The 144,179-nt window shown below is 41.4% G+C and overlaps 6 protein-coding genes across 12 annotated transcripts; 4 read left to right on the top strand and 2 right to left on the bottom strand.

Moving 5' to 3' along the window:
• The first annotated feature begins 24,647 nt into the window (after positions 1 to 24,647).
• On the top strand, positions 24,648 to 33,051 carry stom (stomatin). Of its 3 annotated transcripts, XM_029515156.1 has the most exons (8): positions 24,795 to 24,849; positions 25,343 to 25,375; positions 25,711 to 25,820; positions 26,155 to 26,227; positions 29,376 to 29,458; positions 29,695 to 29,898; positions 30,297 to 30,431; positions 30,799 to 30,987. In XM_029515156.1, exons 1-8 carry the CDS (start codon positions 24,795 to 24,797, stop codon positions 30,985 to 30,987), a joined length of 882 nt encoding a protein of 293 aa, XP_029371016.1. The 3 variants fall into 3 exon arrangements, with proteins under 3 accessions (XP_029371014.1, XP_029371015.1, XP_029371016.1); XM_029515154.1 differs by lacking the exon at positions 25,343 to 25,375 and having other exon boundaries at positions 24,648 to 24,897; positions 30,799 to 33,051; XM_029515155.1 differs by lacking the exon at positions 25,343 to 25,375 and having other exon boundaries at positions 24,660 to 24,849.
• Positions 33,052 to 33,075: 24 nt separating this feature from the next.
• Positions 33,076 to 51,161, bottom strand: gsna (gelsolin a). Of its 2 annotated transcripts, XM_029515152.1 has the most exons (17): positions 51,032 to 51,161; positions 43,256 to 43,456; positions 41,504 to 41,658; positions 40,977 to 41,138; positions 40,696 to 40,845; positions 40,523 to 40,612; positions 39,935 to 40,067; positions 39,379 to 39,683; positions 38,141 to 38,274; positions 37,932 to 38,022; positions 37,722 to 37,748; positions 36,303 to 36,473; positions 35,867 to 36,041; positions 34,870 to 34,991; positions 34,643 to 34,720; positions 34,500 to 34,560; positions 33,076 to 33,883 (listed from the first exon to the last, which is right to left on the bottom strand). In XM_029515152.1, exons 2-17 carry the CDS (start codon positions 43,449 to 43,451, stop codon positions 33,714 to 33,716), a joined length of 2,220 nt encoding a protein of 739 aa, XP_029371012.1. In that variant the 5' UTR covers positions 43,452 to 43,456; positions 51,032 to 51,161; the 3' UTR covers positions 33,076 to 33,713. The 2 variants fall into 2 exon arrangements, with proteins under 2 accessions (XP_029371012.1, XP_029371013.1); XM_029515153.1 differs by lacking the exon at positions 37,722 to 37,748.
• Positions 51,162 to 56,095: 4,934 nt separating this feature from the next.
• On the top strand, positions 56,096 to 66,503 carry ppp2r2ab (protein phosphatase 2, regulatory subunit B, alpha b). The gene is made up of 10 exons (XM_029515400.1): positions 56,096 to 56,388; positions 58,562 to 58,630; positions 60,168 to 60,265; positions 60,484 to 60,649; positions 61,208 to 61,320; positions 62,819 to 62,996; positions 63,263 to 63,427; positions 63,601 to 63,770; positions 64,572 to 64,663; positions 64,908 to 66,503. Exons 1-10 carry the CDS (start codon positions 56,382 to 56,384, stop codon positions 65,185 to 65,187), a joined length of 1,338 nt encoding a protein of 445 aa, XP_029371260.1. The 5' UTR covers positions 56,096 to 56,381; the 3' UTR covers positions 65,188 to 66,503.
• A 668-nt stretch (positions 66,504 to 67,171) lies between these two features.
• On the top strand, positions 67,172 to 79,362 carry bnip3lb (BCL2 interacting protein 3 like b). 2 transcript variants are annotated; one of them, XM_029516540.1, is made up of 6 exons: positions 67,172 to 67,431; positions 71,609 to 71,717; positions 73,687 to 73,771; positions 74,138 to 74,241; positions 75,228 to 75,377; positions 76,748 to 79,362. In XM_029516540.1, the coding sequence occupies exons 1-6, from the start codon at positions 67,374 to 67,376 to the stop codon at positions 76,794 to 76,796; spliced, it is 555 nt and encodes a 184-aa protein (XP_029372400.1). In that variant the 5' UTR covers positions 67,172 to 67,373; the 3' UTR covers positions 76,797 to 79,362. The 2 variants fall into 2 exon arrangements, with proteins under 2 accessions (XP_029372400.1, XP_029372399.1); XM_029516539.1 differs by having other exon boundaries at positions 71,486 to 71,717; positions 73,687 to 73,765.
• Positions 79,363 to 87,151: 7,789 nt separating this feature from the next.
• dpysl2b (dihydropyrimidinase like 2b) lies at positions 87,152 to 113,977 on the top strand. Of its 3 annotated transcripts, none has more exons than XM_029515592.1 (14): positions 87,152 to 87,269; positions 98,216 to 98,304; positions 98,780 to 98,964; positions 100,595 to 100,759; positions 101,379 to 101,440; positions 103,741 to 103,821; positions 104,206 to 104,274; positions 105,317 to 105,437; positions 105,743 to 105,899; positions 105,996 to 106,137; positions 106,657 to 106,827; positions 108,796 to 108,975; positions 109,206 to 109,371; positions 110,063 to 113,977. In XM_029515592.1, exons 2-14 carry the CDS (start codon positions 98,285 to 98,287, stop codon positions 110,152 to 110,154), a joined length of 1,611 nt encoding a protein of 536 aa, XP_029371452.1. In that variant the 5' UTR covers positions 87,152 to 87,269; positions 98,216 to 98,284; the 3' UTR covers positions 110,155 to 113,977. The 3 variants fall into 3 exon arrangements, with proteins under 3 accessions (XP_029371452.1, XP_029371454.1, XP_029371453.1); XM_029515594.1 differs by lacking the exon at positions 87,152 to 87,269 and adding an exon at positions 89,440 to 89,588; XM_029515593.1 differs by lacking the exon at positions 87,152 to 87,269 and adding an exon at positions 89,467 to 89,692.
• Positions 113,978 to 124,970: 10,993 nt separating this feature from the next.
• adra1ab (adrenoceptor alpha 1Ab) lies at positions 124,971 to 135,055 on the bottom strand. Its single transcript, XM_029516110.1, has 2 exons — positions 134,140 to 135,055; positions 124,971 to 125,428 (listed from the first exon to the last, which is right to left on the bottom strand). The coding sequence occupies exons 1-2, from the start codon at positions 135,053 to 135,055 to the stop codon at positions 124,971 to 124,973; spliced, it is 1,374 nt and encodes a 457-aa protein (XP_029371970.1).
• Positions 135,056 to 144,179: the final 9,124 nt, after the last annotated feature.

The raw sequence follows: 144,179 nt of genomic DNA, 5'->3' as shown, positions 1-144,179 counted from the left end.
ACACACAGTCATGGCCCCGCCCCCTCACCCACAGCCCATCACTGACCCTGCCTCCCCCCACTCACTCACACTCCTCTGCTCTACAAGCATCAGAGGCAGAATAAATCTGTGTCTGACACCACTGGAAAAAAGAGCAGAGCGAAAAGGAGGGGGGGACCTGAGGGAGAAAACGAGGGAGAAGGTAGTGCTTGAAGCGGTGGTGGTGGGGGGGGGGGGTGTCAGGAGGAGAGAAAAAAACCATACAGAGGGCCGAGGAAAACCAATAGCTCACAGAGGTGTCATTACCTACATAAGTCAGGTGTGCATGTGTGTTTTTAAATATCTGCAAGGCACACGAACCGTTAAAGGGAAACGAGGAAATTGGCTGAGTGGGGGAGGAAGGAAGGGAGAGGGGCGAGGATCAGTGGATGATGATTCTGAGATGAAAACGAGACTCTCAGGTGTCTCTGTAGTATGTTCGCGGTTTGTTCTGTTCCTTACCTGTCCTTCTTCTGGATGACACATATGTAGACACAAACACGCACGCATACGCATTATTGCCACTGCCACCCTCATGTCTCCCCTCTCTGCTCCCAACCATGGGACACGCCAAACACACAAAGAGACATGAGGCAACATCCACCTCCAGGATAGCAAAGTTTCTCCCCCACCACCCAGCATCCCCATATTCACAGGGGTGGCATCACAGGCTTGTGGGCTCTTTGTGTTCTCTTCTTCTGCTGCTGTGCTACAGGGAGAAAGTGACACTCTGAAGTCTTAATTGAGGTTTACCTGGTGTTTTTCCTCACTGTTGTTGTGCGTTAAAGTGTGCTTAAACTTTATAATCAAGCCTACAGGGTTTACAGTGTGAAGCACAGAAAGCGAGGCGCGTGTGATGACATTACAAACACAGTTGTTTACCGGGCTGCTAGCAGCAGCAGCTGCTAACTCGCTACCTGCATCTACAGAACAACAACAAAACTCTTCCACATTCTCACTGTCAGTCAGCAGCCCTCTAAACAAACCTCTGAGTGTTCTCAGAAAAGAAATTTGAGTGGAATGCAACTATTTATTGAATCTTTGGGCATGTTTGAATGGCTTCCTCCATTTTCTCTTCACACTCTGCCACCCCCCCACCCCCCCACCACCTCACTCCTGTCTGTCAGTCTGTCTTTGCAAAAGAGATCTGGGAGGGACTGAGAGACTGATGTCTCAGCTCCTCCAGGATCCCACCAGGAACGCCTTTTGACAGTTGCAGGAGCAGGAGGATACAGCGCAAAGATGTTGCTGTAATTGCACCTGGTTGCGTCATGAAAAAGTAATAATTTGCTGTCAAGGACGTCAAGGTGTCAGCGTTCGGCAGGAGTTGATAAGGTATTGACTGCCTCCAGAGTGCTCACTCACTCACTCTCACTCATACTCCTTTATAAAGTTGACTCCCATAGAAAGAGGGAGACAGCAGAGGTTGGGGAACAGGAGAGAAAGAGGAAAGTGAAAGAGAGATTCAGAGGGGGGATTAATAGGACGAAAGGAGAGAAATGAGCGACGCAGAAATAGGCTAAAGACAGTCAATCTGAGCTCCGAGACATTAATTGCACTCTATTTGCCACTTTGCAAACCCCGTTCATTTATAATACATGCACAGATTGTGTTAAATTATACATAAGCGATCAACAGGCTAAAGCAACGTGGCGTGCTCCCTCTAAGTTGAATTATACACAGTTACCACCTGGCTCACTCTCCTGTTCACTTTGATTACTGTCACACAGGTCGTGACAGGCCACTGATTGACACTCACAGGCAGGAAGAAAAGAGGAAAAAAGCTTTGACTTCACCTTGCGGAGTGGACCCTGCCAGTTCCCGCACACCCAGATCTTAGAGTAAGCACAAAGCCTTGTGGGAAGGGCTGACCTCCTCGACGAAAGGTGAACTGTCTGTTGAGCATTTGCAATGTTCTGAGTTAAGGTCGAGGCCCTAAAATAAGTGTGGACGATGTAACAGAAAGTAATGGACGTAACCAGGAGTGCCCTGCCTTGCATTTAAAAGACTATAGGGCCATATTTGGTGAGATCTTTTTTTTTTCTTTTTAGCTCTGATATATTCAGTTTTTTTCAGTATACATCCAAGCATGCCACCATCCACTGATGTTTGAATGATTTCTGTTTGAAGTTGCAGTTTAAGGGGGGTCAATCTTGTGTGAGAGAAAACGACTTGTAAGTAATCCGTTCTCCAGAGAACATGTCGGAGGGATGAAGATGAACAAAACAAAGCGCCATCCACTGCACATTAATTCTGCTCAGAATACACTGAGCGATATTTAAGTGTTGAAAAAGTTGCAGCTGACACTGTCAAGTTTTGCATTGATGATGATGATAAATATGATTTTTCTTGCACGACAGCTGATTGGGCCAGGGGCCACATGTATAAATGATGTTTACATATAAAAGAAACATGTACAACGCTTCCTGGGCACAGATCAATATTTCTAAATACAGACTGTGTGGTGAGACTGTGCACCTCACGTTCTGTTGACTCTACGTGCACATGATTTTTTAGAGCGAGCCAAGTTAGACACAGAGGAGAGAAACTGCGAAATAAAGACTAGACGCTGAATTTAACATAAAACAAAACCGACAACTTCACAGAACTGCCGGCATTATGATCATTATAAGCTCCTCGGTTTACACAGCATTGTTATATATTACATCCTCATCTTCTGCCACATATTTTGCAAAGTGTTTAAAGACTGTTTTAATGTACGTACTGATCAGTTTCAGAGCCTCTGTAGCCTAATGAAGTTGCTTCTGGTCCTGACTCATGAAGTTCAGAGTAAAATTGGATTCTACAGTGGAGCTGTTGTCCTAACATTTGTTTTATTATAGTCTGAACAACAATAGGGGAGGTTTTGCTTTTGTGGTTATTCTCACGTTGTGTTTGATAACTGGTGGAACAGGCAGTGATTTTGTCTGAAAAATGACAAATTAATGGAGTGTGTTTCACCATCCATCCATTATTTATACCATTTATCCACTGCTGACACTGGGTGAGGGTGGGGCCTACCCTGGACAGGTCACAAGTCTATGACAGGGTCAGCATGCAGAGATAAACAGCCATTCACACCTAAGGGCAATTCAGAGTTACTGAAACTCTTTGTACTGTGGGAGGAAGCTGGAGTGCAGAGGGAACCCACACAGGCACAGGGAGAGCAGGGCAACTCAAAATAAAAAGGAATCAAACTCAGAACGTTCTTTTTGTGAGACAACAGTGCTTACCGATTTACCACCTATACAAATGAGGCCGTGAACATGCGCCCAATTTGTCCCGGGCTAGACTGCTCCAGCCGCAGTCAGATAAGATCCTCTAGTGCGATTCGTATTATTTCTGATCCAGGCACTGCATCAGTGATGCTTCTCATGTCTCATCTAAGGATGGTCCAGAGCTTTCACTGAAGTTAGCTTTGCTTTATGCTAACTACATTCAGTCACCGTCTGTTCCTTCTGCAGGTTTCATGACCCCATACACCTCTCCATCCAGGATCTAACCCAGCCCTCTTTCCCACTTTATTTTGGCCTTTTCAGTCCTAATGTCATTGTACATAAACAGTACAAGCTGTCAGTTTATTGCTGTTTGTTTTCAAGAACAGACAGGAACCCTCATGCTTGCAAGACTTGTAGGGTCGTCCACTTCCAGCAATCTGGTCATCAGCAATTCAGTGTTTATGCTCTATCCTCACTGTCAAACACGCAAAAAAATCTCTGCAACATGGTGGAAACAATGATTTTGTGTAGTTTGCTCAGTATTTGTATTCATTTGATCTTCTAGGTTGGCCCTGGAAGTGTTAAAGCATGCGGTCTTCAGTCTGTGGAATGAGAAGAAGAGCAGAAGGGGAAAAAAATGAGAAACTGATCAGCCTCGGTGAAATAACCGAGTTACTAAACTGAACCTTACAGATGTTAATCTGTTAATTCAGTTAATTCAAAGTCAAATTAATAGTTTGTAAGAAAAACACCAAGCACGCAGCCTTGCTCTGCAAATGCTCAAATGCTTTAACCCTAGTTTGCAGCACAGGCGTTTTTGGTTTTGATGTATATTTCTGCTTGCAGGGTTTGCAGTCACCTCCATCGCAGATTCGGCTGCTGGTAAGTACTGATATAGCCAACAGTGCTGCACATAAACTGGACACTCAAACCACGACTGCTGGCATACCAGCTGGACTACAGGGACCAAATCTGCAGCCTTTGTTTTCAGTATTCCATCCCGCTGAACGTTGGCCCGCTGCTCCATCTTTGATCAGGGCGAGGTGTTCCCGAAGTCAGATCGAAGTCCGGTGGTCCAACTTTAATATCCGTTGTCCCACATCTTGATGACGTCCAGCCATTTCATGGAACATCCTACACAGCTCCAACTGGTGTGAGAGGGGGGAAAAAAAACTAAAACTAAACACCTGCTTCTGTCTTTGCTCTCATGCCTCTTGAATGTGCCACCCCAGCTCAGTAAATGCCCTGTGCTTCAAAGCTGAGGCGACGTAAGCTAAAAGCCCTTTCTGCGTGTAAAGCGAAAGCCACCAATACAGCAATTCAGTGGCTATCTGTCCTCATTGTTACTTAATGAACCGTCAATGGAGCATCTTATAGACTACTCATTGTTGCACCAGGGCTCCCAGGGTTGATAGATTCAGTATTAAGGGTCAGGATTTGTGGTGCTAGAGGCACAATCCCTCAGATATTTCCCAGAGATCTAAAAGCTGGTTAATCAGCTCTCCCTTCATGATCTCTCTGTCTGTTCATCTTCCCATGGACGAGTTCTCTCAGTCTTTTTACCACCAGCCTCCTCGGGCTCTCTGTGCTTTTCTTCTGCCATGTTTATGTTTGGGATTTGCCCAAGTGGCCCCAGATCAGTTGACCTGACCTCAGCTTGGCAGAGAATGGTTTGGGTCTTAGCCGCAGCCTCTCTTACATTTTAATCACAGCATTGTGGTTTTCTGCTGCTGCCACACACAGACACACACACTAAAGAGTTTTTTGTTTTTTGTTTTTTTTTTTTCAGCCCAGCCGATGTTGTGATGCTTCTCTTTAACCTGTACTTTTAAACTGCACCGTAGATAAACTCATCTCTTGCAGCGTCTCCTGTAATTAAGCCTGCTGTCTTTATTTCTCTTGGATCACCTTGCATTAAGAATTCCCCCTTGGATATCAAATCCCCCCACCCACCCACCCACCCCACCACCATCCTCTCATCCCTCTTTCCCTCCCTCTTCTGAACTGCATCCCGCTTCCTGCGTAGTTTGTCAGCTGAAGTGATTGCCTCCCTCTCTCGCGCCCCTCAGTGGCATTTAGCTATTCTCATTTGCATGAACATGCCCTCGCCGTGCGGCCTGTGGGCTGGCGAGATTGATCAACAATGCCACGCCGTGTTTTATTACACGTCAGTCGGAAAGCTAGTAACCAAACGCCACGGGCACATGTGTGTGACTGTGTGTGCGTGTGCGACTGTGTATACCATTGGGTAAACATGTGCTGATTGTGGCGCACGCATGATGGGTACATACTCACAAACAGAAACACGTGCAGCTCATATGTCACCTCCAGATTCTGACACTTTACAAACATATGTAGAGGCATGCACACTTGAGACCTGGTTAAAAGGTATCGGAAAACACACACATCATCTTGGACTCTGCACCCCACGGGAGTTGATTCGGCTGAGCATGTATATTCCTGCTCAGTGAATCCTGCATTTACTGTGGTGTTTTAGTGTAGTCTAAGCCTTCATCTCCTCATATTACGCCCTGAGCTGACAGATATTAATATGCAAAATAGCAGGATGCTGAACAAAATGCTGATAATTAAGCGAAGATGTTCTGGGTAGAGTCGTGCTTAAGAGTGTGCACGTGGGACCCAGCACATGGTAAGCCATATGCCTCTGCGCAGTTAGGACTATCCTTTGGGGTAAGGGGGTTGGAGCCTCTCTCCACACAGGCACTGTACAAATGGAGCCTGGGAGACTTGAACTGTATCCTTATCCTACTTTTATAGAGTCATCAGAGGAGAAAGACACCGATCTTGCTCTGGTTTGCTGAGCAACAAGATGTTGCTGTCTGTATCACAACCGCAGAGGTCAAAGGTCGGCGATATCTCCTCAGTCTGACAGTGGTGCCACTTTATGAAAATGGGACGCTGTGTTATATTTCAGAAAGGCGTAGCTCTTTCTCTTACCCACCAGCTCCTCCTTCCCTCCCCTCCTTTCTTCCCTCCTCCGGCTGATCTCTCCCTTCATCCCCAGAGGGGGTGAGGGAAGTGGGGAGGATTTTTGTGCTGCCGGGGGCGACAGGCTCTCTGTGCCATCCACTTACACAAACGGCAGGATCAGCGCTCCACACAAGAATAATTAGAAGATAATGGGTAGTAATGCGGCCCGATCTGTCCCGATTATCTCCTGGCACCGACTAGCACAGCGCCATCTGGTGCCAGATCTCGGGGCAGCGGCTGCTCTGCCACATGAAAAGAAGGTGGGCTTAGGCTTAATCTCGCACCCCGTTCTGTTATTGACTGTCTGTATGGTGCTGTGTTCAAAAGTGAATGTGTGTGTGAGACTGTCAGCGCATGTGTGTCAGTCTCTGTCTGCCCCTCTGAGATGGTCGATATATATCACAGAGAAAAAGTGAGATTGCATTTATATTACATGTATAGGTGACAGCCGGTGTTGCTGAGTGTCTTGGTGATCGACAGTAAAGCAGAGTGTTGTTGAGAGCCTGGTGTGAATTTCTGCAGAGCTGTTACATGGACAAGTGTCTGTCATGCTGGGCTCTCTCTCTCAGCTTAACTCCCACCCTGTGTCTTCTTAAACAGCCTCTCTCCCACAGCTCTGGGCCAATTCAATATGACAGTCCATTGTGCGGCCGGTGTGGCTCAAGGTTTAGTGCATTAAGGCTCTTTGTGGCTGGTGTTTACAGACGCTTTATGTCGCCGGCAGAATTCAAAAACCTCCCGCTCACCCCACACCTTTGCACAAACCAAACGGCCTAATTCTCATAATGCTCCCACTATTGTCTGTTTGATTGAACAGAGGCATGCTGTTTTATCAATTATCCCATCACGTACTTCTCAGACAGCCGGTGCCATTTAGGAAAAGCTATGGTTTTAACACAGTGGTCATGGAATGACTCATACCAGTGTTGAGCAAAAAAGAACCTCAAGTTGTTCTGTATCAGTATTTTCATAAAACTTTGCAGTTTGGCACTTTATTGTGGCTATACAATAGATGTTTTGCAGCAGCTAGAGAGATGACAGACATCAAACTTGCCACTTTTTTACCGTGGTGTGTTGTGTAACAGTATCATTGTATTCGTGTTAATTGAACATTTTTTGGGTCATTTTGAAGATGTCACCTTAGACTCTGTGAAATAGTGGTTTTCAAAAGACTTAAAAATAAATAAATTCTCTTCAACGTCACATGGCTCAGAAAATAAATGCCTATTTCTAATGTTTCTTATTTGTTCATTAATTTTCATTGAATAATCTTAACTTGTTTATTCAGGATTCATTTATGAAAGTTAACTATTGAATTGCACACACAGAATATGTACACTCATACTGTGCATCTCTGGATTTTAATGAATAATATAACACACACACCCACACACACACACACACACACACATATATATAATGCACAATGTATGTATACTGTATATATCACTATTGTTTCATTATTTGGGATCTTGATTAACTTGGTATTTTTGGATGTTAATGATTATATGTAATATAATTTATGTGCAAAATTGCTGGAATACTGACAAATAATGTTAATAATAATCTCACCACAATGTCCATTTACTACCTTTTGTAGAGCTTACATTCCCATCAAACTGTCAGTATTTAGCATTTACTTAGCTATCAGCTGACTTTTATTCTGAGCACCTCTTGTCCACATTCACTTAAGATTTGAATGACATTGAATGATAAATTGCAACCATCATTGGAAAATCAGGGGCCATGTATCAGTGATTGGCAGGTCATCACACTGCCCTGAAAACAGTTAAACTAGGCTGGAGTTTTCTATACATGACACCTTCCAGATTGCCCCGATAGAGAATAAGCTCTCACAGTTTTGATAAATATAGTTCAGACTGCTCAGAGTTCCCTCCAACCAAAACTCAATCAACAACTACTGCCACCTTCCCTTTATTCCACTTCTGTTCTTTCCCTCAAACTGTCCCTCTAATTTACTTTACATACACAACCTTTGCTGTTTATTTTGATCCTAGCTCTCTTTATGAGCACCTAATCCCAGGGCAGGAGGGATAATTTATGAAGCATTTACATGAAGAAGCCCAGCTAATTGGAAGCATGTGTCTGGGTAAGCCTTACCAATGCAGACACACTGCTGATGAGCAGGCCAGGATTCTCACCACTTGTAATCTTACATCATAATCATTATTTTATCTCAAAATAAAAATTTCTCCAAGACTGTGCAAGCTGGCCAGGTCCTGAAAGCCTGTGTAACAGGGGTGCCATATGTCAAAGGGCCCAAGCTCGCAGCGCACAGTCTGGAAAGCTGTCTTTTGTTTGCTTGTACACGTACTGAGGCAGGCGGCAAACTGCCCCATCAGCAGAGAAATGAGCCGTCAGAGAAGCACTCAGCGCTGCTTCCCAAGCCTTGACCTCAGGTCCGACGTGTCCAGGGGGAGGTGAAAGGTCAGTTAGGCAGGTCTTTGCCAGCCAGTCAAGAGGGCACTAGCCATTTAGATGTCAGATGAAACCTGGTTTCTTCATTTACTGGACCCCAGCATCCGTGGCCCTATTCTCTCCAAACCTAGCCTCTCTCAAAACACCCCCATCCTCATTTACATCAGGTCGTTTGTTATGACTTTATGATTATATATGGGGCTTTGTCTGGCTGTGCATGTACCTTCACCACTCCCAGCTGGTCCCCATTAATAACAGAGCCCCAGTGTAGACAGAGCAGGGGAGACGAAGGAGCTTGTTAGCGTCATAGCCAAGCGCCGGGTCTCAGCATGTGAGAGTGGAAGGACCGACAGGACAGGAGGGAGATACACGGCGCACACACACACACACACACACACACACACACACACACACACAGTCACCTGAAGTATCCTTTTACACTCTAACCACCAATTCGATGTACATGACATGATTTCCGGCAATTGCACAAAGCTATCATGGCGTATTTGTATGGACCAAAATGTGTAAATGTGTCAGTCTGTTAGTGTTTATATGTGTGTGTTTGTGGGCCATTGCGCATGTGTTGGGGTGAAAGCATAATGAGGCCGACTGGACGGAATGGGCCTCCATGCAGACAGGCTCCATTGTGGGTCCCAAACGGCAGCAGAAGCCCCTAAAATCTGCGTCCCTGATCTACGCTCCAGGAGTCGGTTGGGAATAAAGGCGTGGAAATAGGATTTATTTAGCACGCCTCATCAAAAGGGAATTAGCAGGGTTTGGGGAGGGAAGACGGGGCTCTGTTTAGAGCTAGGATGAATGGCAGGATCATCTCTGTAATCCTGGGCCCCCCTCCTCTCCTCCTGCATCCAAGCAAAAGAAGCGAATCACCCACATTAGCTCTGTAGGTGCCTTCTGTAGCCTCATCCCGCACCTCAAACCTGAGATCCTAAAAAGAAAATCAGTTTGTAAGATCTTGGCAGGTGAGGTTAAAGCATAGCACCTGGATCCTTTCTTCTTTTCTCCCGCCCATCTCTATCTTTTAATTCCTCCTCTCCCTTCAAAATATGGCCACAGAGCTGTCAGACTTGATGATAGGGAGGCTGACGGCAGAGAGCTGGCGCGCCAACATGCAACAAACAACGAGCGAGCGTGTAAACTAAAGCAAACAAAGCCCCTTTCCGCTCCTCCAAAGGCAGGATCCCTCCCACCTGCCACCCTGCGCCACTGATGAAACATACAGTAACAGAGAACAGCCATTAAATGGGCGAGCGGTAAAACTGCGTTGTACAATGTGAGGGGGGCTTGTTGTGGCACATCCCGCTCTCAGTCACACACTTGAGCTTGTTCATTATCATCCCCGCTCGTGTTTGTGTTTTCCAACTCCTCAGCTGCAGACATGGCGGCTGGGTGCATTGGGGCGGATTTGTTACCTGAGGAATGGTGACAGGCTAAAGGGTACTTGACTGGCAAATCTCGGTCAATGAGGCAATAAATTCAAGTTTTGCTCTGGTTCCAGACAAATCTCATCAACATTGCTCTCAGTATTTATATAATCAGATTTGGAGGCCGTATCAATAATTGACAGGGAACCCATTTTCTACAAGTTGTGCAAAATGAGGTGTAACTATCTATTTTTAAAATGTCACACAACTAAAAACAGCATCTAAAGTGGAGCTGTAAATGTTTTCAGGTCAAATTCTTAATTTCTCCTGTTAAAAAACTACCAAGCCACTGAGGCTTAAATGAGGCTAAAGTCCACACGTTTAGACAAATGAAGTTTTAATTGTGGTAAAGTATGCAACAGTATTAATCTACATTTTTTCTTCTCCCAGGGGCACATCTCATTCCCACTTTGCTTCTGCCACCTCCTCCTCCACCTCCTCCTCCTCCTTCTAGTCTCAGGAGCAGGGCTGATATAATGGGTTTGGCTAGAATAAGCAATGGTGCTGTGCCCATATATATCTCAGCGCCTGGGTAATTTCAGCTCACTTTATGTGTCCTCCAGGCTGCGTCGGGCCCCGACAGACCCATAGCTCCTTTATGTAACACCCAGGAGAATCTGCCCCCTGCACAGGTACAGGCCTTCAAGAAACAAACACCATCAGTAACTTGTCTGGTGTGCACAAGGCTGCTGGGCCCACCTTCACCCCTCCTCCTCTTCCTCCTCTTCCAATCCATCCGTCCCCTCTTTTCTCTTCTCCCTCTCTTTCTGCACCCCGCAACCTAATCATCACCGGCCCCCATTCCCATGATTTATCGCTCTACACGCAGCTGAAAACCAATAGATCAGGCTTGCGGCGGGGGGCCTAGAGGCAGGAAGGGACAGGGGATGGGGATGGTGGCAGAGGGGCTGGATGGAATGGGGAGGGAACATGGAGAAAAACCCACCTATGATGAAGTGCTCTGTGATGCCGAGGAAAAGCAACAGCAACATCACAGCTCGCAGTCGGCGTCCTGCCGTCCCTCTGAGCGCATTCCTCTTTCTTCCTTTACTCCATCTCTGCGCAGCCCTATCTCCAGTGTCCTCTTCTGTGTCTCTGTTGTTCTCATCTGTTTTCTTTATGTAGAGCCTCCTCCCTTTGTTAAAGCCCTCACTGTTACTCCATAAGGGCTGAATCTCGCCATTAGCACGGGGATAATTTCCTCAATTAGTTTGGATCAGCAGGCTCTGCTCAGTGATCGCTGACATGGAACAGGGACGTAGGGAGGATTTTTAGAAAGACTGAAGTGATGAGTGCAAGTCTTCTGGAGTGAATCTCCCACCACCCGGAAAACATTGTTTATACTCACCAAGCAAGATAATACACCAATATCAATACTCAGCCCTCGTTCTTTATTCCTCTATGTTCCAATGCCTAAAACAAGTCAATTTTAAGTAGAAAGTGAAGTCTAAACCTACTGAAATCAATCATACACACACGTTTAATTGCTGAACTCCATAAGTGTCTGGAAGAAATTCCCTCAATAAATACCACAGACAAGACCTCTGTGTCTGCAACAGCAGCTGCAACCATGATGTGTGGAGATGTAGTGGTTGTCAGCTGTTACACATAAAACCGCATCATAAAGGTGAAAGACCACTGACCCTGACATAAGCTCAGCAACGTACCGCAGAAACAGTCCTGTGTAAGCTGTCTAGGTGTTTATCCTCTCCTAATCCTTCCAATCACTTAGATCGGTGTGTCATTTTATTTATGCGATGCGATCATATGTCAACTAATCTTTGCACACAGTGTTTTTATTTGACCAGTCAAAGTTGTAATTTATGGCTTATTCTAGATTTATTTGAAGTCAGTTCAATTTACTTATTTTTGATATTTCCATATCCATGATATTATGGATAAAGGTAAACAAAATCAGACTCCTGAATGGTGCTTTGGTTTGTTTGCAAAGATTAAATCCCATCTATTAGTAATGTTTATCACCAGAGATTTCACTCGCAGCCTGAAAATATTGGTACAGTTAGTCCTAAAAATGTACTTGTCCTTTATCAAAGTGAAGCAGTTTGTTTCAGTAAATATCCAATCAGAGTTCTTTAATCGATATATCAAAATGGCTGTTTAAGGGTTCTTCCTGCCAAATGATTCACCAACAATTTGCTATTGATACCCTGGTGACAGTTTGTTTGGGTGTAATAAAACAAGTAGTTAATTTCGGTGTACCTTTCCACCAGACCCCCCAATCTAAAAGTGGACATTTAGGATAACAGAAAAAATCCTGGCCTTGGAAAAATATCAGCTGCGCAGGTACGACCAAATAGTCGACCTGCTGAGCCACCTGTCACAGCGGACACATGGTATCAGTCCTCAGAGACTACACTTCATTACAAACATAGATTGGATTATGCCTTCCAAAACAGACTGACCGTGTCCAATCACTCTAGTGCTGCTTTGAATGAAGAATATTCACCTTATGTCTGGGCTAGTGGGTTGGGAAGTCTGACACACATGCACACACACGCACAGGTTCAGGCACTGGTCCTCCAGGGGACTGGTACATGGTGCTGACGGGGAAACATGGGGGCATAAAGAGAAGCGAGGGGGGAGTGAGAAAGAAAGAGAAATGTCTTTTAAATGACATCCCCATTGTGAGCTGGAGCAGGACGATGGCACTTTGCAAAACTGCTAACAATGAGCACAGGAGAAATCCCTTATCCTACAGGGGCCCGGCAGCATGCTCGCCATTACCATAGTCATTTAAATACAGTAATCTCATTTTCTGCCTCAGCCGAGGGGGCATGCCAAATTTCCCAGTGTGAAGGGAGGAGAGAGGGGTTTAGATGGCGTCCAGGGCATGCAGGATTAGTGTGTGTCTGTGGGTTTGTCTGGGTGTAAGTGGCAGTACACTGCAGAAAACCTACTTTGGCCTAATTGCTATAGTTATGGCCAACAATAGTTTGGTAATATGTTGTCACAAAGTTAAGAGCTACATACATTGGGATGCAGTTTGGTCAGTAAACAGAGGTCTGGTAGATAATCAGGAGCAAGAGAAAGTCAAGATAGTAAGATCCTCGCTTAAACACCCATTAGTTTTGCAGATTAGGAGGTATTAATGACATTTCAGGTAAAGTTACTTTATGTTTTACGTTTGGTTGTTCCCAAGGCTCAGAAAATGTCCAAGTTTGGTTAGAGCAACACCCTGGTACAATCCCTTAAAACAAATGATTCAAGCATCAAGCACCATCAAATCAACTTTGAACGATAAACTCTTGAACGAATTTAGATTTACATGATTAGTTAATATGTCCTTTGACTATTCTCTATGAAATGTAGGGAAACATGTCTGTGATCGTTTGACTTAAGTTGAACACCTAATAGTCAAAAATCTAGTCATGCTCAATTTGCAAGAGGCTTTGACCAAACTGGATTGAAGGGCCACTCCTCCAATTCACAGCTGCACTTTGCAGGTGAAATCAGACATCAGAATAATCAGAATCAAACAGCAAGCGGATATGCCTCGACTTTTAGTTCCAGGTTATGTATAGTATGGCTTGTTTGATCTTACAATTCCCATGATCTTTTATTACATAAGTAACAAAACTCCATCCATTCACCTTCTACCACTTTTCCGTTTCCGGGTTGCGGGTTGCTTGGAGCCAATCCCGGCTCACAGTGGGCGAGGGCGGGGTACGCCCTGGACAGGTCACCAGTCCATCACAGGGCCAACACACAGAGACAGACAGAGACCAACAACCACTCACACTCAGACCAAACATGCAACGGTGGGAGGAAACCCAGACAGGCACGGGGAGAACATGCCAACTCCACTCAGAATGGCCCCAGGTCGGGAACAGACCTTCTTATTTTCGGGCAGCAGCACTAACCACGATGTCGCTGTGATGCCCAGTGACAAGACTCCCACTTTTTAATTCAGGGTTTCTGTTATGCCTCACCCTAAAAAGATCATCAAGGTTATTTTTCAGACAAGTTGCATTTACTCAAAGGGAGCTACAAATATAGTTTGAGTCCTTTATTACTAGGACGGACAGTTCATTGTTTCATTACTAAATTAGTGTCCGCTTTCTTTGTTCTTCTGGTTGACTAGCTTCATTCTGCTGCTTTTAAGGAAAACTCCAGTCAATCCCTAGAAACTTACTGAAACAAATTTACGTCTCAGAAAACAGGCAAAAATAACTTGTAAGACTTGACTGGCAAAAATGACTCGATGAGGGTCATGTCTTGCAGTGCAGGTATCTGTATGTATGTGCAAGAGTGTATGTTTCAGGGAGGGGAGGTGCTGTGTGTGTGGGCGTTGGTCGGGGTTGCCGTGGCAGCTTTGGGGATATCATATCAGATTGAACAACAAAAGAGGAGCATGGGAGAAAAAGCTGTTTCCACACAAGCTGTTTTCATTCTTCTCCGCTTCCGGTCCAGTGGAACAGTTGATGAAGTTTAAATGAAGCAGAATTAGGAGATCAAGCAGACACGGGAGCTGGTGTTGATGGTATCTGCAAGTCCACCCCCCTGCACACACACCCCTCAACACCCAGGAGGATCGAACCGAGGGCAGCTGACCTGGATGAAATCGAGAGAAAGAGAACTGTGGAGGAAAGAGGCGGGGGAGTGTAGGGAGGAGGGCTGAGAGATAAGGGGATGAAGTATCTCCTAAATGTGATAATCTCCAATCACCTCTAACATCAATTCTTTCAAGGCCTGGGTTAATGAGCTCACAGCCGATCAAGCGTTATGCACCGCCAGCCCCGCCACCCCCTGATTCTCCCTTTCTGTCTTTCGCAGTCTCTCTCATCATCATTGTTGTTCTTTTGATTTAATCCCTCTTACTTCAGCTGATTTGAGCAAGGGGGGGGGGGGGAGGGATGGAGGGAAGGGAAAAGCCTATTACCCAAGCTCCTCTGCTCTCAACTATCTAAATGCTAACGATGTGAGGGGGTGAGCGAGGAGGGTTGGAGGGGAGGGGAGGAAAATGATGATGGGAGGAAGGCGTCAAGGGGAAATGGAAAAAGAGAGCACGAGTGTGTTGGCAGGAAAGGACAAGACGCAGCAGAGGGGGGCTAATCTGCTGTTGCTCGGGGTCTCCGGGAGCAGTTTGCTTATTTTGAAAGCAGGTTAGCTGAGGAGAAAGCCCAGTGTCCTTTGCGCTGACCTTCCATCCCCGGGGTCAAAGCACCACATCTTGGTTCTTTACTTCTTCTTGAGCAGTTTTGACACACCAACATTGACATCTCCTGCCTTTTCTGTGCGCATTTTCTTTTTTCTTTTTTTTTTTACCTGCTCTCACTTTAGTATTGATTAAAACACAAGTGTGTTGAGGGGAATGGGAGGATCTGCCTACTGCACAGAATAGATTTATAGTGTTATGTGATTCACTTTGGCTGGTGTAGTTGGTTGGAAAAGACTGGGGTAAAAGCTGTGGGTCACCTTGAACTGAGAGTAATGTCTGTTTCGATCTGGTTCTCTGCGGTGCACCGAGGGACCGGAGGCATTTTCACATTGTTTCATTATGAGTTTTTGCTCCTCGCTCTGCCTCCTGAACAATTGTTTTCTTAGTTAGGCTTCTTGATACAGTACCCAGAGGCCCCTAAAAACAACTGAGTAAATATTTGGCAATTGCTTGAGCTGAAATGATGATTATGAGCCAAGGTTTGGCACGACCACGGGATGCAGTATCTGTGCCACCACAACTCAAACCTACTGAGCTTTAATTGGACTACAAATTCTCCAAAGAGAGCACACGCAATCCAGTGTTTCCCTTGTTTAATTTTGCTTTTGTGAACTTTGCAATTACACAGCGGTAGGTAGAGTGAGGCACCTGTGTGTCACAAATTAGTTGCCTTGCAAGTTCACATGGCAGCTTGTCTAATTTACATGGCGATATGAGTGAGAAAAATGCATCACAATGTGCCATTCCTTCAGCTGTAACAATCATTTTGACTTGTTTTCGCTGCCTGGCACTCAGCATTTCAATTCATCTCAAATACACATGAACAATGGGAGGAATTTGCTCGAAACGCGCACACACACTCATTGAGCTTGCTCACGTCTGCCTGAGATGCACAGTTACTTATTCTGTGCATAACAACTCTACCCCTCAGATTTTCCTCTTTCAACAATCCCATTTGATTTGATATTGGCCAATGAAATGGTAGAGGGTGAGAGGCAAGTGAACAATCAATCTTTGTAATGTGATCCATGGATTGAGCGTGGTGAGTAAATGTTTGCACAGGCAGCCATCCAAGCCTGCAGTCAAACGAATTCTGCAGAAAAGGAATCTATCCAGGGCAGGCCTCTCTCTTTATCTCTCTCCTGCCCGACAGCAGCAGGTTATCAAGCACATTATATTCCAGCGCTCTGTGCATTTTTCATATAGGCTCGCCTTTTATGTTTTATGTACGCCAGCTCTAGGGAGAACAGCTGTGTGGGCGCCGCATCCTCTGTAAGTTTAGAGGGAGAGAGAGAACTCATTTCAGTAGGAGAAGTGGAGCAGAATGCCAAACGCGGCGTGCGCGGTACCTGCGAACAAACAGGAGCTACAGACCAAGGCCTGCCTCAGCTATTACATTACCATAAAACACGGAAACAACACCTCGCATGCTGTTACTGCAGTAATTTGAAAACAGATTGACAGGATTTACAGGTTCTCATCTTATCATCACTGTGACCTTTGTGACCTCTACCTTTACTGTCAACTTTTAGAGTAAAGTCATATGTTGGAGGCTTATTCATAGTTGTTGCCGACTATTCCAGGATAATCTGGTATTATGTATAATAATGGAAATTGATTTTTTTTTTTTTTTTTTTTCATGTTGCGTTTGGTACGGTGGAAATGTACCCAGACTAAAACAAGAAAAGAAGAATATATGGCGCAATTTTATAATTGACCTTACTTGCTCTTTCATGCAGAGTTGATAAATCCCCTCAAGCTTCTGCAGTGACTGTCAGTCTGTTGAATATATTACACTTCTATTATGGAAGATATGATTGGATGAGATACCACAGTGGTAATTCTTTGACATAGGGTACAGTGACGATTAGTTCATGTGCTTTCTAAGTGAATTGAAATACGTTGGTTTTTGCTAATGTCAATCAAGAATTAGTGAAAAATACACATGTAAATAACAACCTGCCACATGTAGACGTACATGGTTATATTCAGTTAGATATAAAAGTGTTTTGAAATTGTCTTCACATGGTTTAAATGAAACTTGGTGTTTCACAAAATGAAATAAGATTATACATTATTTTTAGACATTAATTAACTGTATTTTCACAGATCTCCATAAATGTGTTAAAATTAATTAATAAGATGTTTTGGAGCTTTACCATGTTGACATTTATATACTACACCCACTACAAAAAAGGCCTTTTGTTAATTAGCTTTTTTATATGATTGAAACTGTCATTAAATGTCCAAGTCAGAATGAACTGACCATCAAAAATAAGCATACTCATAACAGCCGAGAAGGCACATTATAATGTCTAGTTCTTATTTGGTCAGGTAGTTGGGAATTAGAAATGACGCTCAGGGATTTAGACCCTCAACAAACAGTTTTAGGATATTTGGTCTTTTTTAAGCTTCAGACTGGTCAAAAGTGAGATGAGGAATCCTCTAAATTCACCTCAGAGACACAGACTTCCCACAGAATGAGCTCCTCTGCTGGAGACAGGGGGTGCAACCTCTTTGTTTAGAGGGACATACTGCCACCCAGTGTTATAGGCTGTGAGGCAGGAAGAGCTGTTCTTCACTGAAATTTGTCCATTTCTGGGTCCGGTCCCTCAACTTCACTCCTCTCAGCTTTAATCAGCCGGTCTGATGTAAAAAAAAGTATATGTTTTCATATTATCATAATAATTGTTCATACGTTGTAGGTTTCTCCTGATTATGAGACCGTCCAAAACATGTGATACAGCCACTTGCATTATTGTGTCAAAATGATTGAAATCGGTTTGTGTTAATGAGCACAGTAAGAGATCAGTGGTACAAATGTGTCATTGTGTCATAGCCAGTTCAGCGAAGTATGCTAGTTGTGATTGTTGTGAAGAACCAGATCCAAACATCCTCTGCCCATCAATCAGCAGAATATGGTATCTGCCACCCTCAGTAGGCTTTGATGGTTTGACAGATGCCAAATGTTTCCCACAAGGCCTTGCCTGGCTCAGTTGCAACTTGCATCTGTTAGTTGGGCTTCCTCTTGTTGTATTTTGACAAAGTTAAAATGTGTGTGTCACTGCTTTTATGCTTACACCCAACTCATCTCACATGTCACATTGTCTATGTGGGATTCCCAATATCTATGATGCTGATTAAATTTGCTCCAACGTCCCTTAACCCTGACCCAACTGTAAGTCTGAGATGGACTTGCATGGAAACAGGAAATTGGCGTACTATCCCTGCGGACCAATGGGATTGGAGTCTTGTTCTTGTTCACACAGCCTTGATCTGTTGCAGACATGGCTTATTGCAATGCAAGGTTATCTTTCGAACTTTCATATTCACACACTCATGAACGACTAGCCAAAATCTACCCAAATACTGACGACAGATGCAAGGAATCACCACATCCATATGTGTTGGTCCTATCCACTACTATCAGATTTTTGGAGGCAATTTTGGAATACACTGGGAATAATATTCAATGCAATCCTTAATCCTGATTCCCTCACAGCTCTATTTTGGGTCCCGCCACCTTGAGCACTAGATTTCTCAACATCTAAGCAGCAGGTCTTGGCCTTTAGAACCTGACTGGCAAAGAACCTAATTTTATTCATTCATTCATTCATTCACCTTCCACTGCTTATCCATTTCCGGGCTGCTGGAGCCAATCCAGTCCATCACAGGGCCAAAACCTTGTTTTATTCTTGTGAATGAAATCATATTAAACTTAAGAAAATTTTATTCTCACTTGCAAAAATCAAATAAATTATTCGAAAAGACATGGAAACCTTATATATGGAAACCCTTATATTTATTATTAGCTACCCAGAGGATGCTATGTCGATGGTTAGCACCCCCAACCCACCCACTTAGTCAAGTATCATGTTTCTTTGTTTCTTTGTTTTGTTGTTCATTTTATTTCTCTGTATAGGGCACCCTTAGGAGTTGTGGGATACTTTGGATGGGGTGCGCTAGGTTCTTGGGTATAGGCAGCTTGTTAGCAAACTCACTGTTTGCACAGTTGTAAAAAAAACAATAAAAAAAATTGAAATGAAAGATTTGCTTCAAAGTTTGGAAATACGTCTCCCCATTCATTCATATTATTGTGGAAATCACATTGATCCTCAGACAGGAGCTCCCTCATAACACTTGTTGTAAGCGCTAAAACTTGGTTGAAAGATCATTGTAACACCTGGACAAATTCAGCAGAAAAAAAACCCAAAACAATTGCTTATGTGCCATTGCAAGCAATGTTGGAGCAAAGAGAAAGTGAATTAATTGCTAATGTTGAAATGTTAAATCCACATAGTGACTGATGACTAGTCATTTATCTTCTAAACTTCATCACCACTATTACCTGCAGAACTGATGCATTTAACACTACTGATGTGTTTGGTTAAAAACTATATGGCCATGTAGATATCAGTGAATCACACACTGATATCCAGAGCAATTGCCATGCAGTGTAAAACAACCATCAGTGTCCAGGCCATTATTGTGTTTTCATATTTTTTTCTTAGATAAACTGACTCACTAGACCTATTTAGCAGCTCAACATCGGTCCAGTTAACACATTGCTCAGTGTGTGACAGTGTCACTGTCAGCAGGCAGCTCACTGGTACCACCTCAATGACCCCTAGTGGTCACTTATTCGATCAGTTTTCAAAACGCTACTGTAGAGTCGACATCTGAGATTTTTCCAGAAGAGCCCTCTGACTTTCATATGTCAGATCCACAGACTTTTTTCATTCCAGTTGCACTTGATATCTATTTTTGGATGAGTGTCACAGAATTGATTTTCTATGATCAGCTGATGAAGTTAACAGAAAATCTTCCAAATATAACCATGTTGAAGTTTAACCCTATAACATGGATTAATTTCCAGATTATTCTGCAATGCAGACCAGAAGCACTGTAATCATTGCATTGCTCATAAGCATTGTAAAGTTGTAAGACTTTGTTGTTTGTACTGTATTGAACTAGCATCATTCCGTCCTATTTGTGCATTGTCAAAGGTCTAAGTAGGAAGCACAGACTGTTTGGATCTTAATTGATTCTTTTGTTCACTGCAGTCCCCTTCAGCTTGCAACTGAGCCTCCATTATTGGCCAAGAAAGAAAAGAGGGAATGGTGAAATGGACAGATAGAGCATGAAGCGATAGTTAAGGATGTGGAGCAATAACGAGGAGGGCAAAGTACCCTGTAGGCTTAGCAAAAAGGGTGGATAATAGGGAGCAAGTGTGACCACAGAAACGGTCGCCTATCAAGTGGGAGTGAAAAATGGGAGGAAGGATTGGAAATGAGCGAATCATATGCTGTAACTTATCCTCCCAGTTCACCAGAGACACTTTGTTTTAGAAGCAGGAAAGCCAAACTCCAGGTTGCCAGAAAGATAGGAGGGGGAGGCGGCATTTTTTCACGCTTGATGGAGTCTTTGCTGCACCTAACTGGCCACACTGGCCACCAGATCTGTACACTAGTCCCAGTTTGGTGCTTTGTCAATGTGCTGTGACTAATCCAGGAGGGGTCCCGCATTTTCTCTCACCCTAATTAAAAGAGGATTAGATGGGATGGAGCTCTAGACCACTCCAACATGCATAGCCACCTTCTCTTTTGCTTTCCCAGGATAATCGCACTCAGTGGATTTCATGTGCAGGCCACCACCTGAACTCAATGAGGAGATCCTCCACTGAAATGCCTGGAGCTAAAGCACCATACAAATGTATATCAGTACAAAAATGGGCACTGAAGCAATTCTCCAACTGGGGTTTACATATAATATATACACTGCAAATCTTCTTCATCTCCAGCGTTTCATAACTTTGATGATATAATATAATCCCAATGTTTGCAGCATCATCAGTCTTATTTATGCATGTGCTGTTGTGATATTTTAAGTCATTACAGTGGCCTGTTTTCTTAAAAATGTCAAATAAATAAAATTTACGTCAGTATATCAACAACTGATTTGAATTTTGCGACATAAAAAGTAGCATTTGAATGAAAGAAAATGAAAAATTTGCATTTCAGATAGATAGAAAATGTGATCAAATTTAAGAGAAAAAAAAAACAGCTAAATATTAATTCAAGGATTTACTGAATTAGGAAATCCTATACTCTCAGCCCCAAACTATCTCAGCAGATAAAACAAGAATGATGGGTTTGTTCTTCAAGGAAAATGTTTAGAACGTGTACTTTGACTTGAAGGCAGCTTGATCCTGTGATGGCTAGGACATTCCACTGTATTGCTGTTTAGAAGACCATTGTTTTCCAACCTTCCCTGGTTTACACTGAAGCCGACACAATGCTGCGCCAGTATGAGACTCTAGATAGCATTTTAGGATGCTGATGTGTGGTGTGTAACGTCAGCTTCCTGTCCACCATGCTGCTGATAGAATATACAGTTAAGTTGACTGTAACCAATGGTCACCATAGTTGCATTTTAGTCCAAACACTTTAATTATGACTTGTTAATCTGAGATCCGAGATCTGATTTTGTGAAAGTAATGACAAGGAAAAAGCATAGCGTTAAAGGTTTTCCAAGTCTGCCAAAATATACTTATTGTATATTATGCGACATTCACATACACATATAAATACACATACTCAGTGTAGTGTAACTTTTTGGCAAAATATCTGACTAGGTTTGCACATCTAGCTCCAAGAAATACATGAAAATGCATCGTAACATTGTTACTCCCATGATGATGGTGCTCATTGTTTTCATTGTTTTATTTATTTATTCACAAACATTAAATATTACAATAACATCATACTTTTTTAATGAGAAATGACGCTCTTTTAAGGCTTATGTTATATAAGCCTATATAATAGTAATAATTGCACTTTTTGTTGATGCTTCAGATATGTCCAGGTACCTTTGTTTGTTATCAACAATGATAAAATGCAGTCCTGTCCAGTATGAGTCTTAAAATGTTGTCATGCTTTTAGATGTGTTTCTGCTATAGCCGTTGCGAAATTATCACAGCTCTTCAGAAAATAAAATTATGATCCAGAAAACCTCAAAATTTGCTTAATTTGGTGACATTTCTATACGGCTGTGCACGGACAGTTTGGGGGTGCATGTGCTCAAGAGAGAAATTTAAGAAAGGCATCGCTCTCGTAATTATGAGTTACATAATTCGTTCATTACAATACCGTGAACTTGCAGATGTTTAATAAAGCTCAACAAAATTATATTTTTAACCAGGTTAATGCTTTTCAGCATTAACTGATTCTGCATGAATCACAGGAAGAGTATACATAAAAAGAAGAGAATGTTGCACTGTGCTCTCATCCTTGTGAACTGTAAAATAGCTACTCAGTATCAACAAATCTTTAGAGAAACCTGAAAAAAGCCTCTCCAAAGAAATTAAATATTTAACCAACCAATCCACTCTTCAAACTAAGATGTAGGTCTATGATCAGATGTAGAAATTAGGCTTGGAGCATTCTGTGAAGGGAGCACATCCAGATCAGTGAGCCTTGCATCTCCCCAACAGTATGACAAATAATGATGCATGTACTGAAATTACTTTATTAACACGGAAGGCAGAGGATTAAGCAACAAAAACACAGAGCGGAGAGAGCGAGGAAGCCAGCAGCATTTCCATTTCCTTGGGTATATATAAACAGGCTCCAGTGTATCAGCATCATGTGGGATGCATCCACATTACTGTTTTGTGATCGCTCTCCACTTATTGACAGAATCACAATAGAGGGGTTTGGAAGGTTATTAATGGGCAATGCCATCAGCTGTTAACTAATCCTGGCTGTGCCTTATAAATAACTAGCTGAGGAGGGCTAGTTTAAAGTGCTGGCTAATTTAGCTGCCAGCTGCCACAGTGAAGAGGGCTTTCTTCTTGGATCACCATTGGTATCTGGGCAGGCCTTCAGAAATTGACCTCTGGGCCTTCTGAAGGGCTCCTCTGGGTGTGGGCCACAACTTATTTTCCAGCTCATCAGCAGCTTGATTAGTCAGTCTCGGTTTGCTGCTGAGTATAGCCAGACTTCAGACTGCAGCACAGGCCAAGTATGGGAGAGCACTGGTGTTTTGGCAGCCTCCTCTCATTTGCAACGCCGTTTGCACTATCATTGCACTTTAACAAAATTGCACATCTGTTATTTATGCATCCTTCCATTTATGGCTGTGCCTGTTGTTTATCTGTTTAATGTTTTTCTTTAGTGTTCTATTCTCATCAATGTCCAAATTCTCACTTAGAGTCTTGAAAGGGTTTTTTATTTTTATTTTTTTATTAATGTGTGTGTGTGTGTGTGTGTGTGGAGCCATTGGCAACAAACTTTCATTCCACTTTGTACCTGTCTGATATATATGCGGAATGACAATAAATGGAATCATGTGGCTTCATAGGTTACTCCATCACTTCTTGTTTGTTGCTTGCTAAGATGTGCAGTGCAGTTAGGGTTTACATTATACATAATGAGATCGGCCATAAATATCTCACAGCTTTCCAAAGCTTTTAAACAGAGTTCATCAGCCGTTGAGTCTGACATGGAGCTGGTTGGTCTGGTTGACCTGTGATTTTTAATGCAAAGTATCACTCTACTTTTAAGAAATGTTAACGGTTTTAGTTTAAAAAAAATAATGAAATATGATTCAAAATGTCACTATAAATGCACTTTTCAACCCTATTTGGCTTGTTGGGTGACATGCGGCAGAAAGGGTAGAAAGTATCTAGTGTACCACATCACTGCTCCTGCGAATCATTTTTTATTTAGCGTGCTACTTAACCTTTGCAAGACAAACATAATGTCTTGTTTTAATCTGAGTGTCTATGTATGAGTAAAAGTGTGTGCATGTGTGTGTGTGTATGGAAGATGATGTGGCATGGGCAGGAGATATTGTCTTGTCTATTTTTTTTTTTTTTTTCAGTGTGTACGGTGGCATTGTGGTGAGCACTGTTGCCCCACAATAAGTTCACAGGTTCAGTTGTGTGGAGCTTGCATGTTGTCCCCGTGTCTGTGTGGGTTTCCTCCGAGTACTCTGGTTTCCTGCCACCATCCAAAGACATCATGTTGAGTTAAATGGTGACTCTAAATTGTCTGTATGTCTGAGTGTGAGTGGTTGTTGGTCTCTGTCTGTCTCTGTGTGTTGGCCCCGCCCTCACCAAGAGTGAGCTGGGATTGGCTCCAGCATCCCCGGGACCCGGAAATGGATAATTAATTGAAGATGTGTGCAAATAATGTGTAAGTAAATTGTACAGCATCGTTCTTTGTTTGAAGTTTTATAAATAGCCACAGTCGCACTATAGTGACGCATTGCCTCCTCTTTGCAGTGAGCTAACGGTAACAGTGGTGAGTCAGTGAACGAGCAAACAGAGGTGAGGACTCGTGATTCATGAGTCAGTAAGAGGACTTTCGAGGTTTGAACGATTCGTTCAGGAATGGCACATAGCTGACTCTCGGGGTGTGGCAGCCCACAGTGCCCAGCAGCAGCAGCAGAAACAGCTGCCAGGCTCCGGTCCACCGCTCCTATACACTTAATTCACTGTTAAACATGGACCAGGAAGACGTCGCAATGAGGGATACCAAAAGACGAGAGCGCCAGGCAGGTAAGGAGTTGCCCGCCTCCCGCGCTCCGGTTGAGCTAGGCCACCGAGGTTAGCACTCAGCAGCTAGCCCAGAGACGGCGGGGAGACAAATGGGAGAGGAGACGAGGAAATGTTCGACTTTTCCACGAAGGAAACACGAACTCCACCGCCTGGTGTGGGGAGACCATGTTAGCACCTCAAGTGTTAGCCGCCGTTAGCCAGCAGTTGGTAACTGGCAAGAATTAGCCTCCGTTATTTTGTTAGCATGATAAACTGGGGGGGGGGGGTTGTAACTGTAAACAAATACTTTTACCAGCTAATCAAGCTAAAGTCCTAGCTGCTGTTAACTGGGAAATTAGGCTCTTATCTCTTTAAGCAGTCTGTGGTTGATGGAAAGGCTCAAACTCCAGTTAGTGATATTAACTGTTCGACTCCCCGACCCATATACTGTACATCTCATTACACATGGCTCCGTGTGATACAACGGCGTTTTGACCTATAACTCTGTCTGTAGGTCCAAGCAGGTTCGTTTCGTGTGATATTGAAGGTATTGAATAAAACTTGGCCGTGACTGATTGCATGTGCTGCACAAACGTAAACACTGTGCTTGCTGGGTGATGGAGACGAACCGACGTCTACCCGCTGCGGGTGTGGACACGTGATTGGACTTGTCATTAAACATGACTAACTGGATTCATAATGAAAGTTTTGCCTGGAGTAGTTTAACAAGAGAATATTAACAGCTCCGTGTGGGTGAGCTCACTTTCCAAACTGTCCCGTATGATTGCTCTCAAATATAGTGCGTTTAGATACTCGCATAGATAATTTGAATTTTGAGATGATTTTGTTGAAGCTCATTTGTTTTGTCTTCCCCCCACACAGCTTTGGAGAACACAGACAGTAGCATTGGCTTGTGTGGCTGGTTGTTGGTCGGGTTTTCGGTCCTTCTCATGCTGGTTACATTCCCCATCTCCATATGGATGTGCATTAAGGTGAGCTGATCTCAGGTTCTGAGTTTATTTCCCAGCTGGCTGCTGGCTAGCAAAGCTGGCTGTTATGGTTGAGTGTACTAAATTACTGGTGCAATTCTGAAATAAATTTTTCCATAACTTTTAAATGTAAATGTGTGGTAGATTCATACCCTGTTTTATGTGAATTTAACAGTCTTTGCAGGTTGTTGAAATATGGAGTTGTATTTGCTTAGTTAAAAAGCACCCATAGCCAGCTTGGTCAATGTTTGTTTGTTTGTTTTTTGTTTTTTTGGTTTTTTTTTTTAATGGAAAAATAAGACTCTTGAATAAGTCTTTTGTTTTTCCGCAAACACAGATTGTGAAAGAGTATGAGCGAGCTATTATCTTTCGCCTGGGACGCATTTTACGAGGAGGAGCCAAAGGACCAGGTCAGAAATGATTACTTTTTTTCTTTATACACTTCTAAAAATCTTTTTAATTCCATCAATGTACCCAATGTACGACATGGTTTCTGCACATGCACTTCCACAAAAGTACATTTTCTGATACTGAATGGCATCCTTCTGTGTCTCCCTCGATCAGCATTCTGTTGTTTGAATTCCACTTGCTATATTAGGCAAACCAGGACAGTCTGGATGAGAGCCTACAGGCTACAGTAAATTGAGCAATAGCAAGCCTTGACTATACAACTTGATTATGCTCTTAGTTTATGAGAAAGAAACTTTTAAAGGCCCAAATGTAGACTCCTTCCTGTGAACCTTATAAGGAGGGCTACGCGGTTCATATTGTAAGCATTCTTTTTTGTGTGTTGAGACCACACGGAAAAGGCCAAAACAAGTTGCTCACAAGCAGTTGAAGCTGCAAAGGTGAGGATTAAAGATGTCTGGCATATATCTAGTCTGGTGTGCTGATTGTATTAGTATGAGTCTGTGCTTCCTGTTTGTTTCTTTTATAAATTAGCTCATCAAAAACTAATCAGACCATGAAAGTTCAACAGTCTTCATAGCAAGCTCCCATCATTGTACAACCCAAGAAAAAAAATGGTTATCTTGACATTTACATCTGACTTTGTTCAGCTTTACAGTGTAAATACAATTTCTTGTGTGCTGTTTCTCTGGTGAATCAATTTTCTGACCTGACTTGACCTCACTGGCCTTGGACAGCAGAGTTGGAGGAGACCAAGCACGGGTCTGTCACATAGTGAAGAAACTAATTCAGGGTGTGGTGTTTCTGCTGGGAACAATACAGATGTTTTATAAGCGTTTTGCTTTTGCCTGGTCTTCACTTGTAAAACCCATGCACAGTTGAGTGCCTCGGTGGCCTTGTCCATATGTTTGAAGATCACTGCCGTGAAACTGGACAATTTTGTTTTAACAGAGTCCTACAGTTTTTCCAATGTGACTATAGACCAGTGGTTCTCAAACTTTTTTGGTCATTCCCCACTTTGAACAAGTGGGGATTTTCAAGCCCCACTTGACCCCGTCGACCCAACAAAAATCTTGACAAATTACATTTCATTTTATAAAACATCAACACCAAGTTCAAAAAGAAAATAAGGGTGCAGTTGTGCCATCATAACTGATACCCTGAATCAAAAACAAAAAGTACAGTAGTCAAATAATGAAATAGTGTTTCATTTGCAATCTGTGCAAAGAACAAGAGAACTTTCTCTGTATTAGTGGCTGCAATGTGCCTGTTTTGCAATGCACATCCTCTCAAAAAAGGGTTGCAGGCATGAAACTGCCACTCTCAAGTCATGCTCAATGTTGAGCTGAGATCTGTATTTCGTTTTCAGAGAAGCAACAGTCTGTCTTGTGTATGTATGTGATGGTGCTGGCTCTTTTGTGGTCCACGTCACAAATTTATCCATGTGGCTCACGGCTACCTTGTTGTCCCGCTGCAATTAACATTCCAACATCTATCATTGTTTTTGCACTTTAGTTCCAGGTTACATTTTTCTCCCCGTCTCCTAACGCTCAAAGTATTTACAGTAAGATAGGCATGAAATTGATAATTTCTTGACGTTTGTCGCGCCCCACCTGTCATGTCTCCGTTCCCTACCAGTGGGTCGCGCCCTACGCTTTGAGAAGCACTGATATAGACACTCTTAAACACTGAATTCCAAAAGTCAGCACTCTAACCTCATGGTCAGATGTTAACCTTGCAGTGGATGTCTTTTATTGTTAGCCAGTGTTCAGTCAGTTCTTTAAAATCCAAATTATAAGTTGTCAGGCTGTAAGAAATGCATTTGTGATACACAAGTAAGCTTGTGCCATTTCTGATATCAGTCCAAATATTGTTTTTTTAAAACAAATTCTGTTGCCATCAGTATTATCTCTGTAGTGTGAGGGTTTTCTGTGGTGCTTATAGCTAAACCCTACAATTCTGTGTTACTCTGTTAACAGTGATTATATGCTGATGTAGGGCAGGTGTAACTTAATGCATAGTAATAATATATGGAGAATATGTGACTGCCATATGTCTGGCAACGCTGCAGCATATGTGCCTGCCAGAGGCCTGAATGCCTTTATCATCCCATTCTCAGTGATGTGACTTTGTTTTGAAAGGCAGCATATTTGTTTAAATAAAAATACAGACTCCCACAAGGAATAATTTGCATGCATATCATAATTCACTGTCTCTTCATCTTTGATTTCTTGTTTTTGCTGGATCTAAAAACCAGGCAGTGTCCTCTCAAAGTGCTGAAATGTGACTCCTCAGAGAGCTGTGGGGCCTCTTTTATGATAGCACATGGTAATAATAGCTCTTAACTATCGAACCTCACATTCCTGAGATGCACAAGAAACCAATGCAAAAGAAGAATTCAGCATCTGTTTTCCCATAATGCCCAATACCCTCAGCCTTCTAAACTGGCCCCCTCCCTATCTACAACAGCTGTTATACAATAGTGCCTTAGCACATGTCTCCATATATTATGTTTGAATAAGGCTCCTGAGTAAAGTTTGTCATAAGAGGCAAAGATGTGTTGGAACAAATTGTATCCATATACGCTGAACAGACGTATTCCTTGATCAACAAACCTTCTTTTTTTTTTGCTTATTATTGGAATGCTCTGTGTCGTAAGATGTGTGAGAGCCACCTTACATTGTCTGATAGGAGCTAAAATTTTTGAGAATGCAGTGAATATTGTGCTTGAGGTGTCCTGAGACGGTTGTTGTCTTCATTTTTCCTTCATAACAGATGGTTGTGATTTTAAATGCACTATATTCAGAGAGGAAATGCAGCTCACAAGTCTCTAACTGGTGGGGGATTAATGTTTTCTAAACGATTGCACACCTAGCACATGTCTCTTTCACTCAGGCACATGCCTAGTCGTCTTTATTGCACTAATTCAATTATTGTGATGTGAAGGGGGCTCGTAAAAGCTGCAAATATCGACAGCTTTGCCTTGCTGTCAGCACAGCTGTAGTCTTACAAAGAGAGCTTGACTTGGCCTTCTGTTAGAATTTTATTCATCCCGGTGTGTTCAAACATTTGTGAAGAAGCGTTCTCATTATTGTGTTTACAGTGGCTTTGGTTTTAGGTAAAACTATTTGCTTTTGTGTGATTCCGCAGGGTTGTTCTTCATCCTGCCTTGCACTGACAGCTTTATTAATGTGGACATGCGCACCATCACCTTTGATATCCCGCCACAAGAGGTATCCAATTCCAGTTACCTTAAAGAAATACATTGTCACATTCCCTGAAATTCAGACTTTTTTTAATTCTGAAAATATCTGAAAGGATGTCAGAATAATTGTGTGGTTCCTTACAAAGCCTGTCAGTAATTAGATCTTAAACAAATAAAGCATTACAAACCAAACATTTTCTTCTTAACACCATCAAGGTCTTCCCATTTTTCCTCTTTTGTGTCCATTTGCTGTCCTGCTCTCAGGTTTTGACCAAAGACTCTGTGACCGTGAGTGTAGATGGTGTGGTGTACTACCGGGTCCAGAATGCTACTCTGGCTGTGGCTAACATCACTAATGCTGACGCGGCTACACGACTGTTGGCCCAGACCACCCTGAGGAATGTCCTGGGCACCAAGAACCTGTCGGAGATCCTATCTGACCGTGAAGAAATTGCACACAATATGCAGGTAGTGCACAGTAGTACTTGCCACTTGCCAGTTGGTTCGACTGCTGTATGGACTTTGGAGCAAAGTCAACTTATAGGAGAAGGTTATTTCATTTTCCAAATAAGACTCATGACCATTCTTAAATGGCAGAGTCTGCCAACAAAAGGTGCCCCTATCTTTTTATGTACATAAATATAGAGGTAAAACAACATTGTTGTGCATCACTGCCATCTACACATTGTGGTGTTACAGAGAAGCCCTCACCTACAAATCTTATGGGACAGCAAAGCATGTATTAACCTGGTTTAGCGCCATCTGTTGGACAGTTTAGAACAAACCAAGAGGACTGGGGAGGGCTGGATCAGAAATGAATGATTTGTCAGAATAAATGTTGACCACTTTGCTCTCTGTTCTCTCAGTCCTCTCTGGACGATGCCACAGATGACTGGGGGATCAAGGTAGAGCGGGTGGAGATCAAAGATGTCAAACTTCCCCTTCAGCTTCAGAGAGCCATGGCAGCTGAGGCTGAGGCCAGCCGCGAGGCCAGAGCCAAGGTACCATAGTTATGTTGTTTAAAGTCTGCACACACACACACTAATGCAGGTCTATATGTTGACTGAAGCTTCATCTCATAACGAAACAGTCTGTTAGAAAACAGAACTTTATTAGAGTTTCATTAGGGCTCAGTGTTTCTGAACTCTTCACTTGAGCTTTAAAGCAGGTGAATTTGTGTCAGACACCTTGTGTTTGTGAACTGAAAAATACTAAAAATCAATACAAACACATGCAACGCAGTTAATGTGGATATTAACATTGGTATAATCCATCTCAATAATGGGCAGTATCTGATGAAAGACAACAGCAGGGGATTTCTTCCTGTGAGCTGTAAGAACATACATCTGTCCTGTTTCCCCTCTCAAGGTGATAGCAGCGGAGGGTGAGATGAACGCGTCTCGGGCACTGAAGGAAGCCTCCCTGGTGATTGCAGAGTCTCCTTCAGCCCTCCAGCTGCGTTACCTTCAGACCCTCAACACCATTGCTGCCGAGAAGAACTCCACTATCATCTTCCCTCTGCCCCTGGATATGTTGCACGGTCTCATCAAAAAATAAGCAAGCGTTATTTGCTTCACTCACATTTACACGCTCACACATCACGCACACATTTAGGCCTATTGGATTTGCATTGCTATCTTGAAACCACAGTGCAAACACAAGAATTTAGGAAGTTGGGAGTGTGGGTCATGATTGTCTCCCTCAAAAACACTGTTGGCAACGAAATATTTTAAATCTTTATCCTGTTGCCATCTCTGTGATTTAGCATATCACGGATTAGCAGAGCCAAGTATTTTCTGCACCTGCGTGAGAGGAAGTTACTCCACACAAGGAGACTAAAAGGAAAACTTAAACGTGCATCTTTGGTGAATTTATTCTAAAGTGCCATTACAAAAATAAAAGTAAAAAAAGGTCAGCCAAAACATAAAATCCACACCAGTTAGTGTCTGCCTAAGCCATAGCGCACCATGTTCAGCTGTGGTGCAGTTTTAGGTTAGTTTGTGTGTTACACTACAGAACACCTAATTTCTCTGCATCTAAGCAGCAGGTTTTGGTCTTTACAACCTTACTGGCAAAGAACCTTATTTTATTCATTCATTCATTCATCTTCCACCACTTATCCATTTCCGGGTTGCTGGAGCCAATCCCAGCTCACATGGGGTGAGGGCGGGGTACACCCTGGACAGGTCACCAGTCCATGGCAGGGCCAACACACAGATTTTTATCATTGTGAGTACATCACCTACTAACCACTTTGTGAGCTAGGCAGAAGTCTTAAAATAAACCCGTCAACAAGTCCAAGTTGGCCTGTGACATACAGATAGTATGGCAGGACAATAAACAAAACACACATACTCGTCCTCTCCACAGTGATCTTTCCATTCATACACAATATTTGTAATATTCAGGTTGAAGTTTCATATTATCAGAAAGCTGACTCAGCATCCCTCAAGCGAAATCAAAAAGTGAACCTTATCAGCCACACAGGTAGCACTGTGTGTATTGTTGTATTGCAGAACTTTAAGAGGTTTGTGTTATTTCGTCCACCCCAGTCTGGCTTCATTAGTCCCCTGAGAAAGGGCACATGGTGAAATTTACTACTCATGTTTGAGCCATAAGCCTTAACTTACTGCCTTCAGTTAGTTATTTTACACTTCACCGTGACCTTTCTATGCACTGCGAAATAATACTCACTAAACTGCAATTTCTCACCAGTCTTTTTTAAATGAATAATATTTTGTTACATGGTCTCTGTAAGCTCTTGACACTTATACTCCCAATGACACACAATGACACAATATATTTGTCATTGTGTATCACATTATCTAGTCTGTCAAACTTGGTGATGTTGTGATATGTGTGTGTGTGTGTGTGTGTGTGTGTGTATATATATACAGTATATTTACAGTACCTTTACCTTTTAGGCAGGTGTGAAAAAATGCTGTAAAGTAGGAATATTTAGAAAAATAGAAGTGTTAAGTTTTTTTTTATGAATTAACAAAATTCAAAGTCAATGAACAGAAATCTAAATCAAATATTTGGTTTTATTATTCTGTCCTTGAAATCTTTACTTTAAAGCATTTCTCACACCTGGATGAAACTTTGTATGTATGTGTGTATACACATAGTCCTCTGAATTACAATTTTGCTGTGGCTAGTAGGAGGGTTCACGTTGTTCACAAATTATCTATCTTATCTAGTGTAGATGTTCTTATGTATTCCTCTTTTCTTTGGATACAAATACTCCATTTTTACTGACGTAACTGCCTTTATTTACTGCAACAATGCATTCATTGTTTTCCTCAGTTTAATTAGAAAGCCATGTGAACCTTCTGTGACTTAATACTTGACCAAACAGCCACTCTCCTTCTTCACTAATGGTGTGACTCACTGAAGAGGAAGGGAAGGCTTTGTGCTGTTTCTTACTTGTTTTTAAAAACTATAAAACATGAATATTTTTGAAGCCTAAATAGTTGAAGTTTATTATTGTTTTCTTTCTTGCAGTTGCCCTTTTGAAATTTGCTTATGTTGTATCCTGTATAGAGATGTATGAAATGTACATATATACATGCATAAAAACATATAAACACTTAAATAAGTGATTTAATTCTTTCACACCCAAGTATTTAGAGAAGTAGGACTTGATCATGTTTTACTTGGTTTTATTGAAATAAAGATTAGGGAAACCTCAATTTGAAAAGCACCAGTTTCACTCTGCAGCATCACACAAGTGTGCTGGGTATGAATCTGGCATTTAAAAAAAAAAATATATATATATATAGGTGACATCTAAAGTGAAGGTAAAAACAACTTGTTCATTCAAAACTAGAACAGTACCTTTAAAAAGGTGCAAAGCTAAAATAGAGGAAAGAATATTAAGGCATTGGGTATATTGCTTTTAATAAGCTGTGTTTTCTTGCTACCAAGACTAAACTGTATGGTTGTGTGTTCGTGCATCACTAGTGAAATGGTTTCATTGACAAAATATCAAATAGATGAGAAAGGGTTGCCTTCAGTAAAAACTTTGTAGTAGAGTATTTAGTGCAAAACCCTGCAGAAAGCATGTTTATCCATTAAAGCACTACTATTAGGAACACAAAAGCATCACTGTGACATGTGACACAATATGAATTATGAATATCCCTTTTTGAAATCACAACCTAATGTGAAAAAAAAAAATGTTGAGGGCGCAGCTAAAATAAGTCTTTGAGACTGGGGCTGAGTGTTTGCAGCAGAGCAGAGGGTGAAATGTCATGGCTGATAAGAAGGGGTCAGGTAAAGGCTCACAGGGCCAGCTCAGCCATAGCCCGCTCCAGAGGGTCGCTGCTCCAGTATTCGTGGTCCCAGCCCAGGAACCAGCCGGTGAAGGTGGGCGGTTCGAAGGCCTGCTTTAACTTGACGATGGGTGTCCTGCGGTCTCTGTTGGCCGGATCGGTCTCGATGTAACGGACCGCTGAAGAAGAGAAAGGTTGGATTACTGACAGCCACATCTCCTCACAGAATTGTACAAGGGAGAATAAAACCAGAAGTCACTTCCTGTCTGAATAGTGATGTCCAGTTTGGTGATTTCTTTTGAGAAAGTGGGTGGAGCTCAGCAAAGAAATATGAATATACTTAAAAAGCGCTATCAGTATTTAATGGTCAACCAAAAGGACATTTCATTCATTGACCTTTTTTTTTTTTTTTCCCTCCAAGAACAAGAACAACATTTCATTTTCAAAGAAAGGCTTCAGTAATATTTGAAACACAATCTGATAACAGTCGGTCTCATTAAATCAGCATATAGTGAACAACAACAATCATAAAAGTTGCAGAGAAATATATTTGGTATGAGTTCAATTGATAAATATTTTATTCATATCATTGAGACTATTACTATTTTAGCAGGGGCTGTGCTGTATAAATATCTCTCTCTCTCTCTCTCATATATATCAAGCAGATGTTACTTCAGGATATCAGGATATTTAAAGGATGAGAAAAATATTACTATATTACTCTTAAATGATTTCAAATTCACATTTATAGATGTCACATTTGAATAACATGATGTTAAGTGTGAATGTCTTTACCAGATGCCATGGCTTCAGTCTTCTCTTCCTCTTGAGCCTCATTTCCAATCCAGACAAACACCTAAACAAACAGGTATAGTTGATCCATATTTGCTATTTCCATTTTGTTGTCTACTCTGAATTCACACACAGTCCAGCTTTACCTGCTCCCAGGTGTCTAGGATCATGACATCATCAGTGGCAAGGTCGTCCTGGGTCAACTCCCCGGGCACCTCCTCAATCTGAGAGCAGGACATTTAAATTTTAGAGCTGTACAATGCATTCAGTTTGATCTAAAGGGTTGGTTCATTTTTTTTCTTGTTGAAAAGCTCTACAGTGGAAAATGTTGCATGTATGTGAAAAGGCCATGAAACCCAAAATAAGGGCTTACAATGAAGTTTCCAGTTTTGTTGGAACAGGCGAACAGTCTGGGTGGGTGAGTGTCCATCTTGTCCTTGAGTCTGGTTGAAGTGCGATATTCTGTCTTTCCCCCCAGAGTCTCCCAGAATTGATCTGTGAAGAGGACAGACACACGTCAAGTTACCAGAACGTTAGTCCAAAAGTGGACTTTAGCTTATTTTAGCAGGGGCTGTGCCGTAGGTTCTATTTTATACAGTTTAAACACATGATGCATGTGTAAAATCCTGATTCATGGGCTGTAAAGAAGTTTGCAGGCTGATTGTGTTACCATTGGACAGAGCCTGGATACCTGTTTAACCTGCTTTTTGGGCTAAGCTAATTTGTTGATGGTAGTCTCCCAATTAAAAAAAAAAACACATTACTGGCAATGAAGTGACTTCTTTTATTTGTTTTGGCTAATTCAGTATCAAGCATTTCTATATTCACATCCATAACTTTCAGCAAGGCTTTGGTATTTGCTTTTTTTTGTGTCTGAGGATTATATGTCCAATATTAACTGACCTTTAAGCTCTAGTTTGGTCTCCATCACCAATACTGGCTAAAAACAACTGGTCCACATAATGTATGTGCTGAGAAAGCAGGACTATGCACTAAAAGAGCTTCAACGTTCAGAGGTGCTGTCTCACTATGAATGTTCCCTTTCAGTATTTACAATTCCACATTTATTACAAGTTGTGCATCAAGATGTGTGTAAACCTTCAACTGAGGGCAGTTCTTGAAAACAGGGTGTTTATAAAAACAACTGTTTGTTGTGTTGTAGCTTGAGGTTCTATTGAAATCTGAAATCGGTAGAAGACAAGTCCACTTTTGAAGCTTTAAAGGAAATCACAAGACTTCATGGGAAAATCAGAAGGGGTGATATAATCAGTCCCTTGTTTTAATATAGATGAACACAAAAAACTTTTTATCTACATGCTCTAAGTGGAGAGAAAAAAAAAAAAACAAAAAAAAAAACTGGGTTTCCTCACCAGTCTCTCCTCCCTCTGACAGCTCGGAGGCAGACACTCCCAGGATGCTACACAGCTGCTGAGCGCCCTGCTTCTCTGTGTCACTGGCTCCCACTCCCACCCACATGAAGGACTCTCCAGGGGTCACCAGAATAAAAGCATCATTGGAGTTCAGGTTGGAGGCCACAGCATCAAGCTGCAGAAACACAGAGGTGGCTGATGATCAATGTATAGTTCTGCTACTGCAGTGCCGCTTTTTTGTTTCTCTCTCAACACAACTTTATAATGTTTAAATATAAATTTCAGTGCATAAATTAAACTTACTTGACCATTTGGCCAATAACAAAATAAATATCACTAACTTCATTTTCCGCAAGAAAACTGTGTTGTAGAAAAGCAGACATTATCATCGGTCCTCTGATGTAAAATTAGCTGTGGTCGATGTTTGCTCTCTTACCTCCACGGCTCTGGTGTGGCCTGCAGAGTTGGATCGCACCTGGAAGAGTCGAGTTTCTGAAGGAGCAGACTGACCTCCTTCTCTGGACGTCCCGCCCTTGTATACCACCATGGGCTGTCCTCCAAACAGACTCATGAGATGAGCCGGCTCCTTGCCCTGCACCACCCTCACCTGGTACACAAACGCCACCATTAGAACTCAGGAAACAGTCGCTCCTGTATCAGCGTGTCTCATGCTGTCTGAAGGAGGTGCAGTTACATCACAGTGATCACATCACTGAGATCCCCACTGCGGACACAAGGTGGCAGCACGGAGCTGAGTCACGTGATAAACAGGGTGCGTCAAGGTGGGATGCAGGTCATAACTGAAAGAGTGCGTCTGCGCCTAAATAAATATTTCTGACATTGAGTTGGTGCAGTCAGTTCTCCTCTCCGTTGTCACTGTAAATGATGTTAGTCTAGACTTCACATGAGCACATGATTAATAATCATTGAGGAGTTTACACATCACACTTTGAAACTACAAACAGAGCTGCAAACATTCCCAGCAACTCTGCGCATCCTCGTGATCTGAAACTGTTTAATTTCTGAGACAGCGTTTAACATTTCAGATATTCTGCCTTTTTTCTATTAAAAAAAAAACAAAAACAAAAAACAAAACCTGTCTATATTCCTCAAAATACTGTTTCAGTTTCTGCGCGGAAAACATGGGCACTGTACTTGTATCAAAAAACCTTCAAAATGATTCTCACTAAACTACATCAGCGTCAGGTTTGGTTTGACAAACTATAGATGCAAAAGAGACATTTGCAGGACAGCTGTTCTCAGTGTGGAAAACACTGGGAAACACCTGGAAAAATAAATGCGCCATTTACTGATTTTTCAACACTGGATAGATTCAACAAACACACAGATTCATGCTTAGTGGAGAGTCAGCAGAGACATGAAGACATGAACACAGTTTGCACATGCAAGGTGACCCCAGGTGAGGAGTAAATGTTGTGCACAGACATGAAAATGAAGACTCACTCTAAATGCCTGAAAGACTGATCGTTTTTTGAGCTCCACTATTATTTCCACTCTTTAATCATGCTCATGCTGTCATGCTCATTGTGATGTCGGTCTTATGTCATCCGCTGGAAAGACTGTGGAAACTGGGCTGTTGTTCATGAGAGGCAGACAGACTTGGTGGCAGAGGAGGGACACTCCCCATTAACTCTGACATTGGAATGTCCTGTTTGTGTTTGACTGAGCTGGTTGCACTGTAAATTTTAATTTAACTTATCACGCTCAATGAGGCAGAACATCTATATTTAAACAGCCAAATAAATGTTTTGTTTGCGTCTTTTCATCCGTGGCTCTGGACAAACTCATGAGTTGATATAAGGAGGACGAGGAGCAAAGAGAGGACGGAAAGTACCTGCGTGGTTATAGGAGCACCAACAACCTGAAGATACGAAAGGTCAGAAACCAAGGAGGAAAGAAGGAGAAGCCAGGAAACCAGAATGGAGAAGAAAGAGATGAAATAATGTAAAAGGTCAGACAGGAGGTGAGATGAGTGACCAGGAGGAAAGCACAGACATTAATAACATGAATGACAAAATGAACACAAAGGAGCTGTGTGTTTTACCTGGACAGGACCTCCGCCAAGCTCCTCATCCAGCTGGGCGCCGAGGATTGCAGATGCCCCGATCTCATCCTGACTGGAGTCCACGCCCTGCCTGGGAAACCACACACAAGTGTTGCCATCACGTGTAAACTTTACATTTACCTTCCTGAGGTGCTGTTTGATGTAGTTTTAGCATTGCGATCAGATTCTTGTGTCTCTGGTATCCTCACCACATGTAGATGATGTGTCCCTGGCGTCCTCCGTGGTGGTAGTTGTACAGGATGATGTAGCTGTCTCCTCCGTAGAACTGTCCATATGTGGACGGGTCCACCGGCACCTTGTCAGATCCCTCAATACGCCAGATCTATCCAGAAGGAAACCAACAAATACGGCTTTGAGAAACCTCTATGGAACAGATTCCTATCACGATATTTCATATTAGTCGATATATCACGATATAGTTCAAATAACTTTGTCAAGTTTAAAGGCTCCTTTGTACTCCTATGTGAGATGTGAAGATACCACATTCATATTGGTTTAAATATTATTTATTTTCTGTCAGAAGTTAAACATATGAAGTGAACTACAAACCTTGTAGAACTGTATTTCAAATAAATAAAATGATTATATAATCAACTAAAATCTTAATTCTGACCAGTCAGAAGCTTCAACACAAACAAATCGACAACTAAATTATTTGGTCAGTTACAAAAAAAATAAAATAGGTAATACAAAATAGAAAAGTCGCAGTTCTCGACACAGTTTGCAGTGCACGCTACTCTGCTTCCTGTCGGACTTTACATAGCCAAAATATCCAGACACTACCGAATTCCCCTGACCTTTCTTCTCAACAATGTCCTCCTCTTTTGGGCCTTGGGCTTTGTCCGTTGCGGTGTCTTCTTCGGGGACGCTGTCGCTCGAGTTAACATTTCCTGCCATTTTCACCTATTTCGCTTCCACTCCTAACGTACCGGCGGCCAAAACACAAGCACGTGAGCTTCCGTTTAAGCCGGCTGCATCACCTGCTCTCTGTGCGTCAACCTAGCCTGAGGTGGCTGGAACGCTATTCCAGCTGCGTGATTGGCTCGGCACGGCACTGCTCTCATTATCATTGGCTGTTCATGTCATGTTCTAATTATGGCTGGAAAGAGTTATATCGACCATGTTTTATATTTATACCGAGGAAAAGTTATTTCGCGATAATTATCGTTATCGTTTTTTCGCCCAGCCATTCTTCTACGTAATGTTTCCTCCTTATTAATTAAGAAATTAGGTATGGTTTGACAAACAAAATTTCATGAGTTAAGTATTAAGATGAAGGCAGTTAATTACCAAAACTAATTTGTAAATCATATTTCCACAAGGAGGAGCTGTGTACAAAAGCTGCGCCCCCTATGGGATGGACAGGGAATCTATGTGATCCTAGAATCCCCAGGCCACTGAGGCATAATGCTGTCAGCCCTCTCACCTGCTTCTCTCCGCTGCCATCATCCACCATGCCATGCTGGGCAGCCATGGCGGAAGAGTCGTGCAGCGTGGCAGCGTCAAAGGGCACCTTCTCAATCTTGGCGATGCTGTTGGCGATGTAGGCCACGCCCAAGCCCTCTGTCTGATCTTTGTCCCGCCAGTTTTTGAAGAACTGCTTGAAGAGTGGTGTCTCGCCCATCTCTGGCAGTATCTGGACCTGAGTGCTTTTGGGGTAACCCATCTTCTTGATGAACTCGTCTGCTGCCTTCATCGCTGCCTTTCGCTCGTCCATGTTGGCATCTTTGCCTGTAGAAAACAATTTCACACAGGAATGATGAAGAATCTTTCAAGGCTGATGCCTCTTTTGTCTTTGTACAGTAACTAATTTCTACTCAAAGACCAAATCACATTTTCCTGAGCCAAGGCAAGGAGCGGCATTTCAGCAGAGCGTGGGCTCCGTTTCATAATATCTAGTGGTGTCAGGTGTTATCACCCTGTGAAGGCGAATCACTACTCAGTGAACATATGTCGACTCTTCCGCCACTGCTTGCACTGACCTTTCCAGACGAAGATCTTTCCGTCTGAGCCGTGGTCCAGAATGAAACAGTCCCCAGACTCCAGGGCGCTCTGGGCAAAGGGGTTCTCTGCTGCCACCAGTGCGATGGTCATGCCTCCAGTAGCGTTGGATACCTGAGAAGGCAGAGAGCATTTGATTGGAGGTGAGAGCCATTTAAATTTTCTGAAAACTTACAATCCTGGGCTTTATTTTTTGGGCCATTTTCAAACCTTTATTTTATAGAGAAAGTAGAGAGAAATAGGGATTGCTGTACAGAGAGTGAGGGAGAAGTGATCTAACCAGAAGTTCATCATTTACAACTTTTTTTTTTTTTTGGAAATTACATTTACAATTACATATAATTTTTTTGAAAACTAACTGGTTTAAACCAATTTTGTCATCAACTGAAAAATTATGTTCTAACCCCTTAAGGCGCTGATCGTCATAAATTCCAACACAGTTGATCATCCCACAGCAAACACAGTAGAGAATCTCCCTACTGTGGTTCAGAAGTGAGGCAACACAGTAAAGAAACAGCTGATCATGCACCACAGTGCCTGTAATACTGCAGGGTGCCTGTTTCACCCACCTTGTACAGTTTGGCCCTCTTCCTATTTGAAGCATCAGCTTTGATGTCATCCGAGGCTCCAACAGGCAGATCTGGTTTGGGACCTAAAACCTGAGGGCAGACACAGATATTTTAACAAAAGCCTGCTGAAGTGAAATAAGACTCGGCTTGCTCACGTAACTCAATGATCTCACCTCTAACATCTTCTCTCGCTCCATCCCCTCGTCACAGACATACACCCGGGCCCTCCCACTGCGCTCATTGTCACGGATACCCTTGGCGACCTGCGTAGCCTTCAGCTTCTCAAAGCGGTTGCTCTGGGAGCCGCACCACTGGAAAATCTCCTGTAAAACAGAAAGAACAGGAGCAAATTGCAAAGTAGTTGAACTAAATCTTAACTGAAGCTGCAATCTATAAAACTAGAATGTCTCTGATGTGCTGTAATGTAATTCTTTAATAATCTGCTCTGACTTACTTCTCCCAGGTCCAGGATGAAGCAGTCTCCCTGGTTAAAGCTGTCCCAGCTCACAGCCACTTCTGTTGCCCTGACCACACGGCGACCTTTGACCTGTAGCACCCGCTGCACACACACCTCATTGGTGACGACATGTTTGAACCCAGATGCCACACCTCCTTTCTGGGAGATAAAAGTCACACAGTGAATTTCAAAATACCAGCCTTTTGAGAGATGTTGCTCTCACTTCAAAAGTCAAAGAATTATTAGACACAAGGAACTTGAATGCCTACTGCTAAACATTTAATGATTGTGGTAATTCTTTAGCAGAATATAAAAAATTCAGATATCATAAAGTTTCTGATAGATGGTTGATGGATGGAAATGTACTTTGATAGCACTTTTTTTGCATACAGTATATTGTAAAACAGAATGTATTAAAAAAATGCTAATTATGATTTAAAAATGTATAAATATGTGCACTATCAGGCAGAAATAAGATGACTTCAAAATTTAAAACCAGCTAAAAGCAATGCAGTTATGCTTACCATGTATTTGATTCCAGACTTGAAGTAGCCCAGAAAGGTTTTGGACTCATGTCCCTGCACCTCGCGGTACTGGATGGGTTTCCCCCCCAGGAAGTCGTCCATTTGGACAGTGAAGATGGCTGCTGAGCCGCTCTCATCCTGAGTGCAGAAATCTCCTGCAGCAGAAGAACCACACAGACGCTCCATGTTAATCCTCGTCTTACATGATCTCAGCAGACATTGTGCCAACCCAGAGTCCCACTTTTGTGTTTGACGGCTTCGATCACTGACAGCTCGGTAAGCTCGATTGGCGGGGGGTGGGGGGTGGGGGAGGGGGTTGCCACATCCCAGCAGACACATTGATACATGCAACATTATTCTATTTCTGCTCACACCATGCGCTTCAGAGGCCTGTGGGACGGTTACATCAGATCCTGTTTACTGCTAAATGCCTTTTCCATGATCAATCAAGCGAACTAAAAGCACATGAAATCAATTAAGACAAAAAGCACGGACTCAGCTTCTGACCTTTCTGTTTGTGCTTACCTAAGCTATAATAAATGACCCAGTCGGAATAACTTCTGACAATACTTTAGGCTGAACCAAAAACCAATTTGAGTTGAAATACAGACACTCAGATCAGCGACAGTGCAGTGAAAACCCTGCATCTCCGCTCGGCGATTTAAAAGTTTTCAATTGTAATGAAAGAAAAACATTCTAAACATTATCTGCCAGTGGTAGATAACATTGCTGTTTAATATTTTACATATAATAACAATAACAAATAATTCATCAGTTCATCCAGTATCCTTGCAATGCTGAACTTCTTTTATTTTTTTATTGTTTGTGGTACATATTTTACAGTAGATATTAGATGCTCGTACTCTTTGTACATAAAATTCTAGTTTTTTAGATCAGTTAGCTTGCAACAAATCACCTTTCTGTTTGTACGTCTGTGAAATGCAACTTTCCCTGTGTGGGGTCAATTTACTGACTGAAATGTCATGAATACTTATGTCCGCTCTAATATTAACTGAAAAATAACATTTGCTATTCAAATGTCATTTAAGGTCAGATTTAGAATTCAGAGCCTATACTGGAATGTAAACATTTTTACAATATTATAGTCATAGGTTTGCTTAACTTGGGATCTGAGTACTTCATCAATATTGTGTGAATTAAGTACATCAGTATCAATATTCATATATATTCAATAAGTGAGTATCTTTATTTATTCATTTATTTATTATTTGTTATTGGAGCAACATATCTGAGACCAATTCTCTTGAGCCTTGGCCTAAAAAAATCAATTCAACCTTCTTTCAAACTCACTCTTTAAAATGAATGACAGTCATGCTGGTTAAAGCTGTAAGGATGAGACAGCACCATCAAACACAGCGGAAGTCTGTAAAGCGCTGCACACACATTTTCTACATCACATGGCTTGTTCTGCCTGTTTTCATCATGTACAGTAGAAACTCCACAGCAGCAGAACTGTCAGGTGAAATTATCATCAAGAATACATATACAGATCCTTGTCTGCTTTGTAAATCAATGGGATGGCAGCTCCTCCATTTTCATGGAGACAAGAAAATTCATCAGCATAAAATGTTTGTCCCATGTGATTCCATGTCTGGAGGCTTTTGAGTGACATTCGATCCAATTACTTTTTTTTGGCTGTATAGTTTATACAAAAATCTGCTGTCTACCTTGACTGGTATATTTTTGTGATTTTTTCCTTACGGGTGTTTATTTCTGCTTAGCTGAACTCACCCAGCCAGAAGTGAAGGTCATACTGGAGGTTCCCAGAGCGTTGCTTAATGGTGTTGAGGATGAGGTAGGCGTCTCCGGTGTAAAATCCCCCATACAGATTCTCTGGAACGGGGACCAGGTTGAAGTTCTCCACTCTCCACACCTGTAGGCCTGGCTTCTGTCCAGCCCGCTCAAACTCTGGGTGGTGCGCTGCCATGCTGCCTGCAGAGAAATTGCACTTTTTTGAGTTTTGATTGTGTTCCTTCCCCTGTGCTCGAACACAAGGATGTGTTCCTGTGGCAACAAGCTGTGATTTTATGTAGGTGGTCAAATACTGCAGTGATAAGAGTCATAAAGCTTTGAAAAATGAGACTTAAGTTCTCCATTTGTGAGGCATTTGCTCTGAAGCCACTCCCCTTAAGGCTGAGATGTTGCCATGGATATAAAGATAAAGTTTAGGGTTATAGTTAGATATTAATACACAGAAGGGTGAGTGACTGCTGCCCTGCTCTGGGTTTTGTCCGGGCAGGAAGGGGAAGTCCTGTCAGGAATGACTCAGGCAGAGTTATAACTGCCAGTGATGGTGGCTGAAGAAACACTGTCTATAATTATATATATAGGAGGAGCAGCCTGGCTTATAATGCACATGTTGTTAAAGGTATCATAACTGTATACATGCAAATACAAACATTTGCACTCAGTATTTTACCACAGTATATTGTGGAGCAATATGCAATATAAGGGAAGAACTTGCATAAAGCAATAGAAGATACATGCAGATGCTTCGGTACAAGAAAGAAACACTGATCAGTATGAAAATGATTCAGTGGATCAGTCCCAAGACCTTATCCTTCTGAACATCTATGGGAGAGAGGGACTTGGACTGGACTTAAATGGTTTTTTTTTTTTTCATCATTGTAGTCTAAATATCAAATATTGAAATGAAAAGCTTTGAGAGGAATTGAGTTTATCCCCAGAGGAGATCACATGACTGAGGGAATCCAAACCAAAAAGCATTTTCATTTTCAATTACCAGACAACTGATTCCATTAACTTTATATAAAATTACAATAAAGTTGTCCTGATTATGCATTGGTTGAATATTCGGGACCTGCAAGAGATACATTTGAGGAACAATGATTTGTGCAATTATTCACTGCAACATCCCATCTTGTATATTGCATACTTCCTGTTTTATTTTGTAATACTTTTTTTATTGTTGTGGTTTCACTTCCTGTTTCTCTTGGACTTCCTGCCTGTTATCAGCTGTACCTGTTTGCAATTGCTCACATGGGACTGATTAGCACCACAGGCATCCCTGTTCATTAGAGTGTGTTTACAGCTCTGTGGTGTTTCCCTGGTGCTTGACTGGCCTTTTGTCTTCCCCCTGCCTGCTGACTGTGCCTCTTTTAGACTGCTTACCTGTTTATGAAGCGACGTTTTTTTCATTTTAGACACATCCATACCGCCAGTTTGTTTGTCTGCACTTGAGTCTCTTGAGATATCCTGACCTTTTCACTCTTGTATAGCTCAAATGCAAAAAAAAAAAAAAAAAAGTGGCAGGATGCACATTCCATGACGCGTCTTGATAGCATTTTTACATTTGAAACTTTTCATTAAATATATTTCATTAGATGCTCCCCAACCAGCACACCTCCAGCTCCTGCACTGTTAGAAGTGTGTTGTCTTTGAAAATGGGTGACAGTTGAATTACCTTTTCGAGAGTTGAACATGGCCAGACCACCAATCATTACTAAAGTGACACTCCCAGATATCCATGCACACCCATGCCAGGCACTCTAGCCATATCTGATAACAGGAAAAACATATGGTGCCCAATCAGAAGTTTCAAGTATGTGTTGGGGGCACTGCCTCACAGCCCACTGGAATCTCATTATACTTGTGTGGATGTTTGACATTTTTAAGACAGGGGCTGATCATCCAGTTGAGATCTTCACTGCAGCTGTCTGGAAACTATTTACTGAAGAAGTTAACAGTGAGGAAATCAGCCGATTCTGCTTATATAAACAAGTTTCCGATGTCAAAGGTCAACTTGGTGTCTGCTCTGCCCAAACAGGAGGATGTGCAGCCCCTCTGTCGCTCTGTGATTTAACAGCAGTGATGCGCTGTGGTCTCAGCTTTGAGGAGACATGGTAACAAAGACAATTCAAGTGCTGCAAACTAAGTCCACTCTTCTTTGTATATTTAAAATCCATTTACTTTTATTTTCCTGGTACTTCCTTTCGATACTTTATATTTCAATGTTACTTCATTTAAGAAGCTAATATTCCCTTTTTTGAAACCAAAAGATCTGCATTTATTTTCTTCCTCTGGCAGAAGGTTTACACAGTCAACTCTGTGAAGCAATCCTCTGGCCACAAGTTTGTTTGGTTGTTTTTTTTTCCGTAGGCGCCGACTCCAACTACCTCCATATTAATGGATGCTTGGTGCAGTAAACAGTACACAAAGAGTGTAAACACTTTCTCATAAGTCAAGCTGTGTTCTTGAATTAGAACCTGCCCTCTCTGAATATGGCGTCTGTCTGCTCTAGTGGTGAAGGTACACTTTATTTTACTGATTCATTTAAGTGATGATGTACATATATGCATATATATGCACATCATCATATATAGGTTCGCAAAGCTCAGGTAAAGGTACAGTTTTAAAAACATGTATAATATGAGGGGTCACGTAGTTCAAAATGGACTCAGAATCCAGTTTTCCACAGGAATGCTGTTTGAACCTGCTGCCTCTCAATTTGCATGACCAGTCATCCACAATGGAAGACTGGTCCATTCTTCTCTGCAGCTGTCATCCCACAAACACGGCAAGAATCTGCTGCTGACCCTGGAAAAGGGAAACGGCTCAGGATTGACACAAGTGGATCCTTTTCCCAATTTCTCCTCTTATGTAACTCACAGACCCTCTGCACAGTATTCTGCGCTGGAGTTCCCACATGGAAAAATAAGTGGATCATTTTTGTGTTTTTTTTTTGTTTTTTTTTTTTTTTTTTACAATCAAATTTGCTGGCACATTTTGCTACACCGATAAGAATTATTTACCTACATAAGAGGAAACATATGCTCAGGTACTCATTATCTCAAACTATGAAAACCTAATCTTCTACAGCTCTTTTGGGCTTAACATATTTGGTGACAGTATGGACTGATTCAGCCAAAACAGTGAAAAGGTAGACAAATCAGTTTCATGCCTTGAAGTCTGAGCCTGAAACTGCTTCATCTGCATGCAGGTTTGCCTGCCCAGAGAACAACAGGGGCCGCTGGGCGACTCCATTAATAGTTTGATATAGGATGTGGAAAGCTGGATTTTCCTACAGTGACTCTAAAGTAGCCTGATGGATATTTTCCAGCTGGGAGAAGCCACATTTAAAACACATTTAAAGCGGTTATGTTTGAGTTAGTTAACTATCAACAATTTTTCATCTGTGATTTGTCTTTATTGCTAAGCTAAGATAATCACCTCCCTTCACCTTCAATCTCACATTTGACGTATGGACATGAGAATCAACTATTACTTTCAGTAACTTCAATAAAAATAATGAGTTTAGTTATATTATTGACACCAGTTATCATTATGTGATTGTAAAGAAGAATAAGATTAATGCCACTTATGTTGAGACTTTATTGTAGCTTCATGTCAAAAATACTATTTATTTTCTTTCTTCTGAACAACTGCTCATCATTAAATGGACAAAATGCATCACACTGAAAAGTTTTTCTCTTGTGTCACCACTCCTACCTTATTCCTGGATTATTTTTTATACTTCCTGTGGTACATGGAAAGGTTGTTAAAACAACTGTCATATTAATTATTAACAGTACACAAATTATAATTCCTCACACAATATTTTTTTTTATTATTATCTGTAACCTTTATGACTGTGCTTAGTTATTTGAATTACCTGATCATTAAACTAAAGATAACGACATCCTCCAAACTGCTGCTGCTTCCTACATGAACACAATACAATAACTTAGTGTACCTAAGCAAATGGAAATAAATCAGAAACTGCTTGATATACTGCAACAGGCTTGTATGCTTGTCAGCAAGAGGACCCTGTCAAGATGGATACAGAGTGGGGGAAGAGAAGTCCTTGAGGCAACATTTGCATTGGGGTGTATTAAGACCAAAAACTGTGGCTAGTGTCAAGACCAACAGGGAAACTTCAGCATTCACTTCTTAAATGCTTGAAATAAAGCTCACCTTCTTTGTGTCTACACAGTGAATTTCATGGCAATTTCATGGATCCCATTCAATCCTCATGATAACTGTTCAAAAACATACTACAAATGGAGCTTTCTAAAAGTCTGAAAACTTCACTTGTTCAAGGGGATAGTCTTTTCATCCAGTAACAGCCACATAACTTTACTCTGAAAAATTTCGCTCACGGAAAATGCAACTTTGGGTCCTAAAGATCTGAGTCCCTGTGGCACCGAATAAAAATGGCTGCGTTTGACTCTGATCTTTCCCTCTGATGGAAAGAAACGTTCTGTCTCCGCACATCAAAGCTGTTTCATCCCTGACTTGAACTATCTGTGACTTAATAGAGCAAACATCAGATGGGATACGCCGCAGCTGAATCACCACGCACGCAGGATAAATCAAAGGTAATATTAAAATATGAAATAACAACCCTGCCAAAGGTTTAACACTAACAAAGAAATCTGACGAATAGGGACAAAGTTTTATAGAACTTTTTTTTTTTTTTTTTTTTGCTTGTTTGGTTTGGTTTTAATGAAGGGCAGCAGCTGACCAAAACAACCATTAACCGTGAAATGTTTCTGGCTGCTGCAGGTTGGATGAAGTGACTCAAGGAACTACAATTTCACTCAGCTAGGAGCTTAAATAGAACAAGTCATATGACTGTTGGCGGTGTTTAGTGGATCTTCACAGGCTCGCTGGTAAAAGCAGATGGTGTCTGCACCACCCCACGCCTCTGAGACGGGGGTATTCATTGAGTTTTTACACCCAATTCACCTAAAAACAAACATGGCGCATGTGTGTGTCCTTCCAACTGCAGCTATTTAGCCCCTCCCCCACTGTTGCACTTTTACCAGCCCCTCTTTTGTGTCTGCCTTTGCTTGAGGCCTCAGTGAAAACTCAGCACTTTATCCAATGTGCAGATGGCAAAAGTGGATTCATATGATGTGACACACTTGTGATATGTCTGCTGGTGTCCCGCTTCGTAACAAGCAGTAAACACATCAATCTGTGAAATTTGAATTTCTGGTTTTGTCCTGAGTTTCAGTCTAAAAGAAATGCTTCTTCTTTCAGGAAGGGAATTCTTGATGACTCATTTTCTCCATACATGCCACTCTCAGCCGCTGGAGACCAGCTCAACTGCCCCGCTGCTCGCTCAGGACACATCAGATGATAATCACACGCATGCGTGGACTACTCTTTAACAGCCACTACCCTCTCATCAGTTTACACAATGTCAAAACCAAAATGACTGTTTATTACTTTGTCCATGCCCGCCCTGATGAAAGAATTGTTGCTATAGAATATGAAAGAGCTATATCAGGAACAATCCAACTGCACCCATTTCAAGGATTCAGCCATAGGAGAGGTGCACACAGACCTGCTTTCTTACTTAAAGCACATAAGCACATAAAGTCATATTTATGAAAAAAATGGCATCTTATTTTATTCACACTGTAAATGAATTCATTTGCCCGCTATTTAGGTAATTTCAAGTGTGTCAATACATCAATATGATGAAATACATTGATGCAGAGTCTTTGAACAAATCGGCCCTAGATGCAAAGCAGCTGGACCAATGTGAAATAACATGTTTTAATTGAAACGTGTTGCCTTCTTATTCCTCAACAAGAAAAATAAGGATACTCACTCAATGCAACTTTATTCCTGGAATAGTGAATATTTTCACCAACGATGTTTGCATTGCTAACTGCACTTCCTCTTTTGTGCATCTTGGTTGAGGTTATGAAAGTTACTGTCTCATAAAGCTTTAAGAAGGGCACTTTTCAGGTGACTTTACTGAAGTTGTGTCTAAAATCATTCACCCACTCACTTTCAGACATTAATGAATTTCCTCTGCAACATTTTTCTTTCTTTCAGTACGAACACAATGCATGATGTTGTATACTACTCAGTTTTACACACACTAAAAATTCATGATGCATTATAGGATTCCATCAGTATGATAATTCAACAGCATGACAAAATGGCAATCCCACTATATGTCGACCTGTATAGGAAGTAGTGTGTGATTTCAGACAGAGCCTGACAAATTTCAGTTCAAGCTAAATGGGAAAATAGGCCTGTCAGTGCCACACCCAACTTCGACCCAGAATAGCGTTAAAAAAATTCGCATACAGGCATTTTCTGATCTGCCACCACTGTGGTTATGGTCTGATCATGTTTACACAACCTGAACCTTCTTACAGATCACAAAACCTAATTAAAAATGCCAGGCCTTTGAGTGTCTAACTGTTGTATCTCCGTTTTCAGATCTCATGCACCTATTTAAATGCTGAACCAATAGCTAGCGCAGCTCTCTGAGTTTGATTATTACAAATAAATTGCTCCATCCCTTTTAACAGTGTAACAATGTTATGCCTCCACTTTTGGGAGGGAGAGCTTAGAGGCCGTATCACCACAATAGGTTGGTTGTCAGGAAGCATAAACATACATAAACACAATCTATATAAACATGTTTAAGTAACAAAAGACATGCTTTTTCATGTGATGACCATCTTGCAAATTTTGATTTTCTGAGATTTTTTTTTTCTCTCTTTTTTGACAGAGGCATCGAACCTAATCTATTATCCCAAACTAGCCCAATAAATCTGTTAAATATGACAGCTCTCTTGTCAAACAAATAAATAAATAAATAAAATATCCTCTCTTTCTCTTTCCTTGTTTAAGACAGAGAAGGTGTCCACATATAACTATTCAGCTGCCCTGTCCTCATAGTTTCAGGCCTGTGTCTGAATCAGAGATGGGTGGGGTGCAGTCAGTGGATTAGGGCATCCCATAATCTCTGCCTGTCTGACCGCTTGCTGGTGGCTCTAACACACTGTGCTCTGATTGGTTTATGTGTGTAGCACTTACACATATTGTCTGACGCACACACAAGGTTGCTGGCTGTCACAAGCACCCTTGTACAGGATGTTGTGGCTTCCTCACAGTCTAACGTTATTTGGTTGTGCATTTCCATAGCAACCACAGATATATCCAAATTATGAATCATGATGAACACCCCCCCCCCCTCCCCCCCCAGGGTATGCTATCTATATAGAGGCATCTGTAGTTGCCATGGAGACCCACAACCAAATAGTGAGAGTTCAAATGCCTCCAAATAGACCAGACATCCAGCTCTCTGTACAGTCTGCAACAAAGTAACAAAAGACTGCAGGTTGCATTTGAGCCATATCACATCATGGCAGCCTCGGCCTATCTTCATACAGTTAAGGAGGAATGTCCAATTAAGGTGGAACGACTGCATTTTTAACCCTGATCCACGGTTCCCTCTGCCTGTCCATATATGGCAGCAGCTACGTTGCACTTTTCACGAGAAAAGATGCGTTTCCAGCTCTTTGAATGAGCCATAGAGAGAAAACTTCACCTGAACCACAGCACATACAGACAGAAGCCAAATCCCTCTTTACACCTCCTGTCGTGTAGAAGTCCCTGCAGCGCGTTGATCCAATGTGCATGGAAACTAACGGTCCCCTCCACAGCTTCCCGTTAAAATCTGTGCTGTCCCTGAGAACTAAGTGTAGCTTCTTTCTTTCTTTCTTTTTTACGTACCTGGACACGTAGGTTGTGGCGGACGGTTTGGAGCTGACTGAGCCGCGGTGAGCGCTTCGGACTGCAGCCGGAGCAGAGAAGCGTCGAGACGGCGGGGCAGCAGAGCACAGAGCCGCTGTTTATGCGCTCGGCCCGGACACTCCCCGTTATGACACTCCCCTGGTCGGCCTGCTGCACCGCCTGCTGAGGGGCGGTGGGCCCATGGGCGTGCACATGGCTCTATCTGTCTGTCTGTCTGTCTCCCTGAGGTCTTTGAGGTATGTTTGGAGGCTTTTGAATCCCTAAGTGTTCAGGGTGTTTTGCAAGGACCACGTCTACATCACAAGTTGCCTCCTCATATGTTGGATCGACCCTTCTCTGTTTCTGTCACCATCAACACTTGTATGTTAAGGTGGCTTTAACTGTCAAAGGTTGTACATTTTCAATTTCAGCCAAATCCAAGTGTACACACCAAAGAGTGTGAACAGCACTGGCCCTGTCTGGTGGAGGTGGGGCTCAGGGTGGTATGGATAGGTCTTACAAAGCCAAGCCTACTGTTTATACCAAAAACTTTGCATGGTGCCTGCATGTGATCACAATGCTGGTTCAGCACAGATGACTGGATGACTGATAAGACTGACTGAATCAACATCCGCTGATTCCTAGGCTATAATTTGATTTGTTCGTCATATGGTTGTAATATCTGCAGCTGGAACGGTGAAAAGTAACAAATACAACTTTGAAGGCCTTGAAACACTATGTAAAATTTAACAAAGTTTGCAGGATAATGTAACACAGTTTAGAGGGATGGTTTCTGTCCTCTAAAAAAGGATTTGTCAATTTTGAATACTACCATTGAGGGTTTAGAGCAATTAGAGACCTCAGCAGTGGGTGGTATGGCACAAAAATCATGTTTATGTTGTACAAAACTGTTGTCTGACGATTAATAGTAAGACTTGTCTGCCATCTGTAGCAACTTAACCACCAAACAGCTTTTTGGAAGTGAGTCGAGAGTCTCAGCAGATGTTTTTGGATAATAGAGTCAGAATATAAACTGCAGGTATTCTGCTGATTTAGGAGAGGAAATAAGCATTGTGTGTCTGTCACAGTTTGTCATCACAGAATCTGGAACGAGTCATGCTTACCTTCAACTGCTTCCACAGTTTAGGCACTTGTTAAAATGTAGATCAACTTTTTGTGATCATGAGCTGCCATGTTCCATAAAAACCCACACATCTGGCATGATACTGTGAGTCCTGCCAAACTGCTTTGGAGTGAAAGCACTGGTAAAGCTAATAAAAAATTAATGCAATTGCTTATTTTACACAATGCTGAGACAACAGAGAAAACATCTGTCCACACCTGGCAGACAGCCATTGAAACTGGGTTTTTAAATACCTGAACATTTATTACGTTGTGTTTCCTGCCTTATTAGACAAATTATTTTACTATAACTATGCCACAAATTATATTTTACATCTGATTGCAGATATCATGTTTGTTTTGAATTTAATTGTGGCAGATTGCCTGAAAGCCGAGGTGCCCTCATCCTGACAACAGTTGAAACTAATCCTAACCCTAACCCTAGTAACAGTCCTTTATTAAAATAAAAACATATGATATGTATACCACTAAAAAAAGACTGAAACACAAATTTTGTGATTGTAAAAAGTAGAAATTAAGAAAATATAATACATTTTCAAAGTGACATCCTCTTTTCTCTCGTGGAGTCTGTCTTACAGTTCATTGTTTTGTAAATTCCATGAAATTAGATCCATTATTATAATACAAAGATTCACAAATCATAATTGCAGTTTGTTTTTAAAATCACAATACAAATTCACAAAGCATAGCATATTTATCATAATAATATATTATTGTCCCTCAAAAAATTATTTGAATATGGAAAGAGAGATAACAAATAATAGTTATCAGGCCTTTGCTCTCTACATTTTACCTTCTTGGTGGCCCTCTAGTGGACAACAGATCAAAGAGCAGAATGGTTTTTATTCACCATCAGATTGGCATAAATAGACCACAATTCATTAATTAATTTATTAATCTTCAACCACTTATCCATTTCCGGGTCGTAGATTTAATGGAGCCAATCCCAGCTCACACTGGGAGAGGGCGGGGTCACCCTGGACAGGTCACCAGTCCATCACAGGGCCAACACACAGAGACAGACAGAGACCAACAACCACTCACACTCATGCTCAGACCTACAGACAATTTAGAGTCACCAGTTAACCCAAACATGATGTCTTTGGATGGTGGGAGGAAAGCCACACAGGCACAGGGAGAACACGCAAACTCCACACAGAAAGGCCCCGGGTTCCAGGCCCAGGAACCAAACCGACCATAATTTCTGTGATTGTCTTGATCTTACTATCCTTCTAATTGTGGGGCAACAGCGCTAACTACTATGCCGCCATGCTACCATAGACCACAATAGTAAATTTCATTTCAATCACATGACGAATTTAAAAAAACGATCTTCCTTGCACCTTTCACATTTATTTATTCATCATTAAATACTGGTCTGTGACTCTGACTGTGTTGTAAAACCTGTGTAAGGTCAATAGGGAAATAGTTTTATTTCTTTGGGAGAAGAACATTATCAACAGCTTTATGGAAATAACAAGTTGCCATCAAGAGACTGTGTACTGGATTATTCTCATTGTTATATTGTGTATCATTTTCAAAAACAAGGAGATTTAATTCATGCAAAAAAAAATTGTACGTCCCAAGTCCCGGATAAACCATCCTAAAAAGAAAGTTTTGTTTTTCTGTGCCTTGCTGCCACTACAGCAACACATGCTGCATTCACAGTCTCAGGAAAAGTCCATCTCCCCTCATTAGATGGAACACTTGAGTCTTAGAACTGGAGTTGAACCCAAAACAACTTTCTCATCAGCTGCAGATGTTATCTTTAGTACCATGCTAATTAGCATGCTAACACCCCAGACTGAGGTAATAAACATAGAGAATTTTATACAAGCTAACTATTGCATTTTACCATTACTTGTTAGTGGGATACCATTAACCTTTAGATCAGACCACCACAGTGAGCATCAAAGTAGAACTTCACCAGATAGTGCTTTTCATTAACCTGCTGATCTGATTTGGGCTTCCCCTAAACAGTTAAAGGGGAAAAGTTGGTACCCCGGTAGTAGATGGAGAAAAACATAAAAAAATAAATAAATAAACAACAGCTCAACCACAATGTGAAGCTGTGTCCTGGTTATTCTGAATTGCCCACAGACCTCACTGTGAACAGGTGTCACTGGGTACCAGTACCATAGACATAAGTCCTCAATAGTCACCATCTCAGCTGACAGATTTCCCTGCTGTCTGTTTCTGTGATGAAGGGCAGGTACTGGGACAGCGGAGGGGTGCTCTGCTGCCTTGAGGGCGACCTAGTCTTTGGAAACATCAATGAAAGTGTTTGTGGTCATCGAAAGATAAAATGGGTCAGATAGGAACACCTCATAGTGAACTTACAGCTTCACAGCATCAACACTGTGTCTTCACTGAGTCCTCACAGAGTCTATTAAGATATTGCAGTTGCCAGTTTACTCCAACTGAACATGCCTCTGGCAAGGAAATAGTCATCTTTTCTTGTGGGCTCAGACATTTGATGATGTTTCTTGCATTCCTGCATTTCCAAGTAAGCCACAGCTAAGGAAAGCTGCACTTCTGTCTTCTTCTGTGGGCATGCTCACTCTGAAAAAGATGTCCATGTGGGTGGTGAAACTATCGCTTACACATCTGAAGGAATCTGTTGTGCCAAGGAGTCTCACAAGCTCTTCATAGACGTTGGTTCTGCCACAGAATGTTCCCCTCACTGTCAATAATATGAAGCAAAGAAAAACATATTGTTTTAATATTTTTACGGGAGGTTAAAAACAGATTAAAATTGTGGCTCGCATGTAAATTAATAATGATTATAGATGAGTTTATTGTATGATTCGAGTCCCCAATCAAGAAAGTACTAGTAGACACCATATTTCTTTGTCTCTGTGTTGGCAAACCATTATGCCCATAATTTCTATGAGTGTCTTGGTCAAAGTATTGCAAGACTGAAGGTTACAAAACATGACGTTATATTTCACTTTGAGGAAACACATTGACTTCATAGTTTTGTTTTTGAAATACCACAGAAATATATGATATATGGAACAGAGACAAAACTTTAGATACTCATTGAACTAAATGTTTCTGTACTGTTCTCAAGAAACTTGAAATATCACATTCCTTGTAAAATCATCTAGATAAAAATGACATCAGAGCTCAACAGAAATCTGCCTTTTATATTAATCATGCCATATTAACAGAAGTGGAGAAGATGAGGTTAGTTGTAATAATGACGATGAACTTACACCCTCATTTTGCTGAATGTCTTCTTTCCTGGTTTTGTGCAACATGAAATAAATAAATAAATGTATTCATGAAGAAACTTTTAACTCTTCTCAGCCTGGAAAACTCCATTTAAATAGAGTTTTTATGATTACATGCTTCACCTTCATGAATGAATAATTCGGAATCAGAATAAAGCTTGTTGTCCAAGTAAAAGTCAGAAATTGTGTCAGGTGCTCAGGAGCTCATTGACAGATAGTCACTGTGTTTGATAGACTCACTAAGAGGTGAGAGTGAAAGCATGCAGGACAAATTGTAATAAACATATGGACATATAGATGATTTACGAACATATATTGGTAGATTATGTTTTGGAATTTGTGAATGGATATGCCACAATTTGAGCAAGCATTCACACTAAAATTGATATGACCTCAACTATAAAAACTAAAATACTGCAGAAGTCACGCTGGTGCTTTCACTGTGATGAAATTTGCTTTTGCACTGTACCTACACGACATTCTAACACCATATAATTGTACTTCAGCAAAGTTTTGATGAAGAGTCATCACAGCTGCTTGTGTGTTTCTGCTCGTTTGACTGCAGCTACCTCCTGCTCCACCTATGCGCCCATCCTCGTGCACGCGCGTGACAGTGCACCCGCCATGCGGTGTGCGCGCGCATTATAAAAAGCCTTCGGTTCACGTGCAGAGAGGCTGTGGAGGGGTGGGGAAGAAGTGACTTGTGGGATGCGAAGTAGCCGGCGGCAAGAGAGACAGAGGGGGAGAGTGAGAGATACAGAGGGAGAAACAACAGAGAGAGGAGCGGGAAAGCAAAAGAGGGGAGCCATTAAATAACCGCTGCTACGGTTAATTTAGCCCGGCGTCCAGGTTTGCGCAGGCACAGCAGCGGAGATTCAGCGGAAGAAAAAGTTCAGATCCCACGAACCAGCGCGTGGGAGTGGGAAGCAGGATCGTGACTGACCGAGGCAAGCTCCACTGTCTGTCTCGTCATGGCAGGTAATTCAGTGGAGACGCTCCACACACCAACACGATTCCCAGGGCGGTGTTTTCTCCAGGCCACCCCGTCCCCCGACAAGCTTTCTGTCCTGACGGTTAAAAGCCTTCGCTGACGTTAGCTATCGTCGGTTTAGCTAACGGAAGCTAGCTAACAAAACTTGGCTATTGCTAATGTTAGCTAGCGTACTGGGGTGTCGTCGTCCGTCTGGCCTGTCTTTGGCGACCAAAGCTAGCTAGCCGGCCGCTCCTAGCAGACGATGGCTGGTTACCACCATTACCGGCCCGGCTCCAGTCTTCAAGCTAACTCTAATCATTCCGTGCTAGCCAAACACAGCTATCCGTGACACTCTAGGCTAACTTCTTGTAGCCGTAGCCACTGATTGCTAGGCTTGTGCACTTGAGTCTTAGAAATCACTCATTGGAAGTGTCTGGCTTTTCGATAAGTCAGTGAAATAATGCATATTATAGCGTTAGAACTGACTCTCTGAGTGAACTTATTTCTCCAACATGCCATAACTGACATGGCAAGCCAGGCAAGCTAACGTTAGCTCAAACTTTGACATTGCCCACATGCAGGCTAGCTTTCCGGGCCTGCTGCAGGTTGACCGAGCTCTTTAATATTATGTACAATTACTCAAAGGATTGACTAGTCACAGAGTGAGTTTTAAGGACACAAATATACTTAACTGGGAAAATCATCCCCTCAAATCTGACCCAAAAAGATGTTAAGACTTGCTCAGTTTAACGCAGCAATGCAAAATCATTCATCACGTACGAGGGCATGGAAGGTATTAAAATAATTGTTAATAACATTATGAACTACTTAGACTCATTTAGCCAGTTGAGAAATATGGATCTTTATTATTGTATCAAAATAGGGTGTTTATTATTTTTGGAACATCCGTCAATTCCGTTTGGGCGGGGAAAGGACACTGATCTTCAAGCATTGCATATTATCCTCTTGTTGAAAGTGATCGATGAGATGATTTATACATTTAACCTGCTTGTTTTATGCATTTTCTTCTGCAATGGATTGTGGCAATCCGTGAGAGTGCTAAATATTTCCTCTTGCCTAGCACCAACCCTGTGCTGGCATTTTGTATTAAATCATGATTCATTTTGGAATATCTGTGTGATGAAAGCACAGTGACTCATAAATGTCCTTGATTATTCTGCAGAGCTCTTGCATTACTTACATTGTTATTGACAAATCTGAACAGCTTTAATTATGTAATAACATAAATGGTCATATCCAGAAAACATTGGGATTACAACAATGTCCCTTGTGCATTGACACATTGGATGGAGAACCTGTTGAGACAGCTTTTTGGAGGTCACAATCGATCAATGCCGCATTGTTGATGTGTAACATTAGAACTCACTGTGAGAGCATCTCCCACTGGTGTAGTAGTTGTCTTGGCTTACAAAGAACAATGTTTCAAGACTGAATTTACCCGTTGTTGTTGTTGTTGTTGTTTTTGTTGTTGTTATCTGGAGTTAAAACAGTTATTATGAACACCATTTGACATCTACTTTAAATCTCAGCGTGAAAAGTGTAAGCCATAGTAATGATTTGATGCATGCATACACTCACTGAACAGTAAAACTATCTAACATTCATGTCCATGCATGTTGTTTCCTATTTAATTTGCCTATATTATCACTGGACTATTATTTGTGGAGCTGTGTGTAAAGCTGTATTAATGTCTTATGTTGAAAAGTCATATGTGAGATGAGTTTTTTTTTTATTTTTTTTTTTTTTTTTTTTTTTTTTTTTATGGTTACTCAGGCTAGACTTGCAGAATTTGAGATACAATGTGTCCACATATTTGACCACAATTTTTCAAAACAGGCCTGCCCTTGGTCTGTTCAGCATAATTTCATTTATTCTACACTTCCTGAAAATGACACATTGAAAGAATATCTTTTGGGGAGGAAACTTGTTTGAACAATTTCCATATACATGCATAGAAGTCCAGCCATATGTGTAATATTTGGAATTTCTCCCTGAGATTGCTGAGGAACTTTAATTGCTAAAATAATTTTCATTAAAATTTTTCTCAACTACTTTCATTGTTGTTGATAGTCAATCATAATTTTTCCAATACATGGCTCTATGTATTAACCTTGCAATCACCCAGATTTTTGCACACATTTTTATTTATTTCTACAGGACCTGGAGGTGACATGCAGTGGTGCTTTTCTCAAGTGAAAGGAGCCATTGATGACGACGTAGCTGAGGGTATGTAGCATGGAATAGCTATGTCCTGTGATGTTATGCATTTTTATCCATAGGCCTGGCTGTCGTCCCCTTCATACTTAACTGAGCTTCCTCTAGCACAAAAACCACTGGCTCTGTCTGTAGCCGTCATGCAGTTTGCAGCTCAGGTGTGAAGTGGGACAATATTGTTTAATTCCTAAATTCTGATAAACTAGCAGCCTGTTTTCTGATGCCTTGCCAGTATTGGACACTTCATTGTATTAACCTAAACAGAAACATCACACTGCTGGTCAAACGTTTTAGATCATGTAGGATTCCTCTTAATCAAAACTACAACCAAAGTATAGAATTTAGTGATTATGTGAAATTGAGTTCAATCATGGCAGATATCTTGAACACCATAGCTGTTAATTTGTTAAAATTTTAATCTTAATCTGTTACATGTCATTAAGATTCTGACACTGTCAGTCCTTCAGGAGGTTTTTACCAGAAGCTGAATGAGCCAATTGGACAGGGTGATTTAAATCTGGTCAAAACACTGAATTAAAATAGTTTAAAGATTCAAAGTCAATGTTAACCCAGTAAAAAACAAAAAAAAAACAAAACACCTTTTCGTCCTTACCAGTCAATGATGGCGAAATAAAAGAAATGATTAAATGCCCTATGATGCCATTGCAGATACTATAGACTATTGTATCAGTCAATTATTTGACTTATTGGCTCTCTTGTATGTTATGTGCTTCAGTGACATCTATAAATTTCAACTGGAATCTCCATTATTCTATTTCCTCGCATCAAGAAAATTCCACTTCATTTTTAGCTTGTTAAAACCAATCAATATATATTCACACTCAACAATTCCTGATGATACAATTAGCATATCCAGCGACCTTGTCCTTAGCAAATTGTTAACTTTATAGGTCTCCCTATGTGTTGGCTCGCTGGTACTTCTAAGGGCACGCAGCACTTGGCTGGGCTATATATGGTCAATTTACAGTGTAAATTGTTGGAAAATGTAATGATGCGTGATAATTAAAAATAATTACTAACAGTAATTGGTGCTGCCCTAATATTAGACTGGTCCTAAGATACTCTTAGGACTCGAGATTCTATTTCATATATATTAGCATTTACATTGGGCCTCAGGGTGTACAACATTCACAAAGGCTTCCTATGACAACCTTTACGGTATTGTCTTTCTGCACTATTGGTCAACAAAGGGCGTGTGCGCACGCATGTGAGAGGGAGAGAAAGAAGCAACATACTGCTGCTGGGGGAAAGACATAATGCTGTCTGAGTAGGGGGGATCTAGGTTACTGATCATTTACTGTCTGCTCTACATGCTCTGACATCCGCCTGCATCTCTAGGCCCACACACTCATCCATCTAGTACGCTCTAATTCTTGGACAGTACAATTCAGGGTTAGTTGAGATTAACAGAGACATTCCTCATTAGTCTTTGCATTGGAAAGCAGTTGTTCTGTTTCTCTGAGCTAGTTTGAAAATAACACTGTTAAGAATGTAATTTGAAAGTTCTCTCATTTTATGTCTTCTGCAGCTGACATCATATCCACAGTTGAATTTAACCACACAGGGGAGCTGCTGGCCACAGGAGACAAGGGTGGACGCGTAGTCATTTTCCAGCAAGAAATTGAGGTACTGCTACATGCTGTCTTTTGAGTTTTATTCCCACACGCTATCCATTTTAGAGCAGGTAAACTCCTAAAGCCAGGGAAAAAAATTAATTTGAATTTACTAATTTTTCTTGGTTTTTGAAAAAAAGAACAAAAAAGACTTACCAAAGGTAGAATAAAAATAAATCAGCCTTCCTAATTCTTGTCTAATGTCGGTTTATACTATTTTGTACTTGGCAGAATAAGAGTCAGCCGCAGTTCCGGAGTGAATACAATGTTTACAGCACTTTCCAGAGCCATGAGCCAGAATTTGACTACTTGAAGAGTTTGGAAATAGAAGAAAAGATCAACAAGATACGTTGGCTTCCTCAGAAGAATGCAGCTCAATTCCTGTTGTCCACTAATGGTAAGTAACAGAGCAGATATTTAGAGAAAAGCTGTGACTGTAAATTCCAATACACATGCCTCTAATTAAAACAAATTCTAACAGAAAAATCAATGTGCCTTTCACACTTATGAGAGAAATGTGAAAAAATTATTATTATTTCTGAAAAGGCAGCATGGCAGGATAGTGGTTAGCGCTGTTGCCCCACAACAAGAATGCCATGGGTTCAGTTCCTGGGCCTGGGCCCTTTCTGTGTGGAGTTTGCATGTTCTTGCATGTTGCTTTGAGGATGGGGGGGAAACTGGAGTACTTGGAGGAACCCCACACAAAGACATGCATATCTAGGTTAATTGGTGATTCTAAATTGTAGGTCTGAGTTTGAGTAGTTGTTCGTTTTGTTTTTTTTTTTTTTCTGTCTATTTGGTCCTGTAATGTACTGGCAATCTGTCCAGGGTGTACCCTGCCCTCGCCCAGTGTGAGCTGGGATTTGCTCCAGCACTCCTGCTACCTGGAAATGGATAAACAGTAGAAGATGAATGAATGAATTTCTGATGATAATTTTTTTTCTAACCTGGGCAGATAAGACAATTAAACTGTGGAAAATCAGTGAACGAGACAAGAGACCAGAGGGCTATAATCTCAAAGAAGAGGATGGACGCTATAAAGATCCCAACACTATCACATCACTGCGGGTACGTATTTTAATCAACAGAACCCAAGAGCTGTTGCACTAAAATAGTGCAATCATTCAGCCACACCAGCTCCTTCAGATGTGTAAATAACCTCCACACACTGATTTGACACATTGATTTAGCAAATATTAAAGCATTTTATTTCACTTCATGCTTTTCAATTGGTATTTGGCATTGGACCAAATGCCATGACAAACATGACTTAGGAGGGCTGGACACAAGGTACAGCTTGTTACTTGACACTCAAGACAGATATAGTATAAGCCACTTTATCATCAAGAGATGATAAAGTGGAATAAAATGAGGACACAGGGATTCAAATTATTGCTTATAGTTAAAATATCCTTATTTGCGCTGGTTTCCTTTCCTGCGACTATGCCATTGGTTGAAGCTGCTAACCTATCTGATAATCAGTTAATTACACTTTTAGTGTGTTCTCAGGTCACCAAATAATATGTATGCAATGTCACTTACAATCACAAGGTCTATGTTTCCTGCTGTAACAGGTATAACAAAATCTAACCCAAAACTAGTTGAGCACCGTTTTATGTGACTAATGCAGTCCTGTCATGATGTCTCATCAGCCAAAACAACTAAAAATGTCTGTGGGTGTAACAGAGGTATGGGGAGGCTAGTACTGTTTATTTATCAAAGCACATCCCAAGGTGATAGCTGTGTAAAATGTATGCATTATTAAGTCAAAGCTTTATGACCTTTCACACACAAGTATCAGCATAATATGGGTGTGTTGGCTGTCAGCAAGGGCTACCTGTTTTGCTACCTATTAGGTTGGTAACAGCAGAGTACACTCCCAAATTGAGCCACTCCAGTTGCTCTTTGAGCCGATGGCAAAACTTTTGTCATCTTTGGGTGTGTACCCAATAGCTGCTATATAGATCATTTCTTGTGTTATTGCCTTAATGAGAACTGCCATGGTACATTCCTGTATTGACTAAAAGGAAGAAAATTTGGTTTCACACTTGCATTAGATTAGTGCTTCTCAAATAGTGGGGCATGTTTGACCCCACAGAACATGCTTTTTTAGCCGTACTAGAATAAAGTGTAATTGCACCTCCACTACAGTAGATGGCAGTGCAGCGCTTTCATTGTCTGTGCGCAAGGAGTATTATTACGGTTTTTATAACAATTTTATAGACAAATGTTACTATTTATAGTTGCGGTGGGGGGTGGGGGAGCAAAATATTTTCTTCTTCCTGGGGGGGCATGACAGAAAAAAATTGAGAAGCACTGCATTTAATGGATGACTGAAAAATCCAGCCTACATGTGTCTTGTATAGAGGGGGTGTTTGTGCCTCCCATTTTACCAAGATTGAATACTTAAAATATTGTGACACACTTGCTGTATGCTCTGGTAATTAAATTCTGAAAAATGTCTGACACAGAATATGCCACAAATGCCTTTTGGAGTTCAATGTACATCTCTTTATTTGCTATCAGTCTTATGCCCTGTTCTTTTTTTTTTTTTCCCTCATGTCAGGTACCAGTTTTAATACCCATGGATCTCATGGTGGAAGCCAGTCCACGGAGGGTGTTTGCCAATGCCCACACCTACCATATCAACTCTATCTCAGTCAACAGTGACAATGAGACCTACCTGTCTGCAGATGACCTCCGCATCAATCTTTGGCACCTAGAAATCACTGACCGCAGCTTCAGTATCCTTAAATGTGTTTGGTTGTGTTTTTCAGTGCACCTGCCTAAACCTTGAAAATCAGTATCGAATAAATGGATTGCACACCATACTGTCACAATATAAGGAAATCCTTTATGTCTTGCTAATGTCTGGGGCACTTAATCACTGCCCTGGTAAAAACCATGTTGTGAAAATATGTGCTGCATGCACTATCATGCGTGCCTAAAACGGACAGCTTGTGGTATCAATTGCTTGGCAATGTTATGCTCTTAACCCTGTGTTCTTCAGACATTGTTGATATTAAACCAGCCAACATGGAGGAACTAACAGAGGTGATCACAGCAGCTGAGTTCCATCCTCATCAGTGTAACACCTTTGTCTACAGCAGCAGCAAAGGAACCATCCGTCTGTGTGACATGAGGGCTTCAGCACTATGTGACAAGCACTCCAAATGTGAGTGCTCCATTTAATCGTATATTTGCTTCAACAGGTGGATTAAACAGTAGATATTTTTTGTGCTGAACCCTTTGAACTACATCCCTCTCAGACTTTACTTTTGGAGAATACAGCTGTCTGACTTGATGCCTTTCTCCTTATGTATGTGCCATCTCTCTTTTCTTCATCAGTATTTGAGGAGCCAGAAGATCCCAGCAATCGCTCATTCTTCTCTGAGATCATATCCTCAATCTCAGATGTAAAATTTAGCCACAATGGACGATACATGATGACCAGAGACTACTTGTCTGTGAAGATCTGGGACCTGAACATGGAGAACAGACCAGTTGAGACCTACCAGGTGAGACTTACAGATGCACATTTACAATGTGTGCTGTCACTTGTAAACAGGTTATGAGTAGCCTATAATAAGTTCTAATTTTAACAAACATGTGGCCACATTTCCAGACTGAAATATAGAACAGAATGTACGTCCTGTTTGTGCTTTTTAAGAGTCTCTTGTCAGCAATATTTGAAGTTGGCTTTAAGTCCTAGTCATTTCCTCCCATTTTAGTACTGTGCAGCACAGATAATGTGTGTGCATTCAGACGCTTGAATTGAACCCAAACACAATTTAGAATTTCTCTAATATCTTGGGTATCAAAGCTGAATATTTACTTTCTCGGGAAAGTATGCTGCCTAGATTGAACCGCTTTCTGAATGAAATTAGGATTGTTGAATCAGATCATTAGTTCTGACACTCTGAACAAAAATATAATTAATTTTAGGCTTTCCATCACTCTATTTATTATTTTATCTAGACATTATATTAATATTTTTTCCTCAGTTTTTATTTCCAAATAATTCAACGTGTGATGTGAATTTAATTTCAGTTTAAATCCAATATTGGTGATGCCTATTTTTAGCTAAACAATGGCCACAACATTGTGTGCTTTTTCTTTTTTTCTTTTTTTTTTTAATAGATGAAACCCTTGTAATTTCAAATAGGGACCACTAGGAGGTATCCTAACTATATAGACTTGTGGACTTGGATTTGTATAGAAATCTTTTAGTTATAAATGTATAGAGGATCCTATCAGCCCACACTTGAACCAGCTACATAATTAAGTCTGACTTATAGTGTGTCTGTGCCTCCATACAGGTTCATGAATACTTGAGGAGCAAGCTGTGCTCGCTCTATGAGAATGACTGCATTTTTGACAAGTTTGAATGCTGCTGGAATGGTAATGACAGGTGAGGACATGCAGGGCATTGGCAAATAAACTAACCTTTAAATTAATGCTTTTCTCTATTGCACCATTAGGTTTTGACTTATGTGTTACTTTTAATGTTGACTTAAATTTGGCTGATCCACATGCAAATTAAGTCTTTAGTCTACTACTCTGACTTTCAGGGAGAACACAAAATTCTTTAAGTACATTGTCAGTTGTGTTAAAGGCTCACAAACTTTTCAATACTCCCCCCCCCCCCCGCCCAGTGTGGTGATGACAGGCTCTTACAACAACTTCTTCCGGATGTTTGACCGTGGACACAGGCGGGACGTAACCTTGGAGGCGTCCCGAGAAAACAGCAAGCCAATGCAGGTCCTCAAGCCACGCAAAGTGTGTGCAGGGGGCAAGCGCAAGAAGGATGAAATCAGCGTGGACAGTTTGGACTTCAACAAGAAGATCCTTCACACTGCCTGGCATCCCCAGGACAACATCATCGCAGTGGCAACGACCAACAACCTCTACATATTCCAGGATAAAGTGAACTAACTACAGGGGTGAGCTTATATGAAATCTGGCGTGGGCAAAGTCGCGTGTACTACCCACAGCCTCATCCAGAGTGATCTGTGGTAACACCAATAACCAGCATCCCTATCCGTTGCTACTTGGTGACCAGACTTTGCCACTTTGTTCTAGATGTGGACAGAGGAAACCTTGCTCTTGCCCATCATCAGCCTGTTTGTGGCAGAGTGACACCTGCCTTTGTTGTTTAAGTGATGTTGTGCCAATTTATTTCCTTTGTTATTTTTTTGCTGGCCCACCCACAATTTTCTTTTCCTTGGGTAATATGGGTAAAACTGTTTAATTTACTTAAAATTCTGAATACAGACACACTTATTTTTATAACTTCCCCCAATGGTTCTGTGGTAGAAAATAAACGAAAAACACTTATTTAGTTTTTCCACTCTTTGTGTTGTGCCATTGTAGTGTTTATTTTTCTACTTTTTTTTTTTAATGTATACACATTTTATTATTTCATCCATATACTGTTATAGTATTCTTTGATTCTCCTCACATGTCTCCTCTTCCATTAAATCATGCATACTCAACAGTCACAAAAGTATGCTCACTTTCTTTACACACTTGCTGCTCAAACTGGTTAGCAACACCTCAGCTGTTAGTTTGAGAAGTACAGTGTGTTGTCACAGATTCGGAGCTCAGGCCATTGAGAGGATATTCCACTTGCTGTCACTGTGCTTCAGACTCTGGCTGGCCAGATAGTTCTAGTCTCCAGAAAAGTTTTTTCCTTTCTTTCTTTTTTTTTTTTTTGGTTTGGCTTTGTCTTGGCATATTTGTGCATTGGTTCCTCTTTCTCCTTTTGTACTCAACAATAGTCAGGTAAAAGAGATAGCCTATCAAAGATAATTATGATTGTCATATTTATATAAAAAAAAAAGTTAAAGCGTCACCAGATTAGTTCCGTCCTATTTTGTGAAATGAAGCTGGACCTCACATGTTTTCAGTGATCTTAATTATTGTCTTCCCATGGTGTACCACAGCTCCGAAGCAGTATGTCGCTACAGGGAAAGCTTTTGATTTGACACTGGACTCTTACTGCACCAACTAAAGTACTTAGATGTCTGTGTTGTAAGACTACAAGAAAGCATTATTTGAGGCATTGAATCACTTAAAATGTTTTAACTACTGCACACATTATGACTGTATGTGATGGTACAATAAGCTGCAATAAGACTCGCAGCAGTTGACGTCTCCACACCTCATTTAAAATGTGGACGGTTCAGACTATATTGATGCCTCCAGTAATGTATAACTACAATTTTAATCTATGACAGTAAAGATAATAAAGGAACTACTTTTTGCATTTTTGTGACTGCCTGATCGTTAGTGGGATTTTACCAGGATAAATTTCCTATTTTATGCTGCTATGCGCATGTCAAACCATTGAAACTTTAGCTATCAATGATTCTCCAGGATGATCATCAATTGCTAAATCAATAACATGTGAAACACTTTATTTTTATTATTTTTTTTCTTATTTATTTCCAGTCGAGACAAATCAATGTGACTGATTTGATCACGTGTTGGGTTGTTTCAAGTCTGAAGGGCAGTGATGCTTTAAAAAAAAAAAAAAAAAAAACCTTTCAGGTGGAAACCCAGCAGTGGCTCAGTAACTGATCTGACCTGATGAAAAGCAGCAGCATGTGTCTTGTGGCTGATAATTAGGCTGGGGCAGTTGGACCTCATCTTCCTCACGTCTCCACTGGCGTGTACGTGTGAGCACGCACACCTCCCTCTGCACGGGACGCATTGAGCAGGGTACCGTTAATGATACCATGTTGTTTGAATTACAAGTAGTCCATCTGCGCATCCGATGCATGCACGTAATCGCCTGGTCGTCTCTTATTGTTTTGTTTTTCCAGCTCGTTATGTAATCCGGACCCCCTCCCTCCCTTTTTTTTTTTTTTTTGTTATCAACCGGACGGTCTGACGTCATCACCCAGCTCCAGGAAGGTCTGAGCGGCTCGCGCCTGCAGCTGCCTTCAGACCAGCTAACGGACGGCAGCGGTGCGTTAGCTCAGCCGGCCGCTGATTGAAGAAACCGGCCGACACGGCTCAGCGGTGTTGTCGCACGTCTGAATGTGTGCAGAGAAGGTAGCGCGCTTTTTGCACTGACCAGCGTTTTATGCAACCAGCCCTGCTCACCAGGCACGACCATGTCCGCCGCTGCTAACAGCGCTTCCACAGACAACAACGGAGACTCGGGGCTAAACGGTAAGAGAGACGCGTCCACATGTTTGACCGGAGCGTCCTGTCAGTGTCGTGTGTCGCCGCTGTATGTTACCAATAAGTTTATGGTGGCCTTTTAATAATTGGAGGTAATTTAATTTGGCCGTAATGGGGTTTTTTTTCCCTCGCCGAAGCAACATTGAAGGAGGAGTAAGAACGCTATGTTCCGTGTGTTTATTGACAGTGGGCGCACCAATGGCGTTGTGACAGGTTTGACTGAGGGGCCAGTTAGCCAATCAGAGATTCACGCGAAGCCGTGGAGGCGGGTATCAAGGTCGTCAACAAGGCGAGATGGAAGAAATCAGAAGTGGCAAAAATGGGGACAGAAGTGATAATTTACAAGTATTCGTACTTTACACTGAGTGAAGCGAGAGCCCAGCGCAGATGACTAGACTTTAGGCTGTATACAGCCTCCTTGTGCAGTATTCAGATATCAGTCCCTACAGAAATACACAGATTCATGAAATACTCCCTCTCAAAATAATTGCGTTTTATTTTTGAATCGCTTGTTGAAAAACATTTTCACACGATGCTTCCTCGACAGAAGTCCATATCTGTGTATAACCTGGACACTCGGTTAGATGAGTGTGATAACACGTAAAACATCTGCATTTATGGGCAACAGAGACGTCAACAAAGGCATGTTTATCACACTGACTCAGTGGGGCCTCAGAAAGCTCTTGTGGTTTAACTTTTACCACACTACGGAAGGCCATGACTTGGCATGCTATTTATGGCCACAGTGACAACAGGACAGACGTTTCGGACGTGCAGAGGGTGGATAAAGTGTTAAAGCACAAAACAGTAAAGGAAAACAGAGGCTGGGCCATGAAAAGCCACAATCAGCAGTCAGACTTTCCAGCCCCTTTTCTTGTTCAAGAAACGGTATTTAAAAAGGAGTGGAACGCCAGCAGTGGATAGGACCTCTAAAAGATGGAACAAGCTGTGAGCATTTGGCTGGTGGTTGGTGATAAATTCATGCCCTGGTTTATGAAAGCTGACATTTGTGCATTCAACAGACTGTAGTCTTGTTGTGTAACCCAGTGGTTTCCAGCCTTTTTTGGATCCAGCACCTCCCATCATTAATCCAGAGCCCTTTACTGTATCTCTTCAAATAAAATGTCTTCCCTGAATATTATTGTTGCTTGTTGCTCTGTATATGTCTTATGATTATCTTTGTATCATAGAGTAGACTAATTGTATTCCTTTTATAGTAATATGTGTTCAGCAAAGCAAGGTTATTTATATAGTTCATTTCATTTCACACAAAGGTAAGTCAATGTGCTTTACATATGCTACCTTTTAAAAATTTGGACACACCTTCCTGTTCATTAGAATGAGAAAGTGTGCCCAAACTTTTGACTGGTAGTGACATGCATAAAAACAAAGTCATAAAATTAAAATTATGAAAAAGTGCATAATGTCTCTGAAAAACATGCCATTGTGTGTAAAATAATTTCATTGAACTGAATGGTTGGAAGAGTAGTTTGGTTGGGCGCACAAAAAGGATTTTATTGCATCTAAATGCTTGATCATCCATTAAACACTATGGGATTTGTGCATTAGTGGAAGAAGGTCTAAACATTGCACATAACCTCAAGGCATTGAATTGTGTGTTAGTGGTGGTTGTCTTGTAAGTTTTACATTTGTAACCACGGTAATAACACAGCATTTAAGATGTATTCTTGCGAGATACAAAGGCTTTCAAGAGGAAGAAACTCTAAATTTCTTTTACAGGCAATACCAAGGAAGAGTTGACAGGGGGAACATGATATGAGTGAAATTTTTACAAATGGTACTCTGCTTTTCCCACTCTCTTCAAAGACAGCAAGGAGCTGCTCTTGAGTAAGCAGACAGAAGCACTGAAGAAAGTGCCATGGAAACAACATGACTTTTGTCTGGTTGCATTGGTGTTGACTGGCTGGTTTTAATATTGTGTACGAAAAATTGCAAGATTCAATTCGTCCTAGGAATTTGTGTGGAAAGTTAAATGTTCCAAAGGATCACCTCAACATCCCCCTTTGAAAAAATATTGCTTCCAGCACCATCTGACATTCACTGAATATCTGCTGTTTCTTTTTTGATGTTTCTGCTTGTCAACAAAGGGAGGTACCCTTGTTGAGAAAAAGTGGTCATCTGTTTTGTTTTATTATTGCATCTTGGAAAACTTGCTGAAGGCCTGTTAATACTAAAATATCATCCATGTTAATTTCTTTGCGAGTGAGTTTGGCTGACTAATCTAGTGGGCGGTATTATGCATGACAGTCAGAAATTCATAGCAGATTTTGTTGGTGGCATTGGTACCTATTGTCACAATTCATGATGAGACATCGCTGTGGGGACAGTCAGACCATGCACTTATCAGATGGCGATGCCAACAGTGTGCTCTGTTATCTGACACTGTTATTTTTGGCATTTCCCAGGGCTCAAACACCAGTGCCATAAACATTTTATCTGGTACCTGGATCTTCAGGTGATAGGCAGTCTCAAACCTCCTCTGTCTTGTCTAAGCTTAGCATCAGCGGATCAAAGAGGTCATACCATGTCTGCGTCCTCTACGCTATCCAACAGCTGATAACGGCTCTGTGGCCAGAATGTTCGGAAGCGTCAGCTCCATGGCAACGTGGTTTTTAGTCCTCGGAGCAGAGACAATGGGCTGTCGACAGCAGCTTGGCCAACAGTCCACTGTGTAATCCGCGGGATGAGTGTGAGTGCTGAGTCGAGGCCTATTTAGGGGGGAGGGGTGTGGTACTTGGGTAGTGGGTATAGCTGTTCTGATGCATGTGAAATACAGTACCCTGATGAAAGCTCATGAGAACATGGTGTTTACTTACTGTTATGGGGTCATGTGACTAGCTCTACAGGCCTTCCTCTTTTACTTTTGGTGAATGCTGATGGAGAAAGTGCTTTTATTGCTTTATGAGGGCAAATTTTAAAGAATTTTTCACCCCATTCTCCAGATTCCTGGCTAACCAGCCCTTCTTCTGTATTTGTAAGTCAGCTTTTACATGCTGGGCTTCAGCTGCGAGTCCATGCCAGGGCTCACGTACACACGGAGCACATCATATATCATGGCCAGGGTCTACAAGAAACCACAGCACACACTTGGGCTGGCATTTTTACTGACATTTTGTCACACAGCAGTAAGTAGAGCTTTACTCCTAAACTTCTTTGACTGACAATCTCAGTCTCTAGGTCTTTTTCTTTCCTCCCAGCATGGGATCAGGAAATCACCTTCTCTTTTTCAAGCCAATATTTTTCTGAAGTCTTCTTTTGTTGACTTTGTGCTCTGGCCTCAGTGACCCCAAAAAGAGAAGAGGTAGATATTGTTCCATGTCAAAGCAGGAAAAACACAGGTAGAGATGTGATTATTAGTGCCTAATTCCTTTAAGTGTGTCAGCTGCTATGCCCCTGTATTGTGCATGCTGGGTCACCATGACACTAACAATTAAAAAGAGCCTTCATTTATTTTATTTAATTTTTTTTTACTTGTACAAATGTCTGATGTGAAAAGGTCTTTCCAGCCTCAAACTGTCACACAACCTGCACCTACAGAAGCACAGATGGGTTATTCTCATCAATCCTTACCAAACATATTCAAATGGGGGATGTCAGCTCTTGCTCTGGGCATAATATTGGCTTATTGCTCTCAACAGGATTTTGGTTTATTGTCATTACTTTCCACTGTTTCTTTATTGTTGCCAATCCTGTAACTTTTATCCAGACAAGTTCACAGTATAAAATTTTATGATCTCCAATTTTTCAACTGCTGCACAATGCATTGGAGTACGATTTAAATCACAATATGGCCTTGTGTAATAGTCATATCGCGTGATCTGTAATTTGTTTAAAGTTACGTGTCACAACAACATTCTGCATTGTCAGCACCCAAAGTGTTGTGGCGCTACAGAGAGGCCATTGATCTGCAGTCCTAGTTATACCATTGTCAAACAGTCCAGATGTCCATGGTGTCCATTTGTTTTTACTGCATTAACAGAGGTGAGTGAAGCTCATGTGTTTGTGTTTTTCCTCCGAATAGGATCTTGGGTGGAGTTGGAGATGAACAGAGGTGCAGCTGGCTCAACTCAGTCATCCTCTACAGGAAGCCCGGCCTCAGTCCTGCTACCCCTCCCACAGGTGGAGGAAGAGGAGGCCATGGTAGGGGGGCTGGAGCACGTCCCATCATCATCCTCAATTCATAATGGAGACATGGAGAAGATCCTGTTGGATGCACAGCATGAGTCGAGCCGTAGCAACTCTTCCTGCGACAGGTGATTTTTTTTTTTTTTTTTTTTCCTTCCCTCCCCCCCAAAACCCAAATTGTCACCTCTGAAGCATCCCTGAGACAATACTGAGCCCCCAGGTCCCCCAGAGGGAAATAATTTAAATGCAACATGTGTATTAAATTAACCTAGAAACATTTTGTGGTATATTAGTGTAGTCAATGCAAATTAAAGTTGAGGACATGGGATTCTCCACTACAACAGATTACTTCAAAGAAGGTCATGAGTTCTTGGATTCCTCTAAGACTGTATTCATAGCTGCGGAAGATTGGACCACATGGTGAACTTGGTGCTCATCTTAAGTTCTAGGTTACTTTTCTCACGCAGTTTATAGCAGCTTGTTGTAGGACACACAACAGAGTTGATTTTGGAGCTAATGCCAAAACAAAAATCACTTAATTGCCCTAGCTATTATGTAAAACATCTTTAGAAACTCCTGCAGTGCATCTGACTGGCCATTATTAACAAGTCAATAATACCCAGCTCTTCTCTTCTCTCTTCATGTATGGTACTATACAGGAAAGTAATGAACCTGAACTTTAATACATATATATTGAATATGATCATATGCATTATCTACATGTGAAATCCCCCAGCAACAATATAACACAAAGAAAGTCTGTGTTTACTGTATCTTAACTACATGTGATCATGACATAAACATTTGTTTGACTTTTTGGATTACACTTTAGCTTTTATTCATCTTAAAGACTGCATCATGTGCAGTTTATGTCTAATGTTTATCTCTAATGAAAACTATAATTTTAAAGATACTGAATTGTTCAATTGTACTTTTAAGACTTCCAATTGCAAACAGTCTCCTTACAGCAGGAACAACCGCCTCAATAAGACAGTCAATGAAAATCTTCCATTGCAAAGATAACAGCCTCGTTGAGCAACTGTCTTTAGATATAACTCCATAAGGTTGTTAACGTTTTCTGTCACAGCATGCCTCCCATTTTATTGCACACACTAAGAAAAATCCTGAGTCTTCCAGCAATATCATGTGCTTTTGTATAATCAGCAAGGCTGTGATAAAGCAGAACTTATCAGAGAGCAGGGAAGTCAGCTGTCAGTGCGTCACCTGAGGAGGATTTCAAGCCACGGACACTAAATCAACAAGCTACTCTGAGAATCAGGAAGACAAACATAGGCATGGCAGTGTCTCGCATAGACGCAATCCAAGAGTTGTAAGCACAGTGTGAATTAAGAAAATGTTTACTCATCCCTTCCGACATACACACCTCTTTACACATTGTCCGAGAGGTCATAGTAGAGGAGCAGCTGAACTCTACTGCTATTTTTAACAACCATTGATCACCTGATTTATTTATTTATTTATGTTTATAATTAGAATACCCTTTATTTATCTAGCACTTTTCTTAGCATAATTACAGCGTGCTTGACAGTAAAGAGTAGGGGTGAATTAAAACACAGGGATTACAAACTAAGTAAACAGGGGTACAAATCTTCTGTATACTAGGAAAATAAAACACAGCTATTCAGATAAATAATGTTTTCCACCATCTGGCATTAAGGGACTAGTCCTCAATATTTCTTATAGATAACCTCAAGAATTAAGTAAAGGCATTCAGTTTTTCTTTTAACCTGTTGAGTTCAGTTTATTATGTGGACTCAAATAATCAAAAGAGAGCTGTAATCAAGGATATGAATGTGATAAGACCAGGAGATGAAAAAGTGTTTCCTCTGTGAAGTCTGTGTGCGCTACATCCTGGCACCTGAGTTATAAATCTTAATAGTAGGCGGATAAATCGAAACGGCTTCACTGGCAGCAGAGCCTGTACCCAAGACACTGTTGCTATGACTACCAAGGTGATCACCTGATTGCATTGCACATCAGTCATTTAAACAGCCTTAAACCTTATAAACTCCTACACGAACCTTTTCATAGGGAATGTTAAGGATCATAACTTTTTGTTTTTGATGTCGCATCCAGCCCTCCACGGCCTCACAGTCCCCAGGATGAGGGACAGATCATCTTTGACGTGGACGTGACCAGCAGGAGAGACAGTCAAGTAAGAGTCTGTGTGCTCGTTGGGATCTCTATCACTCTGTTGCTATGGAAACCTTGACTAGTGCCACTAAAGTGGTGTGTGTACTTGTGAATGACAGAAGTTCCTGCCTTTCGTTTCTATGGGGATCACTCTTGCACCCAGTATGGAGAACAACTTCCTTTGTACAGTATGCTGTCACCATGACTATGTTTCTCATTTCTCTAATGTGCCAGGGCATTCTGGGAAAATCTAGTTTGTTTTAGTGCATTTAGTGCAAGCTTTTTTGATGTCTTTCAGGATATTTTATTCACATTTGTGCATGTGTATGCTACCAATATAGACAGTAAGTCTCCAGGCAAAGTACCTAAACTCTATTTATGTATTGGTCTTCAGTCAGAAGAGGACGTCTTGGATAAAGAGAGGGACATGGACATCTTAATGAAGGACGCAGATTGGGTTGCTGACTGGTCTAGTCGACCGGAAAATATTCCCCCCAAGTAAGTTTCAGCATGGTAAACATCAGCATGATGTTTCCATGGTTACCGAACACACACAGCTGCTTGTTTGTACTGTGAAAGGGGGTATGGTAGTAAAGTTGATCTAATGCACAAACAGTAAGCCAAATAACAAACCCTGTCATTGAAACTGTGATGATATGAGCTTTTGATCATATGTTGTTGTTGAAGGTTTATTCATTAACATAGGTTTGCATTACAAAAATCTGTGGAAGTGGCATTTTGTTTTGAAAAGAGCTCTTTTTTCAGTGTAAAAAATCTAAAAACAGTTAGATGGAAGTTGTTATCCAATTAAACTGGCATATATTTTAATGATCCAGCCAGCATCTCCTGTTATATAAAACCTTCAGCTTCCTGTGGGTCAATTTGCAACGCAATTGCCAACATTATGCTTCAAGGCTCCAACATATATGGCCGGAGGCCTGGAATAAGGACATGTTCCTCACCTTTATTATCCTCCTGCAGCAGACACCATAAACAACAGTAGCTTCTGTTACTGCTGCTAAGTTATGAGCTCAATTAAAAGGCTAATCGTGAGGAAATGAGAGGCATCCCCACCTCAGAATCTCTCCAGAAACCCAAATTCAATACATTTTATTTCACTTAATGGTGAATTTCAGGTCTTATAAGTGGTGTCTTGGTGGAAGCCTTGAAAACTGCTGTGGGGTTACAACTGATAAATATTTTTTTATCATTGATTCATCAGGTGATTCCTTGTCCATTACAGCTTCCCAAGGTGATGTTATAAATTTAATTAAAAAAATGTCATGTTCATAATCCAAAAAGATTTTCAATGTGCAATTATAGAAAAACCAAGAAATGAAGCAGATTCTCAACAAAAGCTTTTCAGTGTTTTTCATTTTTGCTTCACGAATTGCTTTACGGGGACTTGTGGGGAATATTTACCTTAACTGTCAGGTTTTTGGTGGGCTGCTGAGTTTACAGACTGCTCTGCGTGATTTGCACAGGGAGTTTCATTTCCGTCACCCTCGGCGTTCAGTGACGCTCAGCATGAGGAAGACTGGGGCCATGAAGAAAGGAGGCATCTTCTCTGCAGAGTTCCTCAAAGTCTTCATCCCCTCGCTGCTACTATCGCACATCCTCGCTTTGGGGCTGGGGTAAGAAACAGTACGGATCATCTGACTGTTCATGATAAGTGGGCAGCAAGACTGATAATAGTTTAATGAACCAATTTTTGTTTGGTTTGGTCAGATATCCAGAGTGGGAAACTGGCATTTACATAGAGCACTAAAACTTTGCCTGGATCCAAAACATGAGTTACTGATTATCAAAGGCATTCAGCAGATGTTTAACATTGTACAAAGTTTGGTAGAATAAATTGAGTAGTTCAAAAATTAGAATGCAGAATTGCTACGTTTGCAGCCCATTTACCATTTATTCTACATTATTGGCTTATTATTGACAAGCAACTCCTAGTTGTTGTGCAGCCCAGCAGGTGGCGCTGTAGAGTTGTGTTTCTGTCTGACAAATTTGCAGAGCAACTGCTCGCTGAATTGCTGCACACCTGTTGTCTCATAGTGAACTGCAACTCTCCCTGGAGGCTTGCTGGGTGTAATAACATTTTTACAACAATCCTGGTACCTCAGTCACATAGTATCACTGCACTGATGGACTCATGGATGTGTGGCCATATGCAAATAGTCTGAATAACTAACCTGCAATAATTTTCCTTACTGTCGGCCATTCAAAGATTCATATGTACATATTGACAATGCCACAGTTTTGTGAACTGGTATAGACAGCAGAAGACATGAAGAATTTAACTAAAGGGTAATAGTTTCTGTTAGTCTTCAACTTTTTGTTGAACCTCATAATTATTTGTGAAATTTTAAAGTCCCCCCTTGTTCTTAATGCTACATTTCTGTAATGCTGAGTGGTAGTTACAAGTCACTGTTTAGACATACTGATATACTGTCTTGTATATTCGTTGTGTCTGGTACCAGCTGTCTAAAGTAACTAGGATGTTAATGGAAAATAAAATTACCACAGGATTTATCTGATTGATTCATTTGCTGAAAAAAAAAAAAGTGGTTTAATGGCACCCAGCTGTAAAATTAGATGTTTTGAAGCTCATATCTGCCTTGGAGCAGTAAAAGTACCTTTTAACACAAAATTCCTCTTGTTCATCTGCAATGCCTGTGTATAAGAAGTCCAACTTAATGCAGTGTAAAATATCCTGCAGTTTGGAATTCTCTGGCTCAACTTCGGTCATTTTTTAGGAACTCATTAAAAGGTGATGACAGAATAACAAATCTAACTTCAGCAGCTGAAAGATGATTCCTGAGCTAATATCATGGCGTTAGGACGATGTTGTTTTTATTTGGCTGTTGACAAGGAAATACCATGCGTGCCTTCCTTGACAAATGACCATGTTTTTTCCTGTAATGGCAGTTTTACCAGTCTAATTCTCATGGTACAAGGTGTGAACGTGATCATGACTGCTTTGGGGCCGTGTCTTTCTTTTCAGAGTCTATATTGGAAAGAGATTGACTACGCCACCTGCCAGCTCTTTCTGAAGCTGAAACTGAAGAAAAGTGCCTGAGAAATGGCCAAGAGTTGTTGAAGAAAACTTTGTTGACGTGAGAAGACCGGACGCCCCTCTCTCCCCTTTTGTTCCCGCCTGCTTCCCCTCCTCTTCCCTGAGATATGACATGTTCTCAGGAGAAATGCATCTGCCTTTTCCTCTTTGCCCTCCCTCCTTCCCCCTCCCCTTTTTACTCGATTGGCTGCTTTGACTGTCTGTGGACCCCCCCCCCCTTAATAGCCTTCACTCAATTGTAGAAGCTTTTCAAAGAATTATTGTCCTATTTCCTTTACCGCGGCGACTGTCCTGAGATGTTGATGGAGATGGGGTTTCAGGGTGGGTCGCAGCATTAAACCAAACTCTTCTGCTTCACATATTCTCCTCTTGCCCTTTTATCATTTGAAAAAAGGGAGGACTGTCCAATTTTAGAACTAACCACAGATTGTGCCACCTACACAAGTAGCCCAACAATCAACCCCACTGGGTTCAATGAAATTCTGAGTCAGCTACATGAACTGAAAATGTGATCATGCCTTTTTGAAAGTATCCATTTTCTTCATCTTCTCTAGGTAGTATTACCTTTTTTCTTCTTTTTTTCATGTATTTCACTACAGCGGTGGTTTAATGAGAAGTTGTAAAGAAAGAGGTTAGCACAGTGGCCATCCCAAACCACAAGCGCTCATGAATTGCACTGGAGGAGTCTCTGGCTCTGTCTAGAGGTGTGACACTTTATCACCTTGACGGTAACGAGAAACAAATCTATTCACCTCTGCAGCTGGATGAATATTTTGCAAGGTGAAAATAACTGGAAACCAGGGTGTAGGTGTGTGTTCAGTACATGCAGGCAGCGTGTCCCTCTGTGTATGTGTACACTAACAGTATTTTGTTGTTTGGTCAACGGCACGATATGGTCGAGAAACGTCTGTCCAAACAGTCTGTGTTGGACATGGACCAAGCAGTCCATGTTGTTCTTCCAGTGAGCCTCTGGGTCGAGCTACAACATATCGTAGAGCTGCTTTGGTCTTTGCTGGTCAGTTCCCTGTTATCTTTACTCCAAACTGGCCTGGATATTAAGTGGAAATGTGGAAATTCTTTTTAGTCTGGATTTTATGTGATCAGAGAGGATTTGATACCAAAAAGCATGAAAATAATAGATGAACAGGTACGGACATTTGTTTTCATGAGGTTTTGACTGATTTTTATGTAGAAGATATTTCAGTTAAATATTGAACTTGAAAGAACTGAGGAATTATATAAGGAATTTTCCTTTGGAAATGTTAGTAGAGAGATTGTTCAGTAGTCCAGAAGACAGCAGTGGTCAGCCATGCCTCCAAACACTCCATCACATTTGCCAAAATTTCAAAGCAACAGGTAGAAATATGTCATAGCCGCTAGTGAAGGGAGCTGACTATAGAGTCAGTCGGGCCGTACCTACCCGCTGACCATTTCTACATTTGTTTGTCTTCCTCGAGTGACGCCTCAGACATGCAGCAGCTTGTAAGCGACTGATGGATTGTTGTCTAAGAACAGGTACGAGGCGAGCAGGTCTGCAGAGGTCATACATTTGCACAGCATGATGTAGAAGAGCCAATATCAAGCATCAGCTGCACAGCAGTATTTCTGAGGTTGGACTGTGGTCATTAGAAGTGCATCCACTGTAGCCAGATCTGGTTTAAATATTATTTAGAAAAGTTTTTGCCGCAGCAGATTTTCCATTCAGAATGAAGTAATTCCTTGCAAGACATTTTCAGGTGTGAGGTTTAGGGGTACAAAATGACACCAGTTCCACTTTTTAAGGTGTACATTATGTTGCCTCCACCTGAAGCATCACATTTCTGACACAGAAAGTCAACAACACCGACAACAACAAGCATGAACGTTGCCTTGGTTCCTTTTCATAAGATGCATTTCAGTGTCCAACTTCATCAGCAAGAGAAGAACAGACAAAAAATCTTAAGTGAAACAAACAAAAGAAGCGAAAGATTTAGGTAATTGTGAGTACTTATTTTGTTTTTTTGACCCTACTGGCAAAATGTACCTGTGAAAACTTTAGATGATTGTAATTTCCCCTCGTCAGCTACCTGTTGTCTTTCTGTTTTTTTTTTTTTTTTGTTGTTTTTTTTAACTTCTTAGAAAATCTGATGATCAACCTGCGGTGATCATGTTAAGGCCTCGAGTCTGCCCATTGTCCATTTCAGCCACAGAGACACTGCACTGCTACTTTGTGGGACAGCCATGTTTTTGCCTGTGTCTGTACATGATGGTGGATTGTTCTTTCCTGGTTGTTGTTTTTTTTCCACCTCTCATTTTTATTTTTATTTATTTATTTTTTTTGGTGTCAGAATATTCTGAATGCACAGAGCAGGAGTCAAGATGTGGAGTGTGAAAATAAAAACCCTATTGTCTATGGCAGGGCCTGATGTGAACAGGAAATGGAAAGAGATTCCCCCACAAATTACAATGGTCTAACAGTAGTTATTGTAATGATGCATTTGCTTTATTTTTCTTTTTCCCGCTACATTGGAAAACTTGATTAAACATTTTGTCATTAAATATTACCTGAATGAAGCTTCTGAGTGTGAATTTTTCAGTTGGACACCTGCCATCAACATCCTGCATGACAAAATTGGCCTAATTCTGTTTTTTCTATTTAGTCATGGCTTTCTATATTTCAGTTTTGTCTAGAATAGGACTGAAATAAATTATGCTAATTAAGTTATCAGCACTAAAAGGGATCAAGTCTTAAAAAATCAGTAAGGTGGAGGGGAAAATGAACTCCCATCTGCTGAAGTAAGACCAAACAAGGTTTCATTCATTCAGCTTGTCCTTTGTGTGAGCCATCTTTTTTTTTTTTTTTTTTTTTTTTTTAATCCAAGTGTTTCAAGTGTTTTGCTTTTTCCATCCACTTGCCCCCACACCCTGTGGCCCTCAGCAGCTGGCATAGCCCACAGACTGTTGTTTTGGATGTGGCTCAAATCCACTGCATGCCTGGTCAGTTAGGAAACGCAGCTGAGGTCTGATGTTCCGGCCTCCACAGGAAGTCGCAGGATGTTTCCTTACTCAGTAGAAATTCCTAGGAGCTCAGCTTTACAATACCAGCAGGAAGACGCTCACATCAGTCAGTTGAGGTGAGAGGAATCAGTAGTTCAGAGCATTTATCATTTGCCCTGCTATGACTGCACTGCTTAAAGCCTTCCCTTTCTATGTAAATATAACATTTCCAGATGAATCAAGTTGCTCTTGGCTGAAGCCTTGTCCATCAACATTCCCACCCGCTGAGACTGAGATTTTTATCTGCTTGAATCAGAGAAGAGAGAACTCCAGAATGACGGCATTTCAGCACTGATTTTAGCATCAAACTGCACAGTGAGGCCTCTGATGGAAAAGGCTCCTATTTCTTTCCCCTTCATGCACTTCTCTCGCTCTCTCTCTGCTTCAGCGGCTGTACAGAGCTGTTCTGGGGAAGCACTGCACTCCAGTGGTGGTCTGTCAGTAATGCTTACTTCATGTTATTTTCCCTCAGCTTTTTTTCTTTCACATTTGTTTTTTCAGGCGTATTTGTCTCAAATCCTCAAGAACTAGGGGCAGTTGCTGTAGATGTTACAGAAATTTTAGTCATTCATTACCACTGATCGCTTCAGAAACCACCCTTTTCACATCCTGCATTAGGGTCTCTATGTCTGCAGCAAGTCTACTCAAGCTGAGTCATTGGGTCTTCCAGTCACCTCCTAGTCCTCCCAGTTAATGGATATTCCTTTTCTTTGCATCAGATTCCAATGTTTATTCGAAACTAAGCTGTTTTTAGGTCACTTTCACTGGTCAGACAAAAAACATGAGAGCCTTCTCGTCTAATCCATGAGAATGAATTGAGTTGGCTACAAGGTTGTTCCTTCCCTGATTAACTTCATTTGTGTAATGAGACCAAAGGAAACTGGAACAATTGTTTGTTTCGTTAAAGATAAAAATCATATCAGTTGTGCAAAGATAATGACACAATGGCTGATGTGACTGGGAGTCATACATCTGTCAGTTGGACACGTCAGTGATTGCAGTAGTTAACATAATTGAAGTTACAACAAAAAGAATTTAATTGATGAGTAATATAAGTAAATGTCACTGTCAGTTATGTCACTGCTTATAGTTTCAATCAGGTAAACAAAGACTGATCTCCACACAAACAATGCCTCCTCCAGTCCTCCTCCATCTTCCTTATATGAAACCTCAGAACACCTGATCTTAACCAATCCAGACACAGTGAGACCTGTAGCTCCTCCCACTGCAGCTGATGGCGTTACCATGGGTTACAGGGTGGTGGCCCGCTCTGTCTCCATCCCTCTGGTGAGGAAACATTCTTCCTCATCTCCTCAGGATTCAGCAGCACTACACCCCACTGCAGCAGCGTCCAGTGCCAGATAAAGCTGCCGTCATGAAGTGGCAGAAGGGGGAAATCTGGACATTGACAAAAATCATTTCAGTGTGCTCTTCAGATGCTGTGTCTGCAAATAAAGACAGCTTTTATGTGTGGTCAGTGTGACATATTAGGTAAGTTAATGCGTTAGATAACTGATCAAATGCCTTAAATAAATAAGGGCAAATCTTTTGATTATAGTCACAGTTATGGCCATAAAATACAGAGAACCCAGTTTCTGCTCATGGATATGTACATGTAGAGCAGGAAGGTTCAGTTCAGTTTGTCTTGTTCACCCACTCACTCAGCTCAACTGGTCATCTACAATTAAATGTAGATGACCAGTTTGAGTTCAGTTAAAGTGAACTCAAACTCAAAACACACGTTCAAAGCTATTAGTCACTGCTGCTCTTTCAGATTCAATATGAATATGTAAATCACTGTTGACCGAGAGAAAAGATCTGTATAGATATATAAGATAGGCAGTTTTGTTTTCTCGTGGGTGGTACCAACCAACATGCACACCGAATGGTGATGTAAACAGGCTGGTAATTATACTTTCTGAGTCAAGGACAGGCAGTGTTTAATTAGTAGCGGTGTTGTAAAAGGTCATAGTTTTTTGTATCTAAACAGATATTTATTGTTGATATTTGCTGGTACATTAAGTTCCCCTGTGTGCTACGGCTAAATTTGGCATGGTGCCTGCAAACTGATGTTAGAAATGGACTTTTCTCGCCTACAGCCATGTTAGCAGCTCTATCGGGGATCTGGTGCTTTCTGCTAAGCGATGATGTCAGCCTGGCCAGCACGCTGTTGCCCCACAACAAGAAGGTTGTGGCTTCTGTTCCTTTCTGTGAAGAGTTTGCATGCTCTCCCTGTGCTTGCGTGGGTTTCCTCAGGGTGCTCCGATTTCCTGCATACCCTCCAAAGACATGCATGTTTACCTAATTGCTGAGCGTGAGTGTGAGCGGTTGTTGGTCTCTGTCTGTCTCTTTGTGTTGGCCTGGTGACCTGTCCAGGGTGACCCCGCCCTCACCCAGTGTCAACTGGGATTGGCTCCAGCAACCCCCACAACCCAGAAACGGAAAAGCAACAGAAAATGAATGAATGAATGAATGAATGATGTCCGCATCATAACTCAGTGCAACAATGCTAATTTGATGTTTTTAAGATAATTAGCAGGTATAATGTTATTATTTAGTGACCAACTGTGTCGCAGCAACATGGCTGGGCTGACCCACGTTGAAGGCTTTGCCAACTGTGGCTGAAAAATGCAGCCTTCCTTTTCTGGGCAACAAAGGATCCAGCATGTCGATCCATCATAGTACAACCTTTTCCCAAGATTCATTGCACACCAGTAAGTAATAAGATTTCACTTTTAACTGTAAGTATTGGGTTTCACCTCAGTTGAACATCTGAGCTCAGTTGAGCTCGGATGTGTACAGGGCTGGTACAGCCAGCGTAAAAATTGAAATCCTCTGTTCTGTAGTTTCAGCAACAGCAACAGTGGAGCTGGTTTTGTTTTCATGTATGCGTACATGTGTCATGAAATGTGTCTGTGGAGGCACCAACTATAACTGTCGGTGTGATACAAGTATTTAGTGCAGATCAAAATGAAATGACTTTACAATGACTGCCTGACTACCAATGAGGGGACACAACGTCAGAATGGGTCCTACTTACAACATTTAAAAGAAATATAGCCTCTAGTTGTTTGTTTTTTACTTCACTTTAATGTGAGCAAGTGGATGGACTGATTGAGGCAGCCACGTCATTTAAAGTTACAGGCTTTTCATTAGGGCCCATCTGTGCTCAGGGAGGAAACTTTTCTTATTTGTGGCTTCAGCAAGTTTAAACTTTAAGCTTCTTACACATTGAGATCTGCCTTCCTGCATACTCCTCCAAATTGGTTATATGCAGCTAATGAATATGAAGTTGTCTTCTGCGGTATAAACTGAGCTAAACAGAGCTAATAATCTGTTCTAACAAAGGGCTCCAGTAGCTGATGAGATTCCACACATACTGCTGATCTCATTACTTGTCCTACATCTGTTCCTGGATGCCAGGACCATGCCCTTCCTGTCCTGAGACCAGACTCCCTCTCTGTTGTCTCTTCCAACTGTTTATCAGGCACGCTGCCAACTTTCCCCTCTAATTATCTAACACTCCCCCAGGTCTCTGCACTCAGTGGGGGATATTTGCTATTTTGTGTGGAAAGACATTTCAGCAATAAGCATGGGGGGGGGTGTCGGTGCACTGAGTGGGTCTTTGGGCGTGGCTGCACCTTGAACACTCCCTTTTCAGGATCCACCTCTGACAGCAGACTATGTTGGCCTCTCCTGCAGATCTGACCATCCACACACCCACACACACAGACAGACATGCAGCGGCCTTTGTAGCCCTTTGGGAGAGGAAATAGTAGCAGCAAAGCCATTTGCTGCCCACCATGTTGTTATGGCAACTGGGATGACATTGACTCTGTGTTAAAGTGTTTTCCATGGCCACTTGTGCAGAGAGCATTTGTCTGTTACAACATGAGTCAGGAATGAAGAATGTGTTAGCATTAGCTGCTGCTGCTGCTGCTTATTGATCAACATGCACCACTGATTTATTTATACCTCACAGCCATTTATTCCCTGTAAAGCCCGACTCTAAATGGAAAACACCTGTTACAAACCATAATTAATGTCGATGTCTATTACTCAAAATAATAGTCTAACTTTCCTTAAAGCAACATGGTAAGTTCATGATGCCAAATGTGAACAGGGGAGAGGGCTACCCTGGTTGCACTAGCTCGTTCAAATCCTAACCCTAACCCTAATTTGCCTATTCCCTGTCTACTAATTTGGCTTTTTAAAAGTAAGAAATACATGAACAACATCTCCAAGATCCGTAGCATCAGTACTGGCATCACCCAGGGGTGTGTTCTTTCCCCACTGCTCTTCTCCCTCTACACAACAGGCTGCCTACAGGCATGAGGTGAACCGACCGGTTGTCTGGTTTGGTCAGAACCACCTGACAGTGGATTTCAGGAGGAACCCGCTCACCCTACCCCGCCCCCTCACAATCATCAACAGAACAGTGTCTAGCGGGGACTCATTCAACTTCCTGGGAATCGCAATCTCCTGGAAACCTGAAGTGGACCGCCCACATAGACTGTCAGGAAGAAGGCCCAGCTGCTGGTCATCTTCTACACCACCATCGTCCAGTCTGTTCTCTGCACTTCCACCACTGTCTGGTTTGGATCAGCCACCAAGCAGCACAGGAACAGACTGCAACGGACTATAAGGTCTGCAGAGAAGATCATTGATGCCAACCTGCCCTCCATCCAGAGTCAGGAACCAGGCAGACCCCTCACACTGTGAACACAAACTGTTCAGACTGTTTCCCTCTGGTAGGCGCTACAGATATACATAAGATGTGTTTATATACCCTCCTTATGATACACTAGCAACGTGATTACAGTTTGTCCTTCATGACTTAAAGGGTGTTAACAACAGTCATACTATTGGTCTTACAGAAGAAGTTAGAAGTGTGAATTTGTAGATGAAATCAGACATGTGCACGCACAGTTCTAATCATGGCTGTAAAAACCCTCTGTACGGAATATAATTTCAGTGTTTACTATACTGGAATTAAGGAATAGGAAATTTACTGCAGCTGAGAACAGGACAGGAGCATTACTCTGTTGTGCAATAGCAGAGTAAAATGCAGCAAATGGATTATAATCTCAGAGGAGAGGACAATCTGACGCCTCAGTGCAGGGTTTGGCAATCAGATTACTCATTATCATGCACTGATGTCTGTAGTTCCAGTGGAGTTTGAGAACTTGAACTGAACTATTACTGTTAAACCGAAAGTGTGTTGATAAAATGAGGTGATTTAGTTTGTGCTACTGCACTAACACTGCATTTTGTAAATTCTGTCTCTACTGTGTTGCCAAGTCAGCTTTTCATGTTATTCACATCTAGTGAATCAATCAACTTTTATCTGGCAGCTGAGACATTTGAATTTCCCTGTGGGGAGAATACAGGTGATCTAATGGTCTGGTCATATGCTCCAAATATACTGCATTACAGCTTTTAAAATGAAATAGTACTGCTGTTATCCGTTAGAAAAAGATTAATAAAATATAGCTAATGGTTTCATTAACATCTAAAAATAACATCTTCCTTATATAGCAATAATAGAAAGTGATTAGATGCCTGTTTTACTATCCCCACTATAATGCTATGTTTTCTGTAGCCACTCCCACTAAGGTCATTAATGCAATACTTTTAAAATATAATGCAACTGAATAAACAGCCAGTTATAAAATACGAACTTAATTAAGACCCTGAAAATCTATTATCTTCATCAAATATTTGCTTTGAGCAACATGAAAGCACCAATTTTTGCCGGTTTTGTGGAAACTTTTTATTTGGATGTGATAATATATGCTTTTACTACTTTTTTAACCTCTGCACTCATATCACTGGTTTGAAGAAGGAAATACTGATCAAACCCCGTCCCCCACAATCCTTTCAGAAATAACACATGTTGAATAGCTGTGGGACTTTTGATACATGATAACTTAATTTACATACGTCTTTTCAAAACTTGTTTGTTTCTCGTTTAGTAGTGAATAATTAATGTTACTGAGTGAGTATTAGTTACTCAGAAATAATGTATTTTAAAGTTTAGATTTTTTCAGCAGTTTGAATTATTTACTAGACTGAAACTTCGCCCATGGTGCCCTGTTTGAAGTCGAATGATACATAAATAAAATCACACAAAAAATAAATTCAACTGAAAATGGTTTTGCATATAAAGAACCCACTTCTGTTTCTGTTCTCAAATAAGATATCCTTTCCTTCAATAGCCTTTCACAGTAGGTAACTGATAAACTTTACACTTTAATTTCCGGTGAAACAGACTGTCATAAAGTCATTATGCTAAAACTTGGAGTCATTCAAACTTCACTAAGTATGAAACATGACTATGTAGCGCATGCGAGCACAGGGTGTGGTGCTGAAGGGACAGCGCCCTTCATTGTTGGAGTAGGTGTGACTTTGGGGGAACTCTCCATGGTTCTGATCACCTCTTGACCCCAGACTTGTGCCAGGAACGCCCTGCAGAGAGACCCGGGCAACTGACGCGACATGCTCGTGTTATTAGATTACACTGCTTTTGGACTCAGCGGCAGCCAGGTCGCTAGACCCTGATGCATTAGAGCCAGGCAGAGAGAGTCCTCACCCTGGACGAGAAAGGACCGATCATTTCCGGACTGTCACATCTGATGCGCTCCCTGGCACCGCCAGCCTCTGAACGGGATCACACAGGCTACAGGTAATCCCTCCTCCCATAGCCCATTGGATCTGTGTTTTGACAGAGCTAGGCTGTCGGTCTCTTCCTCATATGCTGACTTAAATCTGGCTGCAGGCTGGAAGCTAATTTAGACTCATGAGTAAGCAATTAAAAAGTGTAGGCTGATCAAAGAGCAGGGAGACAGGGGGAGATTTTCTCATATCGCGACCTAATATCAGACATCACGCAGATTTATAGTGCATTCTCTCCCTCTCCCTCTCTCTCTACAGTGGGAGTGTTTTCATGCAGCATTAGCCTTACAGATTTGTTTGCGCTTTTGTCACAGTGCGACCACCTGCGCTTGAAAACCGGCAAAGGCGGTGGCTGTCCAGGGTTGCGTAGCTGAGAGAGAAAACACACACACACACAAGAAGCTGAGACTCGGAGCATCTGTGCAGCTACACCCCGGGAAAAACCTCACAGCTCCCCCCGCCTGCAATAGGCATGTCGACCGCCGGGGAAGTGCCAGCATTCTTCAAGAGCATGGGCTCTGACAGCCCCGCCAGGCCCAGGCAGAAATTCTGTGGCATGTTCTGCCCTGTGGAAGGATCCTCGGACAGCAAGACGCTGGACTTTGATGCGCTCTCGGGGTGCAGGGGTAAGAGCGACCGGCCAGTCATTGATCGACAGACCGACATCTCCCAGCCGAGGAAGGTGGAGATAAGGGAGAGCACAGGGAAAGAAGCCCTACAGAATCTGGATGATAAAAGGGTAATTTTCTTGGATTTTGCATGCGTGTGGCGTATATTTCCAGCCCTGTCCTTATCCCTTTTCCCCCTCTATGTCTCTACGCTTTTCTCTCCACCTCTGTTTTCTGTCAACCAATATTGAGATCTTCGCAAAAACCTATGCCACTCATTTGAGTTTGTTTAAGCTTGCAGCCTGTGCATGCCAGACAACTTGCCCTGACTACATTTCCCAGAAAGCACTGGGATATAAAAGAGTGGATGGAGGGCCCGCCATGCAGAGCTGCCAGAGGGAGTGGCTCCTGTTAGTTACCTTGGCCTTATGGTGTTGATTTTTATTCCTCCTTCTGCTGCACGGTCCTTGCAGCTGTGCTTCGTGTGTGTCCGTGATTTACTGAAAGGTCCTTGAGAAAAACAGTAAACATTCAGCTGTAACAGGCCTGAGTAGGAAAATTCTGCGTGATTGTGTCACCCGCCTCGGCCTGGATATGAGTGGCATACACATATGTGAGCACACAGGGTTAGATGCACATATGATGTAATGCATAGGCGCAGCATTATCGTGCATTTATGCAGAAATGAGGGTGTGGACCAGATCAACAAGAGACAGCAGCTCTGGCTTGCATGACTTGCAAGAAAATCTTACAACTTTTATTCCTACTTGTTTAAGTTATAGTCCTTGTTCTGCTTTAGGGCAGTGAACTGTGGAACCAGCGCTCCACCTGCTTAATATTTAAGCACCCTGGCTGCCGTTAAAAGCTTTGGTTAGTGGTGTTTAGCCCTGGTATCTTGTTACATATTGATCAGTGACATTAGCCACACAATCCACTCTTACCTTCCTCCTATGTCATACAACCCTTATAGAAATACTTCTCTCCTGTTCTCTGATACATGAAAACAATGGATTTCTTCTTGTGTATCAATAAGAAAAAACAAACAATTAAATGGTGGGATGTTTAAATGCTACCTGTCATGCTGAATTAAACAAAAGATGTTTAAGACTGCAGTGGCAGAGAGCAACTAAGTACAATTCCACAAATACTAAAGTCGAGATTTCAGCATTTCATTTATTTTAATTTTCTTCATTTATTTCATTTATTTATTATTCATTTAGAAGACAAAACAGTCAAAAAACATTCAGGATGTTTTGTTAAAAGTTATAAACAGAACCAGATTTTTTACCAAAAAAACTAATTTTACCAAAAAAACTAATCAGAAGGAAAATGTGTTGATAATGTAGGGCCCTTCTCCATAATCAGTACTTTTACCATTTTGAAGGTAATACTACTGATATGCTTTTATACTATTCTTGAAGTAAAATACTGAGAGCATGACTTAATCATATCAGAGTATCTTATCTCCACAATCTCTTGCACGTGCTGCATTTTTAGAGGTCCTTTAAAGTGCTTGAAAATAAAGTATGTCTTTTCAAAAAGCAGGAAAATGCAGATAGGTTATTTTTGAGAGAAGAAAACTTGACTACATAAGGATTTTCTCAAGCCAATAAATTTAAGGGTAAGCCTAGCCTGGTATGACCAAATCTTCTCTGGCTCTGTGGCTCAGATCAATCATGCGACGACTCTTTCATATTATGCAACTGTTACATCAGAATAGCATGTTACAGAAAATCACTTTTCTTTTTTTACTGCACAAATGCAAAAAAGAAAAAAAGAAAAAGAAAACAAGTGCGTATGGGTGCATTTAAAGGGGAAAGAATCATTGCAGTAGATAATCTAGATAATCTTCTATTGGAGAATAGCTCAAAATAGTCTAATCAGTTCAAATTCAGTTTAATTAGATTATATTATAAATCTTGTTTTTATTCAGTTACTGTAGAAGGAAATAAAATCCCATCAGTCCTATAAACTGCTCCAAACAAGTGTTGGAAGTACGGTGGGACTGGTTCAGGGGCAGCTGATCGGATGGTCTCTGCTAAGAACTGGGACGGTCTTCTTAGAGAAGATGAAGTGAGCCGAGTTAAGATGGCTGCTGGTTGTTTCTTCATTTGTTCAGCCGGTGCACTCTGCCTTCACTAATCCAAAGAGAGCGATTGATGGCATTAGTGGCTCTCTCCTGTCAATGGAGCAGGGCGAGGCTCTGCGCATGCTCCGTGGGGTTCTTTTTATGGGGAAGCGGCTCGCTAGTGGTCCCTCCCTCCCTCCCCTCTTGTCTGACTCCGTCTGGGAAAGGGAAGGTTTGGTGCATCGGCGGAGAGACCGGGAGGCTGCCAGGACGCGATCCGGAGTTGACAGATAGTTTGATTCTCTACGCTTGTGGCCTCCGGGAGGATCAGCTGCTTCTTCATCTTCCCTCCTCACCACCACCATCATCATCATCATCGCCAGTAAGTCCCATTGCGTTGATAGCGGTCCTCGGAGCGGCGCAGGAAGAAAAGACCGGTGAAAGATGTCTGGCTACCAGGGCAAGAAGAACATCCCCCGCATCACAGTGAGTGTCACGGGGGGGTGTTGGGATGGTTGAGGTAGCTCAGGAGGGAGATTGGGGCTTTGTCGTGCGGGGGTCGGGCGGTGCGGGGCCTGCGGGTGCAGGATGTCACCGGGGCGGCGAGCTCCGACAAATCTGCCTGCATGAGTCTCGCTCGTAATTCTCATTTTGCAGAGGCATAACGGCTGTTTGCTGAAATCTGACCCACAGCGTCTTAATGCAGGTTAAGGTCGATAAATCACACCCCCCCCCCTCCCACACACACACACACACACACCACCTCCTCCTGCATTACTCCCTTCCCCTGTTGTGTGGCGAGGCTGGAATAAAAAAAAAAAATCTGGATTTTTGCAGCATCTTTGCGACAAGTGCTCGTCTCCGAATGCACCGAGTTCCCACTTCAGCTTGAAATAATCATCTGTGCTGCAGCTCCACACTCAGGCCTCCATTCCTTTGTCCATGGCATGTATGACAGTTGGGGTTTCGGGCCGGTGCTCTTTGTTAGGCGCTGAGTCTGAGAGCCTGGTATCAGTGCACACCAACTGCTGGGGCAAATGCTTCCCTGCATCCGCTGTAACGCTCAGTACCGGGAGGCTTTTTTTTTTTTTTTTTTTACCCCCCCCCCCCCAAAAAAAAAAAAAAAAGCTCTCCTCTCACTTTGGAAAAGCATTGGTTCGATTTGCTTTAGTTTTATTTTTAGAGGCACAGACACATTTAACGACACTTTAACTGTGTCACCGTGGGGCAGACAGTTTCCCTGCATTCATAGCAGAGCTGCAGGGATGGTGGAGGTGGTTCAGTGGAAAGTGGAGAATAGGGAGGGGAAGGGAGGGGAGCCAGGGGAAGGGAGGGGACAGTGGGTCCCATTTCCTTCCATGTTCCTCTTTCAGCTGGGTAATGAAGGGGAGATCCATGTAGGCAGAGCTGATCAGGAAGGAGGTCACTGTCTTGCCACTAGAGTGAATGAAATGGGTTAAAATGTCCAGACTGTCTGGGGACATGCAGGCAGACTGACGGCTTCCTTCAAGCTTGTTATACTTCAGTCTGACATGATTAAATGTTTTGTGGAGATAAAAGAAGACACATTACTAAATGATCTTTCACTGTTACAATGAAGGCTGACTGGGAGGAGGCTCAGGGCCTGAGGGGTCAGGTGGCTCTTAAACCAGAGCTCAGTGAGCAAAGTGGCTGCTGTTAACATTTGAGGCTGAATTACTTCTGGAAAACATCCCCAGTTTGATGAGGTCACGACAAAGAAGCACTCAGGACGCTGACATGATGTGGGTGGGGTCGGCCTGTGGGCAGGACGAGGAGGCCCATCATCTATAAATCCATTTATTCCCGTGTACACTCAGTAAGAGGAGGCTCCAACCTCCATCCATCCTACAGCTTGTGGACATAGTAGGTTGTGTGGTCAGAGTCAACCACCACCAACTTATCCCAGATCAAATAGGCAGTAGTGCGGAAGGGATTGAAAGGCTGATCAAATTAGTTGTCAGTTGATAGGAAATCAGTAGGCAACCATTTTCATAACTGCCTTAGGTGCTTGCCAAAAAAAAAAAAGGAAAAGAAAAAAAAGTACAAAATCTAAACAACCCAAAGCCAATATGAAGATTTACTGCTTTTCTCTGTTGTGATTTGAAAATGACTACGTTTTGGAAACTCCATGGTATTTGTAGCTGTTAGCCTGGACTCTGGAGGGAATACTCCCCTAGAACCAAACCAGAACAAACCAATCAATAAACGGATAAATCAATACTGGCAGTAGTCATTAGTTAAGAGTCCCGTTATTCATCCTGCCTGGAGAAGAGATGTTGAAAAGCAAAGTGTGATGCAACTCAATATGGAAAAACATTACACATTAATAAGGAGCATATTTGAACTACAGTTTTAATATTAATCTGCAACTACTCTGTCGGTCTCTCCATCAGCTGCAGCAGTTGGCGGAAAGGTCAGAGGATTAGCTGGAGTTTTAGTCCCAACAGCGATTAAGTCAGACCTAAATGGATAGACTTCCTATTCCTGAACAGTGCATGGAAGAAAAAGCAGGTCAGATGCAAATTTGACTTCAGTCTGAAATGGTTTTTTTAGGATCTACTTGCTCTGTTTGCATAGTGTCTCTGTCCTACACGGCAACACGGTTACATCAAGGCCAGAGCGATAAATCTGCTGCGTTAGACTGATCTTTTCGTCACTTCATGGGCTTGACCATCGAGTCAGCCACTCCGGGTCATGACTCCTTTAAGCTCCAGGTAACAAATGCTTTTCAGTAGCTCTGTGCCGCCTCGGAGAGGAGGAGTCAGTGCGAGCGATGGATGTGTTAGACCAAACGCAAGGCGGAGAGGAAATGAACGAGGTTAAATTGAATAAAAAATGAACAGTGCTGACAAAGAGATCCTGTGTGTTTGCAGCCTTTTTCATATGGACTAATCAAATTATAGCTACAGATTTAATATAATGTAGAATTAATCCATTCTCTTTGCCCCCCACCCCACCTCCATTTGTTAAGGATGGACCATGATGTCCACACAACATTAGGGACGACGGGTCTGTCTCTGCCAGATGGAGTTGGGCCAGCTGCACAGACAGGGATGTACTTAAGGCAGCTCTCATCAAATATGAATGAACCAGCGCAACTTCACCACCTGGGATCCGAGCTTCTCTGTGACTTTCTGATTCATGCAGCTTAACTGGAGCAGAGTTCAAAGAAGTGATTGAACATTGTGCGTGCAGCTAATGGTCCTACCTCTCAGGCTCCCAGACTCATTGTCCCCAGATAGGCCAAAAACTCAAAAATATGGAGTAAATAGATTTATGGCTGCAACAATTTCTCGAAGTAATTTAGTTTACTGCATTGATGGACAACTTTGATCTCTGATTAATCATTTAAGCCATTTATAAAGCAAAAACAATCTGTCGCTGTAGGTTTTCAAAATGGTTTTGTAAACGGTTGTAAATTTTCGTTTTTTGCCCTGACATTTGGACACAATAAACTATTTGAATCCATCACTTTGCAACCTTCAAACATGTGATGGGGATTTTCTTCGCTTTTTTCTTTTGAAAATTTAAACCATTTAAATAACTTCGTCAAGAAATGAGTTGCAGCACGATATGAAGCAGAACAATCTTCAGATTACTTTTTCTCAGAAAAGGAGCGGGCTTTTTTTTTTTTTTTTTTTGCAGCAACAAGAACAAAGTGGATGTTTTTCTAAAATAAAAATCCAATGTACAAAGTTAAAAGAAGCTAAAAATAGACAGAGGCTATAATAAGACTGTCCTGGATTAACGTCTGTGTGACTTCAATCCTCAGAGGATGAGAGATCGTTAGGCAGTCAGAGAGTATACCTGCGGTACAGAAGTTGCCCCTTGTGGCAGCTCAGTGTGTGTACTTACTGTTAAAGTCACCTCAGCCTGTTCACGCTGTTATCTCACAGTGCACAGCAGCCCGGGGTGCTGTCTGTGAACACATCACACACAGCGCACTGGTGTCCAAATAAACCCCCCTCTTGGCTCAGTTTGTTCACACTCAATATCATCCTCCATTCAAAGAAGTGAGAGGAAATATGCAAGCGAGTGTGTGTTTGTCTTTGTGCAGAAAGTGAGCTTTTTTTTTTTTTTCACGATGCAGCACCTGAACAAAGGAGAACACTGTTGAGTAAATGTCGGTAACAGGATCGTGGTGCCCCCAGGCTGCACCATGTCCTCCAGAGGCTGCAGGGAGAGGTCAGTGACTCCATTCTTCAGACAATTCAAAACGTATCCAAACGTCAGGGAGAGTGTTTCAGGGATTCTCTTCAGAGTCAGTGCGAAAGTGTAATTGATTTGGAATGACTTTAACACAGAGGTGCAAAGTTAAAAAATGAAATTAGAATTGTCTTGACTGTGGACAAACAATAACACAGTGTGATCAAGGGAGATTTTAACAGTCAAAAAGACAATTTAATGTCGTTTTTCGTTGCTAGCTCAAAGATATTTAAAATTGATATAGTTCATATTCAAAGTGGATAAAAAAATATTTTTCTGAATAAGAGAGGGAGCATGAATTCCTCTGTTGACATGTACAAATATAAAACATAATATGGCTCCAAAACTAGGAATCCATATCAAAAGCTAAAAAAAAAATATCACTATTTATAAAAAACATGAATTCGGTAGTTTATTTAGAATGTTTACAATTGAGACATTAAGTTAGATGTGTTCCCTCAGGGAACATTGTTTGGGTCCTGTTTTGAAAGTTCAAATTACATGAAAAAAAGCGAACATGTGTTTTGCAGCATTTGTCTCAGCATGTATGGGGATGGTTTTGGTCACGGCTGTTTTTTTTAATAAACCAGGACCTGCATAAATCATAGTGCTAACTGTCTGACCTGGCAGCATTCTCCACCTGACTTCACTAATGTTCCCAGGATATTTTCCATTTGGACAACAACACACCACGTTGCTGGGTTACGTCAAACACTGGCAGACATTTTCATAGGGCTCAAGCTGATTTTGTTCTGATTTCCCAAAACTGTCTTCTCAGGCGTCTCTTTACTTCATCTGTGGTGTGTTTTACTTCTCACCTGTGGCTCTGTGGTTATGTTTATACATGTTTTTAATAACGCTGGGTGACAGCAGTCATAAAATAACAGTTTGAGCTGTCTGTAATGGTGGAATAATCACTTCCCAGACTCCATCATTGATGGTCTGTTTCTTTCATGCTAAGCAGCCTTTATTATAATTATTAATATCTTTAAGCGTTTTCTTTAACATCCCTATAATCAATATTTTCTAACAACAATGGATGGGATGACTAAACAAAATGTGACAGGATTTGTCCCCACAGACAAATTGCAAATTTCATTAATTCTATGGAGAAATCTATAGTTTTTGTTGCACTGAGGTGTTTCATTTTGGTTTCACTGACCAAAATTTTGTCGACTCCCTCTCTTCGCTCTCATCAGTTATGTTTCCATCTGCAGCAAAAATAAGTTCTGATAAAACCTCCTCAGGTGATCTGCCAAGCACCAAACAGGAAATATCTTGGGTGGTATACTAAACAAAGTGGAGAACTAAACATCGAATGATGACAAAGCAGGAGCTAAAAAGGACAATGGACCTGAAAACAACCTGAGCCATGTAAATTTCAAAAGAGAAGAAGTTTGTATTTGTCGCCTTTTCTGCTGCCTCCTTGTGGCCAAATAAAATATGTTAATTGGGTTTTATGGACTAGAATGGTGGCTCTCCAACTTTTCTCAAATGAAGCAACCTGAACTAAACAACATCAGCATGATGCAGGTTAAGACTTCAGAGCTTAGACAACCCGAGGGAGCTCGGAGTAGAGTCATTGCTCCTTCAAGGTTAAAGCCAGTTGAGGTGGTTGGGGCATCTGACGATTTTGCTTTCTGGGGACCTTCTTCTGGATCAGGAACCAGAGGGATTTCTGGAACTGCCAGCTTAGCCAGTGGCCACCGCGATGGACGCCAAGATAAGCAGAAGACTGTCCTTCATAAGACATATTTATCCAGATTAATTTCAACTACACAGCTGCCCTATGCTGCCATGGTATGTACATTAGTGCGTTTGAGTTTTTAGTCAGGAATGAAAACACAGCTCTATAGCAACAATGAGCCCTTTGAGCTTTGTCCACATCCTGTTTGTGAGGCTGTAAGAGGTTCCCATGATGAAAAGGTCACTGTCGTGGTTGGCAGTGATCCAGTACAATCAGACAATCTCCATTCCCCGTGAACTGCAAAACAATTACATGATTATACTGTATAAGTCTGGATTCGAGTAATTGTTCTTCTAATTTCCCGATTCTTCAAAGTGTTCTGCAGCCGAGCCTCTAAAACCACCCCTCCACCACCACCTCCTACCTTTTTAGTGGGACTTTTTTCCCTAAATGATCTGCTTCTTCCTCATGGAGTAAATCCTCAAACCAGTCAACTTTCTAAAAAGAGTAATTGTTTCTGAAAAGATAATTTTGCCTCCCAGTCTTGGCTCGCGAATGTTGAGTCTGTGTGAAAATATGAGTGTCGACTGAAGAACCGTGGTCTGCTGGCGAACTTCAGTGCGTAATGTGATAATGACAGTCATGATGAGGCACATGATGTAACGGCGATATTTCAAAGCAGTTGTTGGGATGAAAGTGGGCCAGCTGTGGGCTGGAGGGAGGCCAGTTGCTCCACCAGAGCAGTCTGCGCCGCATAGATAGAAGATTACCACATGATCTATTTGCATTAGTTCCATCAGCACTGCCGGAGCATCGCCACACCTTTCAGGGGACAACTGCAATGCATTTTCCATACCGGCTGCAGTCAGCTGAAGTCCTCAAGTGCCTGTCTTCTGTGAGATAGTTTATGGCACACATATGTAAGAAGTTAAAGAAAAGCTTCTCTTCAAAGATAAGAGTCGACTGGCAAAATAGTACATACTTCATATTTAGAATGTGTTTGATGCATATTTATCAGGTCACCTGACAAATTGACTGCGTCAGACGTCAAAATGATTCACTGTCAGCTGGATTTGATGACTACAGATTTGAAATGATGAAATATCTGAGGTTAGCTGCCTCTGTAGCCTGCTAGCAGTCTCTATTACAAGCACAACACACTTGAATCTCAGACTGTACTGCCAGTGGTTGAGTTGAATTGTGGGTGACAGACACCGGATTATAAAAAAGGCATTCATTAAAAGTCTGACGCTGTGATAGAGATATTTTTAAGATCGCTACTGCTAAGATCATGTACAGTTGACAATAATGAGACAGAAACAGTGGGAAAGTCACACGTTTTTTCATTATGAAATGACAAATTCCACCTGCTCCTGCTCCTTCCACCTGCAACAAGAACTCATTTCTCTGCCATCAGCTCCCTGGTTATTAAACCAGGAGTCTTGAAAACAACAAAAAAACCATCATGCAGTAAAATTTCAAAGAGTTGAGTGCTGCCACTCTGAGCTTACACGTGCTGGTTCAGATTCAAAGCGGGGCTCTGACTGGGGGCCTTTGCCGAGCGGCAGTTGGGCCCAGGGACAGAGCTGCTGGCTGGGCGGCAGCTCGCGGGAGCAGTTCACACAGAGCGGCCTTTGTTAGCTGCTGGAGCCCTTGTGACCAGAGTTGCCACACCCTTTTTGGACCGAGGGCCCAAGCTGCTGGGGTGACTTGAGGGGCGGGACAGGGGTTGAGGGGATCAGGGAGGGAGGTTCTGGGGTAGGTTACCCCCACCCCCCTCTTTTCCATTCCCCTCTCTCTCTCCCCTGCACAGACAAGTGGCACAGCTGCTGCAGGCAACAGTGATGGATGACAATGTCTGCACTCTGGTTGGCTCTCTCGGACGCCCGTTACAAAACAGCTCAACCTCATGAAGTGGACAGAGGGGCGCGTCTGTGGGCGGACGGCTGTCCTCATTGTTGAATAGTGGATTCTTCCCCTAATTTTGTTACACATCATGGTTATTTACATTTTAATGGCACATGTGAACTTGCTGTGGCTACAAACCACAAAGCTGGTTGGTGACCATTCACTTCAAACTAAAAATTTGTCAAACAGCTCCAACAACCAGTCAGACTAACTTTTGATACATGAATAAGAAGGTGAAAAGAAGAAGTTTTATTTAAAACCGACTGAAAATCACTGTGCCAATATGTCCTTATTACAAAGAGTGAGGAAATTTGAACACATATTCAGTATTTCACAAAGTCAGCAGTGGTGTGTACAAAGATGAGAGCAGGATCAATCCTAGGTTTATGATTCTATCACAAAAAATGTTGTGGGAGGTCCGGTCCATTCTAGGATGAATCAAACACTGTGGTGGGATGGGAGTGCCTGCCATAACACACTCAATTCAGCCTTCATACACCTTCATTCTCCTCTGGAATGACCCCCATGTTCCTACTGTATCTCTTTTCCCTTTTCTTGTTTGACTTCTTCCCCTTCCCACTCATCCACTTTCTAATTGTGTCTTTTGTTATCCCTGTCTTTCTCTACTTTCCCTCCTGACATTATAAACAGTCATTGCTAAAACATTCACGCATGAACCTGGGACTGATCCAAATACCACAGCTTTTTGCTCTCTGTGTCATCACCTGCTTTCTCCTCTATCCGTGCATTAGATTACTGGGTATTGAAAGTGTGATTTAAGTGCGTAGGCGTGTGTGCGCGTGTGCACAGTGTGTATCTGGTTAGCTTTGTGTGTGTGCAGAAAAAGAACGCCAGTATGATTTTGAAAGGCATTGCACAGCCATGAGGTCCTTATCAGACTGCATCCTAAAAAGGCCAAGCAGAGACTGCTGTGTAGACTGGACACGTTTTGAGTATTTATATTTTACTAGAAGTGCCAATCCACTGCTTTATACAACATTTCCCAAAATGTCTTCTTTCATATTCACTTAATTCCACTTACTAAAGTGAAGTCAAATCAGGTATTCTTCTGCATAAGCGTAGTTTTATAGGCATCTATAAAATCCCAGAACACTTCGCATGTGTTCAGATCTGCAGTGTCTGCTTTTCACTCTTTAATTGACTACTCATCTTTATTGCTTTTGCAGAGTGACCGTCTCCTGATCAAAGGGGCAAAGATCGTGAATGATGACCAATCCTTCTGTGCTGACATCTATATGGAGGATGGAGTCATCAAGTGAGTTACCGTTTTTCTGAATGAAAAACTCCATATATTATGTTTACAGAGTTATAATTCTCTTTCTCTTAATCTGTTCATAGTAAAAGCTCAGTAGTTTGGCATAGCTGAGATTACATGCTAAACACAAACCAGTGGGCCCCTTCAACGTAATGCATTGCAATGCTATCAAAGAATTTCATTTGAAAGTTGGATAACTTCATGTCAACATCTTCAGTAGGTCCCCTGGCTGTTTCAGTCATATCACAGATACGTCAAATAGAAATTTATGAATTTCCATTATATTCACACTTAAATCCACATTTTCTTACTAAATGGGCCTGAAGATGGGATTCTGATTTGAATAAAGGTTCTTTCTGCAGCTTCAGGCTAGCATTTTAACTTTCTCAAGATCACCTCTACGTAAAAAAAAAAAAAAAATTCTTCTTTATGAATTTTTCTTTATTTTTTTAATTCATTACTTCCTATTTCACAGACAAATTGGGGAAAACCTCATTGTGCCCGGCGGGGTAAAAACCATTGATGCTCATGGCCGCATGTTGATGCCAGGCGGCATCGACGTGCACACACGTTTCCAGATGCCCGATCGTGGAATGACGTCTGCGGATGATTTCTACCAGGGGACCAAGGCCGCACTGGCTGGAGGCACCACCATGATCAGTAAGGAGGGGAGAAGCTGACCGTGGTATCTGCAGAGCATCTCTCTCCACAGTGATCTTTCATTTGCTGATTGGCTATAATTGAAAATAGCTTAATGAGAACAGGAAGGGTGCCAGGCCTCTTCATGACCGAGCCAAAACGTAAAACTGTCCATCTGCTCTGAGGATTCAGAGCTGCGAGGTGTTGAATGCTGCTCCTCAGTCTGAGCTAGGACGTGAATTACTTTTCCCTTTGGACACAGAGGCTGCAGAGTGGTCAGAGTGTAATTACAAACCCTGTTTGAACAGTGTTTACTTATTTTAGGCTTCTTATACGCAAAGCTAACTGATCTGAGATATTCTCACTATGAAAGTGAGCCTATGCTTTGTGCTGTTTGCAGTTTCTTGTTGATCCCTGTTATGTGGTGACTTACTTGTCTCTGTTGGTTCTAATATAGATAACAAAGCCAAATGAGGATGTTCCCTCTAATAGTCCTACTGAACCTCCCTCTGACTCAGCAGATTTCCCCTCCTCCCTCGCAACCAAACAAACACTCTCTGGCTGCTGCCGTCTTAGACAGGTCAACAGCTGGGACCGAGTATGTAACAGCCTGGTGACTGGATTGCACATCACACAATGGACAGATGTGATTTAATAAAAAATGGAAAAAGACATTCAGAAAGCTTGAAATGTGGTTTGAATCTGATATTAAACTGCAGATGAAAAATCAAGATTAAAACCCCATGCTCCATGTGGTCGCACTTACTAATAAAATCACATGAGACGCTTGTGACAACATGGCGTATGACATGTATTAGTGCTCAGTACGTAGATAATTAAACAACAAAAGTCAGACTAGATGATCAAGTAATTGTTTTAGCAGTTGAGAGATTCATTCAAAGAAGGTGATTGTTTATATGATATATTTGTACATGTTTGTAACCTTTATGATCGCTACTTTAGAAATGAGAGCGGTTTACTTCCCTACTTCTTGAAGAAATATTGGGTTCAGCATCAAACTTCATCCCTTCACTTGCCAACACCAATGTGAAGTTGTTTCTCTAACTCATCTTTCCTGCTGGCCCAGGCTCATCCCCTCCCTTTTTGACAGCGACTCACTGTGGCCTCAAATCTGCTCTGAAGCCGTAGCTACTCAGAGGATGTGTTGGGATCTCTCGCCTTATAAATGTAAAAACGGGTGAAGCTCTTGTCAGGAGACAAGCACCTTCATTCTTCTGGACAAGAAACCACGTTCAGCGGCCGAGAACACTGTACAAATACGCCTTTAAGTAGACATGAGTCATTATATTCAGTCAAACAGTATGAGTCTGGAAAACTCCAGGTGTAATATCTCAGTTCTCTTTCTTTGGCTGCTGGAAACTGAGGAAGTTTGTACTTTGGGTGCATGCTCTGGTTTGAGTAGAGACAGGAATGACACATCTGGTTATTTTCAAAGATCGGTACAATTTTCATGTAGTCACTTGAAACAAACTAGGACCAGACCGGGCTGCCGAGTGCAAATCAGTATCATTTTCATTTGAACTCAACATCAATTGATCTGGAAACCAGATCGTATCAAATATAAGATCACAGGGTCTAATTCACCATGTTACATGACAAATCATGTATTTGTGTATGTTTGTGTGTCCAGTTGACCATGTGGTACCGGAGCCTGGCATCAGCCTCATCTCAGCCTTCGAACAGTGGCGCGAATGGGCTGACAGCAAGTCCTGCTGCGACTACTCACTGCATGTCGACATCACTGAGTGGCACAAGGGCATCCAGGAAGAGATGGAGGCACTAGTGAAGGATCATGGTACGACCACACACAAAGTCACATTAGAGTTTCTCAGACAAATGTTTAATATGTTTGACTGTCTCTGAACACTTTTCACATACCCTTATTATTCATTATTCACATGCACATGAAGACTTCTAAAAAGAGATCTCATGCACAGAAAACTTTTAAAACATAAAAGATTTAAAGTTTCTTTCAGCACATCCTCAGTTATTTTGTTCCGGCTGGATTTTTGAGAACATTTAATATCAATTCAGGTCTCATTTAAGCTCCTTTGTGTTTATATATAAATTACACTTCTTGTTAATGTTTAAGAGCCAAGTTCGAAAGAGAAACAAGGTTAAAAACCAGCCTGGTGGCCTCTAGAGGCTGCAGTGTTAATGACACTCCACAGTACAGAAAAAACAACAAGTTGAGTCATTGCAATTTTTTAAAAATCTCATTTAAGAAAGTTCATTCGGGGGGTTGATTCGTTCTTGCAGTTCCACTTTGGGTGTTTGTCAGAAGGAAGTGGCTCACAGCTTTACAGCAAAGAGTGAGACAATCATCAAGCCACCGTTTGATGTATTTTTTAGTCAGTCTGTCACCACAAAATTGACATTTTAAAATCCCTAACCTTTTTTTGTTACTTTTCCAGGTGTCAACTCTTTCCTGGTCTACCTGGCGTATAAAGATATATTCCAGCTGACGGACGCTCAGGTGAGACCCCCTCTTCTTTGCCATACAATGTGTTATTGAGGAAGAGAGAGCATTTCAGTTTTACAAAACTTTAAAAATATTCATGTCAGAGTGAAGTTCAAAACAAATCAGAGTATGTAAGTCCAAAATTACATCTGGCCTTGTTGAGGTGCAGCTTCTCCTTCACTAAACTGAATTAAACTAGAATTATCATTTGAAAGGAAACACACTGCGGCACATGAATACACATCAATGCAATATTGTGCAAATTTCCTCATGGTCTCCACTTTTATCACGCTTAAGTATACAAGTTAATCCGCAGACAAAAATTATGTGTTTTCCTGCAGTAGCATTAGATGGATAAGTCAATATAATGTCTACTTTGTGACTTCCTTGTTATTTCAGAGACTAAGAGGGATGAAAATGTTTTTTGATATTTCTGTCAGACGGCCAAGATCCACAGCGCTTTAATATTACATCTATTTTGTGTAGCAACGCACTGTTCAGAGGCAAGTTATAACTCGAAGAAGAGATTGGTGGCGTACAATAAGTCAGACATTATAACATAATAAAAGTCATATCTCAGTCTTGCTCTTGGCTCTTGCACTCGTCCTGCAGCATGAGATACAGTTACAATTTGTTTGTCTTGGCGAAGCGTCGTTTCATACCAGTTGTCCATGTGTTTCTCTTTGGAGTCTGAGCAGCAATTGTAATGAAAGCCACATCTCCATCTGAGTGTCTCTCTGAGTCATGCTTAACATGAATTAATTCCACTTGAAAGCGGTGACGAAACGGATCAGTGTTGGTCCTTGCACCTGTGCGAGGAATGTTTGCAGGCCAGTGCAGCCAGAGTTTATCATCCTCGCTCCCACGTCAAACTCTGATGGCTCTTCATCGCAGCTTGTTTGGCAGCCGTAACTTGATGACTCATTCAACACGTCGGTTTTCTTTCAGTCTGTGAAGTCATCTTATTGCTTGAATGAATGATAGTGTGGGAGACTGACATACGCTTTGAAATTCTGGTGCTTCTTCGCATTTGGGTCATTTAAGGTTGTTATAACTGTCGTACATCACTTTCTGGGCTCAATTTCTCAATGTAATTAGAGCATTAGTGTAAACACAGTAGGTCTGATTTGTAACCCCAATGTCCATTATTCAGAAGTGACACTGGAAAGGCTTTTTAGTTTTTGCTAAAATAGTGAGCGGATGACTTCATTGGCAATATTACCTACTAATTTACTGATACTTTTTACATGATTAAATTTAAAGTAAATTATATTAATATTAACATTGTCTCTGGTGTCTTTACATGCCACGTATAAGACAGGCACTACTCAGAAAACATGCTAGTTAAATAAAGTTCGTAATAACGTCTGATTGAGCTCATCTGGCTGAATGACCTTTAGAGAGGCAAGTGATAAAAATCAGAGAGCACACTTTGGCTGGAGCCAAAGGCTACGTTTTTACCTTAGTATGCTAACATGGTATTGAGACGCTGTGACATTAAACATGTTCTTAAATATTAGCTTAGTATCTTTGGCATGCTAATTTTTGCTATTAAGCACTAAATACAATGTATTGCTGTGGCTTTGTGTCACTAGCTTTGCAAGTCATACGTTTGCTATTTTTAAGACAATTTATTGGTTATTAATATTAATTTGTGGCAAATTGAAAATTTTTGACGTGGTAACATCACAACATGAAAAGTTAGGTCACTATTATCACTATTATTACATCATCTAACAGTTTACGCAGCGGTTTTACCGAGAAAACTCACATTGGAAACTTAAGGAAGAAGTGGCAGAGAAGAAGTCACTGGGGTTCATCTTCTGGGGACCTTGAATCTGTCTGTGCCATTTATCCAGTCTGATCAATTACTGAGATATGTCTCATTTGTCTAGCCATGTAGCTAATATATCCAAAAGTCACATAAAAAAGGAAAACAATCGAGTTGCTGTCTGATGTTGTGCTTTTTCTTTTGTTTTTGATCAATGATGGCTTTAATCACCGCTAAAAGAAGACAAGACGCCAAGTTTATATAGCTGCTATTTTTTGTTGCCAGTCAGAAGACATAAACAGACCATTCACACTTACTCTTGAAAGTACTGCATCCTGATATCTGATCACAGTCTTGGCAGGACGAAATGTAGAGCGTTTTTTGATTTATAGTACATCACTCAAACAACACAGCAGAAATCAGGGTAAATCATCACAAGTTGTATAACAGGAGACATAAAGGTCATAAATCCAGGCTTGTGTTACCAGCAACAAAAACGCTGCATGAGTGTATCCAAATCACGAGTGTGCCTCATTTGCTGCAGGTGTACGAGGTGTTCAGTGTGATCCGTGATCTGGGAGCCATCGCCCAGGTCCATGCTGAGAATGGGGATATCGTAGCTGAGGTAAGACACTTTAGACCTCAGTGAACTCAGATCTGAATGGACCTTCTGTTATGAAAATTGGCAGCAAAGGGAACCATAAAGTGTGTCTCAAAAAGGTATTGCTCAACAACCAGCACATGGAGCCCAAATCCTGAGAGCCTCCCAGTGATTATAAAACATAGTTCAAGCAGTGACACATATTTTTCTGCACATAAATGATGAAACGTTGAATATTGAGTTCTTAATAGCCAACAGATGAAGATGTATATCCATGGAGTTCATAGCCATGCTCTATTGTTTACTGCCAAGGCTGGCCATGAGGAACATGCATTCATCTGGCCATGATATACGGTCTTGCTAATGGTGGTTTATATTTGTGTGTGTGTTATGCATATGCGTATTTAGGAGCAGCGCCGGATCCTGGAGCAGGGCATCACTGGACCTGAAGGACACGTTCTCAGCCATCCTGAGGAGGTGAATGACCTGTGTGGATTTTAGTTTCGTCTAATTGCTGAGCTATATTTCCTTTTTCCTTCGAGAACATAAACAAAAGCTTTTCTTATTTTCGAAAAACAGCATACCCTTTCTCTATCAAGTTTTCCTTATTGTTTTAACTGATTTATAGCAAAAGGCGAGGTAAAACCATGAATGACGTCTCACTGGAGAGCAAAAACAGTGTTCTAAAGAGCAGTAATTTAAAAAACAGGAGCACAGGGGCTGAAAAAATGACACAAATAATAAAAAAAAAAAAAACCCTGAGATTTTGAAAAACAGACAAGCTGAAGAATCCAGAGCTGAAAAATAATTAACCTGCAGTTTCGATTTTCGAAATACGTCACCAGGGCTTGTAAGTCAGATTGGAAATATGTGTTTTGTTTTTTCCCTCTCTCAAGGCCGTATAAAAAATTACAGTCAGCTCTTTGAGCTAGCTATAAAATGTTTGCCTCTGTTTTTGGTCTCTACAGCATAAGATAAAATGCTTGCTATTTAGCAACACAGATTATGGCAAGAAAGTGTAGAAGTATGTACATGAAACCATTAAACTTTTGTGTTTGAATACAGCCCTTATTGCAAGGATCGTTCCTCTGGACTCAATTTAAGTATTTTATTAGAAAACATGATGCTTTTAGCTACTCTTTCATTTTATTAGTATTTTTTTAAATAAAACCTTTTATGTTCTTTGCTCATATCATCATATTACAGTTCTGTGGTCTGATACAGGGATCCTAAAGTGCTTTTTCACAGATTTTAGCAGTACCAAAAGCCCATGAAAAATTGTACGACCGTGGCCAAAGAGTTGGCCAAAGGAATTCCAAAAGTTGATCTATCAAACCTCTAATATTCAGTAAATTCTGGGAAGACCGTTGGCTGTTATGTCATCAAACATAACCTCCCAGCCCAGCGTTCTACACGTTCACATATCTGATTAAATTAGGAAAACGTGTGTCGGTCATTAGTGAGATGGGGATGAAGCAATGATGAAGAAAAGGGCTAAAAATACTTGTCTCCTCCTCAGGTGGAGGCTGAAGCAGTGAACCGCTCAGTCACTGTGGCCAATCAGACCAACTGCCCCCTGTATGTCACCAAGGTGATGAGCAAAAGCGCTGCTGATGTCATCGCTCTGGCTAGGAAGAAGGGTGAGATATTCAGATTGTCTGATTTAATGCTCATTAAATGATCATTTCATGCTAAGTTTGTCATTGTTATTGTCTTCATTGAACAAAACCTGAGTCTACCTCATAAAACCGACAAAAACTGTAGGATTTTGACAGCTTCTCTTTCTAAAATACTTCCAATGCTTGATCATTTTGGGGTTTTTTTTTTTCAGTCCAACATTAGTTAGAGCATGTGCATGAATGCACATAACTTCAAGGGTCTATGCGACCTGCGTGTTGCAAACTAGAGTTGTAGAATCTGGCTTATATAGGTACTGAACTTTCAGGCACTGTGGTCTACGGAGAGCCGATCACCGCCAGCCTGGGAACAGACGGTTCACACTACTGGAGCAAGAACTGGGCCAAAGCCGCTGCCTATGTCACCTCCCCTCCCCTGAGCCCCGACCCGACTACGCCAGACTATCTCAACTCCCTGCTGTCCTGGTAAAACGAAGTTCCAAATATGCGCAATGTCACAGTGACAATGTGTCAAGTAGTTTTCTCAAAGCATTACCACCAACGCTGTGTCCTACTTTACAGTGGTGACCTGCAGGTGACAGGAAGTGCGCACTGTCCCTTCAACACCGCCCAGCGTGCTGTGGGCAAAGATGACTTCAGTTTGATTCCTGAAGGGGTCAATGGCACTGAGGAGAGGATGTCCATCATCTGGGACAAATGTGTGGTAAGCATGTTTATATATGAGGGGCTGGGTGGGCAATATGGATACAATCACATTCATATCATGATATCTTTACACACTTTACCATAATATTGTAAATGTTTTTTATTTTCTATATGTGATGTAACTCAGTTAGATTTGGCACTATCTAATTAAATTTGATTTGATTTGATTTTGGAAAATAAATTGGAAAAACCGCTTCTGGCAATGATAACAAGACTGTTTTTAATTTATCCAGCAAATTAAAGACTTGTGACAAATTGAGGCATGTCATCACATTGAAGCAAAAATAACAGTACAACACTACAACCTCACACCAATAGCAAAGTGCAGGCAAAAAACGTGGAAAAAACGTGTGCGGCCCATACACGCAACACACTTCAGGAGCAAAATGATGAAACAATGAGACAAGAGTCCATGCGGTACAGATGATTGAGTAAACGTGCAGGGATGATGACCGGCAGAGGTAAGAGCAGACCGTGGCTCCTGCAGCACTCTCACTCTCAGCTCTGATCCTCTCAGGTTACAGGCAAGATGGATGAGAACCAGTTTGTGGCTGTGACCAGCACCAACGCCGCCAAGATCTTTAACCTGTACCCCCGCAAGGGTCGTATCGCTGTGGGTTCGGATGCCGACCTTGTTCTGTGGGACCCAGATGTCACGAAGATTATCTCCGCCAAGAGCCACAACTCGGTACGATCTCGCTCATGCACACACAAATCGATAACATTAACACCTCAATACAACTGAGGCCTCATGTCTTCCAATATTATAGCATCTGTGTGTATCATTTTTATGAGTTTCTTTTATCTTTTTCATGTCACCACTGGAGTGAGAAGATTTCAAATTCAACCCTGACTACAAATTACATAAAAGTATGCACAGGGGTGTCACATACTGTTAGCCTTGTAGTGAAAAGATGGAAGCCATGGAGTCAACATTACTCCAAAATAAAGGTAAAAGTAAAAAGAGTGACCTTCTTTATAGAAATAAAAAATTACGGCCTCATGACACATAAACAATTCTCTTGTGTGACAAAGATTGATATTAATAATAACAATTCACTAAATGCCAGTGATAGAAGCCAGAGCCATTGCTTTATGAGCCCACTTCTTCACTGTAAAGGATGTGTCTGAGTTTATGGCCTGACCGCTGAACAGGGTGTGGGCCTCACACAGCGTCAAGGGAGTGATGTCATTCTTAAAAATCTTCCAGAGAACTGGAACATATCACTTCTGATTGTAAGCAGGCAGGTCCATGTGTATTCGCTTATGAGTGCGTGTGTGTGTGTGCAAGAGAAACAGAGAAACTATTGCTGCATATGTTCCCCTAATCTCGTCATGTTCTTTGGTTTCTTGCTATTCCCCTTGGTCAGAAAATGGTGGACTAATGTTCATGGGAGAAATTGCTCATTTGGAGTGTTTGTGTATGAATGTCAGTGTGTGTGTGTATGTGTATGACAGGATAGCCCGGCCGACTGGTGATCTCATTTCAGGCTTTCAGACTGTACCAGATTGCCATGACCTCAGCTTTAGCTCCAGTAGCATTCAGGAGACAGAGTACACACACAAAAACCCTCCACCCTCCTGGTCAACACACATGCGCCCAAACACCCACAACAAATGAAACGGCTTACCATCTTTCCTTCCTGTTTTTCTTCTTTATCTTTTTTGTCCTTCTTCTTCTTCTTCTTCTTCTTCTTCTTCTCTGGCTTGAAGCCTCTCTTCACATGATATTCTCCACCACCCCTCCCCCAAAAAGATTAGCTTTGCGTCCTTTATTAGCATTAGAAGTCGGAAGGAATGTTTTTAACTTTGTGAGAGTTAAATCGGTTAATCTCCTTTCATATGTGCTCTTTAATCCATAATCATTCTGGTCATATTACATGACGGCTTCATGTGTGAACGCAGACCCGAATATATCAACATGGCTCTGGCGGTTTTTCAGATGAACACTTGAGTGAGAGTTTCGTAAATCTGTGAATTAAATCAACAGCATCATCCCCAGTTACAGCATGTGCTCTGGTGAGGGGGGGGCGTCTTACGTCGTCCTTATGACAGGAAAAAAAAATCAGCTGGAGAGGATGAATCATCACATCTCTGCTCTGAAGATCTTTCCTTGATGATTTATGTAATAAAACATCATAGCAACACAGCTGTCAAACATAGACTTCCACTCACTTCACATCTAAAAACACAACATTAAAAATCTCCACACATCTATCTTTAAAATGTCTGCAGGACTGTGTGGTGGATGAACGCTTCCGTTTCTAAAAGCCAAACGAGTTTAAAACTCCATCATTTATGTTGTTTGTGAATTAAGTTTTGTCCCCAATTTCCATCTTGGTTCCTTTCTCGGCTACAGACCAATGAAACACGAGCATTATAATACATGATACTAGATATGATGTGACCTGACCTGAATAAATTCAGTTTTCATGGGTCACAGAAACTGAATTTACATATTTATTTATCATGGGATGGAGTAATGAATAGTCCAGATGCACTATAAAAACAATGCATTGTTGATCCCATCTCAAAGTCTGGACGGTTTCCTTTCTTTGAGCTGTATACTGTGTATGAGTAATATGTATTTGTGGATATGAGGCAATTTTTATTTAACAGTGTCCAACTATTTTGACATCATTGTTCTCCTCTACAGACTGTGGAGTACAACATCTTTGAAGGCACTGAGGTGCGTGGTGGGCCTTTGGTGGTGATCAGCCAGGGGAAGATCGTCTTGGAGGAGGGGACCCTCCACACCACTGAGGGTTCAGGACGCTATGTGGCTCGCAAACCTTTCCCTGACTATGTGTACAAGAGGATAAAGGCTCGCAGCAGGGTACAATACTGCTTTATTCCTGCCAGGATCTGTATTTTGTCTATTTATAGTGATACTGGTATCGACCATCCATTCTTTATAGATAGATGTAACTTTATTGGGAATCAGGAATTTGCACTCTCAGCAAGTTTTATGATGTCTTATGCTTGTTTTATGGCAAATGGAAGGGATGGCCCTGGCCTGACAATATTCAGTGTTACGACTGTGGTGTTTTGTTTCCCAAAATGCAGCTGGCTGAACTGAGAGGCGTACCCAGAGGACTGTACGACGGTCCGGTCTGTGAGGTGTCTGTCACCCCTAAAACCATGACTCCCGCCTCCTCTGCCAAGACCTCCCCTGCCAAGCAGCCTAACCAGCCCGTCCGTAACCTGCACCAGTCTGGGTTCAGCCTATCTGGTCAGTCTTTTCTGGGGAAGTGAGAGGTTTTTTCTTTACACCCAAGTTCAAACATATTTTTTAATTAATTCCTGCTTCATGGTGACAATTCCCTCTAAATGTTTGATTAAACTGTGGCAGGTCGGGACACATTTCACCAGTGAGTTCTCTCATCCTGAATTTTATGGTTACAATAACAATGCCAATGAGAAAGTTTGGACACACTTTTTCATTGAAATTAATAGAAATGTGCGTCCAAATATTTGACTGGTAATTTTTTATCCATGAAGTGTATCACCATATTAGGAAGTTTTTTTGTCTTAATTTTTACATTTGATTGTTTCTGATATTAATTTACATTCCAACCTCAGTGATAACCACAAAACTAAACAGAGGCAGGTTTATTAACAAGTTGCATTTCCTCACAACACAAATACATAAGCTGGACAGAATTCTCCAAATTTTCCTTGTCTTTGTGCTATGATGAACTGGCTGTAATGATTTGCTCTAAAATTAGATTTGTTGTGAGCTAGCTACACTGTGTCACAGCAAGCAAAAAAATCTTCACACAAAACAAAATATTTTCTCTGCCACTCTCTGGTACAAAAAGGTCCAATTTGTTATTTTGAAAATTAATAAATTGACCTCCAACCTTTGTGTTTCGACATATAAAAACATCCTTGATAAGCCAATTTTCTGTTTCATCCCACAGGTGCTCAGATCGATGACAATGTTCCTCGCCGGAACACGCAGCGTATTGTGGCGCCCCCAGGCGGCAGGGCCAACATCACCAGCCTGGGTTAGAACTCCAGCCACCCGCCGCTGAGGAAGAAACGAAGCACTGAGAGGGAGGCCGGCCGACGGGAGCTCAGGGGTTTAGAAACCTCATCAAGACACCACAGAGTCCCCGCATGCGCCTGAGCGGGCCATCCTTTAGTCTCAATCTCTCACTTCCTCCTCCGCCGCTTTTTCATGTACCCACTCTTCTCTTCCCCAAAACCTGATCCTAGAGGACACAGCTAGAAATGAAAAACAAACAAAAAAAATGTCTGCCTCATGATGAAAAAGAGAGAAAAAAAAAAGAAAACTCCTTATTTGAGCACTTTTGACAGCATTACTTTGTTTTTTTATACTGTACTTTGTCCCCACCATGTATCCTTTGATGTTTATTTTTCTGATGTTTTAATAGAGGGGTCAAGTGTGGCTAGACTGAATTAATATAGTGGGTCATTTTCATGCAGGATGTCCATTGTATGTCCATCCTTTCTTATCATTTTGGGAGTAGTTTAAACAAAGCATGGGTACAAAACCAATATTGTTATTTCCTTATTTTGGGTTTAAGTAGGCCAGACAGTAGGTTGCTTGAAATTGACTAGTCTTACAATTTATTCAGCCGGCAAGAATCTAACACTTCCTTCAAGCTGTTGACTATCTGGGATTTATATTATGTTCCATTTCAATCATTTTACTTTCCAGTGCATCACCAGCTGTCACACAACGCTAGGCTCAATATCTAATTAAATATTAAGGCCATGAACATGGCCTTAATATTTGAAAAAAATCAAGCAACACACGCTGCTCTGGCACTCATCTTGTGTTTTTCTGCCTGTGGCTTAGCTAAGGTACAGAAGTAAAACAACATATTCCACATTTGGCAGCTGCCTTTCAGCTTGTGAGTTGGCGGGAAAAATGTCCTGTGCAGCAGAGGGAGCTTTGGCAGGTAGTAAATAGAGCTTTATTCCTCATCTCTGAGCGTTTGGCCGTCGTTAAGTGGGAGGATTGAAGGAAAGATACAGGGAGGAAAGAGAAAGTCGTATTCGCTGTCACGTCAAACTCAACCTTTCCTTGCCTTATTGCTTCGTTAATGCCGTCCTTTTAAAGAACATTTAGAAGTGCGGGGAAGGTGCCATTCTCTATATGCAGCAGCTACTTATATTCTGGTTTGTTTGCATTCCTGAATCATTAAGGTCCAAGTCTTTCAATTGACAGCTTGTGAAACATCTCTGATAAGCGTCCATCACCAACCAGTGCATTTACATTCAGAATGTTTCTCCTCCTCCAAATGTGACTGTTTTATACTCATCTAAAGTCCTTCTTTCCTTTCTACTCTTTATGTGCCTGAACCCACAGAAGTTGTACTGATAGTTTGATTTTTTTCTTGTTTTTTGTTCTTATTGAGGTAAGAGACGGATGTAAGATAAAAAAGATGTAAAATAGCCAGGATTAACCGATTCAAAGGTGCCAGATTTTGCGCTTTCATAGGGCCTATTCCACTGGTAGAGCCCCTGTAAAGACGAAAAATGCTCGATATCTTGAAATGTTCTAATGTTTTAGAGTTTTTAACTTGTTGTCAAACTGCTTTTTAGTGTCATTCTGTATCTAGGTGCCTAAGGGCTGAGCACTATTGATTTACGCTTGAAAGTAGACATGAGCTAATGTACTTCTGACTAGTGTGCAGTGTCGATGTGTGAGGGATGGGACACACACAGCAGGCTCCTGTACAGCACTCTTGACTGATGTGGACTTCAAGTTTATGCAGGCTGTACTGCGGGCTTATACGTTCTTTTTACTTTTTTTCTTTCACGATCTGGCTTTCATTAAGCCAAGCAACTGATTTCCTGTGTTCCCTCTTATGTGAATGAGGTCTTGGCCTCCAGTCACAATCTCTCTGCAGCCTTTTTCTTCCACACAACTCAACACAGAGCAACAGGCTCAGCCTGACATGGACACAACCAGGGGCCAGTTACATAAATGTGGATTAAAACTAGTTGACCCTCAAACCCTTTCACACTTCAGATGAAGACAGTGATAGACATATTCTTTGGAGTGGCCACAGACAGAAAGGTAATTAAAAGTTGCTATGACTTCTGATGAGATGTTTGTAACTGAGGGGTAGCTTCAGCTTAGGTTAGTTACTGGGAGGAATTTTTTCATCTTTCAATTATCTTTTTTGCCTGCAACTATGACCAGGATTTTATGATTTACTGTCATAAAAGTTCAGTTACCCACAGCAATGATTATTTTGACCAAGTTGTAATGTTTTTAAAGAACAAATCTTGTTTCTTTTAACATATTAGTTTTTCTTTTCTTTAACTTTCAGGTCAGTCAGTTGTATGAAGATAGTTTTTCCCATGTTTGGGTTCATGCCCCTTTCTGCTGTAAATCAGTTCGGCTTTCTGTCTCAAAGCCAGTCCAACTGAAAAAGTCCATCTTAATGCAGCTGGCCCCTGTATAACACTCTTATGTGACATATATACAAATTCACACCATCTCTGTCTTTGTGCTTTCAACCCTAGTAATCCAGGCTCCCTCCCCCTTTATAGAAAGAACTGGAGGCCTATAGAAGGCGAAGTCTGTTTGTGTTACAAATCGTATATGTATTTTAAGAATCCAAAGCAGGGGGCGTGTAACAAATGCAAGTCTTTGATGAACTCAAAGATGAGATTTGATAGGAATGGGAAATGGAAACTTGATTTCCACGCCAACTTACACATAACATAACAATGTTTCTGTAAGTCAGGAGTGAGGAATCTGCCTTGACTTTCTTCATTCACTGTGGTTGGCAGTTTCCTTTTTGCAGATGTTATATTCCTCTCTAATTTTACACCATGACTTTAGTCGGGTGTGTGAGAAGCATTGAAGTCCTGAAACTGAAATTTGGCATCAAGCATTGCTCAACTGAGAGTAAAAGTACACTTCTTGTACTTTTTCTTGTAACGTCTCCTTTTTCAGTTTGCCTTTATCTGTCTCTCCCTTTCTTTCACCCTCCCCCTTTTCTCCCCTCTGTCTCCCTCCCACCCTGGCTCCTTTTGTTGTTTCATGCTGTTGCCTTGGAGACATACCCCTCCGTTCTTCTTGTTTGTCATGGCAACACTTGTCAGATTGCAGGTTGCTGTTAGCAACCTGTCCTGACCTGGTGCTATTAGTAAAGCTTTGCAGACACAGACACACACACACACACAGATTTTTATAATTAGTCTTTAGTCAGTGCTGCACCTTTTCTACATAATCCTGTGCTCAGTTGTGTGTAACCCAGAGTCCTTGACTGCTTAAAAAGAATCTGTTGGAGTTGAAAGCACACTGAACATTGTGTTGGTAAAACAAACTCTCGCATACACACACACACACACACACAGTAAACAGAAAACAGCCGTTTCTGTGATGCGGCAGCCATGTCTGGATAATTGACCTGGATATTAAAAACCAGCTGTCAGCGCTGGCATGCACATTGTGTCCCATGCCTCCTCAGTTTTCACACATACGCACACACACTAAAACACTCACTTATACTCCTATAATGCTCTGTCAGCTTGGATGCTTTTTCTATGCCATATTATGCTAATAATATATGAGTATGTACACTATGTGCTGCAGACTGAGAGGAGCTTCCATCCGTTCTGAGGCTGTTGATGCTGTCGAACACCTTCTTGCCCCCTGAACCCATTCATCCCTCTCTGTAAGCCGTTCCCCTTTGTGAAAGTGAAACTGTGTGATGGTATTTGTCTTGGTGGCTGTGGGGTTTCTGGGATGCTTGCTCACTATGGAAAAAGTGTCAAATCCCATGGATGGTGATGTAAAAAAGCAAAAAAAAAGCAAAAAAAGCAAAAAAGCCTCCAAAAAAAAAAAAGAGAGACAAAAACAAGGACTTCAAAGAATTAAAAAATAAGAAAAAATTGAATCAGTGTTGCTTTTGTCTCTTGGTTTAATGTTAGAAGCATTCTGCAAATCATGAAACTATAGACTGAAGTTCACACCAGCCAGAATTCAACTTCAGTCCTACTTAGTATTTGGTTATGGTTTGGACCACTTACTTTTGCTGATAATGCTGAGTAGTTTAGAGGAAATGTGCTGCACATAAAAACTGATCTCCGAACTGAGTATACTGGGCCTTTACAGTCAGTACAGCAGCACCTCACGTCACTGGATTTCCACTCACTGCCTCTTCAAAATGCTCTCATCCTGCCAAGTCGTATTGAAAGTTGTTCAAGGCCAAAGAAACAATTTTGATATGATAACATTTTAGCAGATATAGTTTGTAATATTTTGGACTATTAACCTTATGAGTGGCTATGTAAAGGTTAAGGGATTAGCAAGTTTCCAATCAAGCAAGACAACTGCACTGTAAGCCATGAACACACGACTCTTTAATGGTACACTGAGAATTTGAAGGTTACACTTTTCAGATCTCTTTTCCATGATCCTGGGCCCATGGGAATAATAACAACTACATGAAGGAACAATCCAGGTTCATGCTACACCTGAGCATTTCTTCCATAGCAGACTCCACAAACTCATGAAACCATTCATGAAAAATGTGATTGTTACCTGCTTCATCGGTTATATTAACCACTTCCTCGATTTAAGATGTACTTAGTTTAAAATGTGTGCTGAGATTGCACTGGGTATCGGGTATTGGCACACACTCGTCACCGCCATCCGAGCTAACCCAAACCCAAACTGAGACCGAGCATAGTTTGCATGTTTTCCTAGTGTTTGAGGGTACAAAGCCTGATCAAATCAAAGCCCACTTGAAAATATTAAAAATGTTTTGCCCTGCATCCGAACAAATATCAAGCAATGATATCAAGAAATGACATTGCTGTAGTTGAACATTCAAAACTGCCTTGTCAGTTTAAATATGATTTTAAAGGTGATTTCATTGCAAAACTCTGAAATATATAAAGTACGTTTAGCTCATAAGTTTAGACACTGCTCAGTGTACTTTTTAAATTCTAATAATTACGAACTAATAATTGTTTTCACCAAAATGAAATTGTCAACCCACTTGCAGCGTGCACAGAATTCAATAATCACCACTATGGGGTTTCATGCAATGTTTTGACACTGGGTGGCAGTGCTGTCATCCTCTTTATTCACCGCTCTTCGATTTGTGTGACTGTCTTGTTTCATGCATACAAAAGAGTGAAGCACTGTGATTATCCTCCCAGAGGCTGTCGAAAAAAACGTGTGCCATCAAGCCCGTTTTGGCTTCAGCTCTTCACCCCAACCTATCATGAATATTTTGCTGTAAAATAAGATGATTAATATCGCCGACTATTTCTGAAGATATCTGCAGCATGTGCTTTTGTGCAGTGTGTGTGTTTCTATAAATGTACTGTGTGTCTTCACTGATGGATTCAGCCCTGCACCTGGTTGTGACGCCTCAGCAGTTCCTGAATGATAGTTAAAGGTATGACCTCAGGATGTGCACTATCCATCACACTACACCACATCTGCCTGACTAAAAAGGGAAAGGCGTGCCTTTCTGTTTGAACACACACAAATGCACCCACCCACACAAACTTGTTCTGCACATGCTATCCTAAAATGAATGTGCCGTGTGTGTGTCTAGTTGGGAACAACAAGAAGAAAAGAAAATGAAAAATTAATTTGAAGATGATCACAAACAGACAAGAAGAAGCTCCTTTACGCAAAATGATCAAATGAAGTGTCTGTGGTGCCAGTGAAAGAAAGAAGAAATGAAGATGAACAGAATGATGAGCTTCAGAAAGGCGACGTGCAGAAGAGAGGATAATGCCTTGAAATCAAACTACTGAGTGGATATTATTTAATGGTGATGTGTGCATAATGATAATCAGTTGCAGGCTATGTGCTGTTCTTAAGTACAATTTCTCTTTCAACTGGTGAATGAAAAGTAATTTTAGCAGTTTAGATACTGTGTGCCACATCCTCTGGTAATCGCTCATGTGATAAAACACATTCACCAAGAGAAATGATGTTCACCCGTGAATGGTACAAAATCAGTCAGAACTGAAATGTGAACTGATAAGTGGTCAGCACATATCAACCTGGCAGGGCTTTTAAAAAGAACATTCATGTGAATATTTTCTGCTTCGCAATGATTTAAAATCACTTTGAAGATAAAAGCATTTTTTGACTTAAGAGGCACTGTCATGTGGGGTCCTCGGATGCAGATGAAAAAAAAAAAGTGTAAGGAAAGATGATAAAAATATACACAGGATGAATGAACTGTTTGAGATTTATTCATTCATCTTCTACAGTCCGTCTTATCTGTTTCCAGGGTTAGAGGTCAGGGGGTTGTTGCTGGAACCAATCCCAGCTCCCTCTGGGTGAGGGCGGGGTCACCCTGGACAGGTGGCCAGTCCATCACAGGGCCAACACGCAGAGACAGACAGAGACCAACAACCACTCACACTCAGACCTACAGACAATTTAGAGTCACCAGTTAACCCAACATGATGTCTTTGGATGGTGGCAGGAAACCCTCGCAGACATGGGGAGAACATACAAACTCCACACAGAACGGCCCCAGGCTGGGAACCAAACCCTCTTCCTTCTTGTTGTGGGACAACAGCTCAAAGCACCATTGCAGAGCTGGGTTCAGCATCATGGTGACCCTTGCAATGTGCACCCAGAGCCCTCTAGTGGCTGCTTAAAAGCTGCAAGGCAAAGCACTCATCCACATTTAGTGTCAACGTCAGCAGACTGTCACATGAATTATTGTCATGGCACATTTGGCAGGGAAATGGGACAAAGAGTGGTCACAAAGTTGACCCATGCTGTCAAGTATTTTCACAAATGTTCATGGACTACGAGCAATTTCAAGTCTCCATTTCACCTGAGCTACAACAGGATTAGGTCTGAAACAACCAGAGCAACCACAGTGACTCTGGGGAACGTCCACATGGAACATCTGCAGCACGCATGTCAGGTTTGAAGTCAGATTTTACAAAAAGGTGTAACTGAGGAAATAGATAGTTGTGGCTGCCACAGTCTGTGCACTAGTTTAGGTTTGTGTGCCACTTTGTGTTTTATTTTGAGAGTCATTGCCTTGTCTGGTGTCATTCCTAATGTCCCGTCCATTCATTGTCTCTTCCCAAATGTCTAGACTTGTGTGCCGATGTCTCCCCTCCACCTTGTGTATTTCAGGCGTGTTCTACCCTCCCGTCTTCAGAGTAGTGTGATCAGTCTTCAGCCTCATGTTTATGAGTTTGCTTCATTTATCCAGAAAGTTTAGCTAAGTGGTTCTTGATTGTGTGACCACCTCTTTATCAAATCCTTGGATTGTCTTAAAGGGGACTGATCTTTTCGTCTCTCCCAAGGCTGCTTTCTAAGTTCAAACAGTCTCCAAGCCTGACTCTAGCCCCTGACCAATATATCTCTTATGAATACCATTCAATCTGCAGAAAAAATGACTTGCTATTGTTTCTTAGGTTTTTAATAGAGAACATAACACAATACATTTAATTTAACTGTTGTAGTTAGCAGCCAATTCAATATACATTATATGCAGAATCATAGTATAAATCATAAATCACAGGGGACATGAGAAGATCAGTTATCTCCAAACAGAGTAGACTGCAGATTGAAAACTCTTCAGCATTGGCTTCACTTTTCAGGCCATTTTACTGATCTATCTTTTTTTTTTCCCCCCTCGTTCTTTTGGCTTTTCTCTATTCGGGGTCACCACAGCAAGCCAGCTGACTTGAATGATTGATTTGGCTACATTTTTCTCCGGATGCCCTTCCTGTTGCAACCCTCCCCCATTTACCCGGACTTGGGACAGATACAAGGATACCTCTGGTTTGCCTTGTTGCTGGGGTTTGAACTCTGGGCCGCTGCATGCAAATCATGTTTTCAACCAGCGAATTACATCCCTGGGCCTTTATACATGTACCTATACTCAAAGAGAAAATGAAAACTTTTTACAAACATTTTAAACTGAAGTACTATTTTCTTTGATGGCAAACTGGGGTCAGGTACATTGTTTTTCTTTAGTTATTAATTGTGAGTAGGTCTTTTTTTTTTGTGAAAGCACAGGCTTCACTACACAGTATAAGGTCCAGTAATTCATAGTGAACTCTGCAGGCATTAGCTCAAACATAAGGAACACTTACATTGTCGTATTTGTTAGCGCAGTCACTGACCTGACAAGTGTGCTGACCTTTGAACAAGCATGCTTGGCTTTCAGAAATGAGTGTAAACATGGTTTTTCCCCTTGTGTGCTGCCGGATGTCAGACTGCCGCTGCAATACACACCACACCGTCACCCTTACCTAACAGATAATATTTTATTAATGACACTTGAGACCTTTGCACGAAATAATGTTTAAAGTTTGACAGCTGCAGAATTTGAGGCCAACTAAAAGGATTTAATTTACAGACACTGTAAATTGGTGAAGTCCAAAGCAACTTGGATGAACCCAGATGGATAAGTCCACATGCAGGCTGGCAACTGACTGTTTACTGACAAAACTCTTAAATGCATCTTACATAGCTCCCTTTCACATGTGAAGACTCAAAATTTTCAATGAATATTTATTCAGGCTTGCCAACAGAAAATCATTATGTTGATGTGCACACTCAATAGGAGCTATAATAAATTCAAATGCCAGCACAGAAAATGTGTTTGGAAGAGGCAAATCATTTGCAGTCTGCAATAAAATCATTGAATTTCACTGCAGCATTGAAATATATCAACAAAAATATGTGTTTGTGTTCCTCTTCAGTTCGCTGAGTTTGCTTTGCAAAGAATGGGACAGCTGCAGGATTTTTTGTCCTCCAAAATCCTTAACAAGCTCCAACACCACGAGTTTAAATTATTCTCATTGGTTTAACATTGATTCAAATAGAAGTTTGGAGGAGCTCTGCCAGAAATACTGCGAGGTCACCAAACTCCATGTGAAAATGAAAAAGATGCATTTAAAGTGGACACACAGCCCTTCTATAATCTATAGTCTAAAGTCTGTAGGTTTTGCTTAATGGGTAGTTTTAGTCATATATTAGGTCCAAAATTATTTCCAGCTCCATGATTCATTTTGTAAATTACTGGCAGAACTTCTTGTTTATTTTCTCTCTGGGACATAGATCATGTGACAGCCACTGTGAGATCATATTGCCTTCTTCTACTGACAGGAAAAGCTGAGGAAAATTCAACTTCAACAGCATGTTAAGCTGTTGTATTCATCTCATTTCCCTAATACAGATAATAAATGACCCATCTATTATATTATATTGAAGGAGATTGGATACAACCCCATCTTTCTCTAAGAACATGGAAGTTTCATCTTTGCTTGTTGGGTCATGGAAACGACGAAAGTGCAGACAGAAACCATTCAGGTTTTTTTTTTTCCCTCTTTTTTTTTTAAGTTTACGTCGTGAGCAATCCTGAACTCTTTGACTTTGTAGCTAACCTTAAACTTACATACTTTGTCATGGTGCTCTTTGTCAGTTGAGTAGCTACAGCCTTCCCGTCCCTCAGTGATAAAATGGCTGATGTATGCTCGCATTGTTCTACTGAGGGTGCGACGTGTTGTGTTGAACACACCATTAATTTCACACACAACTAACAGAAATGCAGCTGTCCTGCTGAGTAGAGACATAAAGAAACTGCCACACGATAGAGTTTCAGCTTTCAGCTGTATTCCCAACCTGACATTCAGATTGGGTTTTTTTTATAATGAATGCTTCATATTAATTACGTTTTTAAATGTTATATTTAACTTAACCTAAATGTTGTGTGAACAGTTTAATGGCTGATAAAACTGCATATTCGCATAGATTAATATGCAGTTTTAGAAGGAAGAGAGAAATTAAGAGTTGATTTAAGGTAAGTGCATCAAATAATGCGAAACCAAACCAAAACAACAGACTTTTGCCCCAGTGGAGATGGCAAAATCGAGTTCAAGTTGAGATGTGTGTGGTTGTCATTTACCTGTCTTGCCAGACGACTAGTGTTTGCCACGTTTTTAAGGCTGCAACTAAAAAATTGAAACCAACCTAGGCACTACAGGGAAACCAGGACAGCAACAACAGGGTTCTCTCTACTTTTGTTACCTTTCTTGCAAACAGAGATTTCTGCAATTGCTGGCCTGCTTTAGCTTAAAAACTCGTAGCTTAAAAAGTAGTATTGTAGTTTGGATGGGGGTGAATTAAACGTTTTGGAAACGATGATGTAGTCACTGGGGAGCTTGCATGTTCTCCTCGTGCCTGCATGGGTTTCCTGCAGGTACTCCAGTTTCCTCCCACCGTCCAAAGACATCTCTGTGTGTTGACCCTGTGATGGACTGGTGACCTGTCCAGGGTGTACCCCGCCCTCACCCAGTGTGAGCTGGGATTGGCTCCAGCACCCAAGGGACCTGGAAATGGAAAAGCGGTTGAAGGTGAATGAATGAATGATGTCGACACTGCAGGTACACCTGAGTGGATCTTTACAGCCTGGATTTACAGTACAGCAGAGAAAGCAACATGGATAACAAAGAAGACCTAACTGACCTTGTTGTCTTTGCAAGCAGCTATTGTGGAGTGAAACTGTGCGCTTTGAGATTACAGAAATTTAACTGCTCTTTCTATATTTTCCGCATGTAATATACAGACCTAGGGAAAGGACCCAAAAGCACGACTCAATTCAATAGGCCTTAATCTAGGTTCTGTAAACAGGTAGTCAGTCCACCCGGCAGAAGCACAAAGGGAAGAGGCAAAAGATGAGACCAAATAACCAAAATGCGTTGAAAACCAGGAACATAAGAGACAACAAGGTGTGCTGGAACAACTATCATAGCACAATGCGCAGAAGACAGGGCAAGTGATGACACCGCAACTGACCAACTGCAGACTTGGGATTTAGCAATCAGCTTCCTGCCTACACAGATTTCTGCATGCCCTTTGTGCACGGTGTGCAACAATGGGTGATTGGTTGGAAGGATATGCCTTTTCAGGATTCGGAGCTGCACTGATCATTTTAAACTGGCAGTTTAAAATAACGTGCGGACATTAAATTCTTCAGCCTGTAGTGGTGGATTACAACAGGTGAGTCCTGAGGAACATGGAAGGAGAACAGGCTCGTTAAGACTGGCTCAATTTCATTTCTTCCAGCAAACAGTTATTTTTACCTGCTGTGCTGCAAAATTCTCACCTTCAGGGACAGAATTGAGCGCATGTGATGATGTTACACCTGAGAGCATTGTGTTTGTTTCATTAGGTTCTTTAAAAGTGGGTGCATCAAGCGTCGTTACAAATTGTTACAATGAAGTTCCGCATAATTTTCTGTGTTATCAATGTGGTGGCAAAGCTCCCGAGAGTCAATTAATTTTCAGACTTGGAAGAAGTATAAGGTGAGAAGGTTTCAGGGAAACCATTCACTTTGTCACAACACAAACCACATTTTCCTCATTGCAAATAATGAGGTCTCCGATTTTTTGTACAGGTTTCATCCTCTGACTTACTTGCTGCTCAGCCTCATTATTAATCCTAATTGCCATTTGTGGGGAAAATTCACTTTGGAAAGTGAGCTGACTAGGTTACTCTGCAGAAACTTGTCTTTCCAGTATTAGGAGTGTGAATCCATTTATCATAACAGTGTATGCTTCAATATGACAGCTGCGGCAACACTGTTTGAATCCCTTTGAGCCACGTGTTTAATAGGAATCTGATGAATTCATTTCCATGAATTTCCATGAAAAGCTGGGCTGACAGAAGCAGACACAACATGGCTTGACTGCTCTTCAGAAGCATACACAGGTGCGCACACGCGCACACACACACACACACAAACACCAATTCAATTGAGCGTGCGTGTGCATCCCTCAAGAGAAAACTAGCAGTGCTTTAATGAATCTACGTCTCTCCAGCACTCATATCTTGTCATGAATCCAGAGCCTTCCAAGTTTTTGGTGTTCTTCTAATTAAAAGGCAAATGGAAAGCATCGTCTATTGAATCAAGCTGTGAATTCTAACAGAAAATTGCGAGTGTAGACTATTTGTTGGTTTTGCATTCAAAATTTGATGAAAAGTCACTGGGGATGAAAAAACGTTAATAAAAAGAAGAAATATTTACATATTTTTCTCCAAGTGTGAAATGTCATAGTATTTACTTATTTATATATTTTTTTGGACTCAGTCATGCTTCTCTGATGAAATGTCTGGATATCTCCCTCTGCTCCTTGTTGCCTAATGCAGCATAACATTGGCTGCATAATCTCCAGAAAGGAGAGCTGCATTTTTATGAGTTATCAAGACACTTTAATTGCTATATGAATGTAAGCCGTAGGAGCTTAGCGACATTACAAGAGTTTAAACAGAGACGTTATCCTCTTCACTCATTGTACAAATCCCACGCAGCAATGCGGAAGGATGGAAACCTGAAGCACCCTAACCTTAGGTAACTCTGAAATGACAAATCATTTGTCTTCTACAAATTCTTCAACATCCTGCATTTCCTAGATAAGCATACTCAGGTATTCATCACTGCTCTGATGTCTGTGGAGTAAAAAAAAAGAAAAAAAAAAGAAAAAAGCCTTTAATCCAAACCCAGCAAAGGAAAACAACTTTGCTCCTGACAGAGAAAAGCAAAGGATTAAGAGCTCAGGAGAACCATTTGACAACTTTCTTAGAAGAGTTGAGACAGCAGGGACATGCTTTTTAAGGCTATTAATCAATGTTCAGGACATGATTTTTAATGAAACTCACACACGTATTGTTTTGAAACACGGCCAATTGTGTTTTTTTTTATTAATTTTGTGATACAGTAGGTTTTGTCTTGATAATTATTGAAACAAGCTCATTTCAATGAAGACACAGAACCTGTCGGGACCCCATAGACATCAGCATGATATATTACAATCCAATGCAACTGACCTGCATTGAATTTGAGCCTTTGTCAAGCTTGATTTGTCGAATCCCGAGGCTAATGTAATGAGGGCCTTCATGTTCCTGGAAGTAAACGCTCCCTTGTCATTAGTTATGATAATCCTTCCCCCTTTTTAAAGGTTGAAGTAATTTATTATTTATACATTTTATTAATCAATTCATTCAAGACAAATCCTTTTAGGGTCACAGGGGGCTGCAGCCAATATCAGCTAACACAGGGTGAGGGCAGGGTACACCCGAGGCAGGTCCCAGGCTTATCAAAAAGCTGCCATATAGAGACAAACAACAATTGTTGCTCCCATCCATGCCTGTAGCCAATTAACCTGCTTGTCTCTGGGTTGTTTGGGGGAAGCTGGAGAACATGAAGAACACTACATTTTAGTTCAAAATGCACATTCTTTAAATGATGTTCACCTTCTATATCCAGGCTGCCTCCTCCACATCAAAAATGTGCTCTTTACTGAGATCTTACGGGGATACTGCCAAATCACAGTGATGCGTTTTGAATTGTAGGAACAGATGGAAATAAATGTGCAGCCTAGCTAAAATAAGTTTTAATTAACATACCGTCAAACACTGTGCCCGTACAGCCTTCTGGATAACGATGGCTCTCCTCTGTTCAAACACTGCAGCAGAGACGCTGTGCCCAACATTCAATGAGTTCAAGCAAAGACAGTTAAAGAAGACTCCTGCTTTTATTTTTCTTCTGGCTGGATTTCATTTTGAACTTCAGCGGATAGAAAGTGTGAAAATAGTGCACCCACGCAGTGAGATGAACCTTGGTCTCTTTTAGCTCATTGTTTTGGCTCGATGTTATTGGGCTAAGACAATGAGAAATCGGTGTAAACCAAACTCAATGCAAAAGTTGAATTGACTGTTGAACTCACATTCACAAAGTGGATCAAAATGTGACTCTAATTGGTGTGGAACTGTTGCTCTGCTGAATGTGTAAGGGGTTAATTGTTTGCTTGCAAGCCATAACGTCTTTATTAACTAATAATATGCCAAGGCTGTTATTTTGGTGACCAGAAATGAACAAATGTAGCTTTAATGATGACATTCAGGTGCAAGTTGCGGGCAAACCAACGCATCAGACAGATGTGGACCAATTTGTTCATGCATCATTTTCAAACAAACAGAGAACAACATCATTTTGTTCATTAGCATTAGGAAGACACAGCCCTGCAGAAGTGTGCTCACAGGCAGATAATCCTTCAGCAAGACTAAGAGAAAAGGATCAGACACCTTTTCATGTATTAAGCAGCAACACAAGCAACGATGACAACATTCAGATCCCTGATGCAGCCACAACAAATAGCAAAGAATGAGCATTTAATCCTCAGAGAGGTACAATTAAGGAGTGTGAAGTTTTTCTTCTTTTGTCCATTTTTTTCAGTCCCTCCTACACCAGCTTCCACCAGTAAATACTGATCATTTTGGAATTTACTTAGGAGTTTCTGGCTTGACTGATTTTGTGTCATCTGCAGAAATAGCTCTATTTAAAGAAATTAGGTCTCTGGGGTTCTTTTATAATCAAAATTTCCAGAAGATGCTGTTCTTTTTTTCATTGCTTGCCAAACACAAATGATTATCTATACTAACTTTGTGCCCAAATTTGCATACTTCACTTTTTTTGTTTACCAAGGAGGTTTCTATTTTTTAAGTTTCTCATGTGAGTTTATACTTCACAACTTTTCACTTGATGTGCAGCTTCTACTAAACTTTTGTGAGTTTAGGAGCAGCAGCTCGGGAGTGGCTGCAGAGTGGATACAAAATAATTCACTCACTCTCTTATGCAAGTCACACTCCAGGTGCTCAACAGCTACCTTAAGCGTTCTCTGAAGGAAAGTCACTTTTGACTTGCCTGGTGCCCTGATGCCTCAGAGGAATATATCTGAGGAAAATTTTACACACTGTAAGAGTATCCTCTGAGGCAGAACCGACATAGAAGATGGGATGCTCAGAATTTCTATATTGCCTCAACACACCACTTAAAGGGCCTCTCCTTTGACTCCAACAGAAAGATGTAACACCTTCAATGATCTGTGAGTGGCAGACTTTTCGGGTATTGAAGTTTGACTTGCTGAGAAACACCGCACCTTCAGCAGACTCTTCTTCTTCTGACTTTGTGCACTTTGAGGCCGATCTGGACTCCTAACAGACGGTGAGGTGGATGGCAGGGTCCTGCAGCAACACCATGAGGAAACGGGGACACAGTTTTGGGCTGAGGTCTTAGACATTGGGCCTGGACTGGAGGAAGATGAAGTGGTGCGTCCTTGACGTTTAGCAGTTTTCAAACACTGGCCACGGAGCACGTTGAGGAAGGCCTTCTTGAACTCCCGACTGAAGCATGGGTAGATAATAGGGTTAATGCAACTGTTGAGGTAACCCAACCAGAAGGTTATTTTAAAAATGGTGTCAGAGGGCTTACACGACGGAAAGATGGATCCTGGAGAACACACACACAAAAAGACACAAGTCAAAGTTATGGACAACAAGAGATTCTAATACTATGGTAGTACAATCAGAGAGCCTGCAACTCTGAGACCGAAGATGTGAATGTTGATATTCAAATACATTAATCAACACTTGAGTTCACTTGCATAATGTGGTCAAAAGTATGTGGACACGGGTTTTATTCTTCCAGGTTTTGGTTCCAATCAGGAGAATTTTACTATACCATTAGATAATATTCTAAATTAAAAGTGGTCTCTTTAAGGAATACACCTTTCTGTTTTAATCATAGATTGTATATTGAGATGGGTGAAGCCTGTGCCACATCACCCGTGTATTTCAGAAGAATGGTCTTGAAGATGGTCCATGGCCAACTGCCATCTGCAATGGGCAATAAGTGTTGATCTGATTCCTAACCTCTCATGTATGTGATCCGATGGCTATTGTTTCATGGCTCAGGTTAAACTATTTGTGAACATGAAAAGAAACAGAGCAAAATAAATTCTGGCATGAATAACAATTCCTTTAAAAACTGCACAGCCACAATATTGTAAAATAATACCAGTATGAAACAGTAATGCAACAGCATATTGAAAAATTAAACAAGCATAGGAATAAATAACCTCTTGTCTCTTGTAGTACGTCAAGTAGAAACTGTGATTTGGAACATATCTGTTGTAGCGTTGCCTGTTGCTTCCCCTTTTTCCCATGTTACCAATGCTAACGTTGGACTATTTACCAGAAATCTGTTCCGTCTTTGTTGCTCTAGAACTTATTTTTTGCAGTTTCTTGAAGTGGAGAATGAAGACTTGAAATAGACTCCAGTGGCAGGTACTTCCCAGCTGTTAACTTGTGTACTTAAGCTGCATTCACCTCCTTCTATGAGCGCCGAAAACAGACTGTTCAAGTTAGAGAAACACGGAGGCACCTGCAGTTCCGGATAGGTGGCAACTCAGTGCTTCAACACAAAAACGACTTTCCATCTGAAGAGTTCAGGAAAAATGAAGAATAAAATATGAAGTGCTTTTTCAAACTCTCAGTCTGGGAATCTCAGACTATCATTGCCTCAGAGCTTCAATCACTGCTGTGCTGTGAGCCATGAAGGTCTTTCTCAATTGAAATGCATAACTATTTTCAAATGACTGTGCCGGGTGACTGAGGATGCCTCCTAGCATTACAGCCCATTAAGCCCTGTGCTTGTTATCTGTAACAGCTTTCATAAGAGAGAGCAATAGTTTGGTTCATTCCATTTCATCTCACAGTGGAAGCCTATTTTGCTCCAATGTGGTGTTTCATTTGGTCCATCTGGTTGCTTGTAATTGAATTTCTTCATGTCCCTTTTGAGAAACTCGAGCAGTAGAGTCAGTGCATCATTGGGAAGGAGGACGAACTTGCCTGATGTTGCATTCAGTTAAAACGTATCATCGAGCAGCATTATACAAATGATTCAAGGGCAATAGCTTTTGTATCAATAGTAGCAGCTGCAGGAGGGCTGCTCTCAGGTGTGGAGTGGGGCTCCAGATTGAAATATCCCAACAGCTATTGGAGGGATTGCCATTAAATTGGGTGCAGATATTCATGGGGCCACACCGTAATGTCTCCCGTGACCCAAACCCCAATTGGTGAAAGTTTCCACCTCTTGAGTGAACTATCTCAGTATTTACTAGATGGATTAACACATTCATGGTGGCTAGGCACCTAGAAGTGTTTCCACACCTGACTTCTCTAAGTTCCAATAGATACAATTATTTGCAATAATAATGTTGCTATAAGTCAGCAACAAACAGCGTACCCAGAGGGACTTCCTATCGTGGCTGGAGACTTTAACAATGTTGATCTTAAGTGTGCAATTCCAAAAATCTACCAACATTTAGATTTCCCAACAAGGGGAAATACCAAACTGGACCTGGTTTACACCATTGCTTCCCCCCTCCCGCACCTTGGCCTCTCTGATCACATCAGTGTGCTGCTCAAAGCAGCACTTAGACCACGTGTGAAAATGGTCAGGAGATTAGAGTGTGGCCAGAGGGTGAAAAGAAGCCACTCACAACAACCTCACAGACTTTCAAAAACACACAGGGACTGTCATCACCACCCAGTCAGGCCAGAAGTCTTGGCTACCAGGAGAGGTCGACAGGCTGCTGAAGGCAAGGAATCAGCTTGAAGACTGGAGATAAAACAGACAGAGCCAACCTTTCCCGTGGCATCAGGAAGGCGAAACAGCAGTACACAAACAGGATAACCCACCAGTTGAGGTACAGCCGAGACACAGAGTCTGTGGAATGGCATGCAAACCATCACTGACTACAGGAGGGCTGCACAGACCTGCAATCACAGCATCACTAAATGATTTTGACTTTGATACACGTGACAACACCCCCGCTCAGAAGACTCCTCCTCCTTATGCAGGTGTCTCTATGTAAGTTCAGCACCTGCCAGGCTGCTGATCCAGACAACGTGCCTGGCCGGATTTTAATGAACTGTGCTGAGGAGCTCAAACACATCTTTAACACCTCTCTGAGTCAGAGTCAGGCTGTTGTTCCCACCTGTTTTAAAGCCACCACCATTCCTGTGCCAAAGAAGTCATCACCATCATGCTTCAACGACTACTGTCCGGTCACACTGACCTCCGTCATCATGAAGTGCTTCGAGCAACTGGTCATGAAGCACATCATCCCCTCTTCAATTTGCATATCGGTCAAATGGCTCCACCGATGATGCAGTTCCATTTCTTCTTCACCCTACCGACCCCCCTACTGTACAGCCAGGGCTCATATGTGAGAATGCTGTTCATAGACTTCAGCTCAGCATTCAACACCATCCTCCCCCAGCAACTCATCCATAAATTGATTGAGCTCAGATTCAGCACTTCCATCTGCAACCGGCTGCTGGTCTCCCAGGAGCCCCCCAGGGATGTGCACTGAGTCCCCTACTCTTCACCCTACCAACCCCCCAACTGTACAGCCAGGGTAAGCACCAAACACCTCATAAAGTTTTTGGACTACACCACCATAGTGGGTCTCATCAACAACGACGACGAGGCCAACTACAGGAAGGAGATGAGCCTCCTGGCCAGCTCGAGCAGAAACAACAACTTTCTTCAACATGGAGAAAATGAAAGAGATGGCCATCAACCACAGGAGAGGCCCCATGCAGCATCCCCTGCTGACCATCAATGGCTCCACTGTTGAGAAGGTCAGCAGCACCAAACTCCTGGGAGTGCACATCTCTGATGGCCTCTCCTGGACGGCCAACACCACATCACTGGCATGAAAGCCTCAACAGAGGCTCTACTTCCTCCACTAACTGAGGAGAGCAAGTGCACTGGCCCCCATCATGACCACCTTCTACCAGGGCACCGTAGAAAGCATCCTGACGAGCCGCATCACTGTCTTGGTACAGCAGCAGCCCTGCAAACAATAAGAAGACCCTGCAGCCAGCAGGATCATTGGTGTCCCACTCCCTCCCTCACAGACCTGTACGGCACCCAGCTCACTCGGAAAGCTGTCATCATTGCCACGGACAGCTTCATCCATCAGGCTGTTAGGAAGCTGAACTCCTTACCAGCACTCCTCACTCTCCCCCCTCCACCTGTACCACACACACCAAAAACTCTGCCACCATGCTTGCACTTTACAAGAACTGTTGCTACTGCAGTGGACACAGTGGACAAGCCACTGGCAGCAGTGCATGGAAAATGAGTTATCAGCTGTAAATGGAGCCATTCATTCACTAAAAAAATTCCTGCAAAGAGAAACTCATGTCAGTTTGTAAGTAACCCATATTGTATCTGAGCTACACTGTAATATTTTCACCACCTTCACCGCCAAACCCTTTAACCGTTCCTGGAACTACATCTCTTCAACTGTATTACTACCTACAAGCGTAAATAGCTGATCTGCATAGCAATATATGTTGATGTGAAACCACCATATTGAATTTTTCAAAGCTTTATCTCCCTTTCAAAGAGCCATTTCTTTTGACATTACATGACTCAACTGCTGAATGACTGTGTGCGCCTACGCTTAGCTCTGAAAGACAAGATGATCTTCAAAAGAGAACGGCAAGATAAAGCTGTGAAAATATTCAAAAATCGATGTACGCGCATCAAGTGTTAAAGGTTTGTTCTCTGTCCTTGTCTTCAGCAGCAACTCACTCACTTCGGCGGGGCCTGCTGCCTCACTGAGGCTCACTGCGGGCAATAGAGTATGGACGGATACTTCATGCAACCCTGACACTTGCTATATTTTCCTGGTTATGTCATACAGAATTTGTACACTTCATATGGATGAAATCAATACATTCAGCTGACAACACAGCAAACTGTCTGATGATGAAGACAATGGAGCTGAGCAGAAAGCTCCTCAGAAAATATCCTGAGTAGTAAGGTGAACTTGTCCAATTGTTTTTCAAGCTATAATATTATAAATTAGATGCACTTATTTTACGGCGTTAACAGACCTGTTATTCAGATCTTTGGTATTGCTAGCCTTTTGTTTACCTTTAGATCATACACAGGAGTTTTAATATAGCTGGTTATGAATGTGGACTCTAGGAAAAAGAGCAAAAGATAACATGTTATTTGTCCCTGTGAATCCACCACCCTGTAGCTTATGATACATAGGTTGCTCTTTCAGTGAGATTCCAGTTTGTGTGAGAGAAATTGTGTCAGTTTCAGCAGTAATCTCATCATCTGTGACCTCAGATGCTGCCAAACTATCAACCCCCAAACACACGGTGGTCCACTCTAACAGTCACTTATCTAAGCCATGAGAGTTATTTTAAAGGTAATTAAGATTTGAGATTAGGCTTCACAATGTTTGGTTCCTGTCCTCGCTCACATCTATGATAACATCACTGTTATCATTTTCTTTGACAGGCTGACAAATCTGAAGTAAAGTCCAGACCGCCTGGCGTAGCAGACATTTACCTATTTCCAGTTTTCCAGATACTGCAAACTGAAATTAGTATCTACTGCGAAGTTTAACTGCATTAACATTGTTACTGATACAATTGTAATTGTCATTTTATATATTTATAGAATGTAATATTTATAAAAGTAATTGTTTAAGCTCTTTCATTAAGGATTTTTTCATCATTGAAATCCCCTCAAAATTTCAGTATCACATGAAGTATTTGTGTCTTTCTCGTCTAATCGTTACTCTCAAACTGTTCTATAGAAAGGAAAATTCAGGTTGGCTCAAAGTGTGTCATTTCTACTGTTTCACAAAAGTTGTTTCACTGATTCTTGAAACTTTGGCAAAAACACGTCCTGCTAAGAAATGTGCGAATTCTGTTGGAAATTAATAAAATTTTCATGAATAAAAAGAATCAAGGTTATAATCAGGGGGGTCCTTTGCACATATGTAAGTTTCTTTTATAGGTTTATTTTTTACTTTTATTAATTTCGTGATTATATGCTGGCCCATTGCCTACAAAATCAGTTGTCCTCAGATAGGAGGTAATCATTTCAACTTGATTAAAAAAACAAAAAATAATAATTGAATTGAATAATATCTTTACCACATGAAAGAGGACATTGCAATATGTATTAAACACCACAAACAGTAAGTTTTGAACAATATTTACTATTATTTTGTGGTTGCTCAAAATGTGTCCCGCATATTCGTCTCCACCTTCTGATATTTATCAAAAGTAAGAAAATCAGGCAGCTACAAGGTCAACTACATTCCTGAGGACCCCAAATGAAAATGGCATGACAACGTTTAACCAAATCTAACATTCACTGTAATTCCCCCCAATTTCATAGTCAAGTTTGATTTTATGTATTTTGGGAAGTTATGACTAGGCAGCAGCTATCTGTGGAGAAACAGGGAATATCAGAAGGCAGAGTTAAAGGAGGAATACCTCAGAACTGAAAGGCAATGATGGAAGAAGAGGGTGCAGGAAGGGAAGAGAAAAAATATCACTGATTTGAATGAAAGGGAGAAGTCAGACAAAGGCATGGAAACGTAGACAACAAATATCAAGAGAACATTAGAGAAAGGGCTCAGATCACCTAGAATCTCCCTCGAGACAGTCCAGCGGATCAGGCCATACATGAGCTAGCTCGGAGTAGGCAGGCTACAGCAGGAGAAAGCGAAAGAAAGAAAACAAGAGCAAGATATTCTAGAGAGATGAAAGCTATGAGAAATAAACTTCAAGAGGTAACTCGGAATAAAAAAACACAAGAATCACCAAGGAAGAAAAAAAAAAAAAAAAAAAAAAAACAGAGCCGCTGCTGCGGGGCAAGCCAACCCGAAAAAAGTATTGAGTGACACTGTCAGAGGGAGTTTTATCTGTTTTAAATGAATATGGTTGCAATTTGTTTCTTCAGTGCTGTTAAGTTATTAAAGTAATAGTCTCTTTTAATAATAAAATATGTTTGTTGAATAAAAAAAAAACATAACTTTTGCTATTTAGGCTTAAAGTAAACATTTGATGATGTCAGATCTTTTAAAGGAGTACACATGAAACAGTATAAAAAATGAACAAAGTGAATACTCAACATTTAACAGCATATATGTGTACTAAGCATGCCATATGATGATTTAAAAACTCTAAATAAATTATTAGACCAAATAAATAAAAAAATGGCTTTTTATTGTGTCTGACAGTGTTGACAAAAACGAAGGAATAAATGGAAAAAACGGCTATTTAATAAAAAAAAAAAAAAAAAAACAATACAAAATGAGGAGGTTGCACTGGTACATTGCTGAACAGTCAAGACCTTGGTCTTTAATGATGTACCTTCAGATTTTGCGATTTAACTTATTTTCAAAATTAAAACCTGTTTTATCCAAATTCCCAAGAATCAGTGGTTTCCGAATTAGTAGAGTTAGTAGAGAGTAGAGCCATCTGTCCCTGCTCAGTTTGTTCTATCAGTAAAACAAGTCATTTGTGGGAGCTTTCTGTTTGGACGTTCCATGTCTTGGTATTACAGATGGGTTCAGGTTTGCTTCATTACTCTGATTACAGTGACCCATGCTGGGCTTGTATAACATCCTGCATTGATGCACAAAACAACAGGACCAAGGTGGCTGCGGCTTTCTGAGTCGTGCTACAGATGCTCTCCTCTTTGGCAGCATTTTCCAAGCACACTGAGTGACTGGATGTCAATCTGTTTACTATTGTTCTATGTTCTTATTTATAGATCTTATTTATAGATCTTACACTGTCCACAGTCGTCACGGTCGAAAGAGCAAACAACTGATTGTATCTCCTCTGTCTACCAGTGCAACATCCTCTACACTGATCATACACTTCAGCGTATGATTCATTCACCACTTTTCTTCTTCTACTGCATCAAAACCCCTCTTTACACAGTTTTATTATAACATGAACATTGCAACCCCCATCAAGGAGGACTTATCCTTGCTGTATTAGACTACAACAATTTAAACTTGATGTTCCTAATACATTGCCAACAGCAAACGTTAGTAATGTACAGGCTGCTCCATGCTGGGTTGGATTAAATTGGCTGCTTTAGGTAGTTTTCTTATGAGAACTGACTGAACTAAATTCTTGACAGCCTGAAGGTTTCTTCCAGCATTTATTGCTGCTCCGTCTCAACACAGTGAACATCATAATGTTTTCTTCATTGCATTGACCAACTCCCTGCGCATTCAAAAATAAGACTAGTTCAGCTCAAGCACTCGCTCTGCTCCTTTCAGTGACTGTCACAAATTCAGCACTTGTTTATATGCTGTTCACATTTGCTCATTACTTTAGCTAAGCAGCTAATGATGGCTTGTCATTTTCTTTCTCTCTTCTTTATTCAGAATCCGTGTATGAACTTGTTATTTTTTCAACCTCAATTTTGAGGGGTTGTCATTTTCATTCCAACTTCACTGCTATTTGCTCTCTTGCCTTTGGCTGAACATCTATGTACACAATGTTGAGTGGTTATAACCTCTGACATGCAACCAGTCAGATGGACCCTTGATCAGCTCTCAACAACATTCAAGCCAAAGTGTCATATTTTTCATTGTATTTATTATCAGTCATCAGTTTATGATAATTAGGAAAATGCAGAATATTGCATCTGATAACCAACAAGGCTGATAGTTGATTGTTCCTTAGTTTTAACAAACGGACACTATTACCATAGTTTTAATTAATGTCACGAAAGCTTTACAAACATCTTATATATTAACATTAAGAGTTTCCACGTTATTGTTTTATTAATTTTATCCAATGGATTTCTTTTTACCCTCTCAGTAACACGGTGGCCCTTGTTTTTCATAAAAGTTTTGCTCCAGCATGCGTGATTTTAGCATCCTATACCTTAGCCCACACCGGCCTTGATGTTTTCATTAGAAATCAAATTCACTCAATGTCATATCAATTAAAAGAAGAATGTAGACTTGTGTCTGGCCCGAGATTTTTCACAACTGTCTGCAGTCCCTTTGTGCATTAAATAAACAAAAAACAAAATATTAACAGTCCCTGGAGTGCAGTTATGTTTGTGAAAGCATAAAACAAGAACATCTTTTTTTACTGTACTGCAGATGGTATGTATCTTCCACAAATTCATTCAAAATGAAAACAGCACGTGTTTTTAACAGGCTTTCTGCTTTTTTGAAAGATTGAAAGGAAATTATGTTTCAGGGAAATAAACACTCAGCTGCATGACATGAATGTAAAACAAATCCACAAACTGAGGCTGTGTAAAGCTCAGGACATATGATGTGAGGAGACACCTACCGATGGGTAAGACCAGGAAGAAAGGGAGCCAGCACAGAATGAAGCACCCAACCACAATGCCAAGAGTCTTGGCTGCCTTCTCTTCTTTTGACAACTTCAGAAGCCTCTGCAGGCAGAAGGTGGGCCGTTTATGCCTCTCGGTCCCCTCCTCGTCCTCCTGCTTCCCTGTTTGGGCGGTGTTGCCTCTGTGTATCCTCAGCACCACCCCGTCAGTCTCAACACCTTCCCCCTTCCTGCCCCTGCTAGTGGTATTTGTCCCCCTTTTGACCACAGTGTACACACGGAAGTACATGGCCAGGATGATGGCGAGAGGTATATAGAAAGATCCTAATGCAGAGAACAAGGCATAACCGGGCTCCTCTGTGATTTGGCACACTGACTCATCCTCGGGGTCCGGCTCCTTCCAGCCGAAAAGAGGGCCAACGGATATAGCTGCTGATAAGCCCCATAGGGCAGCCACTGCTGTCAGGCCTCGCCGCCCTGTAGCTATAGCAGGGTAGCGCAGTGGGTAGCTGACAGCCAGATATCGGTCGATAGAGATCACACACAGGCTGAGGATGGAGGCAGTGCAGCAAAGCACATCCAGAGCAGCCCAGACGCCGCAGAAGGAGCGGCCAAACACCCACCTGCCGAGAACCTCAGAAGTGACGGAGAATGGCAGGACGGCGGAGCTGAGCAGCAGGTCTGCAGCTGCCAGGTTGGCAATGAAGTAATGTGTCACTGAGCGCCAGTGGTGATGGAACAACACTGACAGGATAACTAGGATGTTACCGAGGACCCCGAACACTGCAAACACCACCAGCACCAACCCCAGAACCACCACCTTGGTTACATCCACACCCGGGTAGTTGTAGGAGCTGCAGTTCGGACAGTGATCTGCAGTAGAGAAAACACTCATGTTCTCAGTGGGAACCATTGTAATCTGGCTAAGTCTTTATGGGTCTTCCAGATCATTAATACACATCACATCTGTTCCTCACTTATCACAGACTCAACCCTCTGCCATTTTTCAGCTGCTGCAGGACATAAGTGTTGTTTATGCTGCACATATTCAGTCTTCCAGTTAATTTACAAATGCTATTCTTTCCAACTCTCCGCTGGTCACGTGGCCTGTGCCAGGGATCCTTGGCAGAAGGACAAGTTTATAAGGAGAGGCTCCGACAGACATTTGGTCCAGAGAGAATCAACAGAAATGAAGTGGCAGTCACTGATGATTTCGGGATGCCATGTTTGGATCATGCTGGAAGGCAAATTTAGTGCAGGACACCTGTTAAAACAAGAGAAGAGATGAAAGAAATTTAACACCACATTCATAATCCAAAATATTCCCAAAAAAAAAAAAAAAAGAGGGCTTATCATCACTGAAATGCTGTTATTTCCTTGGTAGGGTAGGAACAAATCAAAACTTCTAAAAATAAAATAAGAGTGATTAAAGATGGCCTGCTGAAAAGACCATTACCGAGGCCCCAGCTATGACTGACGGGTAAAAATATCATGATGGTTTTGCTGTCTCTCCATCTGAAATTTAATCTCCCATTATTTGCTGTGTTAGAGACCAGTTAAAGGTTGATGACTGAATTGAATTGCATCCATAAATGAATAAATAAATAAATAAATATAAACCTGAAAATAAAACAAGCTATTTCAGTCGGCTTGTCTTTTCAGCTTTGCAAAAGAACAACTGACATCCGTATGAAATCCTGATGTGTTCTTGATAATCGTTTATCTAACCAGGCAGATTGAAATGAAATGAGAACATCTTAATAGGGATTGTGCTCTTCAGCAGTAGGAGTGAGGATTATACCAGAAGTGAAATATATCATATAAATAAAAAGGATCTGCATTAAAGACAAGGACACAACTGAGGCAATAATAAAGGTTTGGGTCACAAATAAAACCCTGTCTAGCTATGAAGGAAGGAAGGAAGGAAGACATATACTACGACTAATGAAAGCAGAGATCGTTGTTTTTCTGAGAGCAAGTGTTCAGCTGGAGTCTGTGACGACTTCCTTGAAGGTCTTGCATCCACAGATCAGGCTCTAACTCAGCTGCTGTATGACAGGCTAGGAATTACGCCTCTAGGAAGGCACTATATTACCGCAGTAAAGGCTTTGGCCCGGGATAGACCCACTCAGTACCGCTCTCAGTGTACGTGTTAGAGATCAGCGATGTCATCGAGCAAGATAAATGGCGGTGAAGCTGAATGAAAAAAAGGAGCTGTGATAAAGCCTTCAGAGAGCACGGTCATGCTTGTCACATGTTCATATGGGATCAAAGTCTTTCACTCAGTGCACATCCCACCACGAGGTGGAACAAAATGTATCCAAATAAACACTTGATATTGGGATTTCTGTGTCAGTGGCCAGAGGCAGAATTGAAATGAAATAGGTAGTGAAGGGATATCGGATTGTTTCAGCAGAATGTCTAAAGGCAGTGATTTTTGGAATACATTTTCAGTTGTAATGAGATTCCTCAGTGTGACCAAGTGAGAGCAGAGGGAAATTTACCGGATCTAAAAGGCAATCCTGTATTTGTGGACTACTGTCACACAGCACATAGATTTAACACCCACCTGAGCTAATATAGTAAAACCATTTCAACAATGACATTAAAAACGTTGTCGAGGAAATGAAAAATGCCACACAGTGATTACCAACTACGTTGTACGTAAGGCAGTGGAATTAAGTCTTTGTTGAAGCTGAAACCAGAGCAGGGGACAGGTGACACTTTCATGGTCTGAACCCCCACACGCAAAGGAAACGTAATGTGTTGTGACACCTGGCACACTTTACATTATATTTGGACACGCTGCATTGGTGCCCTCCGTGAGGCAGGAAACGCCGCTTAATCTCTACAGTAAAAACTCCCCTGCATGTCAAAAAACGTGTCATGTTTCATTCATGCATGTATTTGTACGACAGGCAGCCCTGTAATGAAATGATGAAGTGAAGTATGTTGCGTTCAATGACTTCGATGCAGTCTGCTAAACCATTGACTGCCTTCCCCACTGGTTCCAGCCCCCATTCTGTGAGTTTCTGGCATCTTTTATTCATAGTTTGTTTTTACTCCAGGAATGGACAGAGAGAGAAAATGCAAATGCTGCTGAGCTGCCTGTATTTTGACAAAGGGGCAGGAGCTGTCAGAAGATAGCAAGGCAAATAGAAAAACAAAAATGTCCTGTTTTTATATTATAAACAGAGGAGAAATGTGGCTCTGCATATTCCAAGATATGAGGCCAGAGGGAGATAATGCAGCCGCATATGAAAGTACCGACCTGTTTCCCATGAGAACATCACAAGAGTAACGTTGGTAACATTCATTCTATGAAATATATGATCACTTATCCAGCATTAATGCCATACCACCTATATTCTTTTTATATCCCAGCCTCTCAAATATTAGGCTATAAAGTTATTTTCTTATGAAAAATGTTCATTGTTAATTTTCATTAACATTGAATATCTTGGTGTTTTTAGTGTTTGTCACTCTGTTTTATGACCGTTTGTAAATTAGAAAAACAAAACAGCATGTGATAAGCGGATAATACTATTCCCTTCTACTGACCCCCAGTGAGACCGCCTATATCCCTTGTTCTCTGAGGAGGAAAATATTTGATTAAAACCTATCGGACCACATAATTACACTCCCATTTACAGCCGAGAAACCAAAGGTGTACTGCTGAGGCTATTGACTTATTGAATCTGAAAAGTAATGGGGTAAACAAAAATGGGAAAAGTCTATTTTAGAAGTGAAACAGAGTCAGCCGACTAAATGTATGATTGAAATTATAATTAGAGTTTTGTTTTACCAAGAAAAAAAAAAGAAACATTGACAAGGACATTAAATGACTTAATGTAGCCTGAATGCTGGCATATTCAATTATCGTGTCAACTGATGGATATGACAGGCCATTATTACCACAAGGGTGACATTAACAATACCATGAACCTTTTTGAGTCTCTTTTGTGTGTGCAGCAGTTCCTCTTAAACTTGCATTTGTGTCTCTGCATTGCAGCACTGTGGTTCCCGATAGTTAGATTTGCTCTGATTCAAGCTTCAGTACTTTGTTGTACTTGTTCACCTGCATCATATCTGATTTCCTGTCTTCTGTATTTCTTTGAACCCCAACTCTTTATGGACTCTTTTCATGATTTGATTAATGGGGGGAAAAATAAAGTTTTCAGAGCTCATGCAAGTATTTAATTTATGGTTAAAAATATAGCAAAAAATAAAACAAAACAAACAAAAAAAAAAGGGGGAAGGGAAGCTTACATGCAGCCAATGTTTGCTATTGTTTAATGATTGTTAAATAATCAATGAAAATGGCCCAACTGACTCTTTATATTGAGACCATCAAAATATCTCTCCATCCACTGATATCAAATGTTGACTGAAATGTTTCCACCGGGTCACAAATAAAATAAATGAACAAATAAAATCAGGTAAGCACATGAATCTCCACAGCATGGTAATTTGTCCTGCTGCTGGTGCAGGGCCCCTGGAGAGATCATCTATCATTTGTTTTTCTACAAACACTGCAATATAACCGTTTCTGTCAGGTCTCTGGAGCAGTGCACTGCTATGATGAATTGAAGTACATTTCTAAAATGTTGTACACCGCCTTGGCAAATCATTGCTTTAAGTTCATAATTCAACCTTCGTGACACAGTTCACTATGTGAACAATCAACCTTGAACATGAGCTATACACTGCCCTTCAGAAAGAGCAAGAAGTCTTTTGTTTTCTGCTTCCATTCTTTAAAAGAGGTTGTGTTCTCCTCTTTTATTCCCAAAAGGCAACTGACATCTGAGGGTGGCCTATCCGTTAAAAGGAAATGTTTTGAATATTAATAGAAATAAAGCTGTAAAGGGCAACAGTCGAAAAATGTGAAACGTTGCTCCTTACTTTGACTATGTTTAAATACTTTTACAAAACGAAAGGGACAAACAAGCAATAAGCTGCATGAATTAGCATCAGCAACTGATGGAGGGGTCAGTTTTCTCAATCAGTGGTCTATTAAAAAAAAAAGAGGGGGGGGGGATCAAATTCTACACCCGATTAAAGTCGATCTAGAACAATTATCGTCATCCATTATGGAAATTAGTCAGTCAATTTGTGAAATTGGCTGTTTGGTGAGGGGGAAAAGAAGAGGAGCACTCTTACCTTCTTTAGCGCTCATACCTCACCGCAGTTTAAAAACAAACAAAAAAAAAAAACAAACAAAACAAAACAAAAACAAATCGAAACAAAGCAAGACAAGACAAACAAACAAGCAAACAAACAAAAACAAAGAGGAGGGAAAACGTTTCTTGTGTCCGACTGCACGGAGAGGAAAGTCCTGCTCTCCCAGCCTTATGCCATCCTCCTGCCTCCTCTGGCGAGAGTTCCAGCCCCGCCCCCCTCTGCCCCCCCGTAACTGAGGGGTAATCTCTGAGCCTGTACTGATGTGTCATGTTTATGACAAGTGGTATAGAGGAGAGTTGATTTTGCAGCAAACACAGAGGATGATGAGAGATGAGAGTCACCTGCAGTGTCTTGGTTTTATTGATTTATTTGTTGCCTTCAGTAGGGCCATTTTCTCTCACATTGCTCGAAAAACTTGGCCTCTCCCACTTTTCTTTATTGTGGCCACTGCAGTTTGGGAAAACACAAGAAAATTCAGTACACGTCTGCATCCATTTGACAAGGGACTCAATATTTGATAAGGATGGTGATGAACATAATTCCACAGCTGGAAACACAAACACTGAATTGTCAGGGCTGACAGATTAGGACCATCGGATGAGTTGATTTACCCTGGAACATGCATCCACAAAGACCTGATGTGCAGGAAGAAGCGGTGGTGGAAGAGGAAGGAGGCAAATACTGTTTCTGATGTGTCTGGTCTAACTCTAGTTGACAGTATCTCTGTCAGTGAGGCAGTCTGTGCAAAAAGTACAGCCACACATGAGCTGCTTCACAGTGGCACGGTGTGATCCGAACCTGCAGGGACTACAGTATAGTTACTTCACATTCTGAGCCATACTGGAATTCAATGCACGTTTCAGTGACAGCTCATACATGTACTGCAGTGCTTGGTCTATTGTATTGCATGCTTTCCAAAATGCATAGTATTTAATCAGATGCAGTTACTCCTACTGCGTAAAAGAATGATTTAATCTCATGAGTGCTCCAGTGTTTATTGGACTGAAAGATGGCCACAGTATGGAGGCAGAAAATTGGTATTTTCAGAACAGCGAGAGATGGAAATCATCAACCAACTATATTGTTGGCTTGTGTTCCATACAACAGAGATGGAAATTACTGGGCATCAGGCCATTGTAAATGTCTGACCCGCCAGAAAAAAATATTGACAATTTGTCCTGCTACGCAAAATTATCCTCCTTCGCTTTACCCCCCCCCCCCTTGGCCTGTGCAGGAGGCTGATGGCTCAGGGGTCTTCCACTAAGCAGAAGGTCCCTAGTTTTTTAACTGGGCTAATCCCCTCTGTCTGAAAAAAAAAAAAGAAAAACCATTGGTCAAGACACCAAACCCCGCATCGGCCCCGATGGCTGTTACAGTTTGTGGGTGTTATTCACATTTACAGCGCAACACCTCATATCTGCTGGCTTTCCTTCATGGCCTTAGGGATGAAACGCACTGATTAGAAACCACAGCAGCCATTGCGGTCAACAGCAGCTCCTGTGGGGTATGATCTTGTTCATAAAAAGTTTACAAACACAGACAAAGTACCATCTTTTTGCTTGCATATTCCCAAACTGTAGATGAGTATTTCTTTTCAGCATAATAGTGGAGGTTTATGAGAGAGACTCCTAGATTTATATTCACCTCTTGCAGGCTGTGGAAGAGACTTGAAATTACAGGTGAGGCTTGTCATTGGTGGATAAGGCCCTGAAGGGTTTTTTCCCCCTTGCTGTCTGGCTGTAGGGCTAATATGACCTGTGGTGTTGATAAGAGTCTCTTTCTTGGCTGAGGTGGGATGCTGAGGCAGAATAAATGAAATTTCCTTCTGTGTGCACAATTTTTCCCCCCTACTGGTTTATTGCATTAATACATGGAAACAATTTTATAGTACATTTACTATTCTTTCCAATCAATTTATTTTACTACACTGCATGGAGGAATTAAAAATCCACCCAAACACTCAATAGCTGCTCCAGGAATGCTAAATGTATCCATGTCCATACATGGTGTCGTAGCATAAAAAGGCTGTTCTTCAAAATTGTTCATTCAGTAGTGTCTAATGGCCAGTTTGTGGTGTGTATTTGATGTGTTTTTTGTTAGAAGATGAGGCCAGGTTAAATGCCCGACTACACGATTGTACGAGGAAATTTGAGTCGATTTCTCAAGTTTTTTGCAGTTGTGCGTTTGTGCTGGAACTGGATTTATCTGAATTTCAGTCATATGCAAATATCATTTCGTAGAAAATCAAACGGGTATTACAATTGCTTTCATACATTTTCTATGTCATTCATTCATTCATTTATTTATACATCTTCCTCCACTTACAGGTAGTGCTGGAGCCAATCACAGCTCAATGTGGGTGAGGGCGGGGTCACCCTGGACAGGTCACCACTACATCACAGGGCCAACGCACAGAGACAGACAGAGACCAACAACCACTCACACTCATGCTCAGACCTACGGACAATTTAGAGTCACCAGTTAACCCAAACATGATGTCTTTGGACGGTGGGAGGAAAGCCACACAGGCTCGAGGGGAACATGCAAACTCCACACAGAAAGGATCCAGGTCTGGGAATTGAATCTGTGATCTTCTTGTTGTGGGGCAACAGCGCTAACCACTATGCCACCGTGCTGGTATTATAAAAAAAATACAATACCATTGGATTGAATTGGTTGAACTTTTTTGCAAAGCCACATAAAAAAATCACAGTATCAAATACACAAAAAATATGTTCGACATATCTCCTGCATGAAAAACTATATTGAAAATGGAGCACCTCTCAAAATAATTCTCTGCATCATATGCCAAACAATTATTTTCATTGAATCCCATTCACATACTGTCGTAAAGCTCAAGCTCTTCCAATAAGCTTGTCGTCCTGAAGGTTGACAGGCCTGTCCTTTCTCAGTGGGGGCATACATTGCATAGAAGATTTGCTGAAAGCTAAGAAATGCTAGTGTTTCATAGATATGGTCACAATCGCTTTTGTAACTTGAGTCAATGAAGATAACCAAAACAAAAACAAAAGCAAAACAAAAAAAAAAAAAGAAAAAAAGTTGGTGGCTTTGAAAAGCAATGATAAACAACCTTCTTGGAGGACTTGTTGGAAAACGTAGATTTACTTATCGCCTCCAGTCGTTCAATCATGATCTTTTTGGTATGCAATAACGTCTGGCCCAAAATGTATTTGGCGCCCAAGGCATATCCAAAAACTATGTGACACTGCGCCACCAAATTAATGACAGATTCATGCCACGGAGATGCAGTAAGCTTTTCTATTAGTCCTGACATCAGGCCAAATAACTGCTCAGAGAATAGATCAAAATTTAATGGGCTGATTGTCATGAAAGAACACATTCATCCTCCTGAAGCTACGCACTGTCTTGGCTTTTATGAGCTCGTGGCTATCCCTCTCATGCAACTTTCAGGACTGTCTAAATTTTAAAGCCACAAGACAAAAAGTTGTTACTACTTGTTACTGTGTTGACCTCATATCATCCCACTAAAAATGTTTTTGTCTAAGATGTAAGTGTCGGCTGAATCAGGGTTTTCCCTCACTGGAAAAGCCGACCCTGCAGCTGATGCCTCTGTCATGTGTGAAGGTATTGTCTGGGATGACTTCAGGAGGATTAAGACTGCTCCAGGGCGTGTAAGCACCTGTATTTTAATTTGAACAGGGATCCCAGATGGGCTCAAGAAGACCCTGAAAGGGTCTGAAGAGGTCCAGGGCGTCAATAATACTTCAAGGATGACAAATAGGCTATTTCTTCTCTTAGGTTATTGTTTCAGCCTGTGTTATTTATGGTATCTGTGAGAGCTCAATGACCTGACCACAGGTGTCACAGATCCCACTGAGGACTCGGGCTGCACTGCTCAAATGGTTATTTTTTTTCACTCCACTTCTGTCTCAAATGCCAGGGTAATGCATTTATATTTAAAGAACACAGTCTCAAGCGCCTGCCACCGCTGGCCGTATCGATCGAAGGGTATGGATCTTTCCAGCATATTGCAAGTTTCATTGTTAATTTGGGTCCATCTTGAATTCCTGTCCCCATCTCAATGACAAATAGGGGTTTACACCAATAGAGCAAGTCAGAAAAAGTGGGAGTAGTTTAAGCTTAAAACCTGTTCATTCTTCACCTGACTTATTCAACATTGATCACATTAAGAACAGAGAATTTGGTTTTAAAAAGAGTAACACAAAATCTTGAGCTTGCCAACATTTGGATAATTAAGCTGAGAGCGTCTCTCAGTTAGGCTTAGTTTTATCTCTTTGGAAGCAAACAGGCCCCCTGCCCTGAAGTGTGACAGAGGGCAAAACAGTTTAAATATTTGAATATTTGTGACCATGTCCTTCTTGAGAGCTGGGATCGGCTCCAGCACCCTCGGAAACGGAAATGCGATAGAAGATTGATGTATATATAAAAGGTCAGGTTCTTTGCCCAGCAGACAGACATCTCAGTGAACACACTGCACTGCTGCTCGTGGCTTTTTCTCATAACTGATGTTTTCTCACTTTTGCCGACTTCTGACATTAAACTGATTACATTTTGGGAATAAACTTTCCCTTCATTGCCGGGGGAACGCAAATACTACTGGCTCCCGCCTCCACTTGGCAAAGGGAAATACATTTGGTTGTTATCAGTTTCAGTTAGTTAAATGTGTAAATTATTCATAGAGTAAGTAAAGGCTTGCCCTCATGAGATTAGTACGCCTAATTGTTCATCCAGTTTGCTGCTTCAGTGCAGGAGGAAGTCTGGCTGAACATCAGTATCCAGGATGATTTCTGTAATATGAAAACTTGACATGCCATTCAGAAACTATTTACAGAGCTCCTTAAACTTTTAATTTA

Source organism: Echeneis naucrates, chromosome 12, assembly GCF_900963305.1.
Source record: "Echeneis naucrates chromosome 12, fEcheNa1.1, whole genome shotgun sequence".
Lineage (NCBI taxonomy): Eukaryota > Metazoa > Chordata > Actinopteri > Carangiformes > Echeneidae > Echeneis > Echeneis naucrates.
The sequence above is the reverse complement of the archived record's forward strand: the minus strand, read 5'-3'. Positions and strand labels throughout refer to the sequence as shown.

Coding starts and splice junctions, on each gene's coding strand:
- stom (XM_029515154.1), top strand. CDS start 24,795: ATGGACCAGGAAGACGTCGCAATGAGGGATACCAAAAGACGAGAGCGC. Junction 26,228..29,375: donor AGGAGGAGCCAAAGGACCAG/GTCAGAAATGAT, acceptor GTGATTCCGCAG/GGTTGTTCTTCATCCTGCCT. Junction 29,459..29,694: donor TTGATATCCCGCCACAAGAG/GTATCCAATTCC, acceptor TCCTGCTCTCAG/GTTTTGACCAAAGACTCTGT.
- gsna (XM_029515152.1), bottom strand. CDS start 43,451: ATGGCAGCGCACCACCCAGAGTTTGAGCGGGCTGGACAGAAGCCAGGC. Junction 41,139..41,503: donor AGTCTGGAATCAAATACATG/GTAAGCATAACT, acceptor TTTATCTCCCAG/AAAGGAGGTGTGGCATCTGG. Junction 34,561..34,642: donor TCCTAGACACCTGGGAGCAG/GTAAAGCTGGAC, acceptor CTGTTTGTTTAG/GTGTTTGTCTGGATTGGAAA.
- ppp2r2ab (XM_029515400.1), top strand. Junction 58,631..60,167: donor TGATGACGACGTAGCTGAGG/GTATGTAGCATG, acceptor TGTCTTCTGCAG/CTGACATCATATCCACAGTT. Junction 63,771..64,571: donor GACCAGTTGAGACCTACCAG/GTGAGACTTACA, acceptor GCCTCCATACAG/GTTCATGAATACTTGAGGAG.
- bnip3lb (XM_029516539.1), top strand. CDS start 67,374: ATGTCCGCCGCTGCTAACAGCGCTTCCACAGACAACAACGGAGACTCG. Junction 71,718..73,686: donor AGCAACTCTTCCTGCGACAG/GTGATTTTTTTT, acceptor TGTCGCATCCAG/CCCTCCACGGCCTCACAGTC. Junction 73,766..74,137: donor CCAGCAGGAGAGACAGTCAA/GTAAGAGTCTGT, acceptor ATTGGTCTTCAG/TCAGAAGAGGACGTCTTGGA.
- dpysl2b (XM_029515593.1), top strand. CDS start 89,651: ATGTCTGGCTACCAGGGCAAGAAGAACATCCCCCGCATCACA. Junction 100,760..101,378: donor GGCACTAGTGAAGGATCATG/GTACGACCACAC, acceptor TTACTTTTCCAG/GTGTCAACTCTTTCCTGGTC. Junction 108,976..109,205: donor GGATAAAGGCTCGCAGCAGG/GTACAATACTGC, acceptor CCCAAAATGCAG/CTGGCTGAACTGAGAGGCGT.
- adra1ab (XM_029516110.1), bottom strand. CDS start 135,055: ATGGTTCCCACTGAGAACATGAGTGTTTTCTCTACTGCAGATCACTGT. Junction 125,429..134,139: donor CTTCCTGGTCTTACCCATCG/GTAGGTGTCTCC, acceptor TGTGTTCTCCAG/GATCCATCTTTCCGTCGTGT.